This window comes from Biomphalaria glabrata, chromosome 15, assembly GCF_947242115.1.
Source record: "Biomphalaria glabrata chromosome 15, xgBioGlab47.1, whole genome shotgun sequence".
In the NCBI taxonomy this organism is placed as follows: Eukaryota; Metazoa; Mollusca; class Gastropoda; family Planorbidae; genus Biomphalaria; species Biomphalaria glabrata.
In genome coordinates this window covers 16,079,850-16,224,028 of record NC_074725.1, presented here as the reverse complement: position 1 = coordinate 16,224,028, position 144,179 = coordinate 16,079,850, and the positions used below count along the sequence as shown (strand labels likewise).

Sequence of the window (144,179 nt, the reverse complement as noted above, 5' to 3'; positions counted from 1 at the left end):
TGGACTGTTGTTTCTATAATACCAGGTTTGAATCATGCCCATTTCTTTCCCTGGTCTTGCTGCAGTAGGTTTTGACATCCAAAATAAAAGTTATCAGCACAACAATGATTTACATAAAGTATTTAATTAGCCTCATAAAATTCAACCCTACATGATTGTAATTCTCTGTACATATTGTTTTCAGACTCTTGTTTGGTTTTTATCTTAGTGTTGACTTTTTGACACTGCCACAGGTATAAATACACTGCCATTCTCTAGTGAGTCAGCAAAGGGTTTGCTGAGTCACTCTTTTTACCCATCTTTCTTGCCATTATTTGCTGCTGCGAATTGTTTTAGAATGATCTCAACTAACAGCTTCTAATTTATGATCAAAGTTAAGCATAATCTATTTGTGTAAAAAACAAAATGGCTGTAGACTTTGTCTGAAAAAAGTCAATTACATATAGGCCATTAGAAGGTTGGACTTGATAACAACTTTGTTTGGCTATTGTTTCTTATTCAAAGCCAGAAACTCCTACAAAAGCTCCACTTTATCTTAGATCCTATAGCTTGTGTCAAGTCAAATAAACTCCATTTAAAATAGTGCAGATTAGGATGCGATTACTGACATTTTTTCATTATGGCATAGATTTCATTCAATAGAATCAAAATACCTCAGAATTTATCTCATCAAAACAACACCCATAAGAGCTATGGAGGAAACCACTGCCCTGATCTCTCTGGATGAAAGAAGAGAAATAAAAATCCTTTCCCAATTCACTAAATTGGAAACCATGGAGAGGCACCCACTCAGAACAAAAATCCACAAAACTGGCACAAAAAAACGTCTCAAAAGGACCAATTTCATACAGGAATCTCTAAACTTAAAAAAGAAACACCAACTTGAAAAAATTACTCTGGAATCCTCGATACACTATAATGAATCTCCACCCTGGGATGAAAGCCCTCTTCCTACTATAAGGGACCATATTGAAAGCATAAAAAGAAAATATGATTACAGACCAACAGAGCTCAAGACAATAGTGAACTGTTTTCTACATACCAATTATCCTAGCAATCAGTGGATCAGTGTTTACACGGATGGCTCAACCCATAAAGCCACCACAAATGGAGGAGCTGGAATACTTATCGAAGGCCAGATGGAGGAAAACTAGAAAAATCCATTGCAACTGGAGAGCTCTCTGACAGTCACAGAGCAGAAAGGGAAGCACTAGCACTAGCTGCTACCATGCTAGCAAATCATCCAAGTTCCCCATACAGTCAGATTGTCTTTCTAACCGATGCAAAAACAACCCTCCAAAGCCTGCAAAACTCTGATTCCTCATATAATAAAAACCTCAGAACAGCACTTACAAAGCTCAACAACAACAGCAAAAAAACTGTAATTCAATGGATACTAGCTCATATAGAACTAGAAGGAAATGAGAAGGCTGACACACTCGCCAAGAGTGGGAGAACTAACACACTAATAAATTCTGCACTCTATCCAGAAGAATTGAAGAAATTAATCGTAAATAAAATAAATGAGAAATGGACGAGCTCTCATCCAAATCACAAGAAAGATGATGCTTACTAAAAGCTATCCCGACAAGACCAACATCTAATCTTTCGACTCAGGACCGTACACAACAGAATGCGACAACACATGTACTGGAAGCTCAAAATTGGAACCAGTGAAATCTGCCCATGTGGAGTATCACCAGAGAATGCAGACCACGTCCTCCAAAACTGCTCTCTATACCAAGAGGCCCGTATAAGACATTGGCCCCAAATCACCCCAATAGAAAGGAAACTATATGGAGAGCTCCTTGATTTGGAAACCACTGCGCAGTTCATCTCATGTATTGGTCTACTCATCTGAACACTCCAACATAACAATGAGAACGAAGAAGAAGAAGAATCTGATTAGAAAAAGAACTCATTGAATGAAAAATATATTTGAAAAAAAAAACAACTGTTTAACTACCAAAGTTTTGACCTGAAAAGTAAAATTTACAACTTTCTTATAAATTTCAGAACATGAAAGGAAATGTAAATTATTTTGTTTTTTCTGAAAGAAAGGAATCATTATATTAATTGAATGCATGCGTGAAATCTAGCATATAAATTTAAGCTTAAAGATGACTGCCTTGTTGAATGGGATGCACTTGATGTTCCCGAGTTCGAACCCAGCCTGCCGTCATTTCCGGCCATCTTGTAGGAGGTTTTGGCTCATATGAAATAATCTTCATTTCTCAAGGAACATTTGAAACTTGATAATAGACAAATAAATTCCAAACATTAAAAAAAAATATTCTCATCTTTATCATCTAATATTATTTAATAATACCACCACACTTTATAATCCAACACACTCAGTAATCCAGTACGGTGCAGACGTAAATCATGTAATTAATGTATCCTGTAGTATGAGTATTTTTAAAATGTAGGTAGGCTCAAATTGTAATTTAGTACAGTTTGTGAAAGTTGAAATCATATGTTTTGTACTTTTAGAGAAATATATATTTATTTTTCAACTATTGTTTATTTTATAACCTTGAAAGCTTAAGAAAATATCTTATTACATCATAAATAGAATTTTCTTGACATGTTGTATGATTAAATTTTTCAATCTTGTAATCTGACATTTTCATCACCGCTCTGACCCCATAAGCATCAGACTATTAAGAGACAACTGTATTTTAATTTTTATAATAAATTTGATGAAATGGCTAAATATTTATGCCTATTTTTTTTCACAGAAATTTTTGCATCGGCAGCAAGAGAAAACATCTAAAAGGTTAAAATTTGGAGAAAAATTTAAGAAATCTTCCTAGTGCCTCATTAACTTTCTGGAAACCTACTCTATCATCAGCTTTAAATAACAATTAGTTTAGCCTCTGCTAATGAAAATGATGGAAACTGACTTGCGTGTGTGTCTGAGTTTGTCTATAAGTTCTTTTTTTTGATAATGACTCTAAAAAAAAATTAGACGTCCATTTCTTTTTTGTTTTGAAAGTATTCAACTTTGCTGGAAGCCTATTGTTTTCTGGGTCATTATCATATTTAGTTACAACAATCTGTATGACTGTTGTGGTGGTACCTGTGCCAAGACTCAAGAGAGGCAGCATAAAATAAATGAGCTATCTGTACATACATTATTGATTTCAATTATTTTTATGTTGCTATGGCAAAGTTTGACATCTTAATTTTTTTTTAAAGCTGGGAAAATATTTTCATCCCAATTAAGTTCAAGATTTCTTATATTTCTATGCAAATTAGAAAAAGCTCATAATTAATGAAGTTCATTATTTCTTTTTAAATGAACATCTAAAAAGTTGTTGGATTTGTACCAAGGTTACAATTACAAAATCATTAAAGAGGTAAAATTAACAATTTACAATTTTTTATTCAAATACATGCATTGTCTTTTGGTAAGTGAAACTTGCTTAAAGTATTTTTTATCTTAAAAGGCAAAACAAGTTTAGGCTTAATAGGTAAAAAAAAATGTAAGGCCTACAATAAAAAAAAAAAGGAAGAAAAGCTTACGAATTTAAGAAATTATCCCTTTTTCTGTATATATAAAAAAAAATTATGTTTTGACCTAGTAAGCTATTAATATTATAAAGTGTTTTAATGGCAAGTTTATAATTACCCACACATTGAACTCTATGCTTTGAAAGATCCAATAAACTTCATATGACCAAGACTTCCATTTATTTCTTCATTTATTTTTAAAAGTATTACTTGGCATTCACTTCAGCTTTTTATTCACTTTGATTTACTTGAATTTTTTTTTAGTTGTCAAATGTTTTGTTTGTTGTTTTTTCTACTTTATAATCAGCTTAATCAAATTAGATGTATAGATTGTGTTGTCGCTATTCTAGAATATGTATTTACATAGAGATAGCATAGTGAAAACTTCTCTTATTTGTCAAACTAGAAATGTAAATTGGGTGGTTAAGAAAAATAAGCATATAAGATAAGAAGATAAAAGATATAAATAGTGGAATAAGTGATATTGATAATGAGTCAAACAAAAAGGTGAATTGATTTGTTAATAAATATAACCAGTAGAATAAGTGGAATTGCTAGCCAGTCTAACTAGAAGTGTAGTGGAGATTTATAGTGAAACAAGACATAAGTAAAAATGATGCTAGAATTATAGGTGAGGTAGATAATGAAACTATAGACATAGAGTCTAGATGAAGCTGTTAAAAGTGAGATATTATTAGTGAAGCTAGTCATAAGGTTGTTAGAAGTGATGTTAGTGAAACTCAGTATATAGGTGAGTTCTTGAGTCAAGGTTGTCAATCTAACTGGAAGTATGGAAGTGGGTTGTTAATCTAACTGGAAGTATGGAAGTGGGTTGTTAATCTAACTGGAAGTGGGTTGTTAATCTAACTGGAAGTATGGAAGTGGGTTGTTAATCTAACTGGAAGTATGGAAGTGGGTTGTTAATCTAACTGAAAGTATGGAAGTGGGTTGTTAATCAGACAAATGGAAATAAAAATTCAAAAATAATTTGCTTTAATTTGGTTTTCGCTATTTTTTTCTCCTTGTGTTCACAATTTGCACATCTTTTTTTTTTTTTCTATTTTATTTCACAGTAACAAGAAAAGATGAAATCTTGAAAATGTCATCATTGGAATCAAAACTAACTTTGACACTTATCTACTTATTGTCAGAATAGCAGAGGATTATTGGCTTAATTTAAAAAAAAAAAGAAAATCATTGCAAAGCATCTTCTACCAACAAATGTTTAATTGTATTTTTCAGAAGAGCAGTTGATCAGAAATTGGAATCTGTAATTCTTCATTAGTAAAATAATAATGAGACAAGTTTTACTAGTTTGTAAAACTCTTTTGGTTTCTGAATTGTATTAACTATTTAGCATAACTGTTTTTTTTTTAAATAGATTTTGTTTTATTAAGCCTGAAATTCCAAAGGTCTTCCCACTGCTTAAAAGCAATAAATGGATAATTTATTTGAATATTTTTTTTTACAAAAGCCTTTTCTTTAATTTCTTCAGCAAGTCTGAGATGGGATGTCCCAACATTTAATATGTAGTGATGATGCTTTTCTTTAGTGTTATATAAGAAAACATGTATATATATTATTACAATGTGAGACTGTAATTTTTTTTTCATTACAATACTTCCCTGTGAATATTCATGATATTGGTGATAGCCTGCAAAACAGGATGCAAGCTGACAAAATAAAATAATAAGAAGGATCAGTTAAATTTTTTATTCTGTTTGAATAAGAATGTGAATTTTTTTCTGGGTTTTTATTTTTAAATGTACAGCACACATATGTGATATATAAACATAATTACATTTTTTATTTCTTTTACTAAATAATCAGATGCAGATATTTATTACTTGTATGGTTTTTAGGAGAAGGACTTTTATCAAAGTAAATATCCATAAGAACTGATTTAATTATTTTTTTTTATTGAGATCTGCCATCTAACAAAATTTTTTTAAAATTCCAGGCAATAAATTATTTCCATAGATCTTATTTTCTAACCCTTCAGTATTATTGTGCTTGCTATCAACTCTAAGCCTATTAAACTAGATAGTGCTTTTTTTTTTTATATTTTGTATCTCCCATTTGATTTTGCATTGAGTGAATAGGTCTACTATAGATATTTTATAGCATACAATTATTGTAATTTACCAGTTTGACTTGATTTGTAGGTCTTTTTTTTACTCAATCAGCCAGTATTATTACTTCGTCTATCAGTATGTAAAATCTCAATACACAGAGTCCAATTTTTATTGGACCACATTGGACAAGCTCAAATTGGGACTAAATATTACAAGTTTTCATCTACAGAAAGAACTAGTCTACATAATAGATCTCTACCAATTCTTTACTTGAATAAAAAAAAATTGGACTTTAATCTTAACATGTTTATATAAAGAGTTAAATGTTTTTTTCAGAATCTTAAACTAACCTTGGGTTCTGGGTTTGAATCTCTGTGAATAATGGAATTTTGAATTTCTTGATTTTTAGGGTGCCCCTTACTCCATCCAACTCTAATGTGTTCCTGACTTTTGTTGGGGAAAGTAAAGGCTGTTGGTCGTTATGCTAGCCACATGAATACCTGCTCATTAACTGTTGGCCGAAGAAACCAATAATCATCTGTCCTAAAGATCGCAAGGAAAAATTTAAGACAATTTCTTTTTCTCCAAAATAAGTTGTTTTGTCTCTAGTTTCAAACCAATCATCAACCAAAATAAGTTGTTTTGTCTCTAGTTCCAAACCAATCATCAGCCAAAATAAGTTGTTCTGTCGCTAGTTCCAAACAAATCATCAGCCAAAATTGGTTGTTCTGTCACTAGTTCCAAACAAATTATCAGCCAAAAAAAGTTGTTCTGTCTCTAGTTTCAAACAAATCATCAGCCAAAATAAGTTGTTTTGTCTCTGTTGCCAACTCAGCATCAGCAGCTAGTTAGCCTTGTTGTGACACTTGAATCTACACATTTTTTTTTGTCTTCAAATAAAGAATGAAATTTATGTTGGTCTATACAACTTTATAACTTCTATGAAACCAATGATTGAACATTTTAAATTCTGAGTTCGCAAGTGGGTCAAATTACTGCATTTTTATTTTTTTAACATTTTTTGGATCAGATATTCTGTTTCACTTACAACTACAGCATTTAATTTGAGTCATTTATTTTTTTTTTCAATTATTGGTTCAAGTGTGATTTAAAAAAAAAATAGCAAATTAGTTATTAATACTCTTTTATCTTTTATTTCTATTGTAGTCATTGTGTTTCTTCTGAATACATAGTAACAATTTTAGTAACTTTATTTAACAATTGTAGAAACTTTTATTTAATGATGGTAGAAACATTTATTTAACAATTGTAGTAACTTTTATTCAAAAATTTTAGTAACTTTTATTGACTGTCCAAGTAAGAACTACTATTTTAATCATTCCATCCATTTATTATTTGATGTATTTTTTGTATATTTTTTAAAATTATTATAATTATATAATGAATATTTTTTGTATACATTTTTATACTCTATCAATATTTAATATTAAATTTTTTTTTCAGTACATTTTTTCTTGTTCATTTTATTCAAGCTTTTTTTATATACACAAATCCTAACATTTTTTTCTGTTTTGTCATTTTTGTACATTTTTATTTTCTACTCCAGCTGTGTGCCTTATTTGTTCTTTGTACTCCAGCTGTGTGTCTTATTTGTTATTTCTACTCCAGCTGTGTGTCTTATTTGTTCCAATGTCCAACGCAATGAAAGATGCGCTTTAAGAAAGCAATAAAAACAAAGCAATAGCTAAAGAAATACTATAAAAAAAAAAAAGCTTATTAAAGGGAAAGAATCGCTAATTACTGCCATTTTATCTGATAATTACAAGATTTATCTCCCTTTCTGTTACATAAAACAAAGTTAATTAATCAGTACTAAATGATTAACTAATTTGTAAATGTTTGAATTGATTCTTGTATTATCATCGACTATGAATAATTATGCAAAATTTCCACTAGATCCGAGAATGGGAAGTGGGAGATAGAACATGTGAAAACGTAATTAAGGGACTAAATCCATCCATACATCTCTCATTAAATAGCATTTCTTCTCCTTATTTCCATATCAAACAAACTAATTAATCCACAACTTAATAAACTAATTGGTTAATTTTGTATTGAATTATGTCTTTTCATGTTCAATGAATACTTGTGCAAAAGTTTTAACTTGATACGAGAATGGAAAATGGGGGAAAAAACATGTTCAAACTTTTACCAGACAGAATGAGTTGATATAGAGTCCATGAATTGCATTGACCCCTTTTGACCGAAAGAAGCTGCAAACTTTAAATGCGATATAACATTTCGTTTAATCTTTCATTGTTGCATCTATCTGTTGATTTCCCTTCCCTTACATGCATGCATGATACAATGTTGAATGTTTGTTATGGTGTGTGTGTATGTGTGTTTTTGAGGTAACGGTGGGAAGAAGTTAACGGTTGGTTCTGAACAGGGCCGGCTTTAGGGCACTGCAACCTACTTTCATAGACCCCGCACTAACACTAGATATAAATTATTAAATTAAACCATTTTAACTTAACAGGGTTTCCGCTGCCTCCTGATTTTCCAGGAGCTCCTGGAAATCTAAATTTATACCATGAACACTCATGAAAACGTGCTTAAAAATAGACAAAATTGTCATTTTGGGTGCCATTCAATATGGAAAAAGCCAATCCTACTCGCGATTAAAAACGGCAAGGTTAGCTTTCATTTAATAAAAATAATAAGGCGAATTTTAACACTATTAGCTGGGAAAAAGTAGCACTGGATAGATCCACATGGAGAGAGAGCATAAAGGAAGGGTCACAGATTACAGATGCCATACACAACAGAAGCAGAAAGAAGGGTAAAAATGCAACGGCGCCTGGTGATTACATATGCCCAACCTGCGACCGCAGCTGTGTATCAAGAATTGGCCTCTTCAGTCACACAAGAAGTTGCAAAGGGAAAAGATTATCTCTCAAGACGTAAAATGCCACAGACTATATTGATTACATTTTATCTCAAGTTGAATTTGTTTATATTGTAATAAAAGTTCTATTTAGTTTTGTTCACCAAAGAGGTTATTTCAGGTTTTATAATACGCCAACATCGGTTTAGTTGTCTACCAGCAGTTTGGTGCTACAAGTCAACGACCGTCATCAACACCTGTTCTTTCTTTATGAATTCCAATCTCGTGCTGACATCATTGCTTGCATAAAGCTGACTCCATGTTATAACCGGCATCCTCTCTTAGCATGAACTTTGACAGAAAAACAATGACAAAAGACAACACAAAATGGCGAAGTCTTCTCTACACGCAGTGCACTTGCGTGCAGGAAAAGGTGGAAGAGTTGTGTTACTGTTTGATATCGCTAGGCGTAGGCAGATGTCACTTCAGTAGGCGAGGACTAAATATGTTCATATTGTGATATGTCAGTTGTTGGCACCATACATTGTTCTCTGCGTTGAAAACAGAAACCAGATACTATCTATTGATTTCTGTGTACTTCTGAGTTGGCGCTTTTCAATAGTCTCACGTTTTCGCCAGATATCTCAATCTGACGGGCCGTAGTACGACGCTCGTCACTTTGTGTTCTAAAGTACAGTGGTTCTCAAACCTTCGTCTCTACTTCACGCAGTCCTTTTATACTTCATGCAGTTAACCTAAATACCGCATTGTATCCATTAACACATAGAGATTTCCTTATCGTAGAGGAGTCTGTACATTACAAAGAATCCCTTTACATCAGGTATTCTCTCTGTACAACAGTGGTCTTTCTGTAAACAGTAAATCATGTAGTCTTAAGCTAGCAGCCTCTCTGTAAATCAAGTATTTTTACTGTACACCAAGTGGTCATCTCTGTACATCTAGTAGTCTCTCTGTACATCAAATAATCTTTCTGTAAATCAATTCTCTCTATAAACCAAGCAGTCTCTCTGTAAATCAAGTAGTCTATGTAAATTAAGTAGTCTCTCTGTAAATCAAGTAATCTCTCTGTAAATCAATTCTCTCTATAAGCCAAGTAGTCTCTCTTTAAATTAAGTAGTCTATGTAAATTAAGTAGTCTCTCTGTAAATCAAGTAATCTCTCTGTAAATCAATTCTCTCTATAAGCCAAGTAGTTTGTAAATCTTATAGTGTCTCCTTAAATCAAGTAATATCTCTGTAAATCAATTCTCTCTATAAACCAAGTAGCCTCTCTGTAATTCTTGTAGTCTCTCTGTAAATCAGGTAGTTTTCTAGAACACCAAGTAAGGGTCAGAGGTCAATAAAACATGACCGCCATCTGATCTGTGCATAGTTTTATTTTCTATTAACATGACGGTAGTGAGATACATGACCCAGAGGCTTAGCAACCAATAATAAAGTTATAAAATAATGTCATCGCGTGCGATCTTTAGCTATTTATAGCTCTCTCTATTCCAGACATTCCGTATCTACTTTAAGCTTTGCATCTCTTTGAGTCGTGGGGGTCAACTCAGTGTAGGCTCAGGACAACATTAACATTCAGTTTAAGTCTAGACGACGTGAGGACAATGGTAAGACAGATAAACCTACAATTTAAAGTGCTCAAGTAGAGACTCCTATAACTCCTTTAAGAAAAATGCTTTATCTTAAACGCCACTCCCGACTTGGGCGCCGACTCTGAGCTCACGTGAATGCGTCGTGACAACTGAACAAAGTGCAAGCTCCTACGTCATAACTTGGGTGAGGATGACCAAGCAAGGACAGACTGAAGATGTCATTCAGGCCAATGTGATATCTTATTTTACATGTATTATTTGTTATATCGCATACATTTTTTTTTATGGTACACCGACAAAATAGCACAGAAAAAAATATATTTCAGTCATTTTGAAAGAAATACTTTAGATGTAAATCATGAATAGAGCCAATATTTTAATTTGTTTTAATGTTATCATTATTTGTCAGTCATTTTGGAGAAACACTTTAGATATCTTAAAACTAAATATGCAAACAGTAAGCAAACATTATAATAAGCTCAAATGAATAAATTTCAAAATATATCTTTTATTTACATTACAAAAGTCTACTTTGAAAACAGGCAAAGACACTTGTCAGATTTATATATACACACACACACAAACTTTCACAAAGTTAAATTGTAGGAAATGTCACGTAAAAATTCTATCACTGCTTGAACGGAGTCACCACATTTCAAAATCCTATTTTTAGCAAGTTATGCATATTAAACATTTTTTTACGAAAAAGGGGAATGATATAAAATTTAAAGTACTCTCGTTCTCTGCAAATATGACATACTTTCAGATCTATTAATATTGAAAAAGAGACACCAACAAAAATTCTGCCCAGGACATTAAATTACTAATGATCCGGTACTTTATACACATCATATATAAGTCCACGCTATTTTGTCTTGCGCTATTTTGTCTGGCCACCTTTTTTTATATAATAATCGCTTTACATACATATACATACGAAGTCACAGACACACACACTCACACATATATTTATTTGCGTGTATATTCGTAGACGAAAGCCTGGACATTAGCTATGGTCCACGCAACTGATGCGTCCAAAGTAACGGCAAGGGCCGATACAGTTTGGCAAAGGACAGATACCTATCGCAGTACTGGATTATTATGCTAATTTAAACTATCAGTAAACACAACTCTGCTTGAATCGGGTGTCGAGCCTTACCCCTTCATATGTAGCCAAGACAAGCCAAGCTCAAGCGTACCTAGCCTCTCGACCACTCTTCCCACTGTCGCAATCCAACGCACGTCTGCTAGTAGCTTGATCTGAAACGAGACAGGTCAGAAAATGATGTGTGTGTAGATGACCAGAGTCTTCCGGAGGTCATGGTAGAAATGTTTCGTTAAACGAGCAGGCGGTGACTAAGAGATAATCGGTTCAAAGTCAAAGTCAAGAATTGTGTTTAGAAAAGTCTTTTGGGAGACTCTAACAGAAAAAGCAAGGAAAAATATCAGGGTCATTGGTCACTAGTCATTGGTCTTCGGTCAATCGATCAGTAATTTGTTATTGTACAGACTGCTTTGTGTAGCAGTAATCTGTTTGTCGGTCAAGCTATTCTGCTACTTCCATGATTTATAATGATTTGTACAATGGATCTATGCCGAGAGGCTTAAACCACTTGGCTACCTATCAATGGGGATCGAGCTCGACAACCGACTCGAGCAGAGGTGTATCTTCTGAGCGCCTACAGGCAGCATGGAAAACCATCTCCCAGATACCGGTACCCCCCTTACCCCACTGGTCCCTAAAAGAGATAGGACCATAGTGCTCTGAGCATGGTATAAGCATGAATGTTATATGTTGCGCAATATAAAAGCAAAGTGAAAACGTTACGCAGTTTTGAGAGCTTTACCTTTTTTTTTTTGATAGTGAGAACAAAACAACTAGAAACAATTCATGACGCAACACTTCCTGATTCTGTTCACCGGATACACCGAGAAGCTGGCTATTAATGGATCTGCCTCTATGTATGAAAACATTGAACTACTGACACTACAACATTATACATCCCACTCTCAGAACCAGATACTGAGTTTAGAAAAACAAGAACAAGCATTCATTCAATGTCTTTTGAATCACACCTCCGTGTTTTTTATTTCTCTATTGTAAATTACAGGAATGCTAGAAATACAAGAATAAAACATGGTTTATTGTGTTTCGTTTCGTTTTAAAATCATCTCCGTAATTATTTTTTAATGCATCCGCGCTATCGTCGAGACTCGTTCTGGTAAACATGCGTCTGCTCAGCGGCCCCAGACACAAGAGAGGATAATTCGGATACTGTTTCCCCGATGTAAGTTGACGTGAGTTATTTTTCTTTTGCATTAAAGATTAATGGAAGGCATCACTTGGAGAGAGGGCGTATAATCCTTGACTTGAATTCCTGTCAAAGCAAATTATTCCACGGATCACGTCTGGGGCTCCGGCGTTTCTTTCGTAGATATAAATCTGGGAGTTTGTTCGCTTGTCGGAAATAATCTTGACAGAGAGGTCGCCATGTTGTATTTAATGTGAGGGCCGAAAGGGTGGTAAAGTCGAGGGATCACTGTGGTGACGTGTTCTATTTAACGAGGGCCGCATATATATACACAAACATATTGGGTATAAGAAGTGTTGAGGATGAGGTGTCACTAGACCCGGATTTTAGGGAGGGTTGGCGGGGCTACTGCCAAGAGGGGCATCCACAAGATATGTTTCCACAGCAACTTTACTGTTTCTATATTTGGATATAGTTTTCGCATTTTTACCGACAATACTTTAAATCTACAGTTGGCATCACTGTCGTGGTTAATCTGACTAATATAGTCTAACGTATATAAATAACATAGTTGATTAATAATAAAGAATAAATGTATATATTTTTGGGGGCATTTTTCAGTTTTAAACATTTTAATTATTTAATTATTAAATTTTAATACGTGTAAATACAATTACATAAGAGTAGACTCTACTAATCACAGAAACTAATACGATGTGTGGGGTTGCTTTGTCGACAGAGAAGAAAGTCCTTCATTAGTCAAATGTTTTATAAACACACTAGAAATGTGATGGGCAAACTTTTTAGGGCCAGGCCAAAAAGTTAAAGGAAAAATTTTGGCGGGTCATACTTTTTTTTCACAAGAAAGTACATAAATTTAGTATCGGATTTAATGATATCAAAATTTAACTAGAGTGCTGTATGAAGCTTCGAGTGTTTTGATAATAGTTCTTAATTTGGTTCAGCTTCGTATGTCGTTATTATTAATAGTTCATCCGTAAATCTATTTCTTACAAAGTTTTAAGCTGCTCTAAAAAAATTTTATGATATAAACATTGCATATAATCTTTGAGCTTATGATATTACATTTCGAAGACTAAGACGTCTAATTTGGAACATTCAGAAATGTTTGAGATGATTATTTATTAGGTAGCAGTTCAAGTGTGTCACATTGCAAGCCTGGTTGCACTCCTTCTCAATCCACATTAAAAAGCAAACTGAAAATATCAAAATCTTTGTCAATAGCAATAAAGTCTTGAAATCTCCTGTCCCATCCACGACCAACTTGTCTCATCCTATCTTCATGCTTTGGGGCTAGTTTTGATTAAAAATCCCAACAAATCCAGATATATTTACCATCATATTTGGAGTTTCACTCCCAACTATCGTAATAATGCATATTCCTTATGTAGGTACTTTCAAAATTCTTAGAAATATGTGGCACTTTTGGATCCTTTAAGGATCGCTTGAATGCCAACTCCTCAAGAACAGACAAAATTTCATTGATGCTTTTTAGAAGTAATTCTAATTGCGCTTTGTTTTTAAGATAAACTCACAGTTTAAATCCTTTTTTGCTGACCTATATATCTTTTTTTCAGCGAATTATCGGCATTTTTTTTTCTTGCGTCATTGATCATAAATGTGTACCCAGTGTTATGTTTGTATGTGAAATTTCCTGATATACAATAGTCTTTATAAACGGCCACAGTTTCTTTGCACATGAAATTGAAATTGAGAAAAAAAAATCTTCCACATCCAGTTATCTTAAAAAACAAATTTTTTGCTTTGATTTTGTTTATTTTAGGTGAGATTTTAGTATTAAACCATCAGTTGCCCTGCGCAGCAAAGGGGGATTTGAGCTTAAAATTCCCTTCCAGTGAGTCTGCGGTTAAACCCCTTCTTATATAAAAAATAAAAAGGAAATGCAAACGACAATCCTCAAGTTCCAAGAGCAAAGCTAAAGGGGGGGGGGTGATTTAAAACCTCACTCCGTATTTTGTTTACGATAAAACCCCTCTCTTCATACAGCATACCCCTCTCCTCCAGGGAGCTTTAAGTTTAAAATCCCTCCAGATGGTTTTGATTGTAAAACCCCTTTGTGGTGACAGCTAGTCGCTCAATGCGCCGAACGGCGCGGGATGATCTAAGGCCTAAGTAAGTAAGAATATATATTGGCCTCCTTCAGTCGTAGAAAGACTATGGTTCATCTCGAACACTTTTTCATATGGCTGTGGAGCCCTATTTTGGAGAGACACTCCCGCCCACATATATCGAAGGTCAAGGTAGCTTTTGCTTTGGTGGTAGAGGAGCTAGCCATTTTCCGTGTGGCACGCTTTTCTTTAAGAGCTGAGGCCCATGTTTTCTCGCTGTTCATAGCTTTCTTGGTCACCGTCTCTCTCCAACTAGTGCGGTCTAAAGCTATGTCTTCCCAATGGTCAGTCTCAATGTTTACTGATTTAAAGTCCCGTTTTATCACATCCACGTTAAAGAGGTGGGAGCGACCAGTTTTTCTTGAGCCAGACGCAAGTTCCCCGTACAGAACGATTTTTGGAGCATTGAAAAGAGCATTCCAAAGAGGGTTGGGAATAGCAGAATAGATTTTTGAACTAATTTTTATATGTTTTTTTTTTAATAACAGGGTAATGCACAGAAGATACCTCTAAATATGCATTTTTTTTGTTTTAAATACCGGAAATAGTGCCTGCCCCCCAAAAAAAATCCTGGCTACGCCCATGCACAAGACTTGATCTTAACTTAGATTTCCTCACAGCTAGAGCTGAGAACCATGCTTCGCACAGACAGGAAGTTGCAAACGAAACCAGCACACTCAATACTTTCTTAACTCAAAGCCTACATTCTTTCCTTGCACCAGAATGCAGTCACTGTTTGTTCTTGATATTTAAGTTTAACTCTTGTGTCACCAGACAATTCAGCTATTCTTCTTCCTTCCGGGTCAAGTCGGTAAGATGGGCGTGCGAAAATAAATTTAACAAGCACGAAGTACTACTGAATAACTTAATAATTAATTATAAAATGTACAAGCGCCTTCTTCTGAATGGTGACGAAAAATTGAATGACCAACGTTGATTAGCTCACGAAATAATTATTTTTGATATTCATGAGCAAAAAAAAAAAAATCTGTCACAGGATTGTGAACAATTATTGTTTTTTCGCCAAGCTGCGTGAAAATCTTAATATGAGAAATTTATTGGATTGGACGAGCTATGTTGAACTGTAACGCGGAAATGAAATTGTGTAAATTGTATCATTGGATGACCCGTAGTAAACCCGTATTGCTAGAAGTATTACTTTACTGAATCTTATTGGATGACCGAATAGCGGCAGTAACTAATCAACATATCACGTGACGGTCTTGTACACAGCCACAGTATTTTGAAACATTGCATCAATGGATGAATGTTCCTAGCCCTAACCCATTTGTCCTGCGCATTATGACTGGTAGTATTTGAAATGTGATGCTGGTAAGTGAGACTGGTCTGCAGCTTCCATGATACGATGAGATATCTTTCATGATCAATTCTAATCAAGAATAAAACAAGTAAATATTTTTTTTAAAATCCTTTATTGAAAAAACAAAGATTATCTAAGGGAAAGAATTTCCCATTAACAACTATATCTCTCAATAACTTAGAAGTTATTTCCCTTATTCGATGCTAAACAAAATAATTAATTGACAAATTGGTTACTTTTAAAAATTGATCCATGTTTTGTCAGGTACATAAATAAGTGTGCAAAGTTTCAACTTAATACAAGAATGGGTGTGTGTTAGAAATAACTTGCTACATTAACTAAGGGGAGAAAGCCAAATTTTTAGTGAATACTGAAGGATTAATTTCTCTTGTTGGTATCACAGATAATAACTATTTACCAGTAATTGATAGATTAATCGGTTATTTTTTTAAATATTAATTTATGTGACATGTCTTGTCTATGTCAATGAATAATTTTGCAAAGTTTCAATTTGATTTGAGAATAGATGTGGGAGAAATAACGTGTACACACTTTTTACCAGATAGTCAGAAAGAGTGAATTGATAGAAGCTTTAGAAAAAAAAAAACAGCTTTGAAGTTTTTCCTTTCCACCTCTGAACATTGCGATAGTGTGGTTTGCTGTTATTTTCATTAAAAAAGGTTAATTTGTCGCTTGTACATTTGAAGTAGATTTGGTTGGACTGTGCATGAATGTGCTTTAAAATAATAATACTCTTAGCACCAGGATATGCACGAGAATCTTTTGCGTGCGTGCGGACTTTTATGTAATGGATTGCAATCAAATATATATTATAACTTTCCCATTGACATGATGTTCGAGGGGTTTCTCTCAAATTACACCCCACATTATTCGCATGTGTGTGTGGGTGTGTATGTCTGTATCTGTGTGTTTACTTACAACTCCATAGCAACAATAATCAGCATTGTCTTAGATAAACTTCCGTTAAAGGGACGCAACTGTATGTTCTCCCTTTCTGCAGAAAGCAGCAAATTAAAAAGTTGGGACAAAACAAAAAACGTATTCTTGGCAGATGTCAATATTATTTAATTTTTTTTCTCTTGTAAGAACTCGCCCCCCCCCTTTTTTTTCCCCACCATTACCTCTTGTTCTTGTATGTATCTAGCCCCAGTTCTCTATCCGCTACTACCCCCCTAAATTGTATCCTTCTGTATTGTATGTCTTTATTCATACAATCAATGCTGATCTCTCTTTGCAAAGAATATATCAACTCACTCTGTCTTCTCTGTCTGTCTGTCTGTCTCTTACAATTTTTGCAAACCTAATTTCGCCCACACCCAGTCTAGCAACAAGTTAAAATTTGTCAATTACTTCTTGTACATGACAAATAAAAAATAAAAAAATGTATTAAAAATGTAATCCATTGGCCTCCTTCAGTAGTAGAGCGACTATGGTTCATCTTGCACACTTCCTCTTGTGGCTGAGGAGCCCTATTTTGGAGAGACACTCCCGTCCACAAATATCGCAGGTTAAGGTGGCTTTTGCTTCGGTGGTAGAGGAGCTGGCCATTTTTCGCATTGTGCGTTTTTCTTCCAGGGCTAAGGCCCATGCTCTTTCGCTATCCATAGCTTTCTTGGTCACTGTCTCTCTCCATCTGGTGCGGTCTAGAGCTATGTCTTCCCAATGGTCAGTATTGATGTTCACTGATTTGAGGTCGATTTTCATTTCACCGTCTACGTCTGTCCTTGGCAGCGGACTTTTCAAATCTGTATCACACGGCCTTTGTAAGTGATCTCTGAGACCGACTGCAACCAGGTGGCTATTTCAGTTAAAGCAAGTTGGCTTCTATAATCTAAGGTGGTCTCTAAGACAATTCCGTGGAGCACTTCTGTTACCACCTTTCAGCAATACCCGCCCCACCTTCACAAATTTTTTTTTTGTCTTTACTTTGACATTAACTGAGAAAAACATATTTACGTGTGTGACAGCGTGAATGTTTACAAATACCAATTTTAGTTTAAAAAGAGTATATCCGAACCTCTAGGATGCCTTTACTCCATGTAACACTACCCCAGTATGTAGTTCAGGAGTCGACAAAGCTGTGACTTATTATTTGTAGTCATTTTCTCCAATCTCAATGACTGGTTTAGGTTATATCGATAGTTTGTCAACCCCAAGGCTAGATTTCTTGTGGGGCAATGAAAAAGCCAACTCGATCGCTTCTAGAAAGATCCATATGTAGTGTAGACCAGGAATTGAATGGCATCTAGTCGCCATGCTTCTTGTGTGGTAGAAGGAGACTCTCTAGTAGGACTGAATGCCCTGCTCGAAATACATTATGTCATTAGAGCGGTTTTAAAAAAAGAGACACTTCCAAACTGTTTGTAAATGAAGTAAAACAACAGCTACCATAGTTGCCAGCAAAATATCACTGACCAGTGTGATAACTCCATGTACCTTGTCATCAACGCATTTCTCTGGAACCCTCACCATTTTTCAAATTAATAAAATAAACCTAATATCAGTACTAATAAATATAATTATAAATATAATTTTGACTATCATAATTAAAAATTATATATATATATATCTTAAAGCATCTAATTAAAGAAAATAGGGAAGTAGTTTTAGGCCTACTTGATTTGAGATATTTTCATTCATGCGGAAAAACTATAAATAGCAATGAATAACTATAAATAGCTTTTTGGTGTATATGGTAATTTTAGAACACGTTTCAGCACCGCACAATCCAATTGTCCAGGCTCTTCCCCGGGCAGCTCAAAATAATTTCTTTCTACAGAAAGTATTAAGACTTGCATTCTATGACTAACAAGTTACAAACAAAGGGGAAATTACTAGAGTTTAAATAAAAGAGGAGATAAGATACAAAGATTAACTGCCATGCATTGAGATTTTGTTAAACTTAAAGCTCCATTCTTTTCTTTTTTAGTGACCTAGCAACAGTGACCTTCAATTTACCATTCTTGACATTGTTTGGTTTATGGTGAAATTCTCAAACATTTAGAATAATTGTCATTAACTTTCTGTTTTATTTTTAATTATTTAATTTTTTTTTTTTTTTAGTTTGTAGCGAACACAAAAAAATCAAAGAAAAAGTAAAACTGCAACAAAAATATCGATAGTAGCGAAAATTGTTAAATTTCTTAAAAAGATTTCACAATGTTAACACATATTGTTGTCTCCTTTTTAAACTCAGTCCTGAAAGCTCGAATTGAAAGCAAAGTTCTGAAGTCTAGCCAAAATAAAACAAGCAAAAACAAAAGCAAAATTCAATTGTAACAGGAAAAAAAAATAAGTGTAAGGAGTTTATATAACAGTCTTTAGTCAGAAAACAAAGTGATCCACGTGATTTTACCTTTTAAAAATAACTAGATCACTTTAACTTCCGTTTTACGTCAACTGCTGGTTGATATGGAACGCGGGAATAAATTACAAAAACAACATAAGAACTGTATAGATAAAAAACAAGTAATATTAGTTTTGAAAACTTTCCATACTCAGAAACAAGATTGAAGCCCTACAAAATATAAACACTTGGAGGCCTAGATCTAGATTATATTCCAAAAAAAGAATCTTTAATCAAAGAATCCTTGGTAATGATTCTTGTTGAAAAGACCAAAAAAAATATATTGGCGATAAATGTAAAATATTTTTTGGTGGAAGTTTTTTTTTGTCTGTTTGTTTGATTTCACAGAGCGTGGGGAAACAAAAATACATTCGACGCTTTCTAAAATAATGCAGTGAAATTCTTATCGTTTGATGTCGTCAGGAACAATCCGGAAGTCATAGATTGACTACAAACAAGATAAAGATCCAGACAGACTGGAGATAAATACAGGGGATAGCTTGTCGGAAAAGCAAAAGATCAATGTACAAATATAACGTCCAATTGTCTTCGTTCTAGACATAATCTTTTTTTTTTCAAGTCTGAGAAAAAAAGAACATGAACACATGTACATCGTAACACCAATGAACTGAACAGTCTCCAACCTTACAATGAAACTAGAAGATTTCCAGTTCAAATGTATGTACATATCTCTACAAAGATGGATTTACCTATAAGAGATAGAGGCTAGAGCTTAGAGCCCCCACCCCCCCCCCCCACTTGTTTAGGGGCACCCCAAAAATGGTTCCAAGGATATGTTCAATCATTTAGAAGAAAGAGAGAGGAAAAAATTGCCTTATCTTGAATACATGGGGGCTCATATCTCACATTGCTTAGGGCTTTAATCAAGTGGAAATCCGGTCCTGATTCCCTTACAGCTTGAAAAATAGTTACATTTATAAAAATCTATATATATATAAGTCTGTGAATCGATCAATTGCGGATAAGAAATTGTTTCCGATTTCCAGTCTAGATATAATATATATATAAGTCTATGGTCTAAAGTCTAAACTTTTTCAACATCAAAACAATTCCAAGTTGAGGAACACTGAACTATATAATATAAATTAAAAACCGCCAACATGGGCAAAATATTAATTGAAATTTGTTTTAACAGAGGCGGCTTTTGAAGTGCGTCGCAAGGGCCTGTGTGAGTGTCATGTAAGTCGCGGGTGTGGATCCCCACTAGCCACTCCCTAAACCCGCCTCTGGTTTTATTGTTTGAAAAAGGATTATTTAATATAGTAGAGTCTACAGTTGGCGTTAGGTATGTGTTAGCACACAACAAACAACGCACTAAGATTGATTGACTCGTGTGTGGCTGGGGTCATTGATGGAGCATCATTCGTTTGTAGATTCTAAGCTGGAGAAAGTCAACGCTGGGCTCATTCATGATTCAACAAAATATGACGTCACACGGCCGGCCACTGGGAGCTCGTAGCTCAGGCTTTTGATTTCGGCCATCACTGGACTATTGATCCCTGATCTCGTGGTGTCGCTGTCAGCAAAATGTCTGAAACAAAACCTCCCACAACTCTCTGGGAATCCCGCCATAAAAACTGAATTCGCTTCTCTGGCGTGGAAAAGTTTTACCGACACACATGTCGAAGTAGATTATTAGACCTATATTTAATAAGTATTTAATAAGTCTTGCACCAAAAAAAAAAGTTTAATAAAATTTATTTTAGTCTTAGGTAGTTAAAAAAATATATACAAATAGCAGAGAATGAATTATTTTCTGTTGTCAGTCTTCGTAACTTTCGCCAGTCTTGTAGGTAAGTAAAATTATTTCTTATAGTTTGTAATCAATGACAAAACAAATTTTAATACTTTTTTTTTAATACGGTAAAATATTACATTGCCAAAATATTTTTTTTTCCACTTTATGTGGTTTATTCAGATTATACTTTCACTTACACTAACACACAAGACAAACAGGTTAACGCAACCACGTCCAGACCGTATAATACTGTTGAGTAGTCAAGTAGTTCATGATCACTGTTCGCTGTTCGTTGGAGTTCATCAATTATAAATTAATAGTTTTGTAAAAATGTTTTACATGTTTCGGATGTTCCTTCAGAGTTGAAGATAGTTTACTTCCTAGTCCAAACCTCCCGCAGGACGACGGGGGATGGGAGCGGGCAGGGTTTGAACCCTCGACCGTCGATAAATCCGAACGACAGTCCAGCGCGCAAACCGCACGACCAGGCAGCCGTCCCAGATATAGGAGCCTAAACGAGAGGTCCAAAAAAGATCAGTTTTTCATATTCACTACAAAGAACGAAGACCCAAAATTGTTCACAGTTAATGGTTCAAGTTGTGAATTTAAATAGTTTATAACTGGATTGTGATTGATCTAGTTCGAGAACAGATAAAAAGAAAAGGACGGACCTAAATAACTGACAAAATTAATGATGGAAAAAAAATTTTAGAAAACTGAATAATTCAGACATGTTTAAAGTGTCGCGTGGGTTGGACTGGGTATCAATATCGTCCTTGGGTTACCAAAAGTTCCGGCCCTCAAATTTCGTGGCTTATAATAATAATGGGCATCAATGTGTACCTGGCTTCAAAATATTTTAATTAAAAGTTCGATAAAACGGAGAAATCGGAGCCTATACAAGCGCTGGGTTACATTTCTTTTTGAAGGCTAATTGAAGACTGAGAGGCTATACGTCATCTAAATACTGACTATTACTTCTGACCCAACCATAATTAGTTTGATTATTTTATACTGATCCGACTCTGTTATCACTAACGTACATTCTACAGGACGTTATGAAATAAGAGGATCTATGTTGTTAGTTAATCAATTAACAAGATGATGAACTTATCACGTATGACGTGTAAGGCTGGTATTACACTGCAACGTTTGTAAATTATCTTTTCTAAACGGTAATGCGAAGACCAGTCGTGACGTTCTATATGCCCCTTTCGTGAAAGACTAGTATCAAATATTTCAATGTGTTACTCTAGTCATACTTCAATTCCAGCTACCCTTTCGATGTAGGATCCTCGGTCTATTGAGATTCTGATCCAACGGGCATTTACCAAAATTAATTAACTACTGGTTATTAAATATTTTATTTTGGTATCTCGAACGAGGGAAAGAAATAGTACTTGACTGAGTGGTGGTATAAGCTGAATTAGTCCCCATTATAGGTCGGCCTCAATTGAAACAAACAATATGTACAATCTTCTCTAATCAGCGAAGTTGTACTGTAAATAAATAAATGTGTTTATACACCAGAACAATGACATAACAGCCTTCTACATTCAAAGTATATACATCATATTCCCATTTTATTAAAGTATGTATATATATATTGTGTTAGTAAAGTATGGAAATGCTTGCTTGCACCTGTATGCTCTACATTTTGTTTTCTATAAATGGGTTCTCATTTTTTACGAGTAGCCATGCTTTGTCTCTAAAAAAAAATAATGCGCCATTTTTAATCGTGTAATGCGCCCCCCTTGGCGCTTGCTCCATAGTTTGACAACCCTAAGCTTTTTTTTATCATCTTATCAAAACTACTTAGCAATACCACACTATTCAATCACTGTTATGGACTATTCCGAATTTTAGTGAGGAGGCACAAGCCCTCTTAACGTTTCAAGATAAATGCCAGCTCAAAGGAGGACGGCAAACCCCGGAAGCGATCGCAAGATGAAAATCAGGCTTCATTTGGCCCTCACTGGCATTGAGGAAAGCAGCTGGCAGTAGATGGTCTCTGAAACAGACAGTTGGAGAGCCGAGGCCGAGACACACACAAAGGCCCAAAGTAAAACCTTTGCCGAGGACTGGAGCAGAAGACGTAAAGATAAAATCCAATCGATGCTTGGTGGACAGCAGCTTGGTGGACAGCGGCATGGTGGACAGTGGCTTGGTGGACAGTGGCTTGGTGGACAGCGGCTTGGTGGACAGCGGCTTGGTGGACAGTGGCTTGGTGGACAGTGGCTTGGTGGACAGTGGTTTGGTGGACAGTGGCTTGGTGGACAGCGGCTTGGTGGACAGCGGCTTGGTGGACAGTGGCTTGGTGGACAGTGGCTTGGTGGACAGCGGCTTGGTGGACAGTGGTTTGGTGGACAGCGGCTTGGTGGACAGTGGCTTGGTGGACAGCGGCTTGGTGGACAGTGGCTTGGTGGACAGCGGCTTGGTGGACAGCGGCTTGGTGGACAGCGGCTTGATGGACAGCGGCTTGGTGGACAATGGCTTGGTGGACAGTGGCTTGGTGGACAGATGCTTAGTATGCAAAAGGTGTGACAAAATATGATGTGAATCGAAGACATCGCCATTCCAATCTAAAAGCATGTTATATTTGTAAAGTAAGAAGTAAGAGTAGGCCTATTTGTAAGTTTAATATCATTTTCTTTTAAAGTTATGGAGGTAATATGAAAATCTTGTTCAATATCACAATATTTATTTTAAATGTGGAACCTCCTTTAAGTGTGAGGTCAAAGACTTGTCAAACAGGATCTTATGAACAGAAAGACATTTATAATTAATTTTTTTAAAATTATAATTTATGAACTGTCTATTAACTTCTAGATCACACAGCTCTACAAACACGTTATATATAAAATTTAGGTTTTGGAATCAGTAACTAACTTGGGCCTGGTGATATTGATAACCTATGCAGCTTTCGTACTATCCTTTGTCTCGTTCTGTTGTGTCTTTTTAGGAAGCAAAAAATGACTCATTGATCCTGTCAATCCTTAATTTTTGTCAGATTTTCTTAACTGTCTTGGATAGAGTTTAATTTCTGACTACTTGCTCCTTGCTCTTGTTTTTTAGAAGTTGAAACAAGGCGTTGTTTTGTAAAGTAGTTATAAGAAGTAAAGTTGTTTTTTTCAATCCTAACCTATGTACCCGCCCCACCTTCACAAACATATAATTTAATGTTTAGATTTAGATCTAGTAATTGAACATCAAAAATAAGAGTACTTTCGTCTCATAATTATTATTTTGCAATTTTTAGATACATTATCTAGAAAGATCTAGGTAATCAATCTATTTAAATGTACATAAGATTATTAAAATCAACAGACATTATCTCAATGGAAACTAACAGGAAATGGCTATGTTTCATATATTTGCGCGAATATATAGTTCTGTGATTTATTGCCCACTCTAAAGAAAATCCGAGAAATGATTTCGCATTATTTCTAAACTTTGAAAAATAAAGATCATTACTTTTCTTAGACAGAAAAAAATTGATTGGTGCGACTTCCCTTACAGCTTGAAAAAGAGTTACGCACATATAAATCTATACATATATAGGTCTGTGAATCGATCAATCGCGGATAACAATTTGTTTCTGATTCCAGTCTAGATATGATATATATATATATATATATATATATATATATATATATATATATATATATATATATATATATATATATATATATAAGTCTTTGACTTGCTCATATGCTCTAATATTGGTACAGTTCACTTCCTGTAGTTAAATGTATACTATCATTGATTGTGTGCTCTTTGAAGATGTGTTCCATATGAAAGTGTGCTCTTTAAAGATGTGTTCCATATGAAAGTGTGCTCTTTGAAGATGTGTTCCATATGAAAGTGTGCTCTTTGAAGATGTGTTCCATGTGAAAGTGTGCTCTTTGAAGATGTGTTCCATATGAAAGTGTGCTTTTTGAAGATGTGTTCCATATGAAAGTGTGCTCTTTGAAGATGTGTTCCATATGAAAGTGTGCTCTTTGAAGATGTGTTCCATATGAAAGTGTGCTCTTTGAAGATGTGTTCCATATGAAAGTGTGCTCTTTGAAGATGTGTTCCATGTGAAAGTGTGCTCTTTGAAGATGTGTTCCATATGAAAGTGTGCTTTTTGAAGATGTGTTCCATATGAAAGTGTGCTCTTTGAAGATGTGTTCCATATGAAAGTGTGCTCTTTGAAGATGTGTTCCATATGAAAGTGTGCTCTTTGAAGATGTGTTCCATATGAAAGTGTGCTCTTTGAAGATGTGTTCCATATGAAAGAGTGCTGTTTGAAGATGTGTTCCATATGAAAGTGTGCTCTTTGAAGATGTGTTCCATATGAAAGTGTGCTCTTTGAAGATGTGTTCCATATGAAAGAGTGCTGTTTGAAGATGTGTTCCATATGAAAGTGTGCTCTTTGAAGATGTGTTCCATATGAAAGTGTGCTCTTTGAAGATGTCTTCCATATGAAAGTGTGCTGTTTGAAGATGTCTTCCATATGAAAGTGTGCTCTTTGAAGATGTGTTCCATATGAAAGTGTGCTCTTTGAAGATGTGTTCCATATGAAAGTGTGCTCTTTGAAGATGTGTTCCATATGAAAGTGTGCTCTTTGAAGATGTGTTCCATATGAAAGAGTTCTGTTTGAAGATGTGTTCCATATGAAAGAGTGCTGTTTGAAGATGTGTTCCATATGAAAGTGTGCTCTTTGAAGATGTGTTTCATATGAAAGTGTGCTCTTTGAAGATGTCTTCCATATGAAAGTGTGCTTTTTGAAGATGTGTTCCATATGAAAGTGTGCTCTTTGAAGATGTCTTCCATATGAAAGTGTGCTGTTTGAAGATGTGTTCCATATGAAAGTGTGCTGTTTGAAGATGTCTTCCATATGAAAGTGTGCTCTTTGAAGATGTGTTCCATATGAAAGTGTGCTCTATGAAGATGTCTTCCATATGAAAGTGTGCTCTTTGAAGATGTCTTCCATATGAAAGTGTGCTCTTTGAAGATGTGTTCCATATGAAAGTGTGCTCTTTGAAGATGTGTTCCATATGAAAGTGTGCTCTTTGAAGATGTCTTCCATATGAAAGTGTGCTGTTTGAAGATGTCTTCCATATGAAATTGTGCTCTTTGAAGATGTGTTCTATATTGATGTTGTCTCTTTTAGAAGATCTGTTCCATATGAAAGTGTGCTGTTTTAAGATGTGTTCTATATTGATGTTGTCTCTTTTTGAAGATGTGTTCCATATGAAAGTGTGCTCTTTGAAGATGTGTTCCATATCAAAGTGTGCTTTTTGAAGATGTGTTCTATATTGATGTTGTCTCTTTTTGAAGATGTGTTCTATATTGATGTTGTCTCTTTTTGAAGATGTGTTCCATATGAAAGTGTGCTCTTTGAAGATGTGTTCCATATGAAAGTGTGCTTTTTGAAGATGTGTTCTATATTGATGTTGTCTCTTTTTGAAGATATGTTCTGTTTATGAATGTTGGCTCTCTTTCAATGGTTTCTCTTTTTCAATGTGCACCAAGAGCAATCTAAAGATCATTGATAACGCGCTCAGATTGCTTTGAAAATATTTTGCCTGATTACTGAAATATTATTTTCTTGCTTTTCCCTCAGCCTTTTCAAGTTGTTTTAATTTAAGACAGTTGGACTGTCCACCTAACGGCATAGCTCAGTGTATGGCCATTGTCCAGCAAAGCGCAGACGAGGGGACTTTTTGCCAGTGAGTTGTTTATTTTTTAATTTATCCACGTCCATCACAGTTGACCAGGTACGAGTTGCAGTACAAAAAATGAAATGTAAAGAATCGTATAACAGTAATACTAACATAACAAACAAGGTAATAAAGAAAGATTGATTTACACATAAACTCATGGGTGGCCACCTTGGTTAGTCGTCGGTCGCACAAGAATCTAGTTATGAAAGAAAAAAAAAGAATGTATTTTGTTGCTTTTAACACAGGAGACCGTAAAGATTAAACTAAAAGTTTGTTAGTTTTTATATAAAAATCATAACATCTTTTCCATTTCACTAAATTTCTACCGCACTGTTTATAAAAAATAAGTTAATTGTATGCATGTATTGACAAGAAATTTACTCTATCTAAATCAAAAAAATAGAAAAAATGTTTTTATCAGAAATGTCAAGGTCAGAGAAAATCGCATAAGCACTTACGTAGACTGACGAAATGTACGAAACAAATATATAATAGAATAAAATCGAAAATCTAGAGTTCACTCTAACTCAGTCAGATCACGTGATTATTATTAGTAGTATTACTTTTATATTCAATTCATTAGCTTTGGAAAACGACATAACAAAGTCATGTCAGCTAAACAATTTAGCATTACTTCCCTTGTCAAGTAGTTATGTCAGCCATCAATCGCGAGCCTCAATTTAACGCCATTCTCTGAGCCAGACATCCCTGGGGGTCGGGAGGGTTGGATACCAATCAATTATTGCAGTGTTCTGATAGTAGAATGTCGAAATGGTCATTAAGTCACTCTCGACGTGTTCTCAATAAAGGACAGGATTACAAATGAAACAGTTCAACTACGGGTGTTAATGGACTGGCCAGGGAAACAGATGGCCCGATTGTGTGAGCTCATTGACTGACCAACTGAACTCTGGTGAGTTATCTGAACTAGGATCTAATTGGGAGCGAAAGGAATCAGTATGACGGTGCGCTGCGTGGTAACGTGTTTTTATAACCGCTAGGACGATGTGGGTTAATCCACATGGCCTGAAGATGACCTCAGTCAGGGCCGCATTTGGGTGAGGGCAGGTGTGGCTCCTGCCCCTGGCTTCAACAATAGAGATTTTTTTTTAAATTAAAATTTCGACGTGTCAGCAACTTTTACATGTTGTTGTTGTTGTTGTTATAACTCTTTATTACGTATTTATTTCCCAAGTACAGACAGATTTGTGATTTTTTCACGTGTACATTGTTATGATTAAACTTCAATAACATCTTTTTTTGGGGGGGAATCAGAAGACGTGACTTTTGGTCTAAAAATATAGGAGATTGCATGCTCTTTTTATATAACAAAAATAAAAATATATAAAACCACACAATAATTTAATTATATGAGGTCAAATCAACGATGACAACGTTAATTAGGAGAGAGAGAGAGAGAGAGAGAGAGAGAGAGAGAGAGAGAGAGAGAGCTAAACTTTTATTTTTCGCATTGTTAGCAAAAATACTTTCAATCTTACGGTTGAGTGTACTCTCGTAGCGTACAGACAAATACGAATATGTAAATCAACGCATAAGAAAAAGAAGAATGAAGTTGACTTCGATTACATGTAAGTCCAAACACAAATTTGCCACGAAGAGAGATATCAGTGTCACTGAAGGATTGTATGCATGCGAAGCTGTTCGTTCGACATTTGGATTTCTCAATCACCTTGTGGAGATGGAGGCTGCACCTTTGAATGCTGCTGTAGAGGAATTTGTCAAAGTTTACAAAGATGATTTTGAATCTAGCCGAGTAACGAGTCGGTTCAATGTGTATCTTTACTTTTTTTTATTAAAATAAAAATCTACGAATTTTTTTTACAATCGCATACTTGAAGATCAAAATGTCAGAGCTACCTTCCTAAACATTGAAATTACAATAAAAATGTACACGGTTTAGATAGAGTAGAGCTGCACTTTAGAGCGCTCACTTTCAAAAAATTGAAAAGTATGAAGAATTGGCTCCATCCCACGATGAGACAAACCCAGCTATTGAAGCTAACCTTACTTAGTATTGAAAGTGATTGACTCCTGTAGCCAGATTTCACCGATTTTTAGGGCACCCCATCTCTTTGGAATACCTGATATTAGTTGGGGAAATGTTGTGCAGTGCTGGCCACATGACCTAGTAACTGTGTGCCAGAGAAACAGATGACCTTACATCATCGGACCAATAGATTGCAAGGTCTGAAAGGTGTTCGAAACAAAATGGGACGCCTGACTAACGTAGTAAATATTTCTCTAGATGTTGTGCACATGATTTACAATTTTTGTTGTATGTAAAGTAGATAATGACCTTCACCTTACTGATATTTACAGAGATGCCCAAGAATCGCTAAGCTGTGTAAGTCGAACCCTCAAGTCTTGCTTTACTAGGAACGACCCTGACCTTCTTGAGGCCCTGGCGACATATGACATCACTGGCCTTTATCAAAGGATGATAACAGTTTGTATGTGAAAGTTTATATTTTAAAATTGTTTCATAAGTTCTTATTTGAAATTTGAATTCCTTGATGTTTAAGCTCTCGATGTTAAACTCATCGATGTTAAATTCCTCTATGTTAATCTCCTCGATAGTAAAATCATTGATGCTAAACTCCTCGATGATAAATTCTTCAATGTTAAACTCATTAATGTTAAACTCATTGAAGATAAGCATCATGATGTTCAACTTTCTGATGTTAAACATGTTTATGCTTATCTCCTTATTACTCGTTAAACTTATGAATGTTAAACTCCTCGATGTTAAAATTTATCTGATGTTAAACTTCTCAGTATTCAAGCTTTGATGTTTAACCTCTTAATATTAACTCCATCCGTTCTTCACTGCAAAACAATGCTCTCACTAAGTGCCGAGTAGAGTCGGAATTTTAAATAGACTTACTTACTTAAGCTCAGTCTTAGATCCCCCCACGAAAGCTGAACGATTAACGATCTGTCACTGGCAATGTCTGATGCCACCTCCCACCTGGTGTCCACTGTTCTGAGGTCCTCCATGAAAATGTGGCACCAAGTTATACGAGGGCGTCCCTGTTTGCGCTTTCCTCGTATTAGCATCCATGTCCTTGCTACTCTTGCGTGATTCATTCTGTCGGAGGAGAACCTGTCCCGCAAACCTCATGCGACGCTTGGTCACTCAACCTTATTAAGTGGTCCAAGTTCGGCTTAGGATTTCCTTGTTTGTTTGTTGTTGTTGTTGTTTGTCTGTAACTGATTCCTAAAATCTGTTTTAGCCATTTTAAATAGACATGCAGTAAATTACTCACTTCGGAGGAAGTGAACTCTGAACTTTTTGTCTTGAGGCTAAACACAAACCTGGGACAAGTTTGGGGAGTTAACTCTTTAGGGAGCTGGCGACCACGAGGCAGCTTCCAGCACACAGTGCTGCATTCCCTGAGAAGCTGCGACGCTGCTGATAACAGACATTACAGCTGCCAGGAAAATGGAGGTGGAACATTTCTGACAAGACAACGTTTCGACTATAAATAATGTTCTGTATCTCACCTATGCATAAAATACTAATGCTGATGAAATCGTTATCTTTCTTTTCCCAGGTTTGCCATGAATTTTTAGAACCGCTCCAACGTTGATGCTTCATTAACTATCAACATAAAACAAAATATACATTAAACCATATTTGTTCTCATAGCCAAAGGAAATAGAAAAACAAAAATAACATGAACGAAAGCAAGAAAGAAACAACAAACACAATTAGCTCCCATTACATTAATGACATCGACGTCCAATGGCTCGCTTATTGCCCACTTCTGTGGAACGTGCGTCACTTAACTTCCGCTTGTGGTCAGCTTCAATAACACGACCTTTATTTGTAGAGCTTCTTTTTGGGCAGATCTAGATCTAATTAGTATCACTCATTGAATTGGAAGGAGAAGCATTCGAATACGCCACAACGTATCAGATGGATCTTCAACATTCTCTTCGTTAAGTACAGCCGCTTGAAGCCTTAGAAATGTCTGTCGTCAAGAAAGTCGCGGTGACAAACATTGGCTTTAAATTAAAGATAAAAACTTTTTTCTTTATCTTAATAAAAGTGCATGACAAAGTGGACAACTCAAAAGTCTGGATGTGACGACAGAAAAATAGAGAGAGGCAGATCTTAGAAAGAACGTGGAGATGAATTGGTCACACTCCAAGAAAAGAGGCAAAAAAAAAAACCGAGCTAGACAGGCACAAGACGTGGGGGAAGAGAATATCAGCATTTAAACTGAAACACAATGTAAACAATTTAAAATAATTCAAACGAAAATAACTTTTTAAATCAACTTTATTAAAGGTGGCGTGGTGGAGTGGTAAAGCGCTTGCCTGCCGATCATAGAAGCGTCAGGTTCAAATCTCGGTTAAGACGGGTATTTTTATTATTTATTTTTGTTTAATTTTAGGGTGCCCCTGAGTTTACCCAACTATAATGGGAACCTGACATTAACTGGGTCAAGTTAATACTGTCGGTCATTGTGCAGGCCACGTGACACCCATGTTAACTGTCGGTCATAGAAACATGATCTTCCTTATAGATGTCAAGGTCTGAAAAAAGCTCATTTACCTTCATACATTATCTAAAGAAGGCTTAAACATTTTTTTTTACTGAAACATTTTTTTTTCACGTTCTCAAAAGTAAACTAAAAGAATATTTTTCTAAAGGAAAAAAAAACACCCAATAGTTTCTTTTATCTCTCGTTTCTTCTAAGTCTATAAATAAGTTGTAAAAATCTTTCAAATAGATTCTAAAGATCAGAATGTACAGCTGGTCATGCCTTATCTCAATTAGCTTTTTGCTTTTCTTTCTATAGGATTAAACGGAATTATTATAGTGTACAATAAAGATCTTAAAAATTTATTCTGATGTGCTCAGTAGCTTAAAAAAAAGTGTGTATTTATTACAAGTTGACCTCTTGTATAGGTCATCGTCGAAGTAGCACAAGGAGCAAGGATGCATCACTGACATTGCTTGTATCCAAAACAAAAATGTGTCAATGTTTCTATGTTTCGTATGTTCCTTCATCACATTCGTGCTGTGACAGTTCCCCCCACTTTTCCTTGCCAGCAGCTGTTTTTTAGCAGGATATCAAGAGAGAGGCCGGTCCATTCTTTTACGGTATCCAGCCAGCATTTTTTTATTATTTGGAAAACCCTTTATTCATGCTCCTTGCACAGTACCTTAAATGATGACTTTAGACAGTAAGTGTTGTGGCTCTTTCGCGGTGTCGATAAAATCAATCAAATAAACAGGAGGTAACCTTTAAACTAATTCAGGAACACCGCCGAAATGCCACAACAATCGATATAGGTAGTCGACACTATTGCTGAAACTATAAACACTTTTAACACTCAAGAAGGGATCCGTCTAATGTCTTCCGTTACTAGCCGTCTGTATACTGAAAAGCGTCTTGTTGATAATGTAACTTAGAGCGTTCTACTTTTTAAATATCTATCACGTCACTTGTTACTAAGTAAAACTTTTCCCCTATTCCCGAAACAAATAACTAAATCCTAATCATGTCATAACATGAGACATGTCTGACACTATGACCAGACCGACTCAGCTTTCATCTCTTCATAGTATTGAAGATTTCCGGCATAATCAAAGAATATTACATCCTAGTACCACAGGATGGCGGAGAACGGAGTAGGGCAGAGTTCAAACCCTAGAGACAACACCACCAGACAGCCTCCAAGGAGTTGAAATCAATGCATAGCATTCATTCTGAAACATCCATTTCAAAAATTAAATCATCATATTTTTATTAAGCATCACATTATTAAAACAACAACAACAAATAAGCATTGAATGTCTATCCTTTCTTTTCTCAAGTAGAATGTTTCAAATATTAAAATGTTTTGTTCCTATAGATGCAGCCGTCTCTCCTCATTCAGTTAATGTATCTGCCAGCTGATATCTTGACGTTTAAATTCATTTCTAGGTTGAGAGAGAAAGGCAGACACGGGGATGAACTCTTCCTGGCATGTTCCTCTCTTTGCAATCATCAAGCTTGGCAGAGTTAATCTCCTTTGCTGAACTGAAATAAAAATGTTGAAAAAAAAATATCTATATTTTTGTTGTAAATTTCGTTGATTAATTTTTTTAATACTTTTTTTTATGTCTATATACCTTAATTGTGTTTTTAGCGGCCCCCGAAAGGGAAAAAGACGCTATTAGTTTTGTGTGGCGTGTCTGTCCGTCTGTCTGTTTGTCCGTCCGTCCCGTTTAGATCTCAGAAACTAGAAGAGAAAATGAAAATCGGACATCATGATATTTTAGATCATTCAAAGTTCTGATGCAACTGCTATTTTTTCTTTTCTGAAAGCTAAAAATCTAATTTTTTTAAGCCAATTATGCAAGCAGTTTTTTCATAAAAATACACCATTTTTACAACTATTTACTATTAATAGTAACAAACACTGGAGGCTTTTTAGTAGGGGAGATTGGCCATTTATCATTTTTGTAACACATTTATGCAAATGGTTTTAGATTTTTGATAAGAAATATTATTTTTTACAATTGTATTGCTAAGATATGTAAGTTCTATCATATTAAATATTACATTTACAAAACAAAATGTTAACTTTTTTGTAAAGAGAAAAAAACTATTTACTATGCAAACAAGTTGGACATAATTTAAAACCACAATTAATAAGTAGTTTTTCATATTATCGCGTGAACTGCCAAGCGTCCACGGTTACATAGAACACAAAACTAAAGGATTTTAAAAATAATTTTTGAACGAATTTTTTTTTTTTTTTTTTTACTGAAGCCTTGAATAAGACATTGAACCTTTACAAAACAGTTAGATCAATTAGACACTCATTATAAGATATCAGTTAGGCCAGGTTCACATCTAATTTCACATTCACTTTCACTTTTCCCTTGGTCTGCTGGACCTTTAGGGCACCACACAGGATCTGACAACATTATTTCTCCATTCTACTCTGTCATTTGATAGAATTTCATTCTGATATTCTTCTGAAAATATTGAAACCTGGCTTTTTTTCCTTTCTGTGTGGACTAATTCGGGGGCCGATTTTGAGTTTTTTTTTCACACAAACTGACTTTGTAACCTTGTTTGTTGATAGAATTAAAGATTATTGTCAGATTTATAAAAAAAAAATGACACATAAGGATGAATATATCTCAGTAGAGTGTAATATGACATAATTGAAGTACCTTTTATTTCTAGTTACAAAGCTTATATCAGCTCACTCTGTCTGTCTGTCTGTCTGTCTGAAAAAAATGTGTACGTGTTATTTCTCCCCCACCCGTTCTCAGATCAAGTTAAAACTTCGTACAATTTTTCATCTGTATTGACAAGACAAGTAGTCAGTTAATTTCTAGTAATCAATTATTTTGTTTAATACCAACAAAGAAAATTAGTACTTTAGTATTCACAGATACGTCTAAATAGGTAGGGTTTTGTACCCTTAGACATTGAATATTTCTTTCACACCCATTCTCGGATCAAGTTGAAACTTAATTTTTTTGTTATTGTACCTATCAAAACATAAAAAAAAATTCGTCAAATAATTATTGGTAATTATTTATTTTGTTTGATATTGAATAACGGAAATAACATCTACACTATTGAGAGATATAGCTGTGAGGAGGGCTTTCCCTTTGATAAGCTTTGTTTTTGTTTTGTTTTAAAGATTTTTTTCTAACATTTAAATAAGACACACTTGAATTGCATAACAATGCCTATATAATAACACCATGCCTATATAATAACACCATACCTATATAATAACACCATGCCTATATAATAACACCATGCCTATATAATAACACCATGCCTATAGAATAACACCATACCTATATAATAACACCATGCCTATAGAATAACACCATGCCTATATAATAACACCATGCCTATAGAATAACACCATGCCTATAGAATAACACCATGCCTATAGAATAACACCATGCCTATAGAATAACACCATGCCTATAGAATACCACCATGCCTATAGAATAACACCATGCCTATATAATAACACCATGTCTATACAAATATAGGGCCTGCATGTGTAAGCACTGGCGGATCCAGGGGGGGGGCGGTAGGGGCGATCGCCCCCCCCCCCCACTCGTCCGACTCCCCCCCCCCCGGAGGGGGGGGGCGATTTTTATTACAGAATTCACACAATTTGTATACGAATTTATTACTAATGTTAAAAATAAATACTAATTATTTATATTTCAACCTATTTTTAGATTATTTCGCCCCCCCCTCTAGTATGTTGGCCGATTGGTGGGGTCGGGAGGGGGCGATGGTATCAATCTCTCAACTTTACACTTTCAAGTGGGGGGGCGGTCCAATTTTTTTGTAGAAATCACAGCTTGCTAATAGAATCAATGTAATATCTATATTGTATAGACTTGTTATTGATTTTTTAACCGATCTTTATATTATGTCGCGCCCTGTTTGCCGATTGGTAAGGGGGGGGGCGAATACCTCTACTGCCCTTCCCACCTAAACCCTTTGAGTGGGGGGGGGGCGGTCCGTTTTTATGGAGAAATCATAGTTTGTGAACAAAATTAGTTGAATTAATATATACATTTTATATTATGTCGCTCTGTTTCTGGTATTTTGGCCGATTCGGTGGGGTGAGGGGGGGGCAATTGCATGTACTGCCCTCCCCACTCTATCTCTCTGAATGCTGGGGGGGGGCGGTCCTATTTTTGTGGAGAATCATAGTTTGTGAACAAAATTAGTTGAATATCTATATAATATAAACTACGTATTGATATGTGACCCATTGTATATTATGTCATACCACAATCTAATCTCAAATTGTATCATTAGTAAATTTAAATGAAAAAGGGTTGTACAAGGAGGGAGGGGCGATACATGCAATCGCATTTCCCCCATCATAATTTATATACACTATAAATTAAATTCTTATATTGAGTCGCCCAACCCCTATTCTTTAATGCCAAATGCAATCTTTAGCAGAAATTATTAAAGGAGCGAGGATTAATCGTTTTCACTCTACCGCTCCTCTCATTTCCAGACAGAGTTTATTTAATTTCACATGAATTTATCATAATTATTTTAAGTAAGACTTTGCATTGGAAAAGCTAGAATTCAAACGAAATTTTTCAGTATTAGAGCCATGATTGAGATGAGTTATAAACTCAAATAATGTTTTCATAGTCGCCTTTTACCAACCTTTACTCAATCTGATAATTTTCTAGTTAAATAAATTTGGGACTATAATTCACAATTTATACATTGATCTTATTGAATACTATTTATTGAATAATTTTTTTTTTCGGCGGCGATCCCCAAAGCCAAAATCTAAATATGTGGGGTATCTTATCTTTTCAAGGAACAAATCGGTTTTATTTGCAATGTATTAAGGGCCTATAAATTCATATAAAAATAATTTTCAAGTACAACATTATTCAAAAGGTCTTTTTTTAATAGTATGAATAATGAGCTTCGAACTCCATTGATGAATAATGAGCTGTAGATGTCAGGAGAATACGTTTCTGCAGTGAAAAAAGAAGAAAACGCTTTTGGCGTCGAGGCTTCGCCCCGAACTCCATTGATGAATAAAGAGCTGTACTTGTCAGGAGAATGCGTTTCTGCAGTGAAGAATGCAAGAAAACGCTTTTGGCGTCGGGGCTTCGCCCCGAAATCCATTGATGAATAATGAGCTGTAGAAGTCAGGAGAAGGCCCTTCTGCAATGAAGAATGCAAGAAAACGCTTTTGGCGTCGGGGCTTCGCCCCGAAATCCATTGATGAATAAAGAGCTGTATTTGTCAGGAGAATGTCTTTCTGCAGTGAAAAAAAGCAAGAAAACGCTGTTGGCGTCGGGGCTTCGCCCCGAAATCCATTGCTAAATAAGAGCTGTACTTGTCAGGAGAATGCGTTCTGCAGTGAAAAAAGCAAGAACCCCACAAGAGAACCTTATAGCGCTGCCCTGGTTGTTTTGTTTTTCGCTGAAGATTGAGAAATGCTGCTTTTTTATAATTCTAATATATATATATAAACATATATATATATATATATATATATATATATATATATATATATATATATATGTATTTATATGTGTGTGTGTGTGTATGTGTGTGTGTGTACGCACGTTTATGCATAGGGTTAGGGTTTACTGGGCGTTAGGGTTAGGGTTTGGAAAAAAATCGCCCCCCCCCCACTTCAAAGTTCTGGATCCGCTAGTGTGTGTAAGCAAATAAATATATTATCCAGCAATGTGAAATCTGGTTGGTATAAATCATAGATGTCAGTGTGTAGATATCAAATCAGTATACAGATGCCATTGTATGGATGTCAGCGTATAGATGTCACTGTCTAATGTCAGTAGAAGATGTAACTCTACTAAAGAAAGCTTCTAAGTTTCAAAGTGTATAGATTCTAAGTCCGTACCATTCAGACTTCCAAGACCCTGCATATAGGCTACATGGAACGAGGTCGAAGGTCACTAAGCATAACTGTGTCAAACGGTGTGTAGCGAGAACACAGTTGACGGGTATCTAGATATTTAACACACCTCACTGCCTACCAGTGAGTTCAACAAGAGGAATAAAAAAGGTAAACAGACAAGGCTTCTATTTATCGTCTGTATGGACACACACTTGTCTTGCCTGGCTAACTATTTCTTCAGTTTATGTCTGGACTCTTCGGCTGACATTGCATGTGGGTCTGTGTTAGTGTTAGCATTCAAGAGTTTTTTAGTATAAGTCCTTGCCTTCGAGTGCGAAGAGCTTCACATTCAAATATAATCTTAGACTTGAGGCTAGATGTTGACCTGACTCACAAAGTATGACAATACCTGACACATAAAGTATGACAATACCTGACTCACAAAGTATGACAATAGCTGACTATACAATAGTTCTTAAACATTAACTGGAAAAAGAGGTGTAGGTAGAAAACAATAAAGAGAGTCCAACGGAGGGTCACTTCCGGGTAGTGCTGTAGAACTATTTAGAAACGAAGAGGCGAATTTAAATAAACTATTGAAATCTTCTTAAATAGATAAAGTAAAAGTATGATTATTATATATATATATATAATATCAGTGTAGCAATATTTTATATCTTCACTTTCTTTTTTTTTTTTTTGGATACCTCAGTCTTTTGCTTTTGACATCAGTTGTGTGGCTATTATCACCTGGGGATCCTTGGGCCTTTTTGTCTCTTTTCTTTGCCTCTTTTTTTTGGGGCTGAGTTTGTATCTTTATTTTTATCTTTTAGCACTCATCTGGGCGCATCCATTGCCTTCCGAGGCAAAAAGGAGCAATATATAATGGCCTCTTTATTGGGCTTTGTCTTTTTTTTTTAAACAAAACATTTTGTACCCGGCAGATGCTATTGCAGCTGAGTCAAAGTACGTGTACTAAATCTGTTAATAAATACTCAGTAGAACAAGGCCTAACAATGGTACCTGGGGAAGGGGAGATTTTTATTTACCATTTTCATTTTAAATACAAGTTGAGTAAAAGTAAGGTTACTGTTAGTTTATTATTTGGTGACATGTTGGTGGTCACTTTAATATATAAATATAATGTATGTAAATAAATCTCTTAACTTGTAACTGTAAACCAACTATTGGCCGGGTTGGCCCACCATGTATATTCTTCCAGGTTCGTAAAACTATCTTAGTGTCCTGTTCAATGTTTGTATTGTTTGACCTCTTGGTATCAAGAAAGGTCGCTCTGTGCACTACATGTCTCATGGTAAAATCGACCCACTTTTAAAAATCTTATATTAAGTCACTCCGTCTGCCTGTTTGTCTGGGTGGATTTTTAGGATGTTTTTTTTTCTACTACTTCACATTTTCGGATCAAGTTAAAATTTTGGCACAATTGTTCGATGTCGACGACAGCACATGAATCAATCAAAATAATTTTTTTTTAAAAAAAAAAACAACAACAAAAAACCCACAGACTTTTAAAACGTGATGTTCATAAAAAAAAAGAAAGAAAGAATTTAAGCCTGTGTTCAGACAATAGCCTCTTGTCTCATCTAATCTGTCAGATGACTGTCTTGGTAGGGCTTCTCTGACAGTTCGTTATAGGGGTGCTGTGATAGTTCGTTGTAGGGGGTGTTGTGACAGTTCGTTGTAGGGGTGCTGTGACAGCTCGTTATAGGGGTGCTGTGACAGTTCGTTATAGGGGTGCTGTGACAGTTCGTTGCAGGGGTGCTGTGACATTTCGTTGTAGGGGTGGTGTGACAGTTCGTTGTAGGGATGCTGTGACAGTTCGTTGTAAGGGTGCTGTAACAGTTCTTTGCAGGGGTGCTGTGACAGTTCGTTGTAAGGGTGCTGTGACAGTTCGTTGTAGGGGTGCCTGTGACAGCTCGTTGTAGGGGTGCTGTGACAGTTCGTTGTAGAGGTGTGACAGTTCGTTGTAAGGGTGCTGTGACAGTTCGTTGTAGGGTGCTGTGACAGTTCGCGTAAGCCAATCCCTCCAATGTTCCCGGTCCCGGTCATGCCTTACAATATGACCAAACCAGCTCAGCTCTCGTCTTTTCACTGCATTGAGGAGTACTTCTTTTTTCCAGCCAGAGTCTTATTTTAAAAATGCAAACTCATTTTGTCTTCTTGTCCTGGTATCTGACACCCAGCAGTTTTTTCTGTAACATTTACTCTTAAAGTCTTGAATTTTTCAATCTGTCTCAGCGTTCAGTGTCCAACGTTCACAACCATATAGAAGTTTAGTGGCCACTAGGAAGAATACAGTTTGAATTTTACTTGGAAGCTGATGTTATTCATCCAGATTTCTCACAGTGTGCTCATAGCAGCGGATGCCAAGCTTAAGCTGGTTTTTTTTTATTTCTTTCATTGATCTTCATCTTTTGCTATGTTTGACTCTAGGTATTTAAATGAGTCAACTTCTTGTAAAGTTTGGCCATTCAACTGTATGCAACATGCCGTACTATCTCCACCACATACTAGTACTAGGAATGTTTTTCTCTTTTAATCTTCGATTAAATTAATCTTTGCACTGCTATGTATATTTCAAGGTGTCTGGTGTGGTGTCGACAGTGAAACGCAATGAATCTAGATTGGAGCCCAACAACATCTTACTTGCTGTACAGCTGTGTGGCCCTCGCTGTAACATTTCTCTTTCACACAATCCTCTCTATGAAATCAAGGAAACTGAACCAACCTCCAGGACCCAGGGGCCTTTCTTGCATCGTCCAACTCCTGAGAGCCTCGTGGAACGAATCCGTGCCTGAACTTGCTTTTACTTGGGCCAAGACTTATGGCCCCATCATGTATTTCAACGCTGGGGGGACCAAATTCTGTTACCTCAACACCCCAGAACTTTCCAGACTTGTTCTGGCCGGGGAAGATTACCGAGCGCTGACCTCTGACCGCGTGGGGAACTTTGTTTCAAAGTTCACGTGGTACGATGGGAAAGATTTGTTCTTCACCAAGTTTGACGTCATACAGCGGAAGAAGAGAAAGCTGTTCCATAGGGGCGTGGCGCTCTACGGGGACGGGGTGGAGAAATTTGAGGCTATCGTTGGTGGAGAGCTTGATCTGGTCTTGGAACATCTGGACAAGATGGCTAGCACTGGGCAAGACGTGCAGATGGACCAGGTCCTGTCTGAAGCATTAAAAAATATTCTAGTAATCCTTGTGAGTACAATGTATTTTCATACATTTTAGGGTAACAGAGGAGAACATATAACGAGAGAGAGAGAGAGAGAGACAGAGAGAGAGAGAGAGAGAGAACAATAGAACGAGAGTAAGCAAAATTGAGGAAAGGTTGAGAAGAAATATTAATTTCAAGGACATAGAGAGATTGAGAGAACTAGGAAGAGGGTGAAAGTAAGTATTAGAAAGAAAAGGAGACTGAGAATAAGTATAAGTGTTAAGGAGCTGGGAAAGAATCTTTCTCTTTCTTTCTCTCTTTTTCAGGAGCTGATATTAAGGGGAAAAAAAGGGAAATTCTATTAATATCCTACCACAAACATTGGTATCAGTGGCGTCGCTAGGGGGTGCGTAGTAGTAGTCATCTAGAAATGACATATTTTTAAGCCTTATTATATTTTTATTAGTTCAGATGTTCAAATCTTTACGTGTTAACAAAGGGGGAAGGGCAAATGTGGTCTTTCATTTTAAAAACAAAAAATCGGTTGTATTTGAATTGTTGTTATTTTATATTTCAGTATTAATGACTCATGAATCAATTTGGCGTACTTTTAATTAATTAATTACAGTAAAAATATTTCCCAACATTTCAGATTAATGGGGAAAAGCCTAGTTGTCCAGAGGATGCTGACGCCATTGTCGAGTATGATTTAGCAGTGAACAAGCTGGCTTCAGAAGACATACACCTGGTCCTGATGGCCGCGCCATGGATGAGGTACCTCCCTGGGAGGTATAAGAGAGCGTGTGACAAAGTCATCGAGACCCGAGAGAAAGCCGAGCGCATAATGTTCTCCAAAATGAAGGTAAGTCTTTTAAAAGTTCCAGGCGAAACGTATCGCGTAGCAGAATTAGCAATCACTGAACAAGCTACTATCAGAGCCTACCATGGTCACTGAACAAGCTACTATCAGAGCCTACCATGGTCACTGAACAAGCTACTATCAGAGCCTACCATGGTCACTGAACAAGCTACTATCAGAGCCTACCATGGTCACTGAACAAGCTACTATCAGAGCCTACCATGGTCACTGAACAAGCTACTATCAGAGCCTACCATGGTCACTGAACAAGCTACTATCAGAGCCTACCATTGTCACTGAACAGAGGATTCAGTCAAATTGAAGACAAGGTGAAAAGATGACAAACTGTGGATGTTAATTAATTCTCTCACCAAACTAAAACTCATTATCCATTATATAAACATAAATAGAGAAAAGAGAGAGATAAAGAGATGGAGAGAGGAAAGAGAGAGAGAGAAAAAGAGTGGATGAATAGAATAAAAGAGAGAAAAAAAAAACAGGAGAGAGATCTAGAGAAAAAGAGCGAGAGAGAAAAAGAGAGAGAAAGAGAGCGAAAGAAAGAGAGAAAGAGTGAGAAAGAGTGAAAAAAAAGGACAAATCGAGAGTACTGTTACTGTAATCCTATTCTATTCTTTTTTTTTTCTACTAGGAAACCTTTGACCCCAAAAATCTCCGAGGATTAACGGACGTGTTCCTGAAAAGCCGAGAAGAGCCAGGTTATGAGTTTTTAAAAGATGACCAACATATCAAAGGAGTTCTTACAATGCTGTTTTTCGCAGGTCTGTTGAATTTCCCTTCAATACTTGTTGCTCAATTGAATGTAGCACTAAGTAGTTGAGCAGAAAACAAACTAGACGTGCTAATACAACTCTCTCTCTCTCTTTTTTTGTTTTCAATCTTTCTCTTTCTTTCTCTCTTTCTCTTTCTTTCTTTCTCTCTTTCTTTCTCTTTCTTTATCTCCTTTTCATTTTTTTCTCTTTCTCTTTCTTTATCTCTTTCAATTTTTTTATCTTTCTCTTTTATTATTTCTCTTTCTCTCTCTGAGCCAGAGAATATGAAAATATTTTATGTAAGTAATAAGATATGTAATGTCAAGACTATTATTTCTGGAATGAATTGAACAAAAAAACTTCAAATAAAACCAATCATTGCAAATATTTCTTTCAATAACAATGGCTACCACTTCCAAATCCAAATTGCTTGCGAAGGAAGAGATTGACGACAGTAGGCGGGGTTTGAATTCTGGACCATCGGTCAGTGAGTCTAAATGTATATCTACTAAACAGACTGTTGTTGAAAAATACATTTAGATCGAATTCAAAATACCTAGATCTGGCGGGAAATACCCAAGTGGATATAAAGTTGAACATAGAAGTTACCTCTGCATTAATGCACAATACATAAAAATGGAACACTTATCTTTATGGACTATTCACTTGAGCAACACGAAGTTTAAACAACAGACTTATCAGTATGTAGACATATCGAGAACAAATAAATATACAAATTAACTGGATACCATTTTAATAACCAGAAAGAAGTTCCGAAGCCGAAGCTAAGTCACAAGCTCATGGACCGAATCTGTCAATCCTTGGAATTTTGTTCCAAATCAACAAACAGACTTAAAATTTTGTTTTATCAGAATATGATGGAATGTGTGATGATTGGCGTAAACCACTTGACACTCTAGCAAACGAGTTTGAATTTCAACTTGAGTTGTGTTTGCTGAGAGACTTAACTCTTTCTCTCCTAACTGCCGATACCAACGTTGATCCATCAGAACGTGTTAAATAATTACGGAGAGAAAGAGTTAAGGCAGCGTGGAAATCTACTAACAAATATCCCTCCCTCAACAGGCCGTCAAATGAGATTGGACCATAGTGCACTGCGCCTTTTGCAGCAAGAAAGAGTCCCTATATGCAAAAGCAATTAGAAAATAAACTGTTGACAACCTATTTTGTTTAGAAAGTTGAATGTAAGTGTGTGCACATTTTAAAATCGCAGAATCAAATCTTTCAAGCTCTTCCTTTGTCATTTTGATTTAGTTGGCAATGTTGAAGTACAGATGAGCGTCCTTGACCTGGTTTAGTTTATCAAGAAACTCTCCAACAGAAACGTTTTTATTTTCTTACTATTATGACTTGCACCATTCTTGAATCGCACAGTTTGTTGATTATTGTGTCAAAGATGGTCTTAGCCTTATTCCGAACAAACATATCATACTTAAACCACGTGCCTCCCCAGCTCACCTGACCTCACGTGCCACGCTGCTCAACACGTTCTTGATCTTGCTCCATCACCCCGACGTCACGGCCAACATCCAGGATGAGATAGATCGAGTTCTGGGAGACAGACCAGCGAAAGTGGAAGACCGTCAGATCATGCACTACACTGAGGCAGTCATTTTAGAGGTTCTACGGTAATTATCAACTCACTCTGTCCCTCTGTCTGTTTGGTAAAAAGTTGAACACTTTTTTCTCCCACACCCATTCAATTAGTGTACAAAACATGAATCAATAAAAAAAAAATTAGCCACTCAGTCAATTAATTATTGATAATTAAGTCGTTTGTTTGTTATCGTAAAGGGAAATAACGTCTACATTATTGAGATATATAGTTGTAAATATGGACGTTCCTTCAGAAATGAGAACTAATAACGTCTTATTTCATTTGAGTCTAAACTCGTGCGGGACGATTGAGAATGGAAGCAGACAGGGTTCGACTCTGGGACTAATGCCATGGAAAGCGTATCAAGCGTATACCCCGTGACCAGGCAGCCATACTTGATGGTCATCTTACACTGTACAATTAACTGATGATCCCATTAATGCAACATAATCTGTCTAACCACTTGTACAGCAAGGCGAGACATAACAAAATAAAGTCCTTTTTTCTAGATTTTAAAAACTGTTTTTTTTATTCAGCAGGTCAAACACCCATTTTACGTTTTTCACTATAAATCTACACAAGTAGTATGTTCTGGCGTTTGAAAGTAGGGCCACACAATATAGACACGTAAAACATTCTTTCAGGCGAATTCTTAACGATATTTCAAGTTATCACTATGGAAATAAAAATTATTTGTATCCAATGCATTTTTTCTACAGGTATACAACATTTTTCCCCTTGATCTGCATACGCAATGTGAAGACTGATCTAAAAGTAGAAAACTATGATATTCCGAAAGATACTCTGGTATGTTGAAACAAGCACAGTTCAGTTCAAAGATACATAATATATAACACGAGATATAATTTAATATATGGATTTTTTTTCACAGATCATTTCTAACATTGGCTACTTCCACCGCGACCCAAAATATTGGGATGACCCATGGTCATTCAAGCCTGAACGTTTCTTAGATGCCAAAGGCCAGATACTACCTGCTGACCACTCAGTTCGAAAAAAGTAGGCATCGATACATTCATGTAATCAAATTCTGTCCCCCTATATCAGCGGTTCTCAACCTTTTATGCTCGGCGACCCCTTTTTACAATCCCCCACTCTGCCGCGACCCCCCTCCCCCCACACACACATACAGCAATAGAAGAGTAGACCCCTGGCAAATCGTCATTCGACCCCCAAGGGGGTCGCGAACCACAGGTTGATAACCCCTGGCCTATATACATATAAATAGTTTTTTTTTATATAAGCTAGCTCTAGGCATTTGTCATTACTGCATTAGACAAGCAAAATGAATAATTTCAGTTTCCAAATTCCGCCAAGAGCAAACTATAACCTTTCAAATCAGAACTGAGAACAAAATAAACTTAAAATTTCACCTGTACATATAAACTCCACAGACCTTCCTGACTATCCCAAAATATCTTGAACTTTGTCTCTATGGGTTTTCCTGAGAACGGATTTCTTTGTAGAAATAGACCAAATTGGGTGATTTTTTAATTATTTTTTTTTAAATTGCATGTTTTTATATACTTTTTTCTCACAGCTGGGGCTACGTAGCCACTGGAAATACTGCATTCCTCATTAATCTTCGTACTCGAAGACAAGCCTTATTATACACTCTTTTCTAAACATGTCGAAAGTCGATTACCCTGGACCTTACGTGTTCTGAAATCTTCTAAATGTTCCTGTAATATTTTTAAGACAATATTTTGAAAGCGTGCCACACGTACTGGTCTTAGTAATATTGATCATAGATTGAATTGCAATTATTTGTAATATTTATCATAGCTTTAATTGCAATTCTGTGTAATATCGATACTTGTGAATCTTTCACAGCCTTTTGTCTTTTGGTATTGGGAACCGAATGTGCCCTGGAGAGGTGTTCGCCAGGTCCAGAGTCTTTCTCTTCGTCACCAGGATCCTTCAGAGATATGACGTCATGCCACCTAAATCAGAGCCTCTGGTTTCGTGCCACCCGGACAATCGCGTCAAAATGTTGGTCAGACAGACTCCGCCATTCCGATGTCAGTTGGTGCCACGCGGAAGCCCGAACTGACTGTAGTCTCGACTGTTGGTCTTTTGTCTCGAAATGTGATTTTCAAATGTGTGCACTCATGACTGACGCCTTTATACCCAAGCAGTGAAACTTTTTGACATGTTTCACAAGAGACTTTGAAGTAGCAACACTTAACAGTAAAATGGCAAAAACATTTACGTGTTCAGATCAAAAATCATATGATTTGAACTGATAATATCGTAATCCAATTTCATGTGTGTTATTTTCAATATAAAGTACTTATTATATTAAGAATATTTTGTAAAACAAAATGCAAATATAAAAATGCAAATAAAAAAATGGAATAGTATTTTTTTCTGGTTAGATTTGCAAATGTGTTTCTTGATCCTGTTTGAAGTTCCTAAACACACCAAGAAGTTGTTGCACTCTACTTAGTGGTGTGACAATTAATACATACCCAGGAAAGATATTCATTAACCAACACCTGTGCAGTTTATGTTAATCAATCCAAAGAACAAGACTTGAGTCGAGTATAAACAATGAGTCCTGCTTTTACAATTTATCTAATATATAAAGCACAAAGTAAGGCGTATGCATGTATGTCTTCAAATAAAAAATCAAAACCGTTTGAACAATCTTTATACAACTTGGCATTAAAGTACATTAGATTATGGCGGAGACAGTAGTGTATGTTTAATGTCCCTCCCACACCCGGAGGCCTTAAAATAGACAATGTACCTAATTGTATCTCTATTAAAGCACGAAACTTAGTCAGGTGAACCCGTTTTCCCAGTATTTTAGATTGCGTTCTGAGCAGACTTCTTTATGGCAGTGAGAGCTGGGCAACTTACATGCGTCAAGAACATAGATTAAATAGCTTTCACTTACGCTGCCTGCGACGCATAATGTGCATCTCCTGGAGGGATCATGTCACCAACCAGGTAGTTTTGATACGGGTCAACATACACAGCATCTATGCGCTCCTTCAACAGAGAAGACTACGCTGGCTCGGTCATGTCACTCTCATGCCAGATGGAAAAATCCCTAAAGACATCCTATACGCTGAGCTTGCAGAGGGAGTCAGACCCAAGGGCCGCCCAAGACTAACCTACAGAGATGTCTGCAAGCGAGACATGAGAGCCATCGACCAAAGTATGTGGGAGGAGATACACAATAGAAAGACTGGTAGAAGTTTGGGGCGTCGTCCTGTCCGTTGGTTATTTATTTCCGTTCTTACTTTTTAATCCTCCGTCACGTCACTACGGAAAAACCCAATTAAACCCAAACTTCTACGCGTCTTTCTATTGTGTCATTACAATATACGTGCACGAACTGTGATTAACTCTGCCGCTCCAGAATGGATCTCATTAACCAATCGTAAACAAACAATGTTAAGTCACATGATAACATTGATAAAACAACGGGAAAAAACTGTCACGTGATAGCCATTGTGTATTAAAAATTAGATCGCAACTTGTTTAGAAGACATAGAGAATCACGTGGCTAAATGTTGTTTGTTTACGATTGGTGAATGAGGTCCATTGGCTTGATCAGTCACTCCAGATTCTGCCCCAACTAAAAAAAAGAATATAAATTCAATCCATTAGTTCAGTAATATCCAAACTAAGGCCCGCAGGCCATCTCGGCTAGTTCCCATGTATGATGTACGTAATAACTAGTTTAACTTAAACTCTTCAGTGCTACATTTTTCCAAATCAAATATATTCCACATACAATTACTAAATATAAACAGACTATTTTTTTTTTATCTCCTGAAGACGACTCGCCTCTCTTTCGATCTCTCCTTAGCGACTAGCTTACATAAGTAACTCTGTATTTTCCATATTATAAAAAGTGATTATAGAGTTATAGACCATTAACTAAAATAAAATGTCACACTTTTAACTTTAGGATTGGTGATCTAATAAAGTTTAACTTGATAACTTGATGTATGGAGTTCGTTTTAATTACATACTAGACATAATTTACCCGCGGGTCTTAATTTGCGTATCACTTTCCATATAGTCACTGAGAGTGCTTTGTGAGCAATTAAACGAAATAATAATTGTATAAGTAAAAGGAATGCGTGAATAATAAAATAGTATGGAGCTATCTAAAAAGGTAATGGACTTAAAAACATTTTTTCAAATAAAAACATTTGCTTGTAGGCCTACGTATATTTGATTAAAATTTGAAATGAATAGACTTAATTTTGTATGTTCATGTGTTAAAGTATAAAGTAGATCTAGATCTTGAGTTAGACATAGATCTATATCTAGACTAATCTAAAGTCTAGGGTTCATTCTGCGCGTGAAGGCTTCGCTCTGCGCATGCGTGACCTTTTTAAATTAGATTCATGAATGGAACTATTAGAATACATCTCAACACGGCTTCGCAGCTTCAGCGAACGAATGTATGAAAAATACTTTAGAAAAACAAATTTGAATGTTAATTTGATTAAAATATGAAATGAATGGACTATAATTAGTATGTTCATGTCTTTAATTATAAAACTATCTTTGCGAAGAGAAGTTCTATCATCTTAAAGTTGAATTAGAGTTTTAGACCTAGGACCTTAGTAGGAATAGAGATGTGTAATATTCCGCGTATTGTCTAATGAAAGAATGTTCTTCAGGAATTCTAAATTCGCAGAAATAAGGAACGAATTTATGTAAAAGTGCATTTGAAACATAACTTTGAAGGTTAATTTTATTAAATAATGAAATCAATAGACTATATTTTGTATTTTCATGTGTCAAAGTAAAAAAACTATCTGCGCAAAGTGTAGTTCTTAAAATTAGATCTAGATCCTTTCGATCTTTTCATGTAAAAATGGTAAACATAGCCTAGATCGATGCACTTATAATGCTTTCATAGAGTTTGTAAACTTTGTTGTTTTTTTAGGGTCTTAAGTTAGTTTTAGGGCCACAATACATACACTACGGTCTAAGTTAGTACCCAAGGAGCATTTCTGCCAAGTTGTATCAAGATTGATCAAACGGTATTGATTTATATGCGGCACATACATTCATACATACATACATACGCCTTACTTTCTACTTTATAATATAGATATCTAAGTATGTTTGTTCTGTATATATTTATTGCGCTGTTTTGTTTTATACCGTGAATGAGAAAGAAGAGAATGATATTACATCACATTGGTGACATTTAGGGACATAAAAAAAAAAACATACAAAAACTGTCAGCGGCTTTTTCCCTTTCGGACGTCCCTAAAAAGAACATTTTTGTTTTTGAGTGAGAACATATTAATTTTTATTTGACAACACTCCTAATACGATACATATATATATACACACATACAAACACTCGCCTTTTTAGTACAATACATTTAGTAACAAACACACACTTACATTCATACACACAGACAAACACGCAATAGTATCGATTCACTTCAAAAGAGTTTTAAATGTATTTATATACATACCAACGATTCTTTCTCTACAAAAGTACAACTGTTAAGGTATACGCTGAAAGACAGAGTCTATTACATTAGATCAATGTGACAAGAGGTCAAGCAATGCCAACACTAAAATCAATCACAAATCAAACATCAAAGTATTAACATTAAAAAAAGAGTATACAATAACAATAACACTGGCATGTCGTAGCAGATCACATTAAATCAAACTGAAGCGAGTAATTCATGAATATATCAACAATTCTATCAATGGTATTGAAAATAAGAACAGCTACTAAGACAGGGGCGGACTGGCTATGTGGGCATTCGAGCAAATGCCCGGTGGGCCGGTACCCAAATGGGCCGGTAGGGTCACCTAAAGGTCCACAAGAATGCCACTTTGGTACGTATTAAATTGTAAATGGCTTTATAACATTCTCTGAGCGTCGTGTTAAAAAAAATCGTTGATAGATTCTACATTGTAGTAGGTCCTAAATAGTTCTAATACTCATTTAATTTAAGACATTTTTCAAAATAATATAATAGCCTACATCCGTAGAGAAGTGCAACTTGTAAACTTCATCCTTGTAGGGCCTACACACTAAGCGATGAAAAAAGCAACATGGGGCCTTTGTGTCTTATTGGAGGCCCATCGTGAGATATACAATTTATGGGCCGGAGTGTATAGACATGGCTGGGCCGATTTTAACACTCAGTCTACCCCTGTACTAAGAGACTGTTTATAAAAATCTAGTGATAGATTTGTATATAAGTTATAATTGCAACTAAAATGTGCTATAAATAAAGCTATAACATAATCATAATTTGAATCTTTAAAATGTGTAAAAATATGTTTATAATCTAAAACATTTAAATTAATAAAAGTAAAACACCATTTGAAAAGCAAAAATAGTTCTAGATCTAGACATAATTTAATAGAGATCAAGTTAAATTTGTACAAAGTTTTTCCAAGTTGAACTTTATATAATAGCTGAGTTTGTAGTTGGCATGTTACAATAATACTTTATGATAATAAATATAGACTGGCTGAAGGAAGTAACTTCATGTAACTTGAAAACATGTATATCTATTGTATTCTGATTTCCGATTTATGAAAAATTGCATGATCTTCATTCTTAGAGATTAAACAAAACTCATAGACATAAATAAATATAGACTGGCCGATAATAGAGTTTTATGAAACGAAAATTTGTGACTTGCATTTCTATGTACTTTATTTATGTCTAAAAGTTTTGTTTAATCTCTAAGACTGAAGATCATGCAATTTTTCAATTTTTCAGAATTCGGAAATCCGAATACAATAGATATACATGTTTTCAAGTTACATGAAGTTATTTCTTTTTTCCAGTCTATATTTATTTATGTCTATGACAAAACTACACTGCCTCTTTATTTACAATATATATAGATGTGTGGCTGAAATAGATATGAATACTAACTTTTATACTGCTCATAAATGCTGTATAATAAAGTACACAAAATTGCAAGTCACAAATTTTCGTTTCATAAAACTCTTTAATCGGCCAGTCTATATTTGTTTATGTCTATGGCTTTATGAAAAGGGGAAATTAATCTTAAATCATCCAAATAATTAGGAAACAAAGTTACTCCATTTATTTCAATCCAATCTCAATATTACTGTCTTTATAAGAGTACAGGCTAGTACGTTACAAAGATTCTATGACGAATGGCGTCCTTAACTAACTAAATAAGGTTTCGATTAAAACCCAATATTAATAATATGTAATGGCCTGCAGATCCCTCCCTAAACAGTGCCCCTACCTCATGTCATTCCCATGACATATATGACACTTCTGTGTCATTGCCTGATAGGTTAAATTTGTACAACATTTTTTAATTCAATGTACACAGTGATCTAAAACGTATGTACCACTCAAATAAGGTGACCTTGTTACAAGGGCTTTGAAAGCCAATGTGACGGTGTGTGTTTGAAGGGCCAGGCACAAGTCTACTTTCATCAAGTCTTTAAGTTAGAACGAACTTGTTTTTCAGAGTCTTACATTTTCTCAGACTGCTTCATGTCTATATAGGCGTGTGCACTGTACGCATTTTTATAATTCTCTGAGAAGTTGACAGGCGCCAAATTAAATATTGTTGGGCTGGTGGCGCCATTCTGTTTATTTGTTTTAGCTAGTTCCTGTTCCTCTTTGTCTCTCTCCTCTTGGAGTTTGACCAAATCAAAGTCAGTGATGGGTTGGTCACTGATCGGTATCTTAAGACCTTCTTTGATTGCTTTCCTCATTGACTGGATAAAACCTTTTCTGTAGATTCTCACCTGTGAGGTATATGTAAGGTAGATATGATTATTATGATGTCAGACTACTTAAATATTTTTTATTTCTCTTTTTCTCTCTTTTTCTTTTCTCTCTCTCTCTCTCTCTCTCTCTAGACACTCACTTGTGTGGTACATGTAAGGAGCATATGATTATAATGATGTCAGACTACTAACATCTCTCTCTGTTTTTGTCTCTATATCTCTCTCTTTCTCTTTCTTTTATCTCTCTCCCTCTCTATCTCTCTCCCTCCCTTTCTCTCACGTTCTGTTATATAAGCAAAGTTGGTCATACAAGGACTAGTGTTTTAGATCTTAAATGGGTGGATGAGTTTTTTTTTTTTAATTTTGTTTTACACAGCGCTATAAGCCTACACAATATGAACTGTTGTACATCATTTTTAAGTTATGTTATATTGTCTGTGGAATCTGTGATATTATCTATGAGAGAAATCCAAAAGAAATAGAATATAGGCATATATGAAGGTTTCATAGACCCTATGAAAACTTCAACGACCCAACTAATGTGTTTGACAAAGCGTTCATGTTGGTTTGAACTTATTTAAATCTAGATACCCCCCCCCCCTTAAAGTTCATCGTCATTGTTATTTAAACAGCTGCAGGATTAAAGACAAAAGGTTAAAGGTAAGCTTAATAGTGGCCTAGTTGTTTGTTTGTTTTTTATCATCGATGGTGGAAAAACTATAAATAGTTTGTGATGAATCCTGTGTAAAGCACTAAGGACATGTTGATTAGCTCCCTATCTATTTCAAAATTGTATTGAGAATTTTCGAGCAGTTTCTAGCCTTACAAAATCAATTTTTTTTTAAAGTTCTTCCTTTTGTGGCTCATTTTTGTTTCATGTAGTTGGCTACATTGAAGTTGAAGTTAGTGTCAGGGTTAGTGTCAGGGTTAGTGTCAGGGTTAGTGTCAGGGTTAGTGTCAGGGTTAGTGTCAGGGTTAGTGTCATTAACATTGTCAAGTTGAATGTGAGAATTTTCAATATGATCCTGTATTTTTCATTTCTTTCGATTCACGGATTTCGTTCTACTTGCCAAAACTCAACTTTAGCTTCAAGATGCCAGGAGAGACATTTTTTTAAAAATGTGCAACTATGTGCTAATTATGACAGTTTTATGTGTGAAAATAAAATGGAAAATCCCTCTTCTACTCGACCAACATATTTTGTATAATCTGGTTTTGCTAATTTGCTTTGCTGAGAACATATTTAATCAATGTCTTATCATTATATAAAAAATAGAAACATATTTAACTAGCTAAATCTTGCGGACTACTAATGTATTTTAAAACTGCGCTTGCAAAAAGCTCCCAAGTCTAGCAGTTCTCGCGCCATTTCCGTAAGGTTCTGAGATTTGAGAGGCAGATATGTCATCCAGTCTGCTATTTGCCGCTGCAGGTTTTTTGAGAATCTTTACTAATGAAAAGTAGCGTGATAATCTTCTCAGTTCTTCCCACTGTTTGTTGTAGTGGTAGAGTTTTTCTAAAGGGATTTATAGATGTTTAAAGATCTCGAACCTGAGAAAATGCATTTTTACTTATGCAAATAACTACCCTGTGGGAAGAGATATATCCCATATGTGGTGAAGGACAATAAACTAGTGGGAAAATCATGAATCCTGAAGACAAGATCCAAACTCCTGTTTCTGCTTACCGAAGGATTGTGCAGGAGTGTGTATAGAACTAGCCAGTTGAACTGGGCAGCACGGTTTCTTATTGCTCGTTTCATTGGTATAGAATCTGAAAAGAAACAAATTAAACATGTCTTCAAGTGATTCGTAATCTTATTGTTAAACTGACATAGTCATCAGCTCAGATTAAATACCAAGATGCTACATTTCTTAGGCCTATGTTTCATTTTCAATCTCAACATTAATTGCCATCGCAATTTTCTCGTTAATTATTATAAGAACCTAGATGGACTTTAATAGTCATAATTTCTGAATAAAGCAACTCAACTCTTGTAAACCTTTACATTAAAAGCAAGGAAACAGTTCTTCAATGGATTCCAGCACACATTGAATTAGAAGGCAATGAAAAAGCAGACACACTGGTCAAAGATGGAAAAACGAACTAACAAATGAAAATCCCTCTCTATCTAGAAGAAATTATGAAAATAATAGAGTGTAGAATAAATGAGAATTGGACCAACTCACATTTAAATGACAAGGAAAAGGACGCCTATTAGAAGCTATCTCGACATGACCGACGCATAATTTTTCGATTCAGAACAGGGCACAACAGAATGAGACAACATATGTTCCGGAAGCTACAAGTAGTCTGGACTAGCAAAACCTGCGATTGTGAAGCATCACCAGAGAAAGCTGACCATGTCCTTCAAAGCTGCATACTATATCAAGAGGCCCGAGCAAGACTCTGGTCCTACCTACAGAAGAAAAAACTATATGAAGAACTGACTGATCTGGAAACCACTGTGCAGTTCTTCTCAGATATAGGATTACTGATCTGAACCCTCCGACATGTAAAATGAGAACAAAGAAGAAGAAGAAGAAGAAAAGTGAATACGTTTTGTGCTCGCTATAGACCTTCGAATCTTTTGATTCCATGATGTTAATGATCGGAATGGAATTTGACAATAGAAAATAGGTTTTTGGAACGCTGAAAAACCAAGTCAAACACACTGGCTTCAATAAGCCTACAAAATATTATCGTAAAATTACAAGGAAAAGAATGATAATGTAAAATATTACATGAAAAGATACATTGATTAGGACTGCGACTAACATTTAGTGTCTGGCTGTTGCTTACAACTTTCCACAGGTTCTGGGTCAAGTCCTTTTCTTTTTCGACTGAGTGTGTACAACAGTTGTATAAACACGAGAACCACTGGATGTGTGTGTGCTACTTCCATATGAATGTAGCCTTTGTAGGCGGTGAAACCTGGGTTGAAAAAACACAAAGACTAAAACATCAACCAGTCAGTGATTGCCGAGAAGACAAGTGTTGTGAAGAAGATTATTAAATTTAATGAGTGTAAATGACTTATGTATTGATTCTTTCTTATACAGTTTTCGTATCAGATTAACTTTAATTTAAACTTATCTGTATTATGTATTTGAATGAAATAGTCACAGATCTTAGTAAAAAGCTGGCCTTGGCATCCAAAAACCTTTTTTTTAAATGTCCAATGAATATTTCTACTGGATCGTCTTCTATCAAACATTTGAGGTGTAAATTGTGTTCGAACAAAACTTCAGGAAATTTATTGAAATTTTGTAGAGATTTTTTCTTAATTTGTGTTTTTTCTCTATCCTAGAGATAATGAATACACCTTACCAGGATCGAAGCCCTCAAACTTCCTAGGCAATGTGCTGATGTCTAGTCGACACAGACATATAATGCCAAAAATGAGAGATTTGATAATTCTCAACAAACAGGAAGCTATTCCCAGAAAGATGTTGTAGAAAAACATGAAGTAGGTGAAGATGAAATAGAAGCGTCTGGGGAAAAGAAAAGACATCATAATTACTAGAACAAAATTGTTTCTTAAATTTGTAATGCTACAGCATGGTAAGTCCGCTCTGCTCCAATTTTAACTCTGCTTGTAGGTCTGATGCCAACAAAGGCAAAGATTTTTAATTTTATGAAAAACATTTATTTAATTTAAAAAATTAAAGAGTTCACTTTTAGAAAAGAAAAAAAAAGCCGTTGCACCAGAACTTTGCAAGATCTTAAATATGATTTCGGATCTTCAATATACTTTCTAGTTTATATGATCTAAACGGGACGGATGGACGGACTCTTCGCGGCAGTTCGCAATCTAAAAGAAACAGTGACCTTGATCCTCATCAACGCCTGAAAAGATCACAAATAAGTAACTATGCAATTGAACAAAGCAGCAGCCCATTGAAGAAGGTATCTTTCAGAAACCCTGAGGGGTGGATAGGCCACAACTTTGGCAAGCCTGTATCCATTGTCACAAGACAAGACTTCCCCTGAAACGCACTAGGAAAGAAAGACCGAATGGTCAAGAAATACATGGCGTTGAGATTTGGATACAGGTGCTTAGCAGATGGTCAACAGATTCACATTCAAACCTAACTGTCTATTGGGAAGGTGACGTAAAGGTCATCTATTTATATGGCCCACAGTTAACGAGGGTGTCTTTTGACTATCACAACAATCAACCGCCTTTATTTTTCATCAACTAATGTCAGGTACCCATTAGATCTGTGTGGACTCACATGCACCATATAGACCCCGAAATTAAAAATTCCAGTCTTGACCAGGATTCGAACACAGGACCCGTCAGTTCGGAAGCCAAGTGCTTTACCACTCAGCCACCTAGATGGTCAATACGTGGGACAATCGGAAAGATTCACCCTGAACGGAGACGCCAGGAGGAAGCTCGTTGGTGGCCTATTTCCCAGACTAATTAAGATCTCGGGGTTTATTCTTGACTTAGTTTGTGCCTAAAAGAAGGCAATGAGAAGATGAAAGTGTACGCCTATGTTAAGAACATTTTCCTTGTGTTGTCATTGAAAAGAAATTTTGACCTACCTATTGTCCAGACGTAAATGTTGGCCATCACCTTGTAGAAACAGAAATCTGGCCAACAACTTCTGTATAATAAGTAGGGCAATTGCAACCAGTAAACCTGGCCTAGAGGAGAATTAATGGCGAGAAAAATAAAATAGGAGATAATTATTGATATTTTCCATTTAGAGCAAAAGTAATTTTCACAATTTCATTTACCAATAATTTCATTCTTCTACAAGGATATTATAAATCTTATGGGAATGGGTGTTCGCGAAAAGACATTGTCATTTCAGCAAGTATTTAGGCTTCATCTAAGTCACTTTCATTGATCTTTAACTTGATCCAAAGTCGCGTGCATTGAGATCCAGCATCTATATTTTTTGATAAATATGAAAATACCACAAAAAGGGAGAGTTATATACGTTATAACATGGAGTTGTAACTTCATGGAAGTCTCAAAAACAGAGAACACCTGCTGATAGGAGGTAGCAATAATACACAGGTTACCTCCTGTTAAAGCAACTAGTTCTAGAGTTAGAGGATTTAAGTAAAGTAGGTCCTAGCAAATACCGGTACAGTATTTTTTGTTTACCATGTACATACCCTATTTTATTCATTATCAAAAAAGATCAAAAGGTCCACTATAGTAACTCACCATATCTGTAACACCTTGTTTACCAGCCAGTCTGTAAATCCGAATATCAAGACTGATATAAAACCTCCCAAAACTAGACAGACAAGAGTCAGTACAATGGTAAGGATGACATAGCCTGGCAGGGGAGAGAATAACAATATGATAAAATAGAAAACAACACATGTTTATTTGTTGTTGTTGTTTTTTAAAGCGGGCGCAACCTCGTTAAGAAATCGTTTTGAATTTTTTTCTACTAATTCCTACTAAGCTCACACTTTTGTATACATTAAAAAATTTGAATAATTTATTTAAACAACTCTTTACTATCGAAATTAGGAACTCGTGTTGCATCGGGACACCTTTCATTAGAATCTCATCTAGATCCTTGGAATAATAAAATTGGACAAGGCTAGGAGTCATCATTTTTATTCTCCGATTATTAAAATATTATTTATAGATCTAAATCAATATATAGAAGCATGTAGGTTGTATAAACGGTCGGCTCAGTTGGTTAGAGCATCGTGCTAATAAGGTGAATGCACGCCTATTCTGTTCTCTCTATTTTTTTTTACAAAACTTACATCAACTCTGTCTGTCTGCTAAAATGTTTGTACACGTTATTTTTCCCACACCCAATCTCGGATGAACCTGAAATTTTGTACAATTATTTCTTTTACCTGACAAAACAAGAATCAATTTAAAAAAAAACAATTAGTTAATTAACTATTGTTGATTAATATTTTTTGTTTGGTATCTCGAACAAACAGATGGAAATTGTACTTGACTGATAAATTGGTATTAGCTGAATTAGTCCCCTTTATACATACATTGTAGAGAGAAAAGCTTGAAACAATAGATGACTATTTATAAATATATTTAAAAAGCGATGGCCCAGATACCCTCTACTTATTAAAAAGTATTTTAAAAAATACAATATGAATTTTTAGTTTGCTTAATTGTATACGAGAACTGTAGAAATAAAACCCTTGCTGCACCAGAAGAGGACAAAGACAGATTCTTTCAAGCTCTAGAGGACGTAATTAAAAGTATTCCAAAATCCGAGCACCTCTATATAAATGGAGACTTTAATGCCCGTGTTGGTGATAGAAATGATGCATGGCCAAAATGCTTGGGACCTCATGGTGTTGGCAAAATAAATGACAATGGCCAAAGGCTACTCGAGTTCTGTATCTCTCATGAACTGTGTGTAACAAATACATTCTTCTCTGGCAAGGAACGCCATAAAGTCTCTTGGCAGCACCCACGCTCAAAAAGGTGGCACCAGCTTGACCTCTGCATCACCCGAAGGATGGATCTGAAAAGTGTCATCCACACCCGTTCATACCATAGTGCGGACTGCAACTCAGACCATTCACTAGTGCTAAGCAAAATCAAACTACTTCTCAAGAAAGCTTACACTTCCACTCAACCCAGAACTAGGCGAATTAACGTCAACCATGTAGGTGACCCAGAGAAGTGTGCACTCTTTGGCGAGCTCCTGAACAGTTCAATCCCCTCGTTAAGTGATGAAGAAGACATCTCGATCAGATGGGAGAAATTAAGAGACGTAATCTACAGTTCGGCAATCACCGCCTTTGGGCCTCAAAAACACAAAAATGTAGACTGGTTTGAGGCGAATCTAGCACATATGGAACCTTGCATCAAGAAAAAACGATCTGCACACCTCGCTCACAAGACAAAGCCTAATCCAAAATCTTTGGAGGCCTTCAAAAGTGCTAATAAAGAGGCAAAACAAATGGCTAGAAAATGTGCTAACAACTTTTGGAGGGATACCTGCAACAGAATCCAAGACAGTCTCCACTCAGGAAATAGCAAAGCTCTATTTGATGTCATTAAAGCGGCCCTGGGTCCAGCAGTGTCTAAGCCTGCCCCCCTTCTATCCAAATCAGGAGAAAAAATTACAGATCAAACCAAGCAGCTAGAACGATGGACAGAACACTACCTCGAAGTCTATGCCACACAGAATTCAGTAGACGATGTCGCCCTGGCTTCTCTACCAGATCTTCCAGTACTGGAATGCCTAGATGAGCTTCCGAGCCTTAGTGACCTCAAAAAAGCAATTAACTGCTTAAAAAATAGAAAATCTCCTGGGAGTGATGGTATCCCAGTGGAAGTAGTGAAAGTCAACGAATCACTCCTGCTCCCTGAACTCTATATTCTCCTCTGCCGCTGTTGGGAAACAGGTCATGTCCCACAGGACATGCGTGACGCAACTATAGTCACAATATACAAGAACAAAGGGGATCGGAGTGATTGCAACAACTATAGGGGTATCTCTCTCCTCAGTATAGTGGGCAAGATCTTTGCTAGAGTGGCACTATCCAGGCTGCAAGTGATAGCTTCTAGAGTCTACCCAGAGTCTCAGTGTGGATTCAGGAGTGGTAGGTCCACTATAGACATGATATCTTCTCTACGACTACTGCAGGAGAAATTCAGAGAGAGAGACAGACCCCTTTACATTGTTTTTGTTGATCTGACTAAAGCTTTTGACATGGTCAGCAGAAGTGGCCTTTTCAAACTCCTGAGGAAAATAGGTTGCCCTCCCAAACTACTGAAGTTAATTGAGTGTTTTCACGAGGAAACTAAATGTACTGTCAAATTCAATGGAGCCCAATCAGCACCTTTTGAGGTTTGCAGTGGTGTCAAGCAGGGATGTGTGCTCGCACCTACTCTGTTTGGCATATTCTTCTCCTGTCTACTGCATTATGCGTACAGCGACATAAACGAAGGTGTGTTTCTCCATACAAGATCCTCTGGAAAACTATTTAATGTATCAAGGCTGCGGGCAAAAACCAAGGTTAGGAAGCTACTCGTCAGGGAACTCCTGTATGCTGATGATGCAGCTATTGTGGCTGATTCTGATATTCAGCTACAGTCCATGGTTGACAAACTATCTGCTGCTTGCCAGAAGTTCGGCTTAAACATCAGTCAAAGCAAGACAAAGATACTTGTCCAAAACACAAACACTGCACCTCAAGTAAGCATTAATGGCCAACCACTAGAAATTGTTGATCACTTTTGTTACCTTGGCTCCATCATATCCAACAACACTCTACTGGATAAAGACATAAACAACAGGATAGCCAAGGCAATGGCCACCATGTCACGGTTGCAGAAAAGAGTCTGGGACAACATATTGCTGACTAGCAGTACTAAAGCCCTAGTCTACCGGACCTGTGTGTTGAGCACCTTGCTGTATGGAAGTGAAACATGGACAACCTACTCATGGCAGGAAAAAAAGCTGAATGTCTTCCACCTCCGATGCATAAGGCGGATCTTTAAAATAAGGTGGCAAGATAAGATAACAAATGAGGAAGTGCTACATAGAGCAGGATGCCAGGACATCCGCTCTGTTATCAGCAGCAGACGCCTTGGCTGGCTTGGCCACGTTCGTAGAATGCCAGTAGGTCGACTTCCACAGGACATCCTGTATGGCGATCTAATTGAAGGCAGGAGAGCCGCTGGTCGCCCACTTTTACGTTATACGGATGTATGCAAACGCGACATGAAGCTCTTCAAAATCGACACTGGCAACTGGGAAGAGGTGGCACTGGACAGATCCACATGGAGAGAGAGCATAAAGGAAGGGTCACAGATTGCAGATGTCATACACAACAGACGCAGAAAGAAGGGTGAAAATGCAATGGCGCCTGGTGATTTTATATGCCCAACCTGTGATCGCAGCTGTGTATCAAGGATTGGCCTCTTTAGTCACACAAGAAGTTGCAAAGGGAAAAGATCGTCTCACGAGACGTAAAATGCCACAGAAATAAAATCTTTGTTTAATTTATATTACCTCTTTTTTAAAATAACAACCGTGCTTAAATGTTATCTTTGTGAGCTACAAATGACGTCTGGCGGAGGATATAGTTTGAGATAATGGCTAAATCTACAGATTTGGATTCAACTGACAAGAGTCTAGTGTAAGGGGGCTACACTACATTGTTAACTGTCCCTTTTCGAACAGTTCTGTGGGACTGAAGTTAAAGCATGTATTGGGGACTATTATCGGAACTGTTCTGTTGCACTACGCCGAACGGCCCAGTTTCTTGCCAGAGCACTACGGGAGGATTGAGTCCTTCCTGCTCTGTTTTTTCCAAAAGGAGTTCATCTAAGGTTGCTGCCATCAACTCACGCGCGGATCCACAGGTGCCAGCCCTCAACATCTCATCACTATAAAGACTTGGAAACTATACTTATTTGCCATACCATCATCTGTTCATACCTGTAATATGTCCCAGTTTTGACTGACTTAAAAAAAAATTGTTTTTATAAAGTGTCTAGATTAGCAAGAAAGGTGCCAAGAAGTTTCAAACTAAAAAGAGTTTATTAAATACTGCTTAATAATGGAAGAAAGTGTAATTTTGTTAATTTAAACATTAATATGTCAGTTTTATAAAGACATATTGGGATGACACTCTAGATAATATAATTATGTGAATTTTAGGTGGAGTGGGGGGGGGATTAAAACACTGTGGTTTTGATAGTTAAAAAGGTCTTATTGCTCTATGTATACGGTAAGTAGTAGCAGGTAAAATTTTGGTATATTTTCGTCCACTGCTAGTGCAAAAAATTAGTGATGGGCCAGTGGTCAGGCTTTTTAAAAAATATATATATAAGCTACATTCTGTTTAACACAACACAATCTACTTACTAAGATCTACTCACCCCATATTAAATATGCCACTTGAAAGCCTCCAAATTTAATGCTGCCAACCTAAACAATACAAACAACCAAATTATTAAAAAAATCATAAAAAAAAAAACAGCGAAGGTTATTTAAAAGGAAAGAACTCCGTCCTTTAAACTATATCTATCAATAAAGTACAAGTTATTTCTCTTATTCAATACCAAACAAAATAATTAATTACCAATAATATTTGACTAATTGGGTACTTTTTTTTATTGAGTCATGCTTTACAATAACAATAAATACAATAAATAAGTGTTTAAAGTATCAACTTGATCGGAGAATGCATGAGCGAGAAATAGCATTAACAATTATTTAAATGTAGTCATATTTGTGAATACTGAAGTATTAGTTTCCCTTCTTGATAATGAACAAAAAAAATAATTACCAGTAATCAAATGTCGAATTCGTTATTTTTTTTTTTTAATTGATTAATGCCTTGTCTTGTCTATCTATGTCAATGAACAAATGTGCGAAGTTTCAACTTGATTTGAGAATAGGTGAGGGAGAAATAACTTGGGCACACTTTTTACCAGACAGACAGTCAGACAAATAAGAGTTGATATAAGCTTTGTAATTACTTAACATTTGAAGCTATAGACCTATTACCTTCATTGAAAGCGAAATCAAGTAAGGTAGCATTTAATACTATATACAAGTATCTGGATAAATTATGGACAATGGTTATGCTTGCCCTGAATGTGGCAAAATATGTAGGTCACAGCTGGGACTGCGCAGCCACGGGCAATATTGTATTCCTCACTTATCTTCGGACTCAAAGACAAGCCTTATTATTATTATTACAAGTATCTGGGTAGTTAATGCGACGTGGTATTTTTACTTGTGGTGGTATAAGTTAGTACCCTTTAGGAGGCTTGAACCCCAGTGTCCGAATTCAAGACTTACAATTTTTCAACCATTAAAAACGCGATCATGGTCACAGTCTCTTCCCTTTCCCTCCTTTCCTAACTGGTCTAGACAAGTGATAGGATTATCGCGCATTGAGAAAGCATGAAATAACGCTCAACAAAAGCTATTGGTAAACGTATTTCCAATCGCACAGATTTATTATTGTTAGTCTAGATATATTACACATTTAATTATATGACTGATCCAAACTAATTGATACAAAAGAGTGCTGTTTCCGACCTTCTTGCAATATTTTGCTTTGCTCCACAGAATAGCGTGATTTTATGTTCGTGAGAACCTACAGCAATCTTTCCCCTATGCTGAAAGTTGTTCTATTTGCTGTTGCCTGAGATGCAGGGCCGGATTTACCTAAGGGCAACATAAGCTGTAGCACTGACCTACAATTTCTGGACTAATAAAAGTGCCCCGTATCTCAAATAGCTTAGAACCCTTCACAAGTCCTAATCAGGCACTACTGAGATGGTTCTTAAAAAAGATTTCGAGGAAAGTGTTACCTGGCACATTACATCCTTTTGAAATAGTCAAATTGTTCCTTGTCATTTATTGGGATCGATGCCCGACCCAGCCGTCACCCGGCATAGCAGTCGAGCAGTAAGCATTGCCTCGAGACTGTCGAGGCGTAGGGGAATATGATAAGACAGTTTTAGAAGCCTTAGGTAGTCTCAGTTCTCAAGAGCCATAACGAAGAACTTTGAGAATCGCTGTCTTGTCAACTTAGACTTTAGTCTATAAACATATAAAAAACAGTTGTAACATTAATTCTATATATGTACTTACACACAAGTTAATGGAAGAGAACTCAGATGCCAGGGGAATTAATGAATCATCTCCCTTGTACAACGTGAATAGGTTTTTTCTGAAAATAAAATTTGAAATTGTAAGCTACCATTTAAAATTACTGTAAAGGGATATGAGTTGTTATTAAAACTTTTAATTATTTAAGTCATGATGGCTGCCTAAAGATGTGTTGTACCGGTCACTGTCTACTGACACACAAGAAATAATAGATAACAAATATGTGTAAATACTTTAGAAAAACAAACAAACACAAAGATTATATGAAGTTTAGTTGTATCTATTAATTAGGATCAGTCATGTCATTAAGTTTGTGATAGATCTAGACCAGAAACAAAAAATCTGCGCGATAAGAAATATTTGTAGCAATTTGGTTTTTTATTTTGCGTTATTTCATGATTTGAACTATGCCAATACGCAATGACCCTATCACTTATCTTAACCAGTTGGGAAAATGAAGAAAAAAAAGGGTGGTGGTGGTATGAATTATATCCCTGTGTGAAATTTACCCTAATCATTTTTTTAAAGCATTTTTTCCGAAACAAATGTAAAGTACCCATTATAGAGTTGGGTTGATTCAGAGGAGCCCCAAAATTCCAATCCCTGTTTTCGCTGGATTTGAACACGAGACGGCAGGCGCTTTACCACACATCCTTCACTACACTATATATCAATACGTCAACACTTACCTGAATGATGTGCACATGTGCAAAATGTTAATCAATATAATTGCACATGAAAGTGTGCAGGAGACAATGATAGAATCTGAAAAATAATGTAAACTTAATTATACATTACTTTTATATACAAAAACAAACATTAGGAAAACTGTCATTCATTTTTTTTTTTGTAATTTTTTTTTCTACGGAAAATTCCACGTTTTCATTGCTGGCTATTTGCTATTTCTCTTTACGTTACTGTCCACGCGGTCATTGCTGGCTATTTGCTATTTCTCTTTACGTTACTGTCCACGCGGTCATTGCTGGCTATTTGCTATTTCTCTTTACGTTACTGTCCACGCGGTCATTGCTGGCTATTTGATATTTCTCATTACGTTACTGTCCACGCGGTCATTGCTGGCTATTTGCTATTTCTCATTACGTTACTGTCCACGCGGTCATTGCTGGCTATTTGCTATTTCTCTTAACGTTACTGTCCACGCGGTCATTGCTGGCTATTTACTATTTCTCTTCACGTTACTTTCATGCTTCTAAACTACTAGAAAGCCAATCAAAATTCGCCGTACTTTCAAAACTTTGTGATATTATAATACAAGGAGATGTCTTTTTGTAGGCCGATACAATTGTAATACGTCTCCCTTTGTCCCAACTGTGTTTTAATCTTTGTACGGTATTGTTATATAACCCTGCCATGCACACCACCTTCCAAGTTAGTGCAGAAGGTGCGCACTGTTAGAGACTAGACTGAGAAGGTGCGCACTGTTTGAGACTAGACTGAGAAGGTGCGCATTGTTAGAGACTAGACTGAGAAGGTGCGCACTGTTAGAGACTAGACTGAGAAGGTGCGCACTGTTAGAGAATAGACTGAGAAGGTGCGCACTGTTAGAGACTAGACTGAGAAGGTGAGCACTATTAGAGACTAGACTGAGAAGGTGAGCACTATTAGAGACTAGACTGAGAAGGTGCGCACTGTTAGAGACTAGACTGAGAAGGTGCGCACTGTAAGAGACTAGACTGAGAAGGTGCGCACTGTTAGAGACTAGACTGAGAAGGTGCGCACTGTTAGAGACTAGACTGAGAAGGTGCGCACTGTTAGAGAATAGACTGAGAAGGTGCGCACTATCAGAGACTAGACTGAGAAGGTGCGCACTATTAGAGACTAGACTGAGAAGGTGCGCACTGCTAGAGACTAGACTGAGAAGGTGCGCACTGTTAGAGACTAGACTGAGAAGGATGTTTATATTAGGAAGTAGAGAACGGAGTTCCGCCTAAGTATAGAGGTTAATAAACATTGTAAATAAACATCGTTGCCTCGTTGAGTTGCCTCCCTTAAGTTATTACAGTATATAGATCTAGAATTAAAAAAATAAATTATATGGATAATAGACTAATTTACACCAGGCTTAAAACTGTTTTTATTTTTAGTTTAAACCAAAAAGAGAACATATTAAAAAAAATTAATTTATGCAAATTTATTGCAATCTGTAGAAAGTTAATTTATAAACATTGCTCTATAGAATATAGTGTGTATATTTTATGATAATGCACATTATACAACAACCTTGCAAAATATACCTTGCCCACACCAAATTTATGTCATACTCCGCCACTGCCTGTATTCATTGAAGAGTTAAATTAATTAAAAAACAAACATTTTGGCCAATATGACTGCCTTTTGTATTGCCTTTGTTTTTCAATCTAGCCAGTGATCCATTGGAGGCCTGCGACCTTGATTTCGTTATTTACAAGTACTGTCCTGGCCATTCAGGAAGACTATCTGTTGGGCGTGCAGGTTTTTTTTTTAGTTACATGGTAGATGCTATCTATAGTGCTCTTCTGTCCGAGAGATCACCAGTTGCAGTTCCAAATCACAGATGAATCCATACTAATGCATGAGCAGCGTATTAAATATCCACCAACGAGGAACTTGGCCAATGTGTAAACAACGATATCACAAATAAATCTGGTTACAAAAACAGATCGAAATGTGTTGCATTAGGACTCATTGTACAGAAGTTATTGTCTGCTATACCGTCTTCTTATTTGGTACAACGTGCAATGTAGTTGTGAACCTCATCCCAAATTTAAAAAAAAAACCGACTTGTGTGCTCGTTGAGCCAGGTATAAATTCACTCTTAAAATCTAATAAGTCTCATCCAAGTCTTTTGTTTCATTTATTTTATTTGAAACAAAAAGTTATAATCTCAATTAGCTTAAACAAAGTATTTTCTATTGTCGTTGTTTGTTTTTTTTTGTTGTTGTAGTTTGTTTTTTTACATTAGCAACATTTATAATATAATATATGCTTTTATGTGGCTTTTTTACTTAAGGGTCTCCGGGTCAAAAAGTCTGAGAACCTCTGTTCTATACCATAGATATATATATTATATCTATACTATAAAGTAGAAAGTAAGGCGTATGTATGTATGTTTGGAATAGAAATAAAAACCGCTTGACCAATCTTGATAAAATTTGCAGAAATGTTCCTTGGGTACTAACTTAGAACGTAGTGTATGTATTGTGGCCCTAAAACAAACTTAAGACCCTCCAAAAAAAAGTTGACCGACTCTATTAAAGCTATAGTATTATATGGATCTAGGCTTTGCTTACAATGTTGACATGAGAAATGATCGAAATGATTTAGATTTAGATCTAATTTTAAGAACTACACTTTGCACATAAAGTTTTTTACTTTGACACATGAAAATACAAAATATAGTCTATTGATTTCATTATTTAATAAAATTAACCTTCAAATTTGTGTTTCAAAAGCATTTTTACATAAATTCGTTCCATACATCTGCGAATTCAGAATGTCCTTACTTTTACCATTCATTTAACAAATCGGGTAAACCCGTTTTAATTGTACCTTATATCCTATTCATCTATCGCTCTTTTCGTTTTTAATAGATATGAATGTATCGGCTTCGGGTAAACCCATTTTCGCAAAACTAATTTTATTTTCGTAGCGAAAGAGAAAAACTTGAAACTAAGTTTAACATACATCTAAATCCAATTCACTAGATTAGAAAACACAAACTAAGACCCGCAGGCCGCGGGTAATGTCAGGCTAGTATATATATATAATACAAAATTATAAATACTTACAATATACTACATCAGTTGCTTGAATTAATACAATTTCAACAGCCAAAGTAAGGTTACCCAGATCCCCAATGAATTCCTGGTAATCAGGATCGTCTGAGAATTGCCATAGGTAACCAAACAAATCTTCTAAGGTGTTGCCTAGTTGGTCCAATTTATAATTCAAATATTTCAACAAAGTCAAAGCAAAGAACAGAAACTCGACTGTAAGCTGGACAAGAGAGAACATAAATGATTTTTTTTTATTATTATTTGTATGCTGATCTTTCTAACACGAACATAAAGGCGTTGGTCAAAGACAGTTAATACTTGTCACAGTTGTTAGGGCACAATTCGAAAGTTTGTTTGTTTCCTAAATACGGGACATTTTGACTTAGAGACAATGGCGCGACTAGTAGAAACAAGACAATGCTTTGAGGAAAAATAGCGAAATATAAATAGATGTAAACAGACTACTTATGACGGCTTTAAAGAGAGGCACTGGCGGATCCGTGGGTGGCGGAAGGCGCACTCGCCCTCCCCCCCCCCTACTCGGCAAAATTCACCTATTTTTAGATTATTTTGCCCCCCCCCCCTTTTTTTCTAGTATGTTAGCCGCTCAGGTGGGGTGGGGAGGTGGATGGTCACATTTCTTTGTAGAAATCACAACTTGTTCACAAAATCCATTAAATATCTATAGGATTAAAACTTGTTATTGATATTTTAACCGGTCTTTATATTATGTCGTTCTCCTGTTGGTCAATTGGGTTGGATGAAAGGAGGGGGGTACATTAACTGGTCCTATTTTTATGGAGAAATCATAGTTTTTTAACAAAATTAGTTTAATTACTAAATTTGTTTTATACTATGTCGCTCCCTTTCTGGTATCTTGGCCGATTCGGTGGGGTGGAATGCGATAGCATCTACTGCCTTACCCACTCTAGCCCTCTGAGTGGGGGGGGGGCGGTCCTATTTTTATGGAGAAATCATAGTTTGTGAATAAAATTAGTTGAATAGCTATATAATAGAAGCTACTTATTTGATATGTGAACCCATTTTATATCATGTCGCATCACACTCTTATCTCAATTTTTTTTCCTTAGTAAATATCAAATGAAAAAGGTTTGTACCAGGTGGGTGGGGCTATACATGCAATCGCCCTCCGCCCATCGGAAAAAAACAATACTTTTTCTTTTGTATTTACTTAAGAAATTACAAAATGAAAAAAAAATTAAAATAGTCACTAATATAATTTATATATGCTATAAATTAAATTCTTATATCGAGTCGCCCCACCTCCTATTCTTTAATGCCAAATGCAATCATTTGCAGATATTATAATAAGGAACGAGGGCTTTTACTCGATTAATCATGACGCGTAGGACGTAATCATCTTCTTTTTTGAAGTAACGTCTGTATAATATAAGATAAGAATCGTTTTCACTCTACCGCCCCTCCCCTTTTCAGACGAAAACATGACGTTTTAAAACAGAATAGTCAATTATGGCGACAGAGTTTATATAATTGCACATAAATTTATCATAATTATTTTAAGAAAGACTTTGTTTTCATAAGAAATTTTCCAGAATAAGAATAACAATTGAGATGAGATCTGAACCCATAAATTTTTTTCCTAGTCGCCTTTTTCCAACTTTTACTGAATCTGATATTCTTCAATTGTATAAATAAATTTGGGCCTATAACTCACAATTTATGCTTCGATCCTAAGAATGCAAAAAAAAATTATAGTAGAATCTAATTGGTCCACTTAATTTCTCCTTCCACTTACGAAATTGGTTTGTTTAGAACTTTGAATTATAGTTCTGTAACAAAACTAAGTAACTAATAGGCCTGTTGAACAAAATGTATCAAATTTTTTCAAATATTATTTTTCGAATACATTTTTTTTTCGACGGCGAAAATTAAGTATTCAAAGCCAGTTCGGTTGGGATTGATTGTGGCGTTATGGTCTCTCATCAGTAGAATTAGGTTATGGCTGGGCGTTTTGTCAGGTGTGGTTTGAAGTTGATTGTTAAAGTTATCATTGATGGTATCTACTGCATTCTCTGTCGGAACAAATACTTGGATGGGAGTGATTTTGAATTGGCTTGCTTGGACTCGAGCTGTAATGATGCGGTCACTGACTGGCTTCCAGAAATTAGCGCCGAGGCTCCTATTTTATACATGATGATGCCAAAACGAATCATGTTCTGAGTATTTTAATGGTCTTACCATCATTGATTATTTATCCACTTGATGTCTCAAAAAAAGAATCTACGCCGAACACTGAATGAGATTATGACATGGAGCACCTATAAAAGACAGCAACCAAGGCAAAAACTTTGCTAACGAAAATGAAGAACAGGATGCAAGGTGAGTAGAGCACTTCAAAGAGACTCCCAACTGACATTCACAGACCTGACTTAAGCATTCAAGGACCACTCTACAGACAATGATCTTAATGCCAAGACAGATTCAATTACATCAGAGGAGGTCATGCAGTCCTAAAGAACAAAAGAGCATCAGGCCTAGACATGATGTCATTGTGGATGCCTAAACAAGGGAGACACTGCCAACTTTTGGCTTGCGGTTTGTGTTATATGTGTTGGTGTGCATACAAATTCAAATTATTTTTAAATGTCGCTTTGTAATGTAATCGACATTGAACTCATCACCAACATCATCTGTCTCTTGACTTTCGTCGTAGTGGTACTGTGGCAGTCCTAATCACTGGCGGATCCAGAGGGGGGGCGAATATTAGTATAGAATTCACACAATTTATATACGAATTTATTACTTATGTTAATAATATATACGAATTATTTCTATTTCAGCCTATTTTTAGATTATTTCGACCCTCCGCTATAGTATTTTGGCCGATTTGGTAGGGTCGGGAGGGGGCGATGGCATCAATCCGCCCCCCATCCACCATAAACTTTCGAGTGGGGGGGGCGGTCCTATTTATTTGTAGAAATCACAGCTTGCTAACTGAATCAATTAACTATCTATATGATTAAAACTTGTTATTGGTATTTTAACCGGTCTTTATATTATGTCGTTCACCTGTTGGCCGATTGGAAGGGGAAGAGCGAATACCTCCACTGCCCTTCCCATCTAAACCCTTTGAGTGGGGGGGGGGCGGTCCTACTTTTATGGAGAAATCATAGTATGTGAACAAAATTAGTTGAATATCTATATAATATAAACAGGTGGAAGTGCGATACATGCAATCACCTTCCCCCCATCGGACAAATCAATACTTTTTCTTTTTGTATTATAGTAAGAAATTACAAAATGAAAAAAAAATCTGTCACTAATATAATTTATTTATGCTATAAAGTAAATACTTATATCGAGTCGCCTATTCCCCTATTCTTTAATGGAAAATGCAATCATCAGCAGAAGTTATAAAAAGGAGCGAGGATTAAAAGTTTTCATTTTACGCCCTTCCCCTTTCCAGACAGAGTTTGTGTAATTTGACATGAATTTATCATAACTATTTTAAGAAAGACTTTGCTTTAGAAAAGTTATAATTCAAACGAAATTTTTCAATATAACAGTCACGGTTGAGATGAGTTCAAAAGCCAGATAATCTTTTCCTAGTCGACTTTTTCCAACCTTTACTCTATCTCATATTTTTCTAGTTAAATAAATTTAGGACTATAACTCACAATTTATGCTTGAATTTTATTGAATATTATTTATCGAATATTTTTTTTCGGCGGCGATCCTCAAAGCCTTAATCTAAATATGTCTTTTCAAAGAACAAATCGGTTGTATTTGCAATGTATTAAGGGACTATAAATTCATATTAGAATATTTTTCCACATTTTTCCTTTATAATAGAATGAATAATAAGCTGTAGGTCAGGAGAATGCGTTACTGCAGTGAAGAATGCCAGAAAACGCTTTTAGCGTCGAGGCTTCGCCCCGAATCTCACTGATGAATAATGAGCTGTAGATGTCAGGAGAATGCGTTTCTGCAGTGAAATATTCAAGAAAACGCTTTTGACGTCGGGGCTTTGCCCTGAACCCCACTGATAAATAATGAGCTGTAGATGTCAGGAGAATGCGTTTCTGCAATGAAAAATACAAGAAAACGCTTTTGGCGTCGGGGCTTCGCCCCGAATCTCACTAATAAGTAATGAGCTGTAGATGTCAGGAGAATGCGTTTCTGCAATGAAAAATGCAAGAAAACGCTTTTGGCGTCGGGGCTTCGCCCCGAATCCCACTAATAAGTCAGCAGAATGGGTTTCTGCAGTCAAAAATGCAAGAAAACGCTTTTGGCGTCGGGGCTTCGCCACGAACCCCACTGATAAAAAATGAGCTGCACATGTCAGGAGAATGCGTTTCTGCAGTGTAAAATGCAAGAAAACGCTTTTGCATGTCGGGGCTTCGCCCCGAACCCCACTGAGGAAGCTTACAGCGCTCTCACAGACCTCCAAGCTTGCAAGAGAAAGGCCTCAACATGACTGTTTTTTTTTTTCTGTTTTTTATTTCGCCGAAGATTGAGAAACAGTCTTATTTTATTCTAATATATCGAATATAAACATATATATATATGCTGTACACACGTTTATGCATAGGGTTAGGGTTTACTGGGCCTTAGGGTTAGGGTTTGGAAAAAAATCGCCCCCTCCCCCACTTCAAAGTTCTGGATCCGCCAGTGGTCCTAATAACCAAATCCCTCCACTTTTCCTGGTCAGCAGCTGTTCTTAGCAGGATATCAAAGCCGGTCCATTCTTTTACATCGTCCGGGGAGCTTTTCTATACCTGTATCAAACTGAACAAGTAAATAAGGACTATCTAATAAAAACTATGACTAATGTAAAATGTACCGAAAACTTACTATATAAACAACACAGCCTCCCACAAACAACATACTGACGAATCTGGACTGGAAGCGGTATCCTAAAGAGAAACAAAATGACACATCAAGAATGAAAACGAGACAGGTTAGATATAATAAAACAACATTGAGCTGGCTAATTTTACGATGAATACAACACCTAAACCAATAAATACAATACGAATCTCACTTGAACAAGGGGTTTTAGTGTCTCTTCTTAAGAGGAACAGCTGCTATTAGTTTTGTATAGTCTGTCTTTACATCTATCAGATTTGAATTTTCAAAAATTAGAAGAGCTATTGTAAATCTGGTTTTAACAATTTGTTATAGCGTGTAAAGTCCATGTTTGTTATAGCGTGTCAAGACCATGTTTGTTATAGCGTGTCAAGTCCATGTTTGTTATCGCGTGTTATGTCCATGTTTGTTATAGCGTGTTAAGTCCATGTTTGTTATAGCGTGTCAAGTCCATGTTTGTTATAGCGTGTTAAGTCCATGTTTGTTATAGCGTGTAAAGTCCATGTTTGTTATCGCGTGTAAAGTCCATGTTTGTTATAGCGTGTTAAGTCCATGTTATAGCGTGTAAAGTCCATGTTTGTTATCGCGTGTAAAGTCCATGTTTGTTATAGCGTGTTAAGTCCATGTTATAGCGTGTAAAGTCCATGTTTGTTATCGCGTGTTATGTCCATGTTTGTTATAGCGTGTTAAGTCCATGTTTGTTATAGCGTGTCAAGTCCATGTTTGTTATAGCGTGTTAAGTCCATGTTTGTTATAGCGTGTAAAGTCCATGTTTGTTATCGCGTGTAAAGTCCATGTTTGTTATAGCGTGTTAAGTCCATGTTATAGCGTGTAAAGTGCATGTTTGTTATCGCGTGTAAAGTCCATGTTTGTTATAGCGTGTTAAGTCCATGTTATAGCGTGTAAAGTCCATGTTTGTTATAGCGTGTAAAGTCCATGTTTGTTATAGCGTGTAAAGTCCATGTTTGTTATAGCGTGTAAATTCCATGTTTGTTATAGCGTGTTAAGTCCATGTTATAGCGTGTAAATTCCATGTTTGTTATAGCGTGTAAAGTCCATGTTTGTTATCGCGTGTAAAGTCCATGTTTGTTATCGCGTGTAAAGTCCATGTGCAACCTGCAACGTCTGCTTTTTGCCCTACGAAGCTAAACCGTTTTAACTCTTTCTCTCCGTAATTATTTACCACATTCTGGTGGAATCAACGTTGGTATCGTCAGTCAGGAGAGAAAAAGTTAATACAGTGTCTCTATTTAAGTCGCCACTTAAGGAAGGTGGTGTGTGAAACCAGGACGATGATCTCTAAAATGGCTTCATCGATTTTCTTAAACATTTAACAGTGGATGCATATCACTGAGAAACAAATTAATTGTTCGTTGGCTACACTGAGAAATAAATTAATTGTTCGTTGGCTACACTGAGAAAACTCTAGTTTGACAATAATAATTTTTCAAGTTAATAAAAAAAGATATAAATTTGAATTTGGCTAGATAACTAGATAGATCTTGTTCAAGACCCTACGTCGGTTTTAAAAAGGACTATTGCGTTCGGTAATTTTCGAAAGTAAGTCTTTATTGATTCAAGAGTTTGATAATTTAATGTTCATGAAAACTTTGCGCCTCGTCTAGGTCTAAAGGCAAATCAGTGGAATAGTATAAAGTCCAGTAGATCTAAACATTTGCTTAGCCAGGATTCTTTCTCGGGTTGAGGACAGAAGGGAGAATGGGTTGAGGAGGGGGGGGGTAGATACAAATGTTTAATCGTTGTTTAATCTTACATTCATTAGGTTTTCAGGGACAGCAATCGCTCTTTATGCTGTATAAAGGAGGTATCGCCTTTTTAAAAGAGTATTTTTAATGTCGTTCTTTTTTTTTTTTTTTTTTTTGGGGGGGGGGGGGGATTAATCACGCAAGCCTTGACTTTTAATTTAGTTTTTTGTAATAGGGGAAGGTGGGGCTAGTTGTCACAGTTTTCAGATTTTGATGTTTTAAACATATTTAGAATTCATTGATTCTCACCAAACTTAACATGCTGTAACTTAAACACTCAGACAACAATTAGAGTAAATGAAATAAACTTTAGAGGTTATGTTTAAAGGTCAAGGTCAGTGGTCAAGGTTAGAAGGATGACTATACAACTTTTCCTTTATACTTGAAGGGAGTTTAATATGCATGTCACTGTTTCGACCATCAAAGTAATTAGACTAAGCTTTCTATAAGCTTGAAAATTCACTAAATAAAAATAACTAATAACAATGGCTACAAAGACAGTTTAGATCTCGTAAACTAGAAAAGATATTGAAAATCCGACATCATGAAATTTTAGACCTTTCAAAGTTCTGATGCGACGGCTACGTTTTTCTTTTCTGAGAGTGAAAAATTTTAATGTTGAAAATAAACTATGCAAGCACCATTTTTACAAAGAATCACTATTCATAGTAAAAACGGTAGACTATTAAAAAAATTATATTACTAGAATAAGTAATTTCTGTCATACTGACTACCTACATTTACAAAAAAAAAAATATTTAGCATACATAAAAATGGAATATATATTAATAGCAGATTGTTCCTTTACAAAATGGCAATAATATTTAGATCTAATAACTTCAGTTACACCAAATTCACATATAAATCTTTTTTCGTAACTATCAGTTGATTGAATACATATAAATATTAATAATGTGATAATATCATTATTAAATTTCCGTATCCTGTATCAAGTAGTTAGGCGAACTGACAATACAACAGTATCGGCAACAATTTCGATAGGAGCAAGTCTCTTCTTTTTGTATCGACGTAGATATATATATAGTTGTAGTTTTTATAATTAATTGTTCAATTGTTTCATATTGAAACCTGCCTTATTACCTGCCTGAGTGGACCAGTCCGCGGGCTGATTTTGAGTTTCCACACAAACTGTCTTTGTAACCTTGTTTTAAAGTATTTTTTTTTAATTTTATTTGTTATTTTTCTTGAACCAACCTTTTTCTCGATGATAAAATAACGACCAGATTTTTGCAAACAAAGATTTGATTTTGTTTTTAACTCCAACCAGCTTTCTGTCAAAAAAAAAATATTATGGATCAAAACTAGCAAAGTTATTCAGCAATAACACAAGATCACTTTAGTAACTAAAGACAATATTAATGTTTCATACAGTAAGCACATTTATTTCAAGGATTAAGAGTTGTACTGCTAAATCTACGCAACATACTTCACCATTATAATAAAAAAAAACATGGTCTGGAATATCTAAGCTATTTTTAGGTCTGTGGAATTTTAAATCCTTTATCTTTTTCCTTAGCAACTTTCCTGTGACGTAAGAGGCCAATCCTTGATACACAACTGCGTTTATAGGTTGGGCATCCTTAATCATCAGACGCTTTTTAACCCTTTCAGCATTCTTTCTATTTTTACGCCTTCTGCAATCCATCAGTCCAGTGCCCCATTTTTCCAACTGTTGATGTCAATTTTGAAGAGCTTCATGTCGAGTTTGCATACGTGTACCTTAAAAGTGGGTGGCCTTTAGCTCTTCTGCCTTCTATTAGATCACCATACAGAATGTTTGTAGGAGTCGACCTTCTATCATTCTGTGAACATGACCAAACCAACCTAGGCGTCTGCTGTTGATAACAGCGCGGATGTCCTGGCAAACTGCTCTTTGTACGGCTTCCTCATTGGTTATTTTATATTGCTATCTTATTTTTAAAAAAAATTCAACTTAAGCATCGGAGGTGGAAGACATTTATATTTGTCCATGTTTCACTACCGTATATCAGAATGCTAATCACACAGGTCCGGCAGACTAGGTCTTTGGTATTGTTAGTCAGCAAGGCATTGTTCCACACTCTTTTCTGCAGCAGTGACATGGTGTCCATTGCATTGGCTATCCTGTTGTTAATGTTTTTATTCAGGATATGATGGAGCCAAGGTAACAAAAATGGTCAATAATGCCCAGTGGTAGGCATTTAATGGTAACGTTAGATGCAGTGCTTGTGTTTTGAACTAGCATTTTAGTCTTGCTTTGACTAATATTTGAGCCAAACTTCTGGCATATAGCAGATAGCAGAGTCAACTAGGCTCTAAAGCTGAGTAGCAGATTCACCAACAATAGCTGCCTCATCGGCAGTAGCGGCCTTAGGGGTTGGCAAGTGGGGCAACCGCCCAAGGCCCCGCGCCTGAGGGGGGCCCCGCGATCGGAGATTCCATTGTCATCGTCAGCTTCGATAACCAGATCAGTTCTCATAAACTAGGATATTTGATACCACATGATTTGATATGATACCAATTAATATGTAACTCTTAACATGACATTTTTTGTTTCAAAATACGTTCAGTTTCGGTAAAGACAGCAACTTATGGCCTGTCGAGTCTTACAGATTAAAAAAAAAAAAAAAAAAAGCGGGAGTATTTTTGTCATTAGTTTTATTTTAAAACCCTTCCACGAATGTCGGAGCTGCGAAAGTCAATTAAATGAACAACTGTATACCAAAGAGTATTGTGTTTTCCTTGTAAAATTGGCACAATGGCTACTGGAGGGAAATTAAAAAATAAAGGTTATTGTGACTGGAAGCATCTTGGTAATAAACTTCGGCAGTACGATGTTTTTGTGAATCACGTCCAGTGTGTGTCAGCGTGGTTGGATTGAGCTCTGTCCAGCGGTAGCACAACGGATAACAGAATGCTAGAACAAAGTACAAAAGAAAGACTGCATTGGCGCACAGTCTGAACAACAAGCATTTCGTGGGAGAACAGATCAACTTTATGCACCAAACAACGGTCAATTTTAGGCTTGGTTGAGATGCTGGCCAAATTGGACTCAACCATCTTCGACTAATTAAGAACTCCATAACTTACGACCATATATTCGTGCACATTATTCAAAACAAGGTTATGGACCTGATGGGATCTGAAATAAAAGGGAAAGTTATTAATAAAATCAATCAAGGAGCAGATGTCCTTTCTATTGCGTTTTGTAGACGAATCAGATACAGACGTTAAGGTGGAAAACACTTCATTGAATTTGTAGATGTTGAAAACGCAACAGGAGATGGTTTGTCAGAGTCTCTTCTCGCCGTGCTGGAGAACCTTGGTATGGACTTCGCCGACTGTCGAAGCCAGGGAAATGACAATGGTGCGAACATGAAGGGAAAGCACCAAGGCGTTGAAGACGCACATTATTCATATTAACAGTCAATCATTTTACACTCCGTACGGCTGCCATAATCGGAAATAAGTTTTAGGAGACACAGCTAAATGCTTCTCTCAAGCTGTGACGTTTTTTGATATCATACAGAGATTTTTTTAATATAAAGGTTTTGCTGCGTCATCTGAAAAGTGAAAAAAAAATCGGAGGACACAGTTCCTTTCATGAAATCAAAATCACAGTCAGAAACAAAATAGTAATGCCGCCTAGAAAGTTATAATACGCTACGCCATCAAACGAAAGAATTCTGGGAGGCGCTATTGATTGTCGCTGACACCGCAAATGATCAATTGGGGAAAAGTAAAGCTGAATGTCTAGCGAACTTTTAGCAAGGAAGCAAAATGTTGCAATCTGCTGACATGCAAAGGCCTTCTTGCACTTTTTAGAAAGTACCGGGACAAAGATTTCTCTAGTGCACTGAAAGTAAGGCGTATGTATGTATGTAAGGGGGGTGTATGTCCTGCATAGAAATCAAAACCGAAAAATCTTGGCATAAATGTTCCTTGGGTACTAACTGGAACCGTTACGTATGTAGACCTAAAACAAACTTAAGACCCTCAAAAAAAAAAGTTGTCCAACTCTATGAAAGTATTACTATTTCGTGTAACAAAGAAAATTGCTTCTGAAATAAACGACGATCTGAAATTCAAGGAAAAGAGAGAGAGAATCAGACAAAGAATCAGACGAAAGAAATAAAAACAATCTGATTTATAGAGTAGAGATGAATCCACATTTTCGTCAACAGCGTTAGAAGCGGATGAGCCCGTTAGCGTGGTGTTACGATATATATATAGGGCCCCGCATATGACACTCGCCCAGGGCCCCACGCACTACTAAGACCGCCACTGATCATCGGCGTAGATACGTTTCTTGATTATTACCTTTATAACTGGTTTTTGCCCAAAAGATCTTGTATATGAAATACACCTTCATTGATGTCGTTAGAAGCATAATGTAGTAGGCAGTAGAAGAATATGCCAAACAAGTAGGTGCAAGCACACATTCCCTCTAGACACCGCTGCTAACCTTAAAAAGTGATGATTGGGTTCAGCTACATTTCACTGTACATTTTTTTCCTGGTGATCTTTATTCAATAAATCTTAGTAGTTTGGAAGGGCACCCTAATTTTTTTTTAATTGAAAAGGCCATTTCTGCTGACCATATCAAAGGTTTTCGTCAGATCAACAAATACGATCTATAGCGGACTGTCTCTCTCTCTCTCTCAGAATTTCTCCTGCAGTAGTGGTAGAGAGGATATCATGTCTATGGTCGATCTACCTTTCCTGAATCCACTTTGAGACTTTGGATAAGCTCTAGATAATTATCCCTAACATCCTTAATAGTTTAAAACCAAAAAAAAAGAAACAACTTCCCAATACTAATTGCCTTTTCAGCTCAATGATCAGTGACATTCATTCACTAATCACTTACTGTTTTCGTTCCTTTTTCCGTAGCAGTTTTCGGACATGCCGACCTTGGTAGGAGTCACGGACTTGGTCCAACGTTTTCTCTAACGTGTTTCCGGTGGTGACGTTGCGGAAGTAGCTGCCCTTCTTGCAGGCCATGACAAACTTGACAGGCAGAGATAGGCTCAGGAAAGCCCGGCAGATCACGCTTGGGAGAAACCTCAAGATAAGACGAACTTTTCTTTTCTGGAAAAAAATGAAGAGAAATTTAAATGGCAAACACCGTGCAACGTAATGAACTGATAGAGATACACCGAGGCTGAAGGAAAGAAAAGTTCAACAGCTAGCAATAATAAACTGACTTGTACGACGTTATCACTTTGACCGAATTTATGTTCAGATTAAAACATTTTGAATCTAGTGTTCGATAAGATTCCTGGATTCGAACTAAGGATCCCCTGCAAGTCAGCCGCGCTACCATTCTACTACTTGATCATTCTACGTGCCTTGTTGCATCTAATGTAAGGTCAATAGATTGGATTCCATGCAAAGATTTGATGTTATAAAAAAAACAAAATTAGATTGCATTAAAAAAAACACAGATGTGATTCAATGCAAAGATTTGATCTTATAAAAAACAGAATTAGATTGCATTAAAAAACACAGATGTGATTCAATGTTATAATTTTAATGTTATAAAAAAAGGTAGACTGGATTCAAACAAACATATTTCTAGTTTAAGTTTAAGCTAAACAGACTGGCACTACATATTTCTAGTTTAAGTTTAAGCTAAACAGACTGGCACTATTGTGAAAATTACAAACCACCGTTGAAAATCAAACCTCAAGCGACGCGACCTAGAAACGCACACGACGTAGTCTTTATGAAAAATTCTTAGAACCGTTGGGCTGGAGTTTCAATTCCATCCAGCCACCAAGCTGTAGATGTATTTATCGACACTTTGTGTAAGGCTGCAGTTTGACTTGTTTGCACATCACTTGAGACAATGGTTTAGTTTAAAATAATCTCTGTGCATCAAACTGTTCAATCCTCAATATGCTATCAAGCACTTCAACTGGTAACAATAGAATCCACTTGAATAATGAATATGTTTGCACATGTATAATCCACAACTAGACCCACCTAAATTATACATCTCGAATGCCATTCATAAGAACCTCTACGTTAACTTTCGCTTCAGGAAGATACCAAAAGTGTTGGGTTTACCTCTAGTCAACATAAGCTATACCTTATGGCCCACTAAAAAAAATGGTTCCAGAGATATTTGCAATCATTTGAAGAAAATGCAAACGATAAATTGCCTCATGTTATTTACAAGGAGCACGATATCCCAAATAGCTTAGGGCTTTATCAAGTCTGGATAACAAAGTTTGAATCAGCCAGGAAACCAAATGACTTCAGAGTTGAGCTTAAGACGATTTAAGTATTTCATGAAATGTGAAGGACGTAATTATCTTCTTTTCTTGAAGAAACGTCTTTAATTTATAAGACGACTAGCAGTACACACCTGCTACACCCGTTGATGTTTTCCCAGGCTCGATATTGTTTATTATGGCCTAAGGTACCCCTTTATTTTTTTTTTATTTTAATAAAAGTGCCACATTTTAACAAACCTAACAGTTTTTTAGCCCGTGAATTACTGTATCTGTTACAATGAAATTTCACGGCAATCTCTCTCCTTCCTTCGCTCTCTTTCTCTCTCTCGCTCTCTTTCTCTCTCTCTCGCTCCCTTTCTCTCTCTCGCTCTCTGTGTTTTCTTTTTTTAACCTACACATCGCAATTCATCCGACATAAACTTTTGAATTGATTTGATAATGCGACCCTGACAGATACACGCACTCATATTCTGGGCCCCTAAACTCTAGTTTCACTTATCAGATTTCCTCCCCCGCCAACAACAAAATGTTAGTCCTCGTACACTCAATACATTTTCAAACTATATTATATTTCGACCGTGATCCTCGCCTCACACACACAGCTACACATATACAGTGACACATACACACGCACACACACAGACAACTTCTTACACGCTTTCCGGCCCATTTTTTATTTTAATAACTTTGATATAACTTTTTAAGATCCTCCAAATGAACAACTATTCAGCACGTCTGAGGTCTAGAGGAAAAAAACAACAACATTTTCTGACTCAATTGAAAGTTACATTCCAATTCGCAACGTTTGCATTTCTTTTGGTATTGTGTTCTCTAAGTGAAAAGAAATATCAATTTGGTTTTATTATTTATTTATTTTTTTACCCCTTTTGAATGTAGCGAAATGAAAGCAGATTTAGATCTATCTATTTTTATGCTATGAGGATTCGGAAATGACGTAAGGCAAATTATTAGAAAGTTCACTTAGTGGAAAAGAAATACTATACGGAAGTTCTATTTTCGTGTTATCTTTTTAATGCTTTTTATATTGACTGCTGCATTTTGGGGAAGTACCGAAAATAAAATACAAAGGTTAGAAAGAAAACTTGTTTTCACTATTAGCGATGGTCAGGTAGTGAATATGTCTTATCCGGTCCCTGGTAAGCGTCTAGGAGGTAAAGGAACCTGTGCAAGAAATTTCATGCGAATCAGTACAACAGTTTAAGAGATCTCGTGATCAATTGGTCAGTGGTATTTTACAAACATATAGTAGATAAGAGGTTATTAGACTTAAACTCTGCTAAAGCATTGGTTTTCCTGGCTGATTTATGTTTCATGCTCGTACGAATTAGTCCTAGCATGTGTAATAAGAAATGTGCCTTTATGTGTCAGTCAGGTGACAATTAAGGAAAAGCAAGTGAACGAATGGACCATCGTGTTGTCCGTAGATAAAAAAATTTTTTAAATCTTCCCAATAGGTGAATAGAAGAACTTCTTTTGCAAAAATTTAAGTCTCTTTGGATCCCGCCTTAAACCAACGATCCCTAGCACATTCGCTTTCAGCAAAAAACATTTAAACTCAAATAGACAACAAATTAAGCATAAAACACAAAGTTGTGAGGGTAAGGTCTGTATCACAATTCAAAGATTTATGAATAACTCCACAAAAAGTAAATCCTTATTTCAATTTTAGCCATGCTCACGACTCAAACAGAATCCCATGAGATGAACCTCGCAACTTTAGAATAATCTTAATCTTGATCAGTTTGGTTTTACACGTTTTTGATGTTTCTTCAGAATGGCAGATCATTACATACAACTATATATATATATATAATGTAGAAGTTATTTCCCTTACAGCCAAGCCCAAACTTGCTGCAGTACGGTGGCGAATGGCGGCGGGCAGGCTACGAATCTTAGCAAATCGAGAAAACAGTCCAGAGAGCAAACCTCATGACCAGGTAGCAATGTAGCAATGTAGTACAAACAGAAAGATTGCTGATTTACTAGACCAAATCTGTCCATAGATTACCGATATAACTTGCAGACGTATGTATAATTCGATGACTATGTTATTGTTGTGCCAGGTTCCATTATCCATAGTAGTTTACTTGCCAAAAGTAATTTTCATATATAAAAACAAAAAAAAACGGCTCTATTTAAACCAAACACGGATTTATTTTGGCTCGCTAAGTATCTTTCTTTAACTTACTTGTTAATTAAGGTGATCATGTCCAAATTAAATAAAGGAAATTGTTGTTATAAAAATCTGGCACCAATTTACCTCGAGATCTTCAGCACAATCATCCAGACTGATGACATCAATGATGAAGAACACCCAAATGTACAGCGATCCAAGGGCGTATCCGAAAGCTGTTCTCAGGGCCAGGCAAGCGAAGATGGGGAAGAACACCATCCCGTAAATCAGCATGGACACTATAGCGATCAGAGCTGTTGGATAAAATGACATGCGGCTCTATAGCGTTTATAGATCTATATATTTAATTTGTTTTAATAAGTTTAATTATATATATATATAATATATATATATATACGAGCCTTCGTGGGATGCGATCAATAAAGAAAAAAGTAGTCGATAAAGCGTATTGTTAATTCGAGGTCACTGTTGTAATACAATGTAGCAGTTTGTGCACTGAGCGCGATTTGTAAATACGAAAGATATAAACTCACAGCTTGTTTATATTTGCACAATTTTCTAGAATGGATAATGTGCCATGCCTTGGTATCATTTTATTTTTAAATCATCATTATTATTGCTTTTGAATAGCGCGTTCGCCATGATCTTATAACATGGTCCAATCTCTTTTGTATAAATGTGGGGTAAGGGGTATCTGGGAGGGGATTTCCGTGCTCACTTTAGGAGATAGACGAACCCAACAGTTAACAAGCAAATATGTGCCACAATAAGCTAGTATACATTACGGACTCCTTGCTTGTAATTAAAGGGACATTACTCATAATAAAAATTATTATCAAACGATTCATAACACGTTCATTGTACGTCATTCAAAAATTGGGGCTTCAAAGATATCGGAGGATTTTGTCAAACAATAGAGCGATTGCAATGATAAGCTAGTTATTGTAGGTTCAAGTTAGAAGATGGACTTTAACAGTTCTAAGTGTCATTATTAATAAATCTATTCAGTCTATTTTGTGACAGGATTAAATAATTATCATTTTAATTTGATTTCTAAGATAAAGTAGGCCTATTATTTTAGTATTATATGTTTGTAAGATTGAAACTAACCCGTGCGGTACACATTTCATTCATTTATTCTTCAAACTGATTTTTAATATGTAAGGCGAAATATTATTTAGCTGATCGAAAAATCTATATATGCCTACATTACCACGGTCACCCAAATATCAATCAAAGAAAAGTTGAAGAATCACGGTACCAGGGATTCTTACACTTTGGTAAGGTAATCAAAAAAGGTTAGAATTTTGATTATTTTATAGGCCTCCTTCAGTCGTAGAACGACTATGGTCAAACACTTTTTCATACGGCTGTGGAGCCCTATTTTGGAGAGACACTCCCGTCCACATATACTGCAGGTTAAGGTGGCTTTCGCTTTGGTGGTAGAGGAGCCGGCCATTTTTCGTATATCACGCTTTTCTTCCAGAGCTGAGGCCCATGTTTTCTTGCTGTCCATAGCTTTCTTGGTCACCGTCTCTCTCCAACTAGTGCGATCTAAGGCTATGTCTACCAAATGGTCAGTATCAATGGTCACTGATTTTAAATCCCGTTTTATCACGTCCACGTAACGAAGGTGGGGGCGACCAGTTTTTCTTGAGCCAGACGCGAGTTGCCCGAAGAGAATGAACATGTCCGAGCCAGCGCAGGCGGCGTTGCTTGAGAACTGTAAAGATGCTGGGAAGGCCCGTTCGCGCGGGGGGGGGGGGTAATTCTACAGCGTTGAAAATTGCTCAAATTTGTTATATGTTATCGTTTATTAAATTCATTCATCAATACATTCTGTTCAATTTATACACTCAGAAAGCTTTGGCTATTTCTGGAATGTTTCTCTACATACGAAAATACTCGATACAAATATAGGTCATGGACAAGAGTAATGGTAAGACAAGAAATCTGTTTGTGACAAAGCTCGAAATAAAAATGTTGTAGCTTACGTCTGGATTCAAACTAAAGCCCCGCGTCATAGGTAGGCAGCCCAGTGGTTAATGAATAGATGAATAGATCAGGTCTACAATGTTTCTGTATGTCTCAATAATACAAGGTAGACTAAGAATTGACTCCCTACCTTTCAGTGATATGGGTCCGTCATAATTGATAGCAAACTGTCTCTGTATAGTGATTTGGTACACGAGAAATGCCGTGGCACCAAACGCAGCACAGTACGACAGCCTGGACAGTCTGGTCATCGTGTCCATTGGACTTGAGTAGAGAAAATGAAAACGTCAAGCCAGTTGTTGTTTTTTTAATTTAAAAAAAATATATATTTTAAGTCATTATTTATTATTAGTTATTGTAATTTCTCCTGCATGGACTTGTCTGACATGTGGCTGGCATATTTCTATATTTTCACATTGTAACTGTATAGCTAATAATTAACCATAAATATGTGTACATAATGTAGATTCAAGGTGATGTGATAACATTACAGCAAAAAATACGAGAGCTAAAATGACAAACTATGTGGACAATGCTGTCTGGTCAGGGCTATATGGACAATGCTGTCTGGTCAGGGCTATATGGACAATTATGTCTGGTCAAGGCTATGTGGACAATGCTGTCTGGTCAGGGCTATATGGACAATGCTGTCTGGTCAGGGCTATGTGGACAATGCTGTCTGGTCAGGGCTATATGGACAATTATGTCTGGTCAAGGCTATGTGGACAATGCTGTCTGGTCACGGCTATGTGGACAATGCTGTCTGGTCAGGGCTATGTGGATAATTATGTCTGGTCAAGGCTATGTGGACAATGCTGTCTGGTCAGGGCTATATGGACAATTATGTCTGGTCAAGGCTATGTGGACAATGCTGTCTGGTCAGGGCTATGTGGACAATGCTGTCTGGTCAGGGCTATATGGACAATTATGTCTGGTCAAGGCTATGTGGACAATGCTGTCTGGTCACGGCTATGTGGACAATGCTGTCTGGTCAGGGCTATGTGGATAATTATGTCTGGTCAAGGCTATGTGGACAATGCTGTCTGGTCAGGGCTATATGGACAATTATGTCTGGTCAAGGCTATGTGGACAATGCTGTCTGGTCAGGGCTATGTGGACAATGCTGTCTTGTCAGGGCTATGTGGACAATTATGTCTGGTCAAGGCTATGTGGACAATACTGTCTGGTCAAGGTTATTTGGACAATTATGTCTAGTCAGGGTTATGTGGACAATGCTGTCTGGTCACGGCTATGTGGACAATGCTGTCTGGTCAGGGCTATGTGGACAATTATGTCTGGTCAAGGCTATGTGGATAATGCTGTCTGGTCAGGGCTATATGGACAATTATGTCTGGTCAAGGCTATGTGGACAATGCTGTCTGGTCACGGCTATGTGGACAATGCTGTCTGTTCAGGGCTATGTGGACAATTATGTCTGGTCAAGGCTATGTGGACAATGCTGTCTGGTCAGGGCTATATGGACAATTATGTCTGGTCAAGGCTATGTGGACAATGCTGTCTGGTCAGGGCTATGTGGACAATGCTGTCTTGTCAGGGTTATGTGGACAATTATGTCTGGTCAAGGCTATGTGGACAATGCTGTCTGGTCAAGGTTATGTGGACAATTATGTCTAGTCAGGGTTATGTGGACAATGCTGTCTGGTCACGGCTATGTGGACAATGCTGTCTGGTCAGGGCTATGTGGACAATTATGTCTGGTCAAGGCTATGTGGACAATGCTGTCTGGTCAGGGCCGTGTGAACAATGCTGTCTGGTCAGGGCTATGTGGACAATGCTGTCTGGTCAGGGTTATGTGGACAATGCTGTCTGGTCAGGGCTATGTGGACAATGCTGTCTGGTCAAGGCTATACGGACAATGCTGTCTGGTCAGGGCTATGTGGACAATGCTGTCTGGTCAGGGCTATGTGGACAATGCTGTCTGGTCAGGGTTATGTGGACAATTATGTCTGGTCAGGGCTATGTGAACAATATTGTCTGGTCAGGGTTATGTGGACAATGATGTCTGGTCAGGGCTATGTAGACAATGTTGTCTAGTCTATCTTTGACAAAATTATCTTGTTAGGTCAATGTCGACAATTTTGACTGTTTGCGCCTACGGGGTACCTTGCTAAATGAGTAAATAAATGTTGCAAATCTTTCGTTTATTGTGATTAGTTTCAATACACAATTTGGCCAGGCAGAAAATGTTTACAATGAGAGATAAAGAGACACAATGAACATAGGATGAACATTTTTCAAAACTCACTAAACAAGTCCTGGACGTCCACGTAAGAAATCTTTCCATCTCTGAGTGCGATTCATTGTGAAGGCCATCAGAATGGTCAAACAAAACTGGACACATACAAATGAAAAAGTGACATATAATTTAAAACTAAAAGAAACATTATTACTATTCCTCTATTCAGCTTACAAATTCATGGGCACTGGGAGGGTGGGAGTGGCTCTTGAAAACGGCTCTAACAATTTTCATATAAATTTGACAGTTGATGTACATCTTTGGAAATTACTTGTTGTTTCGGGCCACATTGAGAAAACTCTAGTTTGACCATTATAACGTTTCTAAGTCTAAAAAAGTTTAAATTTTGCTAGAGGTCTAGAAAATCTTTATCTTGAACAGAGTTCAACAGACTAAGTCTTTGTGTATTTCCACAGGTAGGCCCTATTCATTAAAGAATTAAAAGTTCAGGAACATTTTGCGCAACGAATACAACGTCTGGATCCACAGGCCTATCATTAAAAACGTATGCACGCTGACTTAAGTAAATTAATACATACGCGTAACCAGGATTTGTATCGTGTGTTTGGGAAACGGGGAGTGGTAGAAGATGTTCTATCTGTAGTTCTAAATATATCTTTCGTTAGTTCGAGTAAAATATTCGGTCCTACGAAAGATAAACTTTATAAAGGAGGAATCGTCTTTTTTGAACAAGTATTTTTTTTTTATATTTGACTGTTTCAAAAATGCCTTTATATACAAATGAAATTTAATATTTATCCAGTTGTGTTTTGTTAGCGACAGAAAATGTATTAACGCTAACTACTTTTTAAAACAAGCGTGTCAATGAATTAAAACGCTAATACATATTTCCGATCAATATATATCTTTCGTAACATTTCTACCCAATGCATAAGTAGATAAGATACTGCCTGTGTTCTGCCTTGCGATGAAGAGACTCTAACAAAATCTTTAACTCAGCAACGTGAGAAACAAAGACATGGTTTTACAATTTAGTCAAGTGACTTAGTACTCTTAATTGGGTCCAATTTATTTGTTTCCAGTCTCATACTTTATGTTAAATAGTACCATCTACTACAGGCGAGATTTAAAAAAAAAAAGGTTCAAGAGAATATCATATAGCATAGTGTGGGCCAAGGAACAAATACCATGAAGTAATTGTAACAATGCTGGGTTATACTTACAGCTGGGATCAATGAGAACTGGTAGAATTTGATTTCGTCTATAGCAGATATACATTCTCTGGAATAAAGAGAAAGATAGAGTCTTATATACAAATATTTTATTTTAATTAACAACAAAGCTCATATTAAGCGTTCTTGTATCAATTAGTTAGGATCAGTCATGTTATTAAATTTTTAATAGATCTGGACTAAAACGAATTAATAATTTTTTTTTATTTTTTTTTTAAAAGACGACGACATGAATTCCAGGCAAACGCGGTAACCACTCCACAATGAACATAGAAAATTGTTTAGTTATTTGTTGTTTCTAGTTCATGTTTGTGTTCACTAAGCCCTGAGACGGCAGCCTAATATAGAGGGGACTAATTCAACTTATACCACCACTTCAGTCAAATATAATAGTTAATAAGCTAATTGTTTTCATTTTTTTATCGATTCTTGTGTTGTCAGGTAAAAGAAATAATTGTGCAAAATTTCAGCTAGATCCGAGATTGGGTGTCGCGCGCGCGCGTGTGTGCGTGTGTGTGTGTGTGTGTGTGTTTGTGCGCGCGTGTGCGTGCGTGTGTCCTAACGTGAGAAATCTGGCTGCTCATTACTATGTCTATAATACAGGTATAGCCAAGCTTGTCTTTTGGGGTCTAAACATCATTAGGTGTGCATCATTTCATGTGTATTAAATTTGTAAAATGAAACAAAAAGAAAAATGATTCCGATAGACAAAAAAATCTTGACTTCATTACACCTTGTCCCTGTTTTAGAATAATTGCCTTTTTAAAAATATGTTTACAAAGCTTATATTAATTAAGTCTGTCCGTCTAACTGTCCGTCATGGTGAATACTTTTATAACAGTTGTTTCTCCCAATTCTCATTTCTTGAATCAAGTTGAAACTTTGCTTTTAATTATTCATTCTCGATGACATGATATGATTTTAAAAAAAAAATAATCAATTAGTCGTAATTAATTAATTTAGTTTTTAAATAGAAAAGGGAGATAAACATTGCAATATTGAGAGATGTGACACCTATTGAGCGTCTCTCTTTCTTCACTCAATGTAAGCTTTGTTTTTAAAGTAAGCATTTGTTATATTTTGCTTGTCTAATAAATTTATAACCGAGGCTCGAGCTACATAAAAGGCGGCTATGCCGAATAAAATAACCCTGTCTCTTTATCACCACAAAGAAGTTGTCAAACTCAACAGGAATGACTCGGCTAAATTTCTTAAGCGATTTCTCAGCCACCTAAACACATTGAACACTTACAATGTTAGCACATACTCACACACCCACACTGATAGACACACATGTAGGCTGATGTGCTGTGGGACGTCATTAAACAGTTCTCTATATTTAAATTCCTAGCATTCTATCGATCGTGTTAGTTTACCCAGCTTACACCTGGCCTGGTGTGCGCGTGCGACGGATGAGATACTCAGAACTTCTTTTCTAATTCATCAACCCATTGATGGGTTGTGGCGATAATGTTAAGGCCAAAGACGAGTTTGGAATATTTTAATTTTAAGAGTTTCTTTTAATATACTTTTTATTTATATATTGCATTTTAGTCATTAGCGTTGAGTTTGTTTTTAAAAGGAGGATAGCTTCAAACTATTTTTAAAAATAAATGAACACTACAAAAGTAATATCAAAGTTGTGTCTTTATACAAAGTTAATAACTCAATCTGTCCACCATACCGTCTGGGTCAATATGTTTAGAAGTTATTGTCTCCCATTTCTCATTCTAGGATCAAGTTGAAATTCAGAATAATTATTCATAGTCGAAGACAATACACGAATCAGTATTAAAAAGGAAAAGAACTAATAAGTTAATTAATTAGTGGTAGCTAATTTTGTTATATATATATATAAAGGGGAGATAAACATTACAGTATTGCTTAAAAATGACAATGATTGTGCATGCTTTCCTTTATATAAGCTTTTTTTTTTTTAAAAAAAATTTAAAAAAAAAATGGGGCTTTTCCTTCCTAACTTGGTTCGCTCTAGTAAGTGACTAAACCATTAGATAAGATAAGATAATTTTATTGATCCAATCGAATGGAAATTCAGTTTGACTACAATTGACAACATCAGCGTAACTATTGTACAACAACAGCATAGATAAAAAATTAGGGCCACATCGGTATGAAACACGTACACACTTAAAACCAGCGCTTTATGAATTAGACTTCTATGTACTTCTCGATGACGACAGTTGATCTTGTAACACTCTGACCGAAACTGGGATAAATAACAATATGAAAATACAAATTGTATTTCCTAATAGTTGCGTGGCTCATACGTGACAATGTCCACTGCATTAAGGAACCGAACGATCCATCGTCGCAGAGATGGGTTTCGGTGCCTCGGTGACTGTTGTAAATGTAATGAAATTAAATGTATTGTATACTTATGAAGTTTGTTCATCACCATAGTGATGCCAAGTTCTAGAATAAATCTTTTGTATTTATTTAGAAAGTATTTCTGTTAGAGTTTATACTTAAAATTAGTATTTCCGACATTACGCGGTTGTTTGAGTGATCAGACTTTGTTGGATAGGAAGAATACCCAAATATTAAACATTCTCAACTCAAATCTATGCAATCGAATTGAATTATCTACTGAAACCCATAGTTACAATTAGTAAATTCATTCTATATTGAAGCTTGACGAAGATAGGGGCCCCCCTGGGCTACGTCTACCAATAATAATAATAATTTTATTTATAAAGCGCAATTAACAAACAAAATGTAGGCTCAAGGCGCTGTGATAACATAATTACAATCATAAACTTAATTTACAGACGTTCAGACAAAGGGAAGGTAATAACGTTTTTATTAGAGACTTTAACACTTGTAAGTCTTAGTTTTCCTGGCTGATTCAAGCAAACCATTCCATGCTCTAATAGCACTAGGGAAAATGGAGCATTTTATTAGATTAGTGTCTTCTTGAAGAGTGTTACTTCTCACATAATTTCATATATAGTCTGTGTTGACCTCTTATGTTATTGCGCAGAGATTGCTGAGGAAAAGAGAACAACGCTGGCAGAAGAAAAACGCCAGAGAAGAAAAGCAAGGCCCGAGACACTAGCTCCAGCTGGAATAACCTGCCCAGAGCGCAGCCGAACATTTCGGGCTTACATAGGTCTCACCAGCCACATGAGGAGGCACAAAACCCCAGTGCAAAGCCCTCAGCCCCCTGGATGACAAAGTGGTCATCATCGAACCACGATGGACGAATTATATCATTACGTTAGGAACCAAATATCCTTTTGGTACTTAACAAGGAAGTCAGTTTACATCAAATAATTCCCATAAAGTTTATTTAATGTGATTTGTTTTTCGTTTGATTTATGTAGTCTGACTTGAAAAACCCAAGTAAATAATTCCTGCTCATTCCATCTTTTTCCCTTTACAAAAAAAATATTTAAAAGACAGTTTAATGTGGAAACACAAACTGAAAATCGGCCCCCGAAGTGGTCCACCCAGGCAAGTATCAATATTATCAGAAAGAACATCAGAATGAAATTCTATCAAAGACATATGACAGAGGAGAATAGAGAAAGAACGTTGACAGATCTTGTCTGGTGACCCAGCGGTCCAGCAAACCAAAGGATAGGTGAAAAGTTAATGTGAAATTAAATGTGAACCTGGCCTAACTGATGTCTTATAATTAATGTTCTGATTTTATAATTAAAAATTTTCCTTTAGTTAAGTGTTCTATAACTTTGTGTACACATTACAGTTCACGCGATAATATGAAAAATTAATTATTAATTGTTGTTTTAAATTATGAGCAACTTATATGCATACTAAATAGTTTTTTTCTCTTTAAAAAAAAGTAAACTTTTTTTTTCGTGTAAATGTAGTAGTTAGTATGACAGAACTTACTTAACTTAGCAATACGAATGATATAAAATCAAAAACCGTTTGCATAAATAAATCTAAAATATGGTATCTCATGTTCTCCTTCTTAAAGAACCTCCAGTATTTGTTTCTATTAATAGTGAATAGTTGTAAAAGTGGTGTTTTTTTATGAAAAAACTGCTTGCATAAGTGATTTAAATAATTAGATTTTTCGCTTTTAGAAAAGAAAAAAAGTAGCCGATGCATCAAAACTTTGAATGGACTAAAATATTATGATGTCAGATTATCAATCTCTTTTCTTGTTTACGAGATCTAAACGGGACAGATGGACAGACATTTCAAACAAAACTAATTGCGTCTTTTTCCCTTTCTGGGGCCGCTAAAAAAATAGTAAAAAAAAATATTATTTTAAAACAACGCTTTCATTAAAGAGCACCAAAAAGTATCTAATAACAAACAAAAATCAAAGCGTCGTTTTTTTTTAATTTTTAAAATTTCTATTTTTATTTAAAGTTTTGTATTTTCCATTCCATGTTACGCCAAAAAGTGTGTGTGTGTGCGTGTTTGTTCTTTTTTTTTTTTTAAATTATTGAACGCAACAGAATTTCACTGTTTACATTTTGTTCTTTTATTAGGTAGGCCTCTATCAATTTCATTCTATCTATAAATTGCACGATTATTATTTTTTTCTGTGATTAATAAATGTTTCAAGCGTTTTCGTATAGAAATGTTACTTTAAAGTAGAACTATAGCACTGAATAAATGTTTTAGTAACATTTGTAAGTCTCTACCTTGTCGCGTTAGGATTTCATTTTAGAATCCGAGTTACATCCTGTTTGTCAGGTTTACCCACACCTGAATCAGAAAAGTGCAAATTCAAGAACGTCATTTACATTTTTCTCCCTTGTTTTACTTTTCATAAATTATAATATATGTCAGTGACTATTTAAAAAAAAAAGTTTAATTATTTTCCAACCATCTTTAGCCAGTTTTTTAATCGAGTCACAAAAGTGCTAGTTCAAAGTGATATTTTTTAATGATCAAATATCTCGTTCCAAAGTCAATAAAATATGCTTCTAATAGCATAGCAGACTTGTCCAGTCTAAATATATAGAGAGAGCGACATATAGGATATATGCTTCTAATAGCATAGCAGACTTGTCCAGTCTAAATATATAGAGAGAGCGACATATAGGATATATGTTACCGGCAAAGCGCGAAATCAGGCATTCGATAGATTAGAGTGCCCGAAACGTCTAAGCAAAATGAGAAATTATTTCTCCATTTCAGACTGTGCCTAAGCATTTTTTTAAATGTCTAGGACACCTATAGAATGACTACAACCGCTTTAGGAAAACTGTTAAATGATAATTTAAAAATCTTTTATTAATAGCATACATTTCTCGGAATAGTATCCCAGTTCGACTGAGATGCAGAAATGTAAATAATTGAGTCTTGTTCCTTAAAGCGTGGAGTATGTTTAATTACGACTGTCTAAGTGTGTGCATGCTTTGTACAACTGGATTGTACTAGGTAAAATGTTGATACGAAAGATGTTTCAAATTGCGTTGTATGAAAGACAAAAGAAAATAGTTCTATTATATAATCAAGGCGACTAAGAATGAATCACTTGAATAGATATTGATAAAGTCTTTCTAGGTGAGGTTTTATCTTGTATTGTTGTCCTATGGGTTTCAAGTTTAAGGTGTCTGGTAAGTCTTAATGGGTCTCACGACATTTTTTCTCAACATAAGATAAGTTATAATCACAAAGGAAAAGTTGGAAATGCAATAAGAAAACGCGTACAAATAAAATATGTAGACTTTTCTTTATCGGCAGATTAAAAAAAATTATCTTTGTAATTATATAAGTTAAGATGGCTGATTAGATAATTATTATATTGATTTGTATTTGTATTTAACAAGAAACTAACAAAAAAAAATATTTAAAAATAAGAGGATTGTGCAAGAGTTTAGGAATTATTTTGATTCTATTTTGCTGTTCCGTGTGAACAGTTCTACCCGCTCGATGTTTCGGCATCTTTAATTCGCACTTTGCCGGTAGCACATTGCCTATAGAGCGTGCCTGATCCATAGACTATATATAGTATTTATAGTATATAAAATGTTTGAGTCGACATAAGAAACATTAAACAGAAAACATTGGAAGACTTACTCTTGAGTTTCGTTCGAGTTCCTCAAAGCGTTCAGTCTCTGAAGGTAGTGCAATGCTGTACTAGCCATAGTGGCTCAGGATCGCTACCTCTGGCGAGGATGGAAGAATTAAGATTTCACTTGTAGACTGGAATAAACAGAAGACAGTAAAAGTTCCCTCGACCTATATTCTCCTCCCTACCTTTAGTGCTCTTTTACAGTGACTGCATCGCGACGCTAAAGACCTGTCATTGCAGTAAATGTTAATACTAGGTACTATTATTAATAACTAGTATGTTTACTGCACCCGCCCCACCACCGTCCCACCAAAAAGATTGGACCATAGTGCTTTGTGAAGGCTATTATAAGAATGACAGTTGCGCTATAAAAAGAGAGCTCACTATTAAAGAATTACAAGCACTACAATGGATTTACAAAATATTCATCGTTTTTATGTGTACTCTAGTGATATACAGACTCTTACAAATATTGATTTATAATGGAACTATGGGGGGAAAATAAGTTAAATTTGCCGCTGTATGATTAGTTATTGTGTTTTAAGTACTGTTTAAATTTTTTACACCTTAAACTATAATTGCGGAGAGCCGTGTAGGTGACTATATATAAATAACAGACTTTACTTTTAAAATATTCTGGTTGAGTTTTATCATTTCAGGTTGATTTAGTATAGGTCTATACTTCACTAAGAGCTTATCTTGGTTTTATGTATTCATAAAAAGATAGTTAAAAAGAATTGTCACTTAAAGATGCTTTAGAACAAAAGTTAACAAGATTTTTACTATCAGTAAGACATTTTTTTTATGAATAATTGAATTTAAAAAAAATACATATTTTCTTTATTCGTCCTCGTAAAGAAAAACAGCTCCTGGTTTTAGCTGTCCATTCGAGACCAAATGCTGTCTGCAACGCATGGTCTCGGTCCATCTGTCGCGTAGAGATATGAGAAATTAAAAGCGCTATGAAAATCGATTTCACCATTTTCTGTATCATGCACCAAATTCATGTATCGTGCACCAAATTCCTGTATCGTGCACCAAATTCCTGTATCGTGCACCAAATTCCTGTATCGTGCACCAAATTCCTGTATCGTTCACCAAATTCCTGTATCGTGCACCAAATTCCTGTATCATGCACCAAATTCCTGTATCATGCACCAAATTCCTGTATCGTTCACCAAATTCCTGTATCGTGCACCAAATTAAAGCAACGTCCACTTGTGATCTTCTGTAACATTGTCTCTTTGTGTTAATAATAATTTTTGTGTTTTAAAATTGTGCAGACTTTTGTTTTGGGCTTTTTTTTTTCATACTCATAAACCCCCCCCCCTTTTTTTTTTAAACAAGAATGGAAAGTCTTATATAGTAAACTCTATTATATGGAATGAATAACACAGAGTAAATAGATACATAACCTGGTTAGATATCTGGAAATTTTCATGTAAAATGGTAGTAATCTTTGACTGAATTACGAAGTCTAAAAATTTGAACTAGAGTAAATGATGTAATGTGCAACTGATACCTATCATCTCCAGAAAGCTCTCACTTTTGCTGAAAAGAATAATTGCATATTATTTCCACACATTTCAAATACAGCCTGTTGTAGTTTGTTTGTATTGTTGCCTTACAATCTGTCAACTGTACAGGAATGAATGTGTGTAGGACTGACTCTCGATGAGTTTGTGTCACATTAACTCCCTTTACTAATTTATGTCTAATGAATCATTCTGATTATAAATCAAATGTGAGAAATACAAATAATCCTGTAATAATAATGTCACAGCTTACAAATCTGACAAATAAACGAAAATGCCATGTTTATATTTGATTAAAACAAAAATTAAGACAACTGAATGGAACTTAGGGGCGGTTAAATTCTCTCACTCTCTCTTTCTTTCATGCACACACTCACAACTAAAGCAACAACACTCTCAAATACTTTCGTCCAAATACTACATGGCTATATAATTTTGAAAATTAGACTTCAAATTTTGTTCAAATATTACCTGTAATAATGTTACCTTTCCAATAATCAGGCTATTTTGTTTTGTCTGCCTTAATATAGCACATTTGATAGACGAATAATCCCTTGGTTTTTCATTTCTATGTGTTTATATTTATCCAACGAAATATTCTCCATCAAGTCCTATGTTTGAATCAAAACACACCACTCCGAGTGAGTTAGAACAGCTAAGCAGATTACATTACATCCAAGTAATGCGGGCCACACATACACACCGCTCGACAGCAGACGAATTCAACCAAGCGAAGCCATGGAGGACTGTTGAAAACTGGGTCGATATGCTTGCATAAGTTCGCGATACTGGACACGACGTAATTCTACGTGAGAGGGTGAATTGATTTGGTTGTCTATCGGCTCCCACGAAGTTCAATGTTTGCCAAGGGTGTGTCTGACTTCTGCAGTTCGGACTCTTAAACATTTTCTTTTTTTTTCTGTTTACCAGTGCTGTTCATAATGAACAACCTAATTGTATGTGGGTTTTTTTTTTCTTCATATGTGGGAGGAAAATGTAAACAATATTGCTAAGGAGATCAATACATTTAAACTTAATAAGTTCATTGATTTATTTGAATTCGATGACTCGAGAAAGAGGCCAAGCTTGGCAGTGCTGTATTTGGGTTTGAAAAGCTATTCGGAATGTGCGCCCTTTATAGGTCAAGATGTTATAGGTTAGTGCTAAATATTTCGCGGGGGCCCTAATTTATATCTTGTCTTGCCTAAAAGAAATGCTGAGTTTACCTATAGCCAGCATAAGCCATAGCTTAGAGCCCCCACTTGGTTGGACGACCACCACCCACCCCCGAAAATGTTTTCAACCATGTTTCAATCATTTTGAGGACAGAGCAATGGGGAAAAAATACCTTATGTTGGTAATGGCCCCATATCTCAAAAAGTGTGGGGCCTTATCAAATCAAAATGAGGTCGTGCTTATAGGTAGCCTAATCAGTCCTTTTGTATTTCACTTCAGGTTTTAGAACCCAAATAAAGCCATTGCCAAAGACAGGTACAGAGAAGAAAAAAAGCGTTAAAAATGGCTTTGTCTGCATTAGATGTGGCAAAATATGCAGGTCGCAACTGGGTCTGCGTTGTAACGTGAAACGGTGTAAGTCTGGCTCTATTTTGCGTCTGTTCTATTTGCTTTAAATGTTTTCTTAAGTTGAAGGGTCCAAAACTGATGATACATATTCTTATATTTGTCTCACCAAGGTTAAATAGAATTTTATTTTAAGCATATAGTGTTGGACATAACAACATTAGAACAATGAAGATTCACGCTGATCTGTCAACTAGTAAACGCACCAACACAAACATTTAGAATTGTACTGCCCGGGATTTTTTTGGCTTCCAAGTCTCCATGGAAACTGGAGACGGCCGCCTTCGGAAGAATCCCTGTTTCATCGTTTGGCATGGGATGACATGTATAATACATGTGTTCGTACATGTGTCTACAACAGAGTAGAATAGCCATGATGTCTACAGCCGGAAAAAAGGACAAACAAATGAACTAGGAACAATTTCTGAGGTAGCATGTTACTTGTTGCGAGTGACCATGAAATTTGTTTTCTTAGTTTTTGACGATGTAAAACCTTTTGAACTACTGAATAAGTCATACTATATAAAAATTAATACTAATAAAAAATATAAAACCAAATTTATTTTTTTTTACAAATTTTTTCTCGAGGCTTTGAATAAGAGAACAATTAGATCAATTAGATAATCATTATATGACATTAGTTAGGCCAGGTTCACTTAGAACATCTCCTTCACTTTCATCTATCCCTTGTCTGCTGGACCGTTGGGGCACCACATAAGATCTGTTTACCTTTTTCTCCATTCTTCTCTGTCATTTGCATTTAATAGAATTTCATTCTGATATTCTTTCTGAAAATACTGAAACCTGCCTTTTTACCTGCCACTTTGTGAACCGATTTTGAGTTTGTGTTTCCACACAAACTCTCTTTGTAACCTTTTTTTTTTTTTTTTCATTTATTACCAATAGTCGTAATACCAATATTTCTATATGTTCTGTATCTGACGGAACCTGTTTAGTGACGACTGCTGTATTTTACTTCAGTAATAGTTTATACAATGCTATCAATCAGACACTCTCTGAAATTAAAAACAAATACAAATATTTTCTAACTAAAACGTGCGTCAAATGCATAAGAACACATATTTTCATAAATTCATCAATGTCATAAAAGGCCTTGTCGGGCCAATGTTATGGAGTGTGTGTGTGTGTGTGTGTGTTTCTTAGGTAATGACAAGGAGAGGGTACGCGATTGGTTGCTGGCTGTGCAGTGAAGAATGATGAAATATGAGCTGATCTGTCATCATTGATGTCAAGAACGGCAGACGATGAAAGAGTATAGACGTGTTTTGTTGTGTGTTTTGTTGTGTGTTTTGTTGGTTGTGGGTTTTGTTGTGTTTTTTGTTGTGAATTTTGTTGTGAGTTTTGTTGTGGGTTTTGTTGTGTGTGTTGTTGTGTGTTTTGTTGTGTGTTTATTTCATTACTATTAGATCTATATCTTCATCAAGTGAAAGGTGTGTGTATTGTATTAAAAGTTTTAAGTTTGTTCAAGAAAGAAAGTTATTCAAGTTATTTCAAGATCTACAATTAAAAATATAGTCCGACTACATCGGTTTAGGAGTACTATAGCTGTTTGAAACAACAAGACAACGACTACATCGGTCTAGGAGTACTATAGCTGTTTGAAACAAGACAACGACTACATCGGTCTAGGAGTACTAGAGCTGTTTGAAACAACAAGACAACGACTACATCGGTCTAGGAGTACTAGAGCTGTTTGAAACAACAAGACAACGACTACATCGGTCTAGGAGTACTAGAGCTGTTTGAAACAAGACAACAACTACATCGGTCTAGGAGTACTAGAGCTGTTTGAAACAACAAGACAACGACTACATCGGTCTAGGAGTACTAGAGCTGTTTGAAACAACAAGACAACGACTACATCGGTCTAGGAGTACTAGAGCTGTTTGAAACAACAAGACAACGACTACATCGGTCTAGGAGTACTAGAGCTGTTTGAAACAACAAGACAACCACCGACAACAGCCTGAAAGGCACACCCTAGTGAGACCCTACTGTACAATCTGCCACCCACTCAGCCTATCCTTGATTAGAAGCAATGCGAAACATCGCTTGACGAAAGTTTTAGAATGCCCTAGACTAGAGCAGACGATCGTCATGCATGGTTAACTCCGCACTGGAACAGTTTTTTTCCCTTTAATACTGGAACGCAGTGTATTCAATAAATATTTACCCAGAGAATGTAATGCCTGCACTGGACTGCATCTTGTAGACATAAATCTGTCTTACATTTAGAGCAGTGGTTCTGAGATTTGGCTAATCAACATCACATTTGTTCTTTGCCATTAAAAAAAAAAGCTAGCCAGGTCTCCAGAGAACGAGTTATAACAAAACAAATGAAATTTATGTTAGCAGGTATGAGGCGGTGCTCGGCTCCAGGTCAGGTCTGGGCCTCCTAATTACCAGAATTTATTTACAGGCAGTAGGCAGAAGGTAGCCTACTGGGTGGGTCTAATCTGTGCACCTCAGTCTGAGACCGAGGGGCTAGAGTCGCCTAAGCAACCAGACAACACAATTACACTAATCTAATAAAAAGCAACCAACTAATATATATTATTATATTTATACAGTGCCGCGGCGAGGGTTGTGGCTGCCTGCGTGCCAAATTTTAAAATGCCGCCCCCCCCCCCTTTTTTTTCTAGAAAAAAAAAATTCATTAAGATTGAGCTGTTCCAAAAGTGGCATTGGATTAAAATCCATTTTTATAGGCCATTCTATTTTTCCCTTTTATATTCGCACAGTTGTTGTACCCCTCAAGTACAACTGTGAATCATGAATCATGCACTAGGAACAATCTCGGATATACGTGCCAACAGAAATCTGACATCTTGTTATTGTTGTTTTTTTGTGATAAACTTAAAAAAAAACTATCTCGTTCAGACTTCTAGCTTATGCTCCTGTATTTGTGACGATGAATTTATAATTGATGAGCTGCGGCAGGTATATTACAATGAACAGCAGAAATGATCATGATCTATATAGAATTTCTTTGTCTACTCAACAGTGTTATATGGTCTGGACTCTGATATGTTAACTTGTTTGTTATAGCAAAATAAAGTATAATCCGAAAAAAAAAAGCTCGAACTACAAAAGATTTTGACAGTGGAACCTTTTCAACGTTCTGTACACTTTCATCTGGTCGTGCGGTTTGCGCGCTGGACTGTCGTTCGGACTTATCGATAGTCCCCGGTTCAAACCCTGCTCGCTCCCATCCCCCGTCGTCCTGCGGGAGGTTTGGACTAGGAAGTAATTATCTTCAACTCTGAAGGAACATACGAAACATGTAAAACATTAAACAAACATTTTTATTTTGGAGAGATGTGCATTGTATCCACAATCATCTGACATACACGGATTCAGAGTTGCCTATAAATTTATCCAACAAATGAATCAACTAAGCGCTCAATAGTTTTCTTGAGTTTAAAGAAAGTAAATAATCCTAAGTACAAGTCACTTAAACAATGACTTGTAAAAACACAGAGTAAGGCAGTGTTTCTGATGTTCCTGGGTGGCGACTCTCTAGATAACATTTTCGTTTAAGCCCACAATAGAAGTTAGAGCCCAGAGGAGCGATGTAGGCCACGACAGTGAGGCCCTTAAGGTTTTTTAAAGAATGTAATAAAAAAAGAAAAGAAACTACTACTATAAATTACAAAAATAAAATGATGCATAAATAGATTTGAAAGCGCCAGCTCTCATAAAAAATTCCTTTTAAAAAAACAAATTTTATCTAAAGGAAATAGCTCCACACATACAACTATGTCTCAATAATGTAGAAGCTATTTGCCTTATTCGATATCAAACAATGTAATTAATTACCAACAATTGATTGACTAGTTAATTTGTTTATTTGATTCATGTTTTGTTAAGTACAATAAATAATTGCTTAAAGTCTCAACTTGATTAGAGAGTAGGTGTGGGAGAGATAACGTGTGCAATTATCTAAGGGGACGAAGTCCGACATATTTAGCCGTATCTGTCAATACTGAAGGATTAATTGCCCTTGCTGGTATTGAATAAAAATTAATTAAGTAATAGTAAATTATCGACTAATTGTTTAATTGTTGTTGTTTTTTATTGACTCATGCCTTGTCTATGCCAATGTAGTGTTGGAAAAACAACGTGTACAAACAATTTATTCAACAGACCGACAAAGTGAGTTGATAGAAGCCTTGTCACAATTTTCTTTTTCAAATACACATTCTGTTTTACACACATTTTCTTGAAGGCTTGTTCTTTTCATATATTTTCGTTATTTTTTTTTCTGCATGTTTGTGTTATTGTTTAATATTGTCTAACTCTTTCTACTGGAACAACTTATGAAATACACTGTCTTTGTTTGCTTGTCATACAATTCTAAGTCTCCCCCCCCCCAGACACTGCAACCCTTGCCCCCCAATCCCCCGCTAAGCCTTAAAATATGAAAAGAGACATTTTGTTTTTCACTTCAGTGCGCCCTTGCTAACGCCCAAGCATTGGATCGTTTCAATGGAACGCCTTTGTCCTCAAGTCGTGTTCACAAGTATACTTCATAACTCTGTGCAGCCTTTAGTGGATCTCAAACGGTAGTTATGTTGTGTCTATAGACTCTATACTATACTAGTTATTTTGTGTTTGTTATACTGTAGAGAGGACTGGGAAAAGAAAGCGAGATACATGATATAGCATTCATCCTTAAAGAGACAAAATCTATTTTGTATTCTTATAAGTTGGACTTAATTTAAAACAACAATTAATACTAAGTTTTTCATATTTTTGCGTGAGCTGCAGAGATATACTCTAGCAATAGATAACTTAACTAAAGGATTTTTTTTGTGTTTTTTTTACGGAAATTTATTTTTCTTGAGGATTTGAATAAGTGATTGACCCTTTACAAAACAATTAGATCAATTAGATATTCATTATAAGACATTAGTTAGGTCAGGCTCACATATAACTTTACATTCACTTTCATCTATCCTTTGGTCTGCTGAACCGCTGGGGCACACAACATCATTCAACCTTATTTCTCCATTCTTTATGTCTGTTAGAAACTTAACTAAGGATTTTTTTTTTTGAAATGTTTATTTTTGATGAGGGTTTGAATAAGAGATTAACCCCATACAAACAATTAGATCAATACGATAATCATTATATGAAATCAGTTAGGCCAGGTTCACATCTAACTTCACCTTCACTTTCACCAATCCCTTGGTCTGCTGGACCGTTGGGGCACCACACAAGATCTGTCAACATTCTTTCTCCATTCTTCTCTGACATTTGCCTTTGATAGAATTTCATTTCGATATTCTTTCTGAAAATATTGAAACTTGACTTTTTGCCTGCCTGGGTGGACAACTTCGGGGGCCGATTTTTGAGTTTGTGTAGAAACACGAACTGTCTTTGTAGCCTTGTTTGTTTTTTTTTTTTTTTTTTTTTTTTTTTTTTTTTTTTTTTTTATCTAATGTGTTTTTACCAGAAACGATTTTTCTTTTACAAAAGATTTGGGGATAAAAAAAAGGTTCTATTTTTATTCATTTCACATCTGGTAGCAGCATGGGATAGTGAGTCCACGATAATTATTTAATTTCATTTTAGATATTTTATATATTACATTTTAACTAAAAAAAAATAGTTCAATATGGTTCATAAAAAATTGCCGACACCTGGTCTAGATCTAGTTGTGATGAGACTTGTCCACAGTTAAGTTTTCATTTTAAAGGTTCAATAATTGAAAAAAAAATGTGTCTGCAGAAACATCTTTTGGTTTTATCTTAAAAGGGCGTACAATTTTCCTTTAATTCCAGACCAAAATGTAATATTTTCTTATAAAAAACAAAAAAATTATTGAAGTTCAATCCTAACAGGCTAATGAAATACATAGAAGCGAAAGGAATAATTCAGTCGGAAAGTGGAAAATAATTACGGAAAGAAAAATTAATTTTTTTTATTTCTCTCTTCATAAACATATTCGGGAATTTCCACTGACATGTATTCAAGATATGAATCTCCAGATAAAATTTAGTTTTAAGATGAATCTATTTTGAAAACTAAAACTGTCCGTGTGGGGCCAATTAGCTAGTATTTTTTCCCAAAGATATACATTCATTGTCAAATTTCTAGGATATTCGTTAGAGCCATTTTCGAGCTCTGTGTCCACCAAGGTTTCGCCCATTACGAATTTTCAAGCTAATAAGAGGAATAGTAAGACAAGCAAAATAAAAAAAACATTTAAAAAAAAACATTAAAAAAACATAAAAAACAAAGCTTATCTAAAACCATATTTATCAAAACATGGACACGTTATTTCCTTTATTCGATATCAAACAAAATGATTAAATTACCCACAATTAATTGACTAATCTAATTGGGTATTTTATTTATTGGTTCAGTTTTGTTGGGTAAAATAAGTAATTGTTTAAAGTATCAGTTTGATAGGAAAAAGCGCGAGGGAAAAAATATTTAAGGGGACTAAACACACCAAATTTAGACATATGTGAATACTGAATTATTAGTTTCCCTTGTTGGTGTAAAACAAAACAATTAATTACTTTTTAAAAATATATTCATGTCTTGTCTACGCCGATGAATACGTGTGCGAAGTTTCAACTTGATCCGAGAATGGTTGTGAGAGAAATAACGTGTACACACTTTTTACCAGACAGACAGACAGAGTGAGTTGATAAAAGCTTTGTAAAAAAAAAAATGGACATCCTGATTCAAATTAGAACAAGCAGAAAAGACGAAATGAAACCATGCTGGATCATGAAATACTTTTCCTCACGTATTTGAATACTACACTCCCCCGCTATTTCACGATAACCAAGTATCTAGTAACCTATCAATCTTTTTTAAAATGGTAAATAGAAATCGGAGATCTCCGCTCCAAACTGCGTCTGACGCGTCTGCTGAATAAAAGGCGTCTATTTGATCAATCAAAGTCTGGGTACACTCTAGCACTGGGCTGGTAATGTGTGTTGTAGATTCATGATTGCTCAACTAAAAGGGATAGAGGAAAGACTATTAGTTTCGTGTGGTCTGTCTGTCCGTAAGTCTGTCTCATTTGGACTACAAAAACCAAAAGCACGATTGAAAATTCGATTTTACAAATTTTTTTAACATGTGCAACGGCATCCCTGGGGGGTCCCCACTTGAGTGGGGCATAAAATGAGTGTTTTTTTACATTCAATTTTAAAATATTACGCAAAATACAAGGTCAAGCCACCCTGAGCCCATAAATGACGGCAAAGTCCTAGCTACTCCCATGGCTACTTTTTTTTTTTCGATAATCGAAGCCTTTGATAATTAAAATTTAATATGCAAAAATTGTGTTTATCTTTAGCCAGTAGTTTAGTAAGCAAAATACTCGGTATTGAGTGTCTCAACCTGCAAGTTGGCTTTTTTCATTCCAAACATTTTGGTGAGGGATATTATTATGATGATGGTTGTGCCTGATCTACTTCCTGCTTCGCCAAATATTACTCTATGACACCTCTAGCTAGTACGTCAAGTGTTTCACCCAGGTATGGCTTTCATTGAGACTATGCCAATTTAACGTTTTCGTAAGCTGTTAATGTGTTTAGGATGAGATACTCAGGCTTCATGTTTCGTTTGGCTCTTGATGAGAGTTGGTAAGATGCTTGTTGGGTGTTCTTTGCTCAAGTATATTCTCTCTTACTATAAGAGTTTTGAATTTGTTCTTTATCCTACTGTAAGCACTTTGTGGCGATCACTGTAGTTCCCTAGGCCATTGTTTTAAGACGCCGAGTCAGCGGACCTTTTCCATTGACGTATCGTGACACAGTTGTAGGCCCACAGATACACCCACGAATAGAAATACACAACAAAATAAATCTTCGAATTCTAACAAGTATAATTATACGGTTGAATTACAATATTAAAATCACTTAAAATATATCTGTTAAGCAAGACTAGTAATATGATTTGAATGAAAAAACTGAACCAACCCCCCGGTTCTAGGTTACGACCTTTTTGACAGACTGTTATGTTGTTTTTGCCGAAAGTGGTAATAGATATATTATTATAAACACTTCATTATCTATAAATTGCTTCCAATGTCCTGCGTCTCAAATAACCTCTGGCAATCAGTCTAACTCCTGGTCTTCAAGCGTAACTTAGATATTCCGTCCCGCGTAACTACGAACACTGATAAACATAGGAGAGTATCTGGCGTTCTAGCCAGAAAGCTTCAATCACATCGGCTGCATGAAATTAAGGGGAAGGGGGTTGGTGGGAGGAGCTGCTATGTGGGCGACAACGTACCAGACTCTCCTCTCGTCCTCCATGAGATGAGCCGAGACCAGATGTCATAGTAGGCCTGGACATGTGACGTGGCAATGAGCTATTGGCTCCACTGACCACTAATTGCCACGTCACAGGTCCGTGTTCGGCCCTACTATGACGATTTGGTTCCTGAAGGGCCATAGTCGTCACGCCTGAAGGAGGCCAATGGGTGTCCACTAGATGTCCACGTGAAGCTTGAGACCAAGTTTTATGGACTCTTGATTCGGTAATTGAAAATTTGTTGTTGCACTCATCCTGAATTCTTTTCTTATTTTCAGAAGTGATCTGATTGGCTGGTTGTTGTTGATGGTCGTTGACTTGTAGCACCAAACTGCTGGTAGACAACTAAACCGCTGTAGGCGTATTATATTTTAACTTGTAAAGCCTGAAATAACATGAATAACTTATTTGTGGACCTTTATAACCAAATTTAAACAAGTTCAACTTGAGGAAAAATGAAATAAATTGAGTAATAACTTTAATATGGTATTCTGAAAAAAATACTACACTTACACCTCTTTTCACTCCTGCAATCTGGAGTCGTCTGTTCCACTTGAGACCGCTGACGATAATGCCGCGTATCTTGCATAATTCACACTACGTAGCCACCAACCAATTGCTTACCTCTTCCCACCGCCACAATAGAAACACACACACACCATAACACTGGCGCCTGTAAACTACAACCTTGTCAATAAACAAATCTTTCACAGCTCCGGTCCAACCCTTGCACAAAAATATCACAAATCTTAATAAATGAAGCAAAGACATTGAAACATGTAAGAAATGTCCTAAATTAAAAAATATACATATACTATTTCAATTTCGATTTCCGCATATTATTTACACGCAAAATAAAAATAAAAGTTTAGTAAAACTGATAGCATTATGTATTCTGTATTACGCTATATTTTAATTATTCGGGACCAATCAAAACATGTTTCACAAGGACAGTTGTTAATTTAATTGATTTTTTTTTTTAGAGTAAGGTAGTTACAACACAGTTGCACCACATCAAAGACTATGAAGTAACCTTGAAACCTTTACGATTGAGTCTTCAATTCTTAACAACTATTGCTATAACTTCTCCCGCGCCAACGCCTATGATCTGCACCAGCGCACTGTGCAACACGACTGATCGACGACATGTGGATACTAGCAAGAAAGACAGTTTAGATCCGGCTGAGGTGATCAGCAAGAGATCTCAGCTGTCTGGAGCTAAAATGAGCTGTCTGGAGCTAAAAGCCGTCTAACGTGCTACCAGAGAACTGAACTAAAGACCAGGGGCGACACGTGGGAAGTGTGTCGGCAGTCGTTATTAATGTTTGGGTAGGAAAGGACTGGTTGAACTTAAGACAACTCGTGTATTGATGGCTGAAGTCACTGTCTTAGTGTCTGTGTATTTTGTAACTGTTAATAAAAACATCCTCTGGTATTCGTTTTCTTTCGTTGAGTGCTTGCCATAGATTTACACACAAGTAAATTCTTTTAAGATCGTCTCTTGTTTACGTTGGAGCTGCCGCCCTCCTCCGGAAAACTATTTACATATGTGACATTGCCAACTGGGTCTGTGACGCCGAGTTCTATATTTAGAGTGACCTATATATAAATACAATAATCTTTTGCCGATGGGTGAAAGATATGTAGTAAAATTTTTTTTAACTTTGTAATAAATCTCCATAAAACAAAATTCGCTCCCTCCTCTCCTCTTCCAGTCAGAGGCGTAGCTAGGGTGTGGTGAGGGAGGGGGAGAATTTTAAAATCCCTCCGGGTTTCCAATTGAGGGGGACCCCAAATGAGTGTTTTTTTACATTAAATATTACACCAAATGCTGGGGCCTTAAAAGAAATGAAGCCCCCCGGTCCCCAAATGATGGCGAACGTCTAGCTACGCCACAGCTTCCAGCAACTGCAACAATTCTGTCCTTTTACCTAAAAAAAAAAATACATGGTCAGCAACGGCTCTTGTTTGTGTGACTGTTCAGTTTCTTTTCAAATGATTTTGTTCACATCAACCCAGAATTAATTCTCTTTGTTAATATAATTCTTTATCGATATTTTGTAGAATGTTTCAGCAGGTCGACCGCTAGTTTTAAGTGTACGATTGCGTCATGCCGGAAACAGTTCCAGCAGAAACAACGATGAAGCTATTCGTTTCATTTCCTTTTCCAGGCGGAAGTTTAAGAGTCAAAGCGTACGTCTAGTTTCAAAGTTTGAATTCTTGATGTTCGTCGGCCAGGTCCATCCTCACTTATGGAACTGACACTAAGTTATTCACTACTCTCTCTCTCTCTCTCTCTCTCTCTCTCTCTCTCTCTCTCTCTCACACACACACACACACATACACAAACACATACACACATACACACGCACACTTTTTAAATTTTAAAAAAAAATTTTTTTTTTTAAATTTATTAACTGTTGTGTATTAGCCCCCCCCCCCTCCACTTTGATGTACTTATTTTCCGAGACAGTTTAAGTTTTAAATAAATAGCAATCCCACAGTGCAACTGTTATTTAGATATCTAGAAGAAATCAATAGTGCAACAGTTTTAGAACGCCATTGACTCGTTTGTTTGTTTTATAAGAGAATAAAGAGAGACGTCTGGTTTAATCCGGCAGCACAGCGACTTCCAGCTCGATGCACTATTTCTATAGCTCTAAAAATTTCTGCAGCGGTTCTCAAACTTTTCATCTCCAAATTACCCTCTTACATTGAATATATTTATTTCGATGTTTTCTCTAAAGACAGCTTCACAAACGAGGAAACCCTAAACCAGATCAAACTAGCGAGGACCTTCTAATCACTGTCGAAAAACAAAACGCCAGCTTAGGCTGTAGGGTCATATGGCAAGATCCACAGGGCTTGGAAAGACATTTATGATGGGAACAGTAGCAGTATCTATCAACTTCGCTTTCACCTTCTTTTAGTCTGTTGGACTGGTGAGACATCACACCTCATCTGTAAAGGCGTCTCTCTCCCTTCTTTTGTGTCTTTTGCAGTCTTAGTATCACTTTCAATGGTAGACCTGCTTATTCTTGGATATTGTCTTCCCTTCCTTTCTTTCGTCTGCCTCGCTTTCTTTCCCCTGGAACTGTTCCATGCATAAATGTTTTCCTCCCATCGCTTCTTTTGTTTTCCTCTCTCTCTGTCTCTTTCTTTTACCTGGTTCTGTTCCCTGCTGTAAAGTCTTTGCGAGCGTCTGAGGATCACATTATATGACCGTATAGTTTTAATTGTGTTTTCAACAGTTGTCAGAAGTTCATCATGGACCCAGTCGCCATGGTAATCCTATTTGTTTTTTTTCCGCGTATATAAGATGATCTTTATATGTGATGTGATCTTTGTATGTGAAATCTAGTAACATCTAAACTTTATGGCTGTGATATTCCTTTCTAGTTCTGCAGAGTCCAGGACTAGCACGCGCAACGGGAATGTCACCATGACCAAGGCACGTATCAATCTGATACGCTGAACACCGAGTAACTATAAGCATAATTTCATTTTCCAGTCATGTTCCGGTAAAAATAAGGCGTGTACTTTTTTTATGGTCTTTTAATGCTTTATACGAGAACCTCTTTGTGTAACATTACGTTTTGTAAACCATGATAACAAATATTTTATAATTGAAGCACTGAACAACATTTACTTGAAAAGTACATTTTACTGGTACGCGTTTTCCAGTTGGAGAACCATTGGATTAGATCGCGTATTGACAGCAGGTCAAACAGTGTCTAGTGTGTAACTTTGTTTACTTGTCTGTGTCGTCATCTTTTGGTTCAATGTCCTGTGCTGAGGCGACGAGAAAAAAAAAGATACTTTACCTCGACGTTTGAGGCGAATTCCGAGTTTCTTTTCAATGGCAGCTGCTGTATTTTATTTGTTTAATTAACATCCTATCTTATTGTTCACATAATTTTAGGACACGAATATTTGTTTATTCTGGTAATAAACTTAACAGCGATCGAGATCTATTAGCTAAGGCATCAATCTTCCCTTATATTCCTACATATATAAGTTGATTTTTTAACAAACAAAATACTGAACATGTTTACATAGTTTCACATATTTAGTCCAAATAATAATAATACGGTTAATATATACATTGTGGTTAGAGGTTTTGAGGATAGCACGAGTTTTGGGTCGGATATGGTCCGAAGGCCGGAGTTTGGACATCGAGGAGGTAGCTATCTAGAAGTCTGGCTCTGTATCTCAATACCGTTACAGGCTTTTAAGGATCAAATGAAGAATATTGGTGATTTGCTAACTGATTTTTAGTTTGCCGATGCATGTGGTTGGCTGTTTTTTTTTCTAGGCATCAGAAATAGAAACCGTTTAGAGTTGGTGAGAACTAATTTGAATAAAACGTCGTCAAATCTACCTATTTACAAACGTTCATAAAACATTGATAACTCTTTCTGTTATCATTAGATCTAATAGTGAGCATTAGCTATTAACTGTATGGATGACCTTTATTTTGTAATGACTTCTGTAAAAGGTCTGTGTTCCCATGCAATAGTGTGACAGATCCATAAAACATCAAAGGACAGAAAGCAAGCAAAATGTAAAGAAATACGTTTAAGAAGAAACGAACCTTATCTCAGGGAAAGGACTTCACATTTACAGCCATATCTCTCACTAGTGTAAGATTTATTTCTATTTTCAATATAAAAACAATATTAATTAATTACCACTAATACATTAATAAAAATGAATATTTTTTATATTGATTAATCTTTTGATAGGATAAATGAGTTAGCCAGGAAAACCAGTGACTTAGCAAAATTTAGGATATTGGTTAATATGCATGACTAAATGCATGACGCGTAGGACGTACTCATCTTTTTTTTTTGAAGTAACGTCTGTATTATATAAGATAAGAAGATAAATAACTGTGCAAAGTTTCAAACTTGACCAGTTGAGTGGGAAGTGAGAGGACTAACGTGTACAAAAATGTGTACCAGACATTCAAGACAGACGAAGTGAGTAGATGTAAGATCTAGGAAAAAAAACCTGATTACTTTATTCTAAAAATAAAACATACAGCTACTATCCTCTTCTCTTTTGTGGGTTTTTTTTTTTCAGTTTTTTTCCCACAATTCCTCCTATTGCCATGGAAACTCCCAATAGAAACTAGAAATTGTGTGGAGCCTGGACTGCTATTTCAACAGGTAAAATATATAAAATTCTTTTACTTTTTAAAAACGAGGTTTATATTTATTAAAATTGTATCAATTATTTCAAACCAATCAATCAATCAATCAATCAATAATAGTATCAATAAAAAGACACACATGAACACTTTGCACCGTGTCTCATGGAGAACTTATTATCTGGACTGTTAATAGGAGACCTTGACTATGTAGAGCTTACTGGTAAGTCTCCTTGCAAGAATGAAACATCACAAGAAATAAATGTGACTCGCGGTGGTTGAGTGGTAGATCGTTTGGCTTCCATAACTTGGCGTCCCTGTTTCAAAGTCTGGGATTTTTTTTTTCGGGATCTTTGAGCGCCTCTGAGTCCATTAGTTAAAGGAAAAGTAAAGTCGGTTGGTGCCACGTGACACCCTCTTTAACAGTGGGCTACAAAACAAAAGACCTTCACATCATCACAAGGTATGAAAGAGAACTTCTTACTGTTTACAAGAAATAAAAAATAGAACTTCATTCTAGTTATAAAGCAGGAATTTATTTTTAAAGAACCTTTTTGTACAGTCACATGTTAAGAATGCCTACTGTTAGCTTACACTTGCTTCATTGGGAAAAAAAGTTAGTCAAAAGATAGAACTCAAGTCAAAATTTGAATCATTTATTTCAAAGTAAAAATTTGCACATATCTGTATGGCTGGTAAGTGAGGTGACGCAAATGATCTCCACTGTAGTCAATTTTTTTTTAAGAAACAATTAATTTTTAGTTTACTATATTATTCAAACATAAGGTATGCATTGATTTTTTTAAAAATTTATATGCTTTTTCAATATCTAAGCTTCCACTAGATAGTAATCCTGGAATTATTTTTAATACACTTGTACAATTGAGACCAGTAAAAACATTCCTTGTAGATGATATATGACCTAATCCACACTCATAAGGAGGCATGGGCGTAGACTTTAATACAGAGTGCACCATCATATTCAATCTACAACCTCACAGGCAACCATGCACCATCATATTCAATCTACAACCTCACAGGCAACCATGCACCATCATATTCAATCTACAAACTCACAGGCAACCATGCACCATCATATTCAATCTACAACCTCACAGGCAACCATGCACCATCATATTCAATCTACAACCTCACAGGCAACCATGCACCATCATATTCAATCTACAAACTCACAGGCAACCATGCACCATCATATTCAATCTACAACCTCACAGGCAACCATGCACCATCATATTCAATCTACAACCTCACAAGCAACCATGCACCATCATATTCAATCTACAACCTCACAGGCAACCATGCACCATCATATTCAATCTACAAACTCACAGGCAACCATGCACCATCATATTCAATCTACAACCTCACAGGCAACCATGCACCATCATATTCAATCTACAAACTCACAGGCAACCATGCACCATCATATTCAATCTACAACCTCACAGGCAACCATGCACCATCATATTCAATCTACAAACTCACAGGCAACCATGCACCATCATATTCAATCTACAACCTCACAGGCAACCATGCACCATCATATTCAATCTACAACCTCACAAGCAACCATGCACCATCATATTCAATCTACAACCTCACAGGCAACCATGCACCATCATATTCAATCTACAAACTCACAGGCAACCATGCACCATCATATTCAATCTACAACCTCACAGGCAACCATGCACCATTATATTCAATCTACAAACTCACAGGCAACCATGCACCATCATATTCAATCTACAACCTCACAGGCAACCATGCACCATCATATTCAATCTACAAACTCACAGGCAACCATGCACCATCATATTCAATCTACAAACTCACAGGCAACCATGCACCATCATATTCAATCTACAACCTCACAGGCAACCATGCACCATCATATTCAATCTACAAACTCACAGGCAACCATGCACCATCATATTCAATCTACAAACTCACAGGCAACCATGCACCATCATATTCAATCTACAACCTCACAGGCAACCATGCACCATCATATTCAATCTACAAACTCACAGGCAACCATGCACCATCATATTCAATCTACAACCTCAAAGGCAACCATGCACCATCATATTCAATCTACAAACTCACAGGCAACCATGCACCATCATATTCAATCTACAAACTCACAGGCAACCATGCACCATCATATTCAATCTACAAACTCACAGGCAACCATGCACCATCATATTCAATCTACAAACTCACAGGCAACCATGCACCATCATATTCAATCTACAACCTCACAGGCAACCATGCACCATCATATTCAATCTACAAACTCACAGGCAACCATGCACCATCATATTCAATCTACAAACTCACAGGCAACCATGCACCATCATATTCGATCTACAAACTCACAGGCAACCATGCACCATCATATTCAATCTACAAACTCACAGGCAACCATGCACCATCATATTCAATCTACAAACTCACAGGCAACCATGCACCATCATATTCAATCTACAACCTCACAGGCAACCATGCACCATCATATTCAATCTACAAACTCACAGGCAACCATGCACCATCATATTCAATCTACAAACTCACAGGCGACCATGCACCATCATATTCAATCTACAAACTCACAGGCAACCATGCACCATCATATTCAATCTACAACCTCACAGGCAACCATGCACCATCATATTCAATCTACAAACTCACAGGCAACCATGCACCATCATATTCAATCTACAACCTCACAGGCAACCATGCACCATCATATTCAATCTACAACCTCACAGGCAACCATGCACCATCATATTCAATCTACAAACTCACAGGCAACCATGCACCATCATATTCAATCTACAACCTCACAAGCAACCATGCACCATCATATTCAATCTACAACCTCACAGGCAACCATGCACCATCATATTCAATCTACAAACTCACAGGCAACCATGCACCATCATATTCAATCTACAACCTCACAGGCAACCATGCACCATCATATTCAATCTACAAACTCACAGGCAACCATGCACCATCATATTCAATCTACAACCTCACAGGCAACCATGCACCATCATATTCAATCTACAAACTCACAGGCAACCATGCACCATCATATTCAATCTACAACCTCACAGGCAACCATGCACCATCATATTCAATCTACAACCTCACAAGCAACCATTATCCATCATATTCAATCTACAACCTCACAGGCAACCATGCACCATCATATTCAATCTACAAACTCACAGGCAACCATGCACCATCATATTCAATCTACAACCTCACAGGCAACCATGCACCATCATATTCAATCTACAAACTCACAGGCAACCATGCACCATCATATTCAATCTACAACCTCACAGGCAACCATGCACCATCATATTCAATCTACAAACTCACAGGCAACCATGCACCATCATATTCAATCTACAAACTCACAGGCAACCATGCACCATCATATTCAATCTACAACCTCACAGGCAACCATGCACCATCATATTCAATCTACAAACTCACAGGCAACCATGCACCATCATATTCAATCTACAAACTCACAGGCAACCATGCACCATCATATTCAATCTACAACCTCACAGGCAACCATGCACCATCATATTCAATCTACAAACTCACAGGCAACCATGCACCATCATATTCAATCTACAAACTCACAGGCAACCATGCACCATCATATTCAATCTACAAACTCACAGGCAACCATGCACCATCATATTCAATCTACAAACTCACAGGCAACCATGCACCATCATATTCAATCTACAACCTCACAGGCAACCATGCACCATCATATTCAATCTACAAACTCACAGGCAACCATGCACCATCATATTCAATCTACAAACTCACAGGCAACCATGCACCATCATATTCAATCTACAAACTCACAGGCAACCATGCACCATCATATTCAATCTACAAACTCACAGGCAACCATGCACCATCATATTCAATCTACAACCTCACAGGCAACCATGCACCATCATATTCAATCTACAACCTCACAAGCAACCATTATCCATCATATTCAATCTACAACCTCACAGGCAACCATGCACCATCATATTCAATCTACAAACTCACAGGCAACCATGCACCATCATATTCAATCTACAAACTCACAGGCAACCATGCACCATCATATTCAATCTACAACCTCACAGGCAACCATGCACCATCATATTCAATCTACAAACTCACAGGCAACCATGCACCATCATATTCAATCTACAAACTCACAGGCAACCATGCACCATCATATTCAATCTACAACCTCACAGGCAACCATGCACCATCATATTCAATCTACAAACTCACAGGCAACCATGCACCATCATATTCAATCTACAAACTCACAGGCAACCATGCACCATCATATTCAATCTACAAACTCACAGGCAACCATGCACCATCATATTCAATCTACAAACTCACAGGCAACCATGCACCATCATATTCAATCTACAACCTCACAGGCAACCATGCACCATCATATTCAATCTACAAACTCACAGGCAACCATGCACCATCATATTCAATCTACAAACTCACAGGCAACCATGCACCATCATATTCAATCTACAAACTCACAGGCAACCATGCACCATCATATTCAATCTACAAACTCACAGGCAACCATGCACCATCATATTCAATCTACAACCTCACAGGCAACCATGCACCATCATATTCAATCTACAAACTCACAGGCAACCATGCACCATCATATTCAATCTACAACCTCACAGGCAACCATGCACCATCATATTCAATCTACAAACTCACAGGCAACCATGCACCATCATATTCAATCTACAAACTCACAGGCAACCATGCACCATCATATTCAATCTACAAACTCACAGGCAACCATGCACCATCATATTCAATCTACAAACTCACCGGCAACCATGCACCATCATATTCAATCTACAACCTCACAGGCAACCATGCACCATCATATTCAATCTACAACCTCACAGGCAACCATGCACCATCATATTCAATCTACAAACTCACAGGCAACCATGCACCATCATATTCAATCTACAACCTCACAGGCAACCATGCACCATCATATGCAATCTACAAACTCACAGGCAACCATGCACCATCATATTCAATCTACAAACTCACAGGCAACCATGCACCATCATATTCAATCTACAAACTCACAGGCAACCATGCACCATCATATTCAATCTACAAACTCACAGGCAACCATGTCATGAAGTTTCATTCAATTTTCTTTACTACACGGGACATTTAACATGTTCAGATGATTGTTTTACAAACTTCCATGTATCACAGAGCGATAGTCCAACAATTGTTCCTTGGGCTCTTGTGTTCTTCATTCAGCGTAACTGATAACGGCACAAGTTATCTTTCTTTGTTTTAAAACAAAGACCCTTCCTGTTAGCAGTATTGAATTTATATTTTTCTGAATGTCCTTCATTTTAAAGTGTCACTTTTATATACCTAACAGCTTTATTGATTTGCATCCCCAAAACTGAGTTGTGTCTTTGAGTTGAGTGAACTAATCAAATCAGGTCTATACCAAAACCTAACTACGGTGCTAATCATAAGACATTCTGAAGCGACGCCATTCTTAGATTCGATATACAGAAATCGGATGAATTGGTCTGATGTGAAGAACCATGGTCTCCTCTCTCCTTCTCCTCTTGGAGTTTGACCAAATCAAAGTCAGTGATGGGTTGGTCACTGATCGGTATCTTGAGACCTTCTTTGACGGCCTTCCTCATGGACTGGATAAAACCTTTTCTGTACATCCTTACCTAGAGATAGAGATGAAAAAAATGTTTATTTATTTGTCTGTGTGGCTATTGGGCAATTGTGTCTTAGTTAGTCTAGCTATAAATAATATAATATTGTTGATGTAAGATCATAAAATTGAAAGCAACGGTAAGCCTTAGATAAGCTATTTTAATTTTTGGACGCATGCTCGGCAGTAATGTGGTATTTTAATTCCATATATATAGGTATATATATATATATATATATATATATATATATATATATATATATATATATATATATATAGGGAGAGAGAGAGATAGATAGATATAGAGATAGATAGATATAGATATGTATATACTGGTGTATAAAAATCTATATGCATATTATGCATATATACATACTTATATATATACATAAGTGTAGATACATATACATATGTATATACATACACATATATGTATATAGTATATATATATATATATAGAGAGAGAGATATGAATGTACATTTATATATGCATATATCATGGGCGTAGCCAAGGGGGGGGGTTCAAACCACCCACCCCCCCCCCCGAAATGAAATCCCCCTCCCTAGGAGGGAGGGATTGGAGTTTAGTGACTGATTTTTTGCTTTGATTTTGTTTATTTTACATGAGATTTTAATACTAAACCATCACTTGCCCCAGCACAACCAAGGGGGTTTTGAGTTTAAAACCCCCTACCAGAGGGGTTCGAGTTTAAAAACCCCTACCAGAGGGGTTCGAGTTTAAAACCCCCTACCAGAGGGGTTCGAGTTTAAAACCCCCTACCAGAGGGGTTCGAGTTTAAAACCCTTACCAGGGGGGTTTGAGTTTAAAACCCCTACCTGGGGTTTTACAGTTAAATTCCCCTCTTCTATAAAACAAAACAAAACAGAAATGCAAACGAAAATCCCCAAATTCCAAGAGTACATTTAAGGAAGATTTTGATTGTAAACCCCCTCCAAAATATACCATAAACCCCCTCTTCAATATAAAAATAGCAAATTACACACTCAAAATGTTATGAGCGTAGCTAAATGGGTTTTGACTTAGATTTGAGTTTAAACCCCACTTCAGCGGGGTTTGAAGGTAAAAAATACCTCTTTAATAATAAAAACAAAAGCAAATTATACACTCAAAATGTTATGAGTGTAGTCAAAGGGGTTTAGAGTTTAAACTCCCATCCGGTGGAGTTTGAAGCTAAAAAGTACCTATTCAATATAAATAAAAGCAAATTACTCACTCTAATATCTATGAGCGTAGCCAAAGGGGTTTTGAGTTTAAACCTCGCCAGGGGGGTTTGAAGCTAAAAAAATACATCTTCAGTGTAAGAAAAAAAAAGCAAATTACGCACTCAAAATGCTTTAAGCGTTGCCAAAAGGGGTTTTGAGTTTAAACCCCCCTTCAGGGGGGGTTTGAGCTAAAAATACTTCTTCAATATAAAAAAAAAGCAAATTACACACTAAAATTATTTGAGCGTAGCCAATCCAATCAGTGTTTTGAGTTTAAACCCCTCTCCTACAAATGGCTTTGAGTTTAAGATCTCCCTACAGAGCATTTTGAGGTGGAAAACCCCCAACAGATGATTTTGACGATAAAACTTCTCTTTTCGATATAAAATTTAAAGCAAACTACAGTCACTTAATTCCAAGAACGTATTCAAGAGAGGTTACACATTTTTACCAGTGGCCGGGCTCCATTAATAAAGTGCAGTGAAAAGCCATCTGCCGAAATTGAAAAACACTAAATGTGGCTCAACAAAGATGGCTAAGACAGATTTTAGGAGTCAGTTATAGAGATCGGGTCTAAATCAAGGAAATCATATGCCGAACTGGGAGTCGACCCCTTAGTAAGATTGTGAGAGAGCGTCGCATGAAGTTTGCGGAACATGTTCTCCGACAAAATGAATTACGCATAAGAAGATTTGCAATGATATCCTAGTACAACTTGATGCCACTCATTCATGGAGGTCCTCATGGTAGGTGGGAAGAGGCTTCAGACATTACCAGGGACAGATTTTTATGGAAACAGCTTGACGGCAAATGCTTCGAACGGCGCGGGAGGGTCTAAGGCAGTAAGAATAGCACATTAGGTTTTTGAAATAAAACTTTTTAATAGCAAAAAAATGCAGTGTAGATACCTCAGAATATACATTTTGTTGGCTTTCAATACCAGAAATAGTGCTTGGCGGCTACTAGCGCTCCCCCAAACCCCTTTGCTTGTAATGGCGGGGAATCTACAATTTTTCCACTAACTCCAGCAAGAACCTATTCTAGTGCACAATAAACGTCTTACGAAAGAATGAAGGGTCAGAATGTAATAAAGATTATGTACACACACACACGCATAAATACATATAAATTATATATATATATATATATATATATATATATATACCAATAGAGGTATAGATATGTATATAGATATATATATAGAGAGAGAGAGAGACTAAAAAGTGTAACTAGTGGATGGTCTAGATGGAAAACAAAATTACAGTAAAGATTTTCTGAATCTTTATTATTAATTATTTTCCAAGTTCCGACGGGATTATTTATTTTGCTCATTGGTTTTCGCTATCCTGTTATGATTGAACTTAAATAACTTTTATTTATGTAATTAAGAAATGTTATATTAGGTATATAATTATATTGGAATGCATGCTCTATTTATATAACACAAATTAAAGTTTATAAAACCAAAAATTAATTTTATTTAAAAGGGTGAAATCAACGTTGGTATTGTCAGTTAGGATAGCAAAAAACGTTAATTCTGTTTGGTGATCTAACAGAAGGCAGGAGAGCCGATGGTCGCCCACGTTTACGGTATACGGATGTATGCAAATGGGACATGAAGCTCTTCAAAATCGACACTAGCAGCTGAAACAGTGGCACCTGATAGATCCACAAGGAGAGCGAGCATAAAGGTAGGGTCCCAGATTGCAGATGCCATACACAACAATAGTAGAGAGAAGTGTGACATTGCAACGGCGCCTGGTGATTACAGAAGCCCAACCTGTGACAGCAGCTGTGTATCAAGGATTGGCCTCTTGAGTCACACAAGAATTTGCAAGCGGAAAAGATCGTCTCACGAGACGTAAAAAGCCAATGAGATTATGAGCTTAGTGACCATTTCATTTGATCTTCTTCGTTCTCATTTATATGTACGATGGATCAGACAAGTGGTCCTATATCTGAGATGAACTGTGCAGTGGTTTCCAAATTTGGTAGCTCTCCATGTATTTTTTTCTTGTGCTCTCCAGATGCAATTGTTCTATAATCTATATGGACGTCTACGTTAAAAATAATATATTCTCAAAGTTGAGACTCTTGTTCTAGTCCGAGATTTAAGTGAGAGATAGCTGCGAGTTTATTCTTAAACTTGTTTCACTTCGAACACCACCATAACCAGACGAGTGAAACACAAATTAAAGTTTATAATGTTCGAATTAAAGAGAAACAGAAAATGAATTACAAATAGTCAAACTTACTGATGGGTTCTGTAGGAGGGTATAGATAACAAGCCAGTTGAATTGGGCAGATCGGTTTCTCACAACTTTCTTCATTGGTATTACCACATGATTAATATCTTCTGAAAATACACCAAAAGATCGTGCATAAATACATGTCAGTTCAAACTCACAGGGATATAAGTCATCATCATCATGAAACTCAATAGGAGGGCTTAAGAGGCTCCAATCCTCTCTTGCAACAGCCCTGGACAGAAACCCTGCTGTCTTGCGTAGTGCATACAAGTCACCATACAGGTCGAGATTTTTGCACAGGGATATAAGAGTGACAGAGCATTACGTATGACCCACTTTATTCATTTTGGCAATAATATGTTAGAAGGATTATTGTTTCTCACGTGAATATCTTGAATAAAGAAATTAAATACGGCAAAAATAATAAAGGACACAAACTCATGGGCGGTCGCTACATGCCACATTGTGCCATAGTTCAACGTCTGTGATATATTACGGATAAATACTTTTTTTTTTTTTTGTAAATAACTTTACATCTGTGTGTATAAAATATGCTTGCTATTTTTTTTTGAATTTCACTATTTCAGAAAACCACAACAGATACATACAGATACAATATGTAACATTTAGAATTTTTGTTTTAACAATTTGACACATAACTATTATGGCATTATTGTGTAGGTGTGTTACAGAAAACCAATTGTCATTTTTTTTTACTTTGTCTTTTAGCAAAAATGATTGCTCTGCATTTTATGCATACATATATATGAGACAATTTATTTTCACATTTCAAATTGTGTTTGTTAATGAAAAATATTAGAGAATCAACAGAAGGATCCAGTGTAACTATTTGGAGCCACATGCAGAGAGGGATATGGAATGTTTTAATTGCGTATTAATATTTTGGGTCTCTCTTCCAGTTGTTTTGATGATCCTAGGAAAGTGAACTGCACCTCAAGGTTCTTACAAAAACAATAAAGATGTACATACCAGACACACCAGACTTGACTTCACTGCCACATTCAGTCTTTGACATTGTCATCGAACCAGGCGACTTCCTTTCTCGACTGAGTGTGTACAGCAGTTGTATAAACACGAGAACCACTGGATGTGTGTGCGCCATCTCCATGTGGATGTAGCCTGTATAGGCGCTGAAACCTGGGAGAGGATAAGGATAAAGATTTCAAGTGCACTTTAATATGTGGCAGAAGAATAAATTAAATAAACCAATAAGGTCAGTGGCAAGGCATTTGCCATTATTTGGAAGTCCGGGAGCTTGACCTCTTTAAGGGCCCCTGCATTTTTGGACATTCGACATCACGATATGAGATAATGGCATAATATTTATTATGTAGTGAAAAATAAAATTTAAACACTCATTTGGGGCCCCCCTCAAGTGCGGACCGTGGTGGATTTTCAAATTCTTCCCCCTCCCACCCCCCCCCCCACTATTGCTACCTACGCCATTGCATATGGTTTCAATTTATCTCGCTGCCTGAGGAATATACCCTTGGAAACACTAGCAGAAACCATTCAGTAACCATTCACTTTCATTGCATTTAACTAGAAACACAACTTGAGGTCAACACCACACAATTATTTCACACACATACACACACACTCATGGGGGGCGCGGTGACTGACTGGTAAAGGCTTGGTCAGAACCTGGGGTCCTGGGTTCGAATCTCGATGAATACTTGGATTTTGAATTTCGGGATTTTTAAGGCGTCCCTGAGTCCAACAAATTCTAATGGGTACTTGACTTGAGTTTGGGAAAGTTAAGACGGTTGGTCGTAGTGCCTTCCACATGACACCCTGCTTGTTAAGTGTTGACCAAAGAAACAGATGACCTTAACATCATCTGCTCTATGGATCGCAAGGTCTGAAAGGAAAACTTTTTTTACACGTACACACACGTGACACACACACAACAAACAAACTAAGCAGCCAATAGAGTTTGAGTTTCAGACTTTCTTATCAAACAATAAAGAAGAGAAATAGGAGGTCAGAACTCCACTTGTCCTGCATGTTAATTAGTTTGCACTTCGTCTGATATTTTGAAAACTTGTTTACTGTTTTTAATTGTCCATTATATAACAGTGATGGGCAAACTTTCCAAGAAGAATGCAGTAGTTTGACCATCACTGACCTATACACGAAAGACAAATGTATTTAAACATACACATATACTGCATACAAAATCTGCATAAATCCCTGGCCTCACAACTAGTGGAGCCAGGTATAGAAATGTTTTACCTGGATCAAAACCTTCAAATTTTCTTGGCATTGGGCTAGTGTCCAATCTAGCCAGGAATAGAATCCCAACAGCTATTGACTGGACAATCCTCAACAAGCAGGAAGCAATACCCAGAAAGATGTTATAGAAGAACATAAAGTAAGCGGTGATGAAATAGAAACGTCTGGAAAGAAAAAAAAAGAATATCTTTAAAATTAATGCTAAACAACAAAATAATGATAAAGAAATAAATATTAGAACCACAAGTCCTTTACACCAACAGAAAGAAAAAAATTTCTGCTTATGAATAACGCGTTCTCCTTATGTACGTTTAAGTGTCAAGTGACGGGCCGTTGGGGTTTACTTGACTTAATCATTTTGACTTCCAGTGGGGCATAGGGCCTCTACAGTGCCATCGGACTATGTTCTGGGCAATGCCCCTTAGCTGGGCTTATGTCCATCCTGCCTCTATGGTTTGGTCTCCCAGACTTTTTCTTCCCTTGTGGGTTCCATTCTAGATCGTTAATACATCGTCTTTCATCTTTTTCAGGAAACAGGGCAGGTCAGAGTAGAATTGTTTTTACAAGTTCTATTTCACGTTATACTTCCTAAACCTCCGCTGACACCGAACTGAATCATGTTGAAATGTTAGCACACTTTGTTGGGACGTGTGGTTGAGTGACATAATCGCTTGGCTTCGTGAGTTCGAATCCTCGTGATGACAAGAAATTTTCAATTCGAGATTTGACTAATACCTTATGATTACTGAGCACCTAAAGGTATCACGGAAACTCGACCAGATTAGATTGAGAATGTTTTAGGTGCACGAAAGACAACGGCTTTAATAATAATAATTGTAATAATAATAATAATAATAATAATAATTAACGACATGTGTTATTTTCAGTAATGAATCAGAGAACAATGTTTGTCTTGTATGTGCTTGTATAAAAAGATAAATTATAGATGTACCTGTTATCCAGACGTAAATGTTGACCATCGCCTTGAAGAAAGACAAATCTGGCCAAGACTTTCTGTACAATAATAAGTGCTATGGCTACGAGGATACCTGGCCTGAAATAAACCGCAAACAATAAAAAGAAAGAAAATTTGCAGTATTATTTATTCGCATCAATGCAATGTTGTTTAGATGCAGCATTTATGAAATGGCTGCTTCCTGCGATTTAGTTTTAGCTTCCTGGTCACAGGTCAGTTTCGTTGTCCAGAGTCTTAGGCTGTTATGTGAGTTCGTGGAACTTCGTTTATTCAAGTCTTTTCATCCAAGTCTTCTCACTCATCTTATATCTCACTCAAGTCTTCTCACTCATCTTATATCTCACTCAAATCTTCTCACTCATCTTATATCTCACTCAAGGATTTCACTCATCTTATATCTCAATCAAGTCTTCTCACTCATCTTATATCTCACTCAAGGATTTCACTCATCTTATATCTCACTCAAGTCTTCTCACTCATCTTATATCTCACTCAAGTCTTTTCACTCATCTTATATCTCACTCAAGTCTTCTCACTCATCTTATATCTCACTCAAGGATTTCACTCATCTTATATCTCACTCAAGTCTTCTCACTCATCTTATATCTCACTCAAGGATTTCACTCATCTTATATCTCACTCAAGTCTTCTCACTCATCTTATATCTCACTCAAGTCTTTTCACTCATCTTATATCTCACTCAAGTCTTCTCACTCATCTTATATCTCACTCAAGGATTTCACTCATCTTATATCTCACTCAAGTCTTTTCACTCATCTTATATCTCACTCAAGTCTTCTCACTCATCTTATATCTCACTCAAGGATTTCACTCATCTTATATCTAACTCAAGTCTTCTCACTCATCTTATATCTCACTCAAGTCTTCTCACTCATCTTATATCTCACTCAAGTCTTCTCACTCATCTTATATCTCACTCAAGGATTTCACTCATCTTATATCTCACTCAAGTCTTCTCACTCATCTTATATCTCACTCAAGGATTTCACTCATCTTATATCTCACTCAAGTCTTCTCACTCATCTTATATCTCACTCAAGTCTTTTCACTCATCTTATATCTCACTCAAGTCTTCTCACTCATCTTATATCTCACTCAAGGATTTCACTCATCTTATATCTCACTCAAGGATTTCACTCATCTTATATCTCACTCAAGTCTTTTCACTCATCTTATATCTCACTCAAGGATTTCACTCATCTTATATCTCACTCAAGTCTTCTCACTCATCTTATAACTCACTCAAGGATTTCACTCATCTTATATCTCACTCAAGTCTTTTCACTCATCTTATATCTCACTCAAGGATTTCACTCATCTTATATCTCACTCAAGGATTTCACTCATCTTATATCTCACTCAAGTCTTCTCACTCATCTTATATCTCACTCAAGGATTTCACTCATCTTATATCTCACTCAAGTCTTTTCACTCATCTTATATCTCACTCAAGGATTTCACTCATCTTATATCTCACTCAAGTCTTTTTACTCATCTTATATCTCACTCAAGGATTTCACTCATCTTATATCTCACTCAAGGATTTCACTCATCTTATATCTCACTCAAGTCTTTTTACTCATCTTATATCTCACTCAAGGATTTCACTCATCTTATATCTCACTCAAGGATTTCACTCATCTTATATCTCACTCAAGTCTTCTCACTCATCTTATATCTCACTCAAGTCTTCTCACTCATCTTATATCTAACTCAAGGATTTCACTCATCTTATATCTCACTCAAGGATTTCACTCATCTTATATCTCAATCAAGTCTTCTCACTCATCTTATATCTCACTCAAGGATTTCACTCATCTTATATCTCACTCAAGTCTTCTCACTCATCTTATATCTCACTCAAGTCTTTTCACTCATCTTATATCTCACTCAAGTCTTCTCACTCATCTTATATCTCACTCAAGGATTTCACTCATCTTATATCTCACTCAAGTCTTCTCACTCATCTTATATCTCACTCAAGGATTTCACTCATCTTATATCTCACTCAAGTCTTCTCACTCATCTTATATCTCACTCAAGTCTTTTCACTCATCTTATATCTCACTCAAGTCTTCTCACTCATCTTATATCTCACTCAAGGATTTCACTCATCTTATATCTCACTCAAGTCTTTTCACTCATCTTATATCTCACTCAAGTCTTCTCACTCATCTTATATCTCACTCAAGGATTTCACTCATCTTATATCTAACTCAAGTCTTCTCACTCATCTTATATCTCACTCAAGTCTTCTCACTCATCTTATATCTCACTCAAGTCTTCTCACTCATCTTATATCTCACTCAAGGATTTCACTCATCTTATATCTCACTCAAGTCTTCTCACTCATCTTATATCTCACTCAAGGATTTCACTCATCTTATATCTCACTCAAGTCTTCTCACTCATCTTATATCTCACTCAAGTCTTTTCACTCATCTTATATCTCACTCAAGTCTTCTCACTCATCTTATATCTCACTCAAGGATTTCACTCATCTTATATCTCACTCAAGGATTTCACTCATCTTATATCTCACTCAAGTCTTCTCACTCATCTTATATCTCACTCAAGGATTTCACTCATCTTATATCTCACTCAAGTCTTCTCACTCATCTTATAACTCACTCAAGGATTTCACTCATCTTATATCTCACTCAAGTCTTTTCACTCATCTTATATCTCACTCAAGGATTTCACTCATCTTATATCTCACTCAAGGATTTCACTCATCTTATATCTCACTCAAGTCTTCTCACTCATCTTATATCTCACTCAAGGATTTCACTCATCTTATATCTCACTCAAGTCTTTTCACTCATCTTATATCTCACTCAAGGATTTCACTCATCTTATATCTCACTCAAGTCTTTTTACTCATCTTATATCTCACTCAAGGATTTCACTCATCTTATATCTCACTCAAGGATTTCACTCATCTTATATCTCACTCAAGTCTTTTTACTCATCTTATATCTCACTCAAGGATTTCACTCATCTTATATCTCACTCAAGGATTTCACTCATCTTATATCTCACTCAAGTCTTCTCACTCATCTTATATCTCACTCAAGTCTTCTCACTCATCTTATATCTAACTCAAGGATTTCACTCATCTTATATCTCACTCAAGGATTTCACTCATCTTATATCTCACTCAAGGATTTCACTCATCTTATATCTCACTCAAGTCTTCTCACTCATCTTATATCTCACTCAAGTCTTCTCACTCATCTTATATCTAACTCAAGTCTTCTCACTCATCTTATATCTCACTCAAGTCTTCTCACTCATCTTATATCTCACTCAAGGATTTCACTCATCTTATATCTCACTCAAGTCTTCTCACTCATCTTATATCTCACTCAAGTCTTCTCACTCATCTTATATCTCACTCATGTCTTCTCACTCATCTTATATCTCACTCAAGGATTTCACTCATCTTATATCTCACTCAAGGATTTCACTCATCTTATATCTCAATTAAGTCTTCTCACTCATCTTATATCTCACTCAAGTCTTCTCACTCATCTTATATCTCACTCAAGTCTTCTCACTCATCTTATATCTCACTCAAGTCTTCTCACTCATCTTATATCTCACTCAAGGATTTCACTCATCTTATATCTCACTCAAGGATTTCACTCATCTTATATCTCAATTAAGTCTTCTCACTCATCTTATATCTCACTCAAGTCTTCTCACTCATCTTATATCTCACTCAAGTCTTCTCACTCATCTTATATCTCACTCAAGTCTTTTTACTCATCTTATATCTCACTCAAGGATTTCACTCATCTTATATCTCACTCAAGTCTTTTCACTCATCTTATATCTCACTCAAGTCTTCTCATCTTATATCTCACTCAAGTCTTCTCACTCATCTTATATCTCACTCAAGGATTTCACTCATCTTATATCTCAATTAAGTCTTCTCACTCATCTTATATCTCACTCAAGTCTTCTCACTCATCTTATATCTCACTCAAGTCTTCTCACTCATCTTATATCTCACTCAAGTCTTCTCACTCATCTTATATCTCACTCAAGTCTTCTCACTCATCTTATATCTCACTAAAGGATTTTACTCATCTTATATCTCAATTAAGTCTTCTCACTCATCTTATATCTCACTCAAGTCTTCTCACTCATCTTATATCTCACTCAAGTCTTCTCACTCATCTTATATCTCACTCAAGGATTTCACTCATCTTATATCTCACTCAAGGATTTCACTCATCTTATATCTCACTCAAGTCTTCTCACTCATCTTATATCTCACTCAAGGATTTCACTCATCTTATATCTCAATTAAGTCTTCTCACTCATCTTATATCTCACTCAAGTCTTCTCACTCATCTTATATCTCACTCAAGTCTTCTCACTCATCTTATATCTCACTCAAGGATTTCACTCATCTTATATCTCACTCAAGGATTTCACTCATCTTATATCTCACTCAAGTCTTCTCACTCATCTTATATCTCACTCAAGTCTTCTCATCTTATATCTCACTCAAGTCTTCTCACTCATCTTATATCTCACTCAAGGATTTCACTCATCTTATATCTCAATTAAGTCTTCTCACTCATCTTATATCTCACTCAAGTCTTCTCACTCATCTTATATCTCACTCAAGTCTTCTCACTCATCTTATATCTCACTCAAGTCTTCTCACTCATCTTATATCTCACTCAAGTCTTCTCACTCATCTTATATCTCACTCAAGGATTTCACTCATCTTATATCTCAATTAAGTCTTCTCACTCATCTTATATCTCACTCAAGTCTTCTCACTCATCTTATATCTCACTCAAGTCTTCTCACTCATCTTATATCTCACTCAAGGATTTCACTCATCTTATATCTCACTCAAGGATTTCACTCATCTTATATCTCACTCAAGTCTTCTCACTCATCTTATATCTCACTCAAGGATTTCACTCATCTATATCTCACTCAAGTCTTCTCACTCATCTTATATCTCACTCAAGGATTTCACTCATCTTATATCTCACTCAAGGATTTAACTCATCTTATATCTCACTCAAGTCTTCTCACTCATCTTATATCTCACTCAAGTCTTCTCACTCATCTTATATCTCACTCAAGTCTTCTCACTCATCTTTTATCTCACTCAAGTCTTCTCACTCATCTTATATCTCACTCAAGGATTTCACTCATCTTATATCTCACTCAAGGATTTCACTCATCTTAACTCTCACTCAAGTCTTTTCACTCATCTTATAACTCACTCAAGGATTTCACTCATCTTATATCTCACTCAAGGATTCTCACTCATCTTATATCTCACTCAATTCTTCTCACTCATCTTATATCTCACTCAAGGATTCTCACTCATCTTATATCTCACTCAATTCTTCTCACTCATCTTATATCTCACTCAAGTCTTCTCACTCATCTTATATCTCACTCAAGTCTTCTCACTCATCTTATATCTCACTCAAGTCTTCTCACTCATCTTATATCTCACTCAAGTCTTCTCACTCATCTTATATCTCACTCAAGTCTTCTCACTCATCTTATATCTCACTCAAGTCTTCTCACTCATGTTATATCTCACTCAAGTCTTCTCACTCATCTTATATCTCACTCAAGTCTTCTCACTCATCTTATATCTCACTCAAGGATTTCACTCATCTTATATCTCACTCAAGTCTTCTCACTCATCTTATATCTCACTCAAGGATTTCACTCATCTTATATCTCACTCAAGGATTTCACTCAAGTATTTTTACCAATGTATTCATTTTTTCATTCAAGTTTTTTCAATCGTTATTGCTATCTAGTCTTTACATCTGTCTTTTCACTCAAGACTTTAACTCAAATTATTTCCTCTTGATGACGAATGATAAGACTTAAGCTCATTTAAGACTTTGTAAAACCCCATCTTAAGCTACTATTGTACCATCAATCTGAACACAATCTGCGGAATTTTGTTTTGGTGTTGTTGTTTTTTTTTTGCCAGTAGAGCACAAATGTTTTTTTATTGAAAAGATCTATTGAATATCAAGCAATGTATTTATTTACCAGATTTGGAGCACTTTATTCAGCAACCAGTCAATGTTGTCGTAGATGATGAATAGAATAAATACACCCGTGACAAAACAAATGAAGAACAGTAATACTGTGATGATCATAAAACCTGGTAAGAAACAAAATAGTACGTAGGTGTAAATAGTAGATCTAGAAATGTAGATTTTATATCTATAAGAATTGACTACAGCCTTCAGCATAAACCCAGCAACCTGGGAGACAGAAGCACATAACGTCATGGCGTCGCGCTGTGAAAACTGGCGTACAAATTGCGAGGAAAAGAGAACAGCGATGCCAGAAGAAAGGCGCCAGAGAAGAAAAACAAGGCAAACGACACTAGCTCCAGCTGGAATAAAATGGCCACTACGTGCAGTCTAACTTTCCGGGCTGACAGAGGTCTCAGCAGCCACATGAGGAGGCACAAGACACCAGTGCAAAGCCCTCAGCCCCATGGATGACAAAAGTGGTCATCATCGAACCACGATGGACGAACTATATAGGGTCTGTTGGAAACGATGAAACAGCTGTCAAGGGCTTAAGACCATTAGAAAAGAAACAAAGAAAAACACTAAGCACCACAAAGTTTTGTTGTAGTTGTGTTGTGTTCTGTTATTGTGTTGTGTTCTGTTATTGTGTTCTGTTATTGTGTTGTGTTCTGTTATTGTGTTGTGTTCTGTTATTGTGTTCTGTTCTGTTATTGTGTTCTGTTCTGTTATTGTGTTCTGTTCTGTTATTGTGTTCTGTTCTGTTATTGTGTTCTGTTCTGTTATTGTGTTCTGTTCTGTTATTGTGTTCTGTTCTGTTATTGTGTTCTGTTCTGTTATTGTGTTCTGTTCTGTTATTGTGTTCTGTTCTGTTATTGTGTTCTGTTCTGTTATTGTGTTCTGTTCTGTTATTGTGTTCTGTTCTGTTATTGTGTTCTGTTCTGTTATTGTGTTATGTTCTGTTATTGTGTTCTGTTCTAATATTGTGTTCTGTTCTGTTATTGTGTTCTGTTCTGTTATTGTGTTCTGTTCTGTTATTGTGTTCTGTTCTGTTATTGTGTTCTGTTCTGTTATTGTGTTCTGTTCTGTTATTGTGTTCTGTTCTGTTATTGTGTTCTGTTCTGTTATTGTGTTCTGTTCTGTTATTGTGTTCTGTTCTGTTATTGTGTTCTGTTCTGTTATTGTGTTCTGTTCTGTTATTGTGTTCTGTTCTGTTATTGTGTTCTGTTCTGTTATTGTGTTCTGTTCTGTTATTGTGTTCTGTTCTGTTATTGTGTTCTGTTCTGTTATTGTGTTCTGTTCTGTTATTGTGTTCTGTTCTGTTATTGTGTTCTGTTCTGTTATTGTGTTCTGTTCTGTTATTGTGTTCTGTTCTGTTATTGTGTTCTGTTCTAATATTGTGTTCTGTTCTGTTATTGTGTTCTGTTCTGTTATTGTGTTATGTTCTGTTATTGTGTTCTGTTCTAATATTGTGTTCTGTTCTGTTATTGTGTTCTGTTCTGTTATTGTGTTCTGTTCTGTTATTGTGTTCTGTTCTGTTATTGTGTTCTGTTCTGTTATTGTGTTCTGTTCTGTTATTGTGTTCTGTTCTGTTATTGTGTTCTGTTCTGTTATTGTGTTCTGTTCTGTTATTGTGTTCTGTTCTGTTATTGTGTTCTGTTCTGTTATTGTGTTCTGTTCTGTTATTGTGTTCTGTTCTGTTATTGTGTTCTAATTGTTATTTATTTCACTAATTTGTTTTGATGAATGAAAACGTACAAGCACTTTTAATTAACTCTCTCACTGCTGTTAATTTTTAACTGTTGCGTTTACTACCTTCAAGAGACACTTGAATTGATTGAATCATACAATTTCAAATCCGACTATTTTGAAGTTGTGACAACAAAAGCCTAAAAACTTGTAATCATAGTCTCGCCAAAAGCCTGCGAAGTCTGGGAGTAAATGGGGCGACCTAACCGAGCCTCCATGAATGCTTCCAATGCCTGAACAATGTGCAGAACAGGCCATTGTCCGGTTAGTGGATTCATGACAAACTTCGTCTGATGGTGGACGGGTAGGATATTCATTTGGACTGTCCCAGGCTTGCTAAATCTCGTTGAACTATTTGAGGACATACGTGCAGGTCTCACAACTGTAAGTTGTTGTTCATAGCTTTTGCAAGAGGGGATATAAGCCTCTTAAACCCTCACGGGAGATGTGGCAATGATCTCATGAAGTGTCCTGCCCTTCAGCTATAAATAGTGAGCTTTTGTACTCTACGACTTTCTATTGAGATAAAACCTCTGAGACTTAAAACCTCTGAGACTTAAAACCTCTGAGACTTAAAACCTCTGAGACTTAAAACCTCTGAGACTTAAAACCTCTGAGACTTAAAACCTCTGAGACTTAAAACCTCTGAGACTTAAAACCTCTGAGACTTACGCTAGGGGTTCAAATACAAGCAGAAATAAAATATTACAATTTAAAAAAAAAATGATTACTTTGAAATGACAGTGTTTTTGGGTTTTCAGTGTCTTGTGAAAACGTTTGTACCAACCTTGGTTAACGAAAACATTACTTATAGATCTCATAGTCCTGCTGAGTTGCAGACTGGATTTACACCGAAAATATCTTAAACGATAACTGTATGGTAATGATTCTTTTATAGAATATCTTACCCCATATCAGATAAGCCACCTGAAACCCCGCATACTTGATACTGCCGACCTGTAACAAAAAAAGTTTTTAATATAATAGGATACTTTTAGAATAATGGGGTGATAAGTAAATAATATAAAGATTACGTTAACAATATATATGGTATGATACAATAAAAAAAGTTAATATAACAAAGGATTCAACTAGGCACGCACTCTTGCATGCAAGGCTGATACTTGAAAAGTCAAATATGTGTTGTCCACAAGAATATTAAAACATCTGTCACAAACCGCTGTGAGCGTGTAGCAGAACAACCGCAGTCCACTACCATGGCCTTAGTTATTGTGGAAAGTTTTAAGTTTGTTTAATGTTATTTATATTTTAGATCTAATGCAATTATTTATGTTTTTAATACATTTTAATTAGTTGAATTAGATTTATTTTATTATTGGAAGCGGAAATAAGAGTTTTTTTTTTGTGCTTTAATGTTTATTTTGTTGTCACGTGACCAGGGGACCTAGGCTACAACGAGGGCGGGGTGACCTGGGAAATTTGGGGAAAAAGGGGCAGTTGGCGCGGCACCTTGGAGATACAAAGCCTTGGCTCTGACCAGATCGCGGCCTACGTCATCACTAGTCAGAGGCCAAGGTTATGAGTCACCGATGATGTATGTGGACGTAACCACTGTGTTGCTGTGTAGTCCACATGGGGGGAGGGATTTTGCTCTGGAAACGAACGAACAGTAAGCGTGGGTTTTGTAGAGCGGACGGTCGCATTTCCCGCTTCTGCTTGTCTTCCTAATATTGTACGAGAGAACTATAGTGAAATCTAACGTTGATAGTCATTAGAGATCTGAGTTTAGTCGCCAGTTTGCTGATGTACCTGTATGTAAAAGTTTTATTTGGAAGATTCTATACTGGATTGTAAATAAAGTGATACGCCTACGTTTTTCTAACTATATTCAGGTGTTCAGTTTTATATCTTAATTATATAGATAAACACCAACATCGCGACAGGGCTAAAGCCACCAAAGTTCCAGCGTCAACAGTCGGGCCTCCAGAATCACCCTAGACCACGACCAGTTAAAACAGGCGCCAGCACACTGCTAGCGTCTTGTGACAACATCAAACAGCATCACTGAAGCAAAAAGATGAAGCTTTGCGAGAACATTAAGTGCAATGAACTGACTGAGACTGATTTCATACTCTCGCGATGAACAGCCTGGAGGGCGAGGGATAATTGACAAAGAACTGTTAGCAATTCAAATAACATTAAAAGTATGTCACGACCAAACTTTGCCTGATTGTGTGATCCTAATGGTCGAGTTAATGGTAATGGTCTTCTACCCTCAGGAATATGACAGGACAGGAGAAGAAGGGGGGATCACGCTTGACGCCTGTCCACTAAGAGAAATCTTGACTTTTTCGAAGAGAACAAAGTTTCAAGTTCCTGGCTTTGGTTCCAAGCTTTAGAGGACTTCTTGTCGACTACAAAACCTGCACAAATCCCCAGAAACCTCTTTCAATTCAAGGTAGTTACTTAGATGCTAATGTAGATTATGCATAATCATTCCATCACGTTTATAGGCAAAGGGAAACTATCGTGTTTTATTCGATCGGATTGGAAGGTACTGGAGGAGTTGCAAGTGTAAATATTTAATGTTTATTTAGATTTTAGATGTTAAAAAACAGTTGAAACAGATTGTTTTGTTTTTGTATGTTCAGGAAAGTTATGTTTTGTCAGTGATCAAAAGCTAGACTTAATGCTCTTACTACTGACGATTTTTCCAACACCATCATTTTCAAATAATGAAAAGATTCAATACTTGATAAGAAGTGTGTATATATATATATATATATATGTACATATATATGTATATATAAACCAATTGGTACCATAGATTTATTACACACTGCAGGCTTTCACATTCATACATTCAAATAACAATGATTCGATCCAGGTCACGTTAATGTATGAACTATCTGTTCTGTATAACAGCAAATACTTTTTTTTTGATAAGTTTTACTGCGCGGTGTCGACTTGTTTTAAAACCTAATGTCAGCTCATCCAATGATAGATAAATTTCAATTATATTTAGGTCACATGGATGGCTGCCTGGTCGTGCGGTTTGCGCGCTGGACTGTCGTGCAGATTTGTCGATGGTCCAGGGTTCAAACCCTGCCTGCTCCCATCCCCCGTCGTCCTGCGGGAGGTTTGGACTAGGAAGTAATTATCTTCAACTCTGAAGGAACATCCGAAACATGTAAAACATTTTTACAAACTTGGTCAAAACAAGCAAGTGACTCACAAGGCCCTACATTTTGATCTAAATTATTCTTATTTGTAAGTACTAAGTACATACTTAATTAGATCGTCAAATTTTTAAAAAGTCTCACCACCTTGTGTTTATTTTTTTAAATTTAAATCTTCTGCTTAATGGGAACTAATTTAAATACAACACATGTTTGTAAAATGTTTTACATGTTTCGGATGTTCCTTCAGAGTTGAAGATAATTACTTCCTAGTCCAAACCTCCCGCAGGACGACGGGGGATGGGAGCGGGCAGGGTTTGAACCCGGGACCATCGATAAATCTGAACGACAGTCCAGCGTGCAAACCGCACGACCAGGCAGCCAACACATGATAGAACATGGCTTGTGCCACGAGAAAAGATAGTCGGAATCACAAGGGGTTTTAAATCATAAGGGGTATCGGAATCACAAGGGGTTTTAAATCATAAGGGGTATCGGAATCACAAGGGGTTTTAAATCATAAGGGGTATCGGAATCACAAATGGTATCAGACGAAGAAAGAGAGGTTGAAGGGGAGGCATGGGGCATGTTTGTTCATAATGGAATACGTGATATAGATGCACCTATAAAGATCAAATGAGTTGCCCTTCGCTTAGAGGAAAGTAGCTGGCAGCAGATGGACTCTGGAAGAGACAGTTGGAGAGTTCTCACAAATTCCGCGGGACACACATTTGAGACCCAAAAGAAAGTCCTTAGTTAAGACAGGTGCCGAATCGGAAAGAGAACTTAAACAGATCGCAGGCGGACAATGGCTTTGTCTTCATAGGATGCGGAAAAATATGCAGGTCGCAACTGGGTAACTGGGCTTGAGTGGTTATATGAAAAACTGTACTTATCTTTAATCTTCGTAATCGAAGACATTACCATTATATATATATATATATATATATATATATATATATATATATATATAGAGAGAGAGAGAGAGAGAGAGAGAGAGAGAGAGAGAGAGAGAGAGAGAGAGAGAGAGAAAGAGAGAGAAAGAGACGCAAAGAGACAGAGACAAAGAGAGACAAGCAAATAGGCAGAGAGGAATTCTCTTACTTCGACTATGAAAAATGCTTTGACACAACCTATCACCTCACCATCTCTGCCTGTGGTCACGTCTGGGGCATAGGCCACCAACCAGCTTCCTAAATGATTCTTGGTTCTGGGCGAGTCCTCCAACTGTTCCAAATGGCGGCGCCCTGTACTACTGGGCCGTTCACTCGTCCTCTACACTCTAACTAATTCTATCACTAATACTTAATAATTTACTAAAAGCTCTTCGATAATAAAAATGTTTCATCTCTGAAAGGCAAATGTCGTCGTTTGTTTATATCCTATCCAGTTGCCAGTTTTTTATTTTACGTACCTCACTAACCCTCTCATTTTCTGTCTAATAATATCCCATTTTGGTTCTAGATTAATATCCAACATATCGATCTATCCTACTAATACTACTAATGTCCCCTGACAGAATAAGTCAGCTATTTACATCAGGACACGTTAAAACAAGTTACCAAAAGACAGTACATCTACATTACTAGGGTAGTAAGTCTAGGTACATAGTTACAACGAATCTACTTACACACAGATCTTTGGCTGAAAACGTGGACGCCATGGGTATGTAGGAGTAGTCTCCCCTGTACAGCATATACAGATTCTTTCTGAAATTATCAGCAATAGTGATCTGTTAGGTCGGAGAACGTCGCAACAGCTATTGCAAAGTGAATAGACTAATAAGAATGAAAGAACATGACTTTATACTGCCACGTGGGATGCGTGTCAGAGTTGCCAGAGAAGTGTAAACAGGAAGTTGTTTACATTCTAGTAGCTTCTTGTTTCTATTCAGAACATTAACTATTGGAAGGGGAGATAATAAGATATCAGACAATTTGAAAATCTAGAAAGGTACCCAAAAAATCTGTTCAGTCTATAAGTTTCAAGTTTAATGTTAAATCTTCTCATGTGAATTTTAATATTTTAATTATAAAGTGTGTAATTGATTAATATGTAGTGTACGATTAATCTTTTCATGCTTTCTACTTGAGTAAATTATTTTAATTCCTAAATACGAATTCTGTTATTTCACAAACTATATAATTATGCCGGGCTTACAACTCCATATAGGGTCATTAGATTCTTCTTCAAATATTGATATGCATACATTAACCAATGAAAAGATTGAACACGCAACATCATATATATATATATATATATATGTGTGTCCATTTGTTACCTAAACGATGTGCTCATGTGTAGAATATTCACAAGTGTCATAGTGCAGGAAAGGGCAAGGGCAACAATTAGGGAGTCTGAAAAAAAAATTCATTGGGCAGTTTTTAAAAAGATATTTAGACCACACACGCGCGCACACGCCCACGCACACACAAAACGACGGAGAGTGTCACTATGAGGATATTTGAACGTTTTCTACAAAGTCCTTATGTGATACTCTGTGAGATGGAACAAACTCTTTTGTTTGTCAACAGGAGCCAGGCAGGCAAGAGCAGAGAATCGTGGAGGCTGAAGGGGAAACAAACCAGTAGAGATACATGGTGACAACTCCGTCGAGATGAACAGGGCGTCCTGACCCAGTTCAGAGTCGGATACTGTCCAATAGGCGCATACATCTGGGAGAACAGCGACGCGTCCACTGAGGAGAGGGCCGAGATAAAGTAGACCACACTCTCGCAGGATATCGTGTCTTGCACGATAAGGTGAGAGAGAGAGAGAGAGAGAAACCTGGTACATGTTCAGGCTTTCTCTAGTAAAGGAACAGTAGACACCTAAGTCACACTGCCCGATACGTTTCATGGGAATTAAGGTCTAGTCTCAGCAGGTCGTCTCGCCACAAATGAGATTTCAGAGAAGTACTCTTCTGTCCCAAATCTTCTGCATGTCATACGGCGTACCAACGTTCACTTATTGTGCAAATTGTATTGTGTACAAAATAGTTACATATACACACAATATACTTACATATATATAAATACAATATACTTAACTTAATATTCTTATGTCATAAACCTATGTAAGATGTATGACCTGTGTCAGTGATACACTAATAATATAAGATGTATCACCTGTGTCAGTGATACACTAATAATATATGATGCATGACTTATGACAGCAATACACTAATAATATAAGATGTGATGTATGACCTGCAACAGTGACACACTAATAATGCAAGATGCCTGACCTGTGACAGTGATACACTTAATGTAAAACAGCAAATATTTGAAGCTACTTACAGTAGACTAGGTTAATGACGTCATGGAGCACAAGCGTGACGTAGATAAGAATCTCAATCACAGCATACAATGCGGGCTCGTTTGTCCAATTGTTAATTAATTCATAATGGATGTGTGCCAGTTGCACCTGGGACCCTTTCATAAAAGCCAATGCCACAAATAGAAACTCGACTGTCAGCTGTCAGTTGTGGGGGTTCGAAAAGCAAAGGAAATACATTGTGTTGCGTTAGCTAGTTGGACGAATGGTTTATATGTTCACATGAGATATACACAAATACTTTTTTTCTTTAAAACAATATAATCGAAGTTATAGAAGCGATTCTTTTAAAAAATTTGAATATTAGATTAATAAATATATGGAACATTTTTACCCCCCCCCCCCCAACCACGAGGAAAGAATCCCGGTTTAACGAATCTTGGTCATCTCTTTTAAGTGTATTTATATAAACTTTTGTCGTATATATAGCCTTTAAATCTTGAATCTTAGTATATGTATCTATTGTATCTAAACAAATACTTACAATGTAAACTACACAACCTCCAACAAACAGAACAGAGACAAACCTTGTGGGAAATCGAAATCCTACATTAGAATAGATCAATAGTACAATGTTTTTATATTTCAATTCAAGTCTCAATTAAATGAATTTCAAAGGAGTCAGACATTGATCGGTGCCCAAGAACTTTTGTGTGTCTAAAAATGTTGGAAAGCCATCAAAATAATTTTGAAATAACAAACCTTTGACCTCTCAGCAGCAGGTATTAGCTGTCCACTAGTTACTTGCTGGACATTTGCTGTCCACTAAGTACTAACATTCTATAGTGTAATTTATGGGTTTGCGCGAACCAATTGACCATCCATCCCTCCATCTCAGTGGCGCTACAGCCCATGGAGGGCTCAACACATCTCTCCATTCTCTCATGGGCCTCTCGTCTCCACGCACAAACCCCAAGCTGTTGTAGATCTCCCTCCACATCATCAATCCATCGCATTCGGGGTCTGCCTTTGGGTCGTCTGCCTTTTGGTTTTTGCCTGTATATGATTTTCGCTCCTCTGTTAACTGACATTCTTTCAAGGTGACCTGCCCAATGTAATCTGTTTTTTTATTTCTGTTAATATTGGTGGGTCTTCATACTATTGATATATCTCATGGTTAGTGCGTGTCCTCCACCCTGGTGGGTCTTCATACAATTGATATATCTCATGGTTAGTGCGTGTCCTCCACCCTGGTGGGTCTTCATACAGTTGATATATCTCATGGTTAGTGCGTGTCCTCCACCCTGTTTCATCCATAGATTATACTAAGAGTTTTTGGCACCCAAGTATTTAGTACATTTTCGGTTGTCTTTATTAGTGTCCTATTGACCCTATTGACAGTTACAAATGATTGTCATGATGTTCACATTGTTTTTACATCCATGAAGTGAACATGTGATATTTCTTCGGTGTTGAAATTAGTTTTTGCTACAAACGAGAAAGTTTAGAAAATTTGATTTTGCAGTTTTGAAACTTGCACAAAAATTATTGTATATTTATAAAGAAAACAAAAACAAGCATAATATCAACCCCTCTGTGACCTAGTATTATCAACCACTCTGTGACCTTGTATTAGGATAGGTCATAAGACCAGTGACCTGTACTGTACTGGCAAGTTAGTCCAGTGGTACTTTGTGGTCCCAATTTTATTATCTAGGCTAATAACTATAGCCTCTAGATGTACAAAACTACTGAGACAGACAAGTAATAATTCTGAGATTTCAGTTGCAAACAAAAAAAAAAGGAGTTAATTTACAAACAAAAGAAAAAGATCATGGAAAATATAAATGGCAATAAAGGCTCACAAAAGAAAATGACATAATGAAAACAAAGCAAAGTAGCAAGACAGTTTCCGGTCAATATACTTAAAGAACAACCATCATAGAGGCACATTAGTGTCTTAGGCCGAAAAACCAAAACAATGGTTTACAATAATATCATACATGCATAAACAATGAAATGACGTCATTCATGAGACACACTACTGTCTCGTATCAAAACAAAAGATGTCTTTAAAAAAAAAAAAACACAGGAGAGGATAAGAGACTAAGTAGACCTATATCATTTACATAAACCAACGTATTACTAACAAATAAATAAAGTCTACTTAGCTCATTATCGAAATACTCTTTCCACAACAGTGGCACACTCCTCTTGAGTAACACAGCAATAGTACAACAACACAAGTATTAGTTAAACATTATAGAGATTTAGTTCAAACTACACTGGTCAGTTGAAAGACTCAAGAGAGAGTGGCGATTGTAAACAGTAAACAGGGACTTAAATCAAGTAATAAAGGGGACTAACTCTAATAAAAAAATAAAGGTAGCCACCCTAATTGTCCCTCTTGTCTTACGTTTGTACACCGGATACACTGAAATCTTCCTCTTTATTTTCTTTCTTTTCTCCATGCATGACAATCCCAAATATCTTGGATTTGACCGTGAAGTACCATCATGAAATTGCGAATCATAGAATTGTAAAATTAGAGAGGAGAATCTTAGCCATGAAATGGACCTCATTCACCAATCGTAAATAAACACATTTAGCCACGTCATACTATTGATAAAACAATGAAAAATACGTATCACGTGACAACCTTTATGGATTACATCATTTGTATAGAAGATATAGAGAATCACCAAGTTTAGACTGTACGACCCTAGTACGAGATCCACAAGGCTCGCTAAGACTACGACCATATTACAAGGCTCGCCGCCAAGTCTGCACGACCATATTACAAGGCTCACCAAGTCTGTACGACCATATTACAAGGCTCACCAAGTCTGTACGACCATATTACAAGGCTCACTAAGTCTGTACGACCATATTACAAGGCTCACTAAGTCTGTACGACCATATTACAAGGCTCACCAAGTCTGTACGACCATATTACAAGGCTCACTAAGTCTGTACGACCATATTACAAGGCTCACTAAGTCTGTACGACCATATTACAAGGCTCACCAAGTCTGTACGACCATATTACAAGGCTCACTAAGTCTGTACGACCATATTACAAGGCTCACTAAGTCTGTACGACCATATTACAAGGCTCACCAAGTCTGTACGACCATATTACAAGGCTCGCTAAGACTGTACGACCATATTACAAGGCTCACTAAGTCTGCACGACCATATTACAAGGCTCACTAAGTCTGTACGACCATATTACAAGGCTCACTAAGTCTGTACGACCATATTACAAAGCTCGCTATGTCTGTACGACCATATTACAAGGCTCACTAAGACTGTACGACCATATTACAAGGCTCACTAAGACTACGACCATATTACAAGGCTCACCAAGTCTGTACGACCATATTACAAGGCTCGCTAAGACTGTACGACCATATTACAAGGCTCACTAAGACTACGACCATATTACAAGGCTCGCCATGTCTGTACGACCATATTACAAGGCTCGCTAAGACTACGACCATATTACAAGGCTCGCTATGTCTGTACGACCATATTACAAGGCTCGCTATGTCTGCACGACCATATTACAAGGCTCACTATGTCTGTACGACCATATTACAAGGCTCACTAAGTCTGCACAACCATATTACAAGGCTCACTAAGTCTGCACGACCATATTACAAGGCTCACTAAGTCTGCACGACCATATTACAAGGCTCACTAAGACTGTACGACCATATTACAAGGCTCACTAAGACTACGACCATATTACAAGGCTCACTAAGTCTGTACGACCATATTACAAGGCTCACCAAGTCTGTACGACCATATTACAAGGCTCGCCAAGTCTGTACGACCATATTACAAGGCTCACTAAGTCTGTACGACCATATTACAAGGCTCACTAAGTCTGTACGACCATATTACAAGGCTCACTAAGTCTGCACGACCATATTACAAGGCTCACTATGTCTGTACGACCATATTACAAGGCTCACTAAGTCTGTACGACCATATTACAAGGCTCACCAAGTCTGTACGACCATATTACAAGGCTCACTAAGTCTGTACGACCATATTACAAGGCTCACTAAGTCTGTACGACCATATTACAAGGCTCACTAAGACTGTACGACCATATTACAAGGCTCACTAAGTCTGCACGACCATATTACAAGGCTCACTAAGTCTGTACGACCATATTACAAGGCTCACTAAGTCTGTACGACCATATTACAAGGCTCGCTATGTCTGTACGACCATATTACAAGGCTCACTAAGACTGTACGACCATATTACAAGGCTCACTAAGACTACGACCATATTACAAGGCTCACCAAGTCTGTACGACCATATTACAAGGCTCGCTAAGACTGTACGACCATATTACAAGGCTCACTAAGACTACGACCATATTACAAGGCTCGCTATGTCTGTACGACCATATTACAAGGCTCGCTAAGACTACGACCATATTACAAGGCTCGCTATGTCTGTACGACCATATTACAAGGCTCGCTATGTCTGCACGACCATATTACAAGGCTCACTATGTCTGTACGACCATATTACAAGGCTCACTAAGTCTGCACAACCATATTACAAGGCTCACTAAGTCTGCACGACCATATTACAAGGCTCACTAAGTCTGCACGACCATATTACAAGGCTCACTAAGTCTGCACGACCATATTACAAGGCTCACTAAGACTGTACGACCATATTACAAGGCTCACTAAGACTACGACCATATTACAAGGCTCACTAAGTCTGTACGACCATATTACAAGGCTCGCTATGTCTGTACGACCATATTACAAGGCTCACTAAGTCTGTACGACCATATTACAAGGCTCGCTATGTCTGTACGACCATATTACAAGGCTCACTAAGTCTGCACGACCATATTACAAGGCTCACTATGTCTGTACGACCATATTACAAGGCTCGCTATGTCTGCACGACCATATTACAAGGCTCGCTAAGTCTGTACGACCATATTACAAGGCTCGCCAAGTCTGTACGACCATATTACAAGGCTCACCAAGTCTGTACGACCATATTACAAGGCTCACTAAGTCTGTACGACCATATTACAAGGCTCGCTACTGGCAATCAAATCAAACATTTAGGGAGACAGAAGAAGCGATTGGAAGACAACGTCCAAGAATTGACAAGCCTAAAAGAGGAATGGAGAGACCCATTCAAAAAATTACCTCACGGGCAACGATTTTGAGGGCTTGTGAAAGTGAATCATTTAAATTTAATCTGTATAGCAGACGTAATTCTACTGCTCCTCAACATAATATTAACGAATGTTTGAAATAACCTCAACCCCACTTAATGTCCATTAACAAAGTGTTACAATGTAGAATATAACTACTAACCTTTTTGTCTGTGGTAGAATAGTCGCCAGAATTGCTCGAAGAAACAAGCATTTATTTTGCTGACAATGCTGACAGGCTCTCTGTCAATAGAACGGAATTTTTTTTAAAGTTATTGAGTTTACACAAATAATACTTGGCCAATACATAGCTTATATATTTCTTTGCTTTAAAATTAAGCTTAAATTATAAATATAGATTAAAGAATAAAAGCCGCAAGTAGAAAAAGAAAGTGATCCACATAGGCCACAGTACGTACAATAGGCTGAAGTTTCAACTGTGATAAAAATAATTAGGCTTGTCTTCGAGTCCGAAGATTAGTGAGGAGAGCAGTATTTCCCGTGGCTGCGCAGCCCCAGCTGTGACCTACATATTTTGCCACATCCAGGAAAAGCATAACCATTGTCCGCAAGTCGTCGATTTGGATTTTCTATTCGCGTTTGTCCTTGGCAGAGGATTTATCCTGAGTGACCTCCAGCTGTCTCGTTCTGTGGCCGCATGCAACCAGGTGCTCTCTTCTATGTCACCAAGGAAAGTTGACACCTAAGCTGGTCTTTGAAGCGTTTCAACTGTAGCCAAAATTAAACTATACATTATTTATTTTTTCCGCCATGTAATTAAAGGATGATCAGTATCATTAATTGATTCATCTCGAGCTCAACTCCTGATAAGACTTGGATAACGAACCTTAATATTCATGAGACGTCCCTAGTCCCTGTTTACCTAACTCTAAAGGATATCTGACGTTGGGTTGGAAAAGAAAATGCGGTCGATTGTGTGCTGGCCACATAACACCCTCGTCAACTACCAACCATAAGAACAGATAAGCTTGACATCATTTGACTCATGAGTCTGAAAGGGGACTTTTTTTTTACTTTATTTATTCAATATTTAGATGACACATGTCACGTAGTATTGTCTTTTCGCCTTCGTTACAGTTATTGACATTTACAGTTTGTGTGTGTGTTTTCTTACAAGGTCACTCACGCTTTTCGTTCCGTTTTCCTCAGCAGGTTTCGGACATGTCGACCTTGGTAAGAGTCACGGACTTGCTCCAGCGTTCTCTCCAAACTGTTTCCGGTGTTGACATTAACAAAGTAATTCCCTTTCTTGAATGCCCAGACAAACTTGACTGGCAAAGAGATACAGAGGAAGGCCCTGCAGAGCACACTGGGAAGAAATCTCATTATCTCCTGGAATAGGAAGCAAAGACTTTATTCCTGAAAGAGTATTACCTGCAGAGACTTTGACATACCCAAAAAAATGTAGTGGTAAAATTATTTTCTTTCTAAAACAAAGCTTACATGAAGTTTAATTGCATCAGTTAGTTTGGATCCGTCATGTAATAAAATTTGTAATAGATCTAGACTAACAATAATAAATCTGTGCGATTAGAAATATTTTTAACAATTGTTTTTGATCAGCTATATTTCACGCTTTTAGCTTTCTCACTGCGCTATGATCCTATCACTTGTCTGGACCAGCTGGGAAAGTGGGTGGGGGTGAAAGAAGGGAGGTAACTGTGACTATTACCGTGATCGCTCTTTAAATGCGTTTAAAAAATAATTAGATCAACTCAATTGGGACTCAAGTGCTCAAATCTCCTCAAGCCAGCGAAACGTTTATAGAAAAAGAAGGTCTCATAGCTCTCCATTGTTAGTTTCAAACTTTTAAGCGACGACCTAATTCTCTACGGTAAGTATACAGTGGACTAACTACAAGACGAAATTATACACAATTTTAACTTAACCCGAGATTAGGTGTGGGAGAAATAAAGTGTACAAACGTTTTACCAGACAAACACGAGTGGATCTAATCTTTGTAATAGCAAAGAGTTAGCTGTGTCTTCATTGTATTAGACTAACCTGTGTTTCGCTGGCGCAATAGATGAGACTCATAACATCAATGATGAAGAAAACCCAGATGTAAAGCGATCCAAGGGCGTATCCGAAAGCTGTTCTCAGGGCCAGGCAGGCGAAGATGGGGAAAAACACCATCCCGTAAATCAGCATGGACAATAAAGCGATCAATGCTGTCGAGATAGAATTATAAAAGACATTAAAGCAATCAGAGCCGTCTAAATGGATTTTCATTTCTTTCATAATTAATGTGATTAATCTGCTAATGCCAAATAGGCATTCATATAACATATGTGATGTAGATACTTATACATAGATAAGTGGGGGAACTGTTACATGAAATACAATACAATTAAATGCTTACATGTTAATGAAATTGGTCCTTCGTAGTTGATCGCTAATTGTCTTTGAAGTGTGATTTGATAAACCAAAAACGCCGTGGCCCCGAAAGCTGCACAGTAAGACAACCTGGACAGTCTTGTCAAAGTATCCATAGGACTTGAGAGGGAAAGAAGATATTTCCTTTTTATTTAAAATTAATTCAACTAGCAAT

General features: G+C 36.5%; 5 protein-coding genes and 1 long non-coding RNA gene across 13 annotated transcripts in view; 3 read left to right on the top strand and 3 right to left on the bottom strand.

Moving 5' to 3' along the window:
- Positions 1 to 7,057, top strand: part of LOC106055705 (F-box only protein 36-like) — a 15,451-nt gene extending 8,394 nt beyond the window's left edge. The window contains exons 5-6 of one of the 2 annotated variants that reach the window (XM_013212095.2): positions 2,742 to 2,779; positions 4,590 to 7,057. In XM_013212095.2, the coding sequence (XP_013067549.2) occupies positions 2,742 to 2,779; positions 4,590 to 4,605 (54 nt within the window). In that variant the 3' untranslated portion in view covers positions 4,606 to 7,057. Of the gene's footprint in view, positions 1 to 2,741; positions 3,689 to 4,589 lie in introns of those variants that run through there. The other variant, XM_013212094.2, reaches the window with a different exon arrangement.
- Positions 7,058 to 32,378: 25,321 nt separating this feature from the next.
- Positions 32,379 to 37,572, bottom strand: LOC106055710 (uncharacterized). 2 transcript variants are annotated; one of them, XR_008775092.1, is made up of 3 exons: positions 37,467 to 37,572; positions 32,763 to 32,872; positions 32,379 to 32,670 (listed from the first exon to the last, which is right to left on the bottom strand). It is a non-coding gene; the product is annotated as an uncharacterized LOC106055710 (long non-coding RNA). The 2 variants fall into 2 exon arrangements; XR_008775093.1 differs by having other exon boundaries at positions 37,476 to 37,572.
- LOC106073674 (steroid 17-alpha-hydroxylase/17,20 lyase-like) lies at positions 36,921 to 45,845 on the top strand. Of its 2 annotated transcripts, XM_013234290.2 has the most exons (8): positions 37,047 to 37,201; positions 39,637 to 40,258; positions 40,867 to 41,076; positions 41,723 to 41,852; positions 43,318 to 43,492; positions 44,181 to 44,268; positions 44,354 to 44,481; positions 45,316 to 45,845. In XM_013234290.2, the coding sequence occupies exons 2-8, from the start codon at positions 39,668 to 39,670 to the stop codon at positions 45,533 to 45,535; spliced, it is 1,542 nt and encodes a 513-aa protein (XP_013089744.2). In that variant the 5' UTR covers positions 37,047 to 37,201; positions 39,637 to 39,667; the 3' UTR covers positions 45,536 to 45,845. The 2 variants fall into 2 exon arrangements, with proteins under 2 accessions (XP_013089745.2, XP_013089744.2); XM_013234291.2 differs by lacking the exons at positions 44,181 to 44,268; positions 44,354 to 44,481 and having other exon boundaries at positions 36,921 to 37,201.
- Positions 45,846 to 48,579: 2,734 nt separating this feature from the next.
- Positions 48,580 to 95,424, bottom strand: LOC106073675 (stimulated by retinoic acid gene 6 protein-like). 3 transcript variants are annotated; one of them, XM_056012910.1, is made up of 19 exons: positions 95,083 to 95,424; positions 93,082 to 93,207; positions 87,046 to 87,103; positions 85,871 to 85,956; positions 83,735 to 83,868; positions 81,736 to 81,902; positions 78,083 to 78,303; positions 74,428 to 74,504; positions 71,432 to 71,493; positions 66,608 to 66,815; positions 63,509 to 63,584; positions 62,802 to 62,880; positions 61,073 to 61,121; positions 56,405 to 56,519; positions 55,771 to 55,872; positions 54,547 to 54,710; positions 54,019 to 54,150; positions 52,904 to 52,989; positions 48,580 to 51,234 (listed from the first exon to the last, which is right to left on the bottom strand). In XM_056012910.1, exons 2-19 carry the CDS (start codon positions 93,147 to 93,149, stop codon positions 50,956 to 50,958), a joined length of 2,163 nt encoding a protein of 720 aa, XP_055868885.1. In that variant the 5' UTR covers positions 93,150 to 93,207; positions 95,083 to 95,424; the 3' UTR covers positions 48,580 to 50,955. The 3 variants fall into 3 exon arrangements, with proteins under 3 accessions (XP_055868885.1, XP_055868884.1, XP_055868883.1); XM_056012909.1 differs by having other exon boundaries at positions 53,995 to 54,150; positions 93,082 to 93,170; positions 95,083 to 95,422; XM_056012908.1 differs by having other exon boundaries at positions 53,995 to 54,150; positions 95,083 to 95,421.
- A 15,231-nt stretch (positions 95,425 to 110,655) lies between these two features.
- On the top strand, positions 110,656 to 114,915 carry LOC129923178 (uncharacterized). The gene has a single exon (XM_056013069.1). The coding sequence runs from the start codon at positions 110,656 to 110,658 to the stop codon at positions 114,913 to 114,915; it is 4,260 nt and encodes a 1,419-aa protein (XP_055869044.1).
- LOC106055693 (stimulated by retinoic acid gene 6 protein-like) overlaps positions 114,599 to 144,179 on the bottom strand; it is a 30,109-nt gene continuing 528 nt past the window's right edge. The window contains exons 2-16 of one of the 3 annotated variants that reach the window (XM_056013202.1): positions 143,991 to 144,124; positions 143,633 to 143,799; positions 142,755 to 142,960; positions 141,771 to 141,850; positions 136,946 to 137,007; positions 136,425 to 136,602; positions 135,407 to 135,482; positions 134,756 to 134,834; positions 130,894 to 130,942; positions 128,247 to 128,361; positions 122,148 to 122,249; positions 121,196 to 121,359; positions 119,930 to 120,097; positions 118,946 to 119,046; positions 114,599 to 115,479 (exon numbers count right to left, since the gene is read on the bottom strand). In XM_056013202.1, the coding sequence (XP_055869177.1) occupies positions 115,264 to 115,479; positions 118,946 to 119,046; positions 119,930 to 120,097; positions 121,196 to 121,359; positions 122,148 to 122,249; positions 128,247 to 128,361; positions 130,894 to 130,942; positions 134,756 to 134,834; positions 135,407 to 135,482; positions 136,425 to 136,602; positions 136,946 to 137,007; positions 141,771 to 141,850; positions 142,755 to 142,960; positions 143,633 to 143,799; positions 143,991 to 144,124 (1,897 nt within the window). In that variant the 3' untranslated portion in view covers positions 114,599 to 115,263. The remainder of the gene's footprint in view (positions 115,480 to 118,945; positions 119,047 to 119,929; positions 120,098 to 121,195; positions 121,360 to 122,147; positions 122,250 to 128,246; positions 128,362 to 130,893; positions 130,943 to 134,755; positions 134,835 to 135,406; positions 135,483 to 136,424; positions 136,603 to 136,945; positions 137,008 to 141,770; positions 141,851 to 142,754; positions 142,961 to 143,632; positions 143,800 to 143,990; positions 144,125 to 144,179) is intronic. The other 2 variants (XM_056013203.1, XM_056013204.1) reach the window with 2 other exon arrangements.

What these genes read in the sequence shown, in the direction of transcription:
- LOC106073674 (XM_013234290.2), top strand. Translation starts at nt 39,668, where the DNA reads ATGAATCTAGATTGGAGCCCAACAACATCTTACTTGCTGTACAGCTGT. An exon ending in TAATGTTCTCCAAAATGAAG is followed by an intron (nt 41,077 to 41,722) that starts GTAAGTCTTTTA and finishes TTTTTCTACTAG; the next exon opens with GAAACCTTTGACCCCAAAAA. An exon ending in ATATTCCGAAAGATACTCTG is followed by an intron (nt 44,269 to 44,353) that starts GTATGTTGAAAC and finishes TTTTTTTCACAG; the next exon opens with ATCATTTCTAACATTGGCTA.
- LOC106073675 (XM_056012909.1), bottom strand. Translation starts at nt 93,149, where the DNA reads ATGGCTAGTACAGCATTGCACTACCTTCAGAGACTGAACGCTTTGAGG. An exon ending in CGGAAAAAGGAACGAAAACA is followed by an intron (nt 74,505 to 78,082) that starts GTAAGTGATTAG and finishes TTTTTTTGACAG; the next exon opens with AAAGCTGGTTGGAGTTAAAA. An exon ending in AACAAGGTGTTACAGATATG is followed by an intron (nt 55,873 to 56,404) that starts GTGAGTTACTAT and finishes ATTCTCCTCTAG; the next exon opens with GCCAGGTTTACTGGTTGCAA.
- LOC129923178 (XM_056013069.1), top strand. Translation starts at nt 110,656, where the DNA reads ATGCACCATCATATTCAATCTACAACCTCACAGGCAACCATGCACCAT.